At 42.1% G+C, this 132,646-nt stretch overlaps 2 protein-coding genes and 1 non-coding gene across 7 annotated transcripts in view; 1 reads left to right on the top strand and 2 right to left on the bottom strand.

Annotated features, from left to right (window-relative positions):
* Nucleotides 1-23,097: 23,097 nt before the first annotated feature.
* LOC112838664 (serine/threonine-protein kinase MRCK alpha-like) lies at nucleotides 23,098-95,793 on the bottom strand. Of its 4 annotated transcripts, none has more exons than XM_073878178.1 (16): nucleotides 95,611-95,793; nucleotides 92,756-92,885; nucleotides 91,227-91,291; nucleotides 81,670-81,746; nucleotides 66,612-66,722; nucleotides 53,579-53,662; nucleotides 51,179-51,284; nucleotides 49,482-49,618; nucleotides 48,696-48,835; nucleotides 38,100-38,181; nucleotides 36,032-36,248; nucleotides 34,937-34,999; nucleotides 31,725-32,321; nucleotides 26,398-26,495; nucleotides 25,231-25,315; nucleotides 23,098-23,546 (listed from the first exon to the last, which is right to left on the bottom strand). In XM_073878178.1, the coding sequence occupies exons 1-16, from the start codon at nucleotides 95,621-95,623 to the stop codon at nucleotides 23,416-23,418; spliced, it is 2,136 nt and encodes a 711-aa protein (XP_073734279.1). In that variant the 5' UTR covers nucleotides 95,624-95,793; the 3' UTR covers nucleotides 23,098-23,415. The 4 variants fall into 4 exon arrangements, with proteins under 4 accessions (XP_073734279.1, XP_073734278.1, XP_073734280.1 ...); XM_073878177.1 differs by having other exon boundaries at nucleotides 92,756-92,983; XM_073878179.1 differs by lacking the exon at nucleotides 34,937-34,999 and having other exon boundaries at nucleotides 92,756-92,983.
* Nucleotides 58,760-58,967, bottom strand: LOC112838719 (small nucleolar RNA U3). Its single transcript, XR_003212046.1, has one exon. It is a non-coding gene; the product is annotated as a small nucleolar RNA U3 (small nucleolar RNA).
* A 21,134-nt stretch (nucleotides 95,794-116,927) lies between the features above and the next one.
* Nucleotides 116,928-132,646, top strand: part of SPTLC1 (serine palmitoyltransferase long chain base subunit 1) — a 58,748-nt gene continuing 43,029 nt past the window's right edge. For both annotated transcript variants that reach the window (XM_025891390.2, XM_025891595.2), the window contains exons 1-3: nucleotides 116,928-117,048; nucleotides 119,993-120,100; nucleotides 121,799-121,893. In XM_025891390.2, the coding sequence (XP_025747175.1) occupies nucleotides 116,992-117,048; nucleotides 119,993-120,100; nucleotides 121,799-121,893 (260 nt within the window). In that variant the 5' untranslated portion in view covers nucleotides 116,928-116,991. The remainder of the gene's footprint in view (nucleotides 117,049-119,992; nucleotides 120,101-121,798; nucleotides 121,894-132,646) is intronic.

Genomic DNA, 132,646 nt, shown 5'->3' on the forward strand with positions numbered 1-132,646 from the left:
TCCGATTTTGTGCTCCGCGGCTCTAGCACTTGCCAGAAGCGGCCGACGGAGGCCCCTCCCCCGCCGTCTATCCTCCCGAATATCGCCTCGGATTCACTTCTCCGCACGTCCTACCTTCCAGAAAGTGGTCGCTTCTCTGTTCAGAGAGTTGTTGCTACTCTCCTCTTCGATCTCCTGTTGAGTTCGTAGGTGTTCAGAATGGTTTGATCCCTATTCAGCTGAATTCCTGAGACCAGACGAAATCCAGGTCTCCTACTCCTCCGCCAAGAGTTGCTGACTTTATGATCAAAAGTCGTGGTAGTCATTTTGAGGCAAAAGCTTCTGTACTTTATTTATTTATTTATTTAGTCATTTATTTATTTTTGGCAAGCATGTCAGGCACCATTGGTTCAGGTGCCTGGGACTGTCCTCATTTTAGCATGGAAAGTCCTGCGTCCCTCCCTGGCATGAGAAAGTCCTGGTGCTCAATAATGGGGGGGGGGCATGCAGAACTGGAGAGAAAGTACGAAGTTCCTACACAGCCCAAAAAAAGTGAGGTTGAAAGCAGCGACAGGTTTGGTGTGGAAGGGTTGCAGTAAAGATGACCACTGACTGACGTCTGGAATCATGTTCATACTTCACGGTAGTGATCATGCATTGTTGATTCAACCTATATGTGTTGTCATCCTCCACTATGAAAGGACTTGTTCTAGATGGAATTAACTTGCCCTAATTCTTCAACCTTCTTTGTGTCCATGCCCTTTGCCCTACAATTTTATAGTCCCTCCCACAAAAGGTGGCATGCTTCCCCATTCTCTGACAGTGGGCTCAGCTAGGTGACTTGCTTTGGTAAAAGAGCAAGCATGTCCCTTCTCAGTCTAGACTCAAGTGGCCCACCATTTTGGCTTGCCCTCTTATGTCTCTGAGATTGTCAGGCAGAGAACACGCCAGAGCAGCCTACTCATCAGAAGACGATAACTAGATTCTTGGAGGAGATGTCAATTCAACCCACATGAGTGGTCTATCAGAGCTTGAGCCACTCAGCTGAGCCTGATCTGGGCTCAGAGGACTTCTTGTCTGCCCTGACACTTGGTAGTTGGCTGATTCTGTGCATAATTTTGGCAGCCACAAACTGATGTTAGGTAGACTGTACCAGTCCTTGACCAGGTTGCCCTCAGATCATCCCTCAACTTTCTCAGCTCTTCTTCTGTATTTCGGGGGCTAGCTCCTGTCGGCTGCATTTCCTAGGCACCCAGGGTTGGTTTCTGGAGGGTTCTACCAGTGGACACATTGGTGGGAAATTGAGAAGCAGAAGGAAAGGAGAAGCCTGGTCCTCTGCTCTTGATTCCTTCATTGCTCTAGGTCCTAAGGAACAAGACCGCTCATGGCACCAGCTTCTGGTCACAGTCCCTGCTTCCTGGAAGCTGGCGAACACTCCCTCCTACCTGGGCCCTATGATTTGGGGGTGACAATCCCCAGTTACTCATCTTTAGGTGGCCTCTGTTTTCCATCTGGCTCGTCAGCTCCTTTGTCAACCATGCATACCCTATCCCTGCGTGGAAGCCACTCTTTAATTTCCTTGGTGTGCTTACAAAATTTATCTTATGGACATCATGCCATATGTTGGGTTTTGTTTTATTTTAGGGATCATACACAATACTACCATCTTCCCCAATAACTTAAAGTTCCTCTGTTTTACTTCTTTTTTTTTAGTAAACTCTACCCCCAACAGGGAGCTCGAACCTACGACCCCAAAATCAAGAGTCGCCCATCCTCTACCAAGTGAGCCAGCCAGGCTCCCCTAAGTCCCTCTGTTTGAAAATTGAGTTGGTTTCTGTTTCTTAGTTAGGCCCTCGTTAAGCAGGGCATGCTGGTACGGACTGGCATCCAACACTCCAGGAAAGAGAAAAATAAGGTGCATTGTGACTGGACTAGATCATTTGGATCTACCGCCTCAGAAGTGGAAAGGAGTTGAGATATCATCACCCTCACCTGATGCCAGAGTATGAATTCGCCCTCTGAAGGGGGCTGACAAGTGTGGCCTGGGTCCTTGTGGAGACAGGAGCTCAGCACTAGTGGAGACAACACATTTTCCGGTTGCACTTAAATCCTCCTCATAAACCTATGATGTAGGAGGTATTGCTACCTCACTTTACACATGTTTGTGGTGTTCAAGAAGCTGAGTGTGAGGCCAAGACTCCACAATGGGCCCGGCAGTTGGGCTCTGAGGCCTGACTCAGCTCTGCCCTCTTCACCTTCCCCCACGTTCACCAGCTCAACAAATGAGATTGCGCTGAACTGAACTGAGTTGATAATATTCCCCCAAAATGTGAATAACTTGTTTATGCCTAGAGTGGAGTCAACCATGCAATCTAGAAATCTAAGAGAAAGCACACAGTGGTTTTCTTCTTATTCTAAAACTAGTTTTGAGTCTACCTCTTTCAGAGAGTTGAACTACACTTACAAATTACTGAACCTTACATTTTCCTGGGCCAGTAATAGACGGACCAAGAGGGAACCATAGAAAGGGCATGGGAATGCCTTGGGCTAACCGGGTATGATAAGAAGTAGACAGCTGTGTTTGAATGGAGTTGTCAGGGCTGCAAATTCCACCTTCAGCTCTCGAGGCTTTCTGTCTTTATGTACAGGTCATGGTAACATGGGGTCCTACTTCAAAAGTCATTTGGAGAAAAATATATTTTGCAGTTTAAAAAAAAATAAAGTTACCATTATTTGGTTGCGAACCAAAATAGGCAACATCACCTCAAAATTCTCTTTTTTTTTAGGATTTTACTTATTTCTTTGAGAGAGAGAGAGGGAGAGAGAGAGAGAGAGAGAGCACGGGCAGAGGGGAGAGGGAGAAGCAGGCTCCCCACTGAGCAGGGAGCCCAACATGGGGCTTGATGCCAGGACCCTGGGATCACGACCCGAGCTGAAGGCAGACACTTAACCAACTTAACCGCTTAACCCACGCACCCCAAAATAGGCAACATCACCTCAAAAACCAAGACTCTACCCTACTAAAGCAGAAAAACAATGAAAATCCTACTTATGCTCCCTGTTCAAGCCCAAATCATTTTTTAAGAGACTGCCAATTTGTTCAGAACTAAACCTGACTCATCTTACCACACAGTTTGGTTTCTCTTCATTAGTTTTTGAAAGAGATTAAGTGACAGGTGCTCAACCAGGACTTTTTGTTCTACTTTTGTGATGATCAATGGCGCCTTGGTATAGGAGTAGGGTTTTAGAAAAGGAACAAGAACTGCTCTGTTGAGCTGATAGGGAACACCTTTTGCGCCAGGATATAGGGATCACTTCAGAAAGGAACCTGTGTCTGAGAAACACACTCATGGAAACAAAATGCAGAAGCAGTCAAAGAAAGGCAAGTTGGGACGCCTACTGCTGACATCATAGTTAAGGTGGTGTCAGATGTGCCCTCTTTTCCCTGACGGGATGACTGATACCTGATGGCAAAACAAAAGCACATGCTGAAAAGACTCTAGTCAATTTAACAATGTCAGTGAGTTGTTTGGTGCCTGCTAAAACTGCCTTAGAATGTAAGTTGCTGTGACCTTGCTGGAGGCCATGATAGTGCCTCCCAGACAAGGCTGAGTTGTCGGGTAAAGAATCCAGAGGAAAAAAGACTGATGTAAGCTCCTGAGCTGGAGCCTCCAGGAAGAACTGTCAAGGGGTCGGTTACGACCTGGGCTGGAAGGTGGAAACAGCGTCCCAGCCAAGGAGACTCACACGACCAGAGGCGGGGCCGAGAGAGGTGGGTCTGAAAGGGGGTCGGTGACAGGGACCCCTCACCTCTGAGGTCAACATGCAGCCCGATAAAAAAGGTCTTACCAGAGGGCTAGCGAGGTACAATTCCCTCTCCGAAGGAGCAACTTCACAAATCACCCCAGCAAGGAGAGCCTGTGTGATATTGTGATGTATAATAAGAAACGCCGATTGGTCTTCGTCCCCATTTCTGGCACAGAGCTCCTAAAACCCTTGGTATTTCCTAAGTGATAAGAGCAGTAAAGATGTCTTGATATTGATAACAAATCCCTTTCAAACATCCCTGAGTTTGTGTTAATGTAGCGACTTTTAGAAAGCACAGAGGGTGGGTGCTGGTTGCCAGGGAAAACAGCCCTGTGGCTAGAGGGTTGGGACTTTCAGCCCCAGCCCCCCAACCTGGGGGAGGGGGAAGGGGCTGGAGGTTGACCCAGTCACCCATGGCCAATGATTTAATCAGTTGCATCTACGTAAGGAAGCCTCCATAAAAACCCAGAAGAGTGTTTTCACGGGGAACGGACGTGATAGATTATCTGCAATGCTTTTGGAGAAGTGTTTATAAACACTTGGAATAACAATATTTAAAAAGTACTCACCACTTAGTAAGAAGTAAACAGTTTTTTTTACGCGAAGAGATGCATTTGACATTCTGTGATGCATTAAGAAAAGTGTTAAAAACACATCTATTTATGATGGTTATGAGTGTTTTTTGCAAGTTACTTTGAGAAGAGCGCTATTTCAGGGAATGGAAGTGATAGCAAAAATAAATAAATAAATAAACAAATAAATAAACAAACAAATAAAACAAAACAATAAAACCCCAAAGGATGGGGAAGTGGGGGTTTGGACAGGCAATCCTTGAAGGGAGCATGGAAGCTCTGTGTCCTTCCCTATATGCCTGGCTCTATGCATCTCTTCCACCTGTCTGTTCCTGAGTTGTATCCTTTTATAATAAACCTGTACTCCAGTCAGTAAAATGTTTCCCTGAGTTCTGTGAGCCATTCTGGCAAATTCTTCAAAACCAGGGTGGGGTTGGGAGAGTGAGAACCAATCTATAGCCAGAACCAGAGCACAGGTGACAGCCTGGACTCATGACTGGCGTCTGATAAGGGGCGCCGGCGAGTTTTGTGGGATTGAGTCCTTAGCCTGGGGGCTCTGACGCATCTCCAGGTGGAAACTGTCAGAATGGAGTTAATTGCTTGGTGGAGTGGGGGGAACCACACGCCAGAACTAGCGTCAGCGTCTGAGTCTGGAGCCCCTCAGCGAGCCGCCCCATGGGCCGGGGTCCGGGAAGCTGCAGCTGTCGCTGTGTGCCCCTCACCCCTGCACTTAGGGAACGCACAGCTGCATGAGTCTGAAAGGCTCACCCTAATGACAACCCAGTTCTGATTCTAGGAGCCCTAAAATGGCAGCCACTTGGAGAGAAACAGAAAAGAAGTAGCCAAACCATCGCACCGTTTAGATTTGACTGACCCAACCACCTTCCCATGACTTACATGCTGTTCACAGAGCAGCAGAGAAGGTGCTGCTTGGATGCTCGCTTCTGCCCCTCCCCCCCCCATCATTCTGGAGCCTTGCTATGAGGAAACGTGCCTAATTCACCCCGGAGGTGGTCAGTCCCTGATGCCCACTGGCAGTCGGATACACGTTGCCTCTCGAATTTGCTTTATAAACCACTTTTCTGAGCTGGAAACTACAACAAGAGCAGGAGGGTTCCCAGGAAAGGGAAGCAACGAGGTCATCCCATCTGTTGGAAGGCGGTTCAAGGACGTCAGCAAGGACAACAGTGCTCACTGGTGTCCACACTTGGGGAAAGGGATGGAAAGGATGAGACACTTGACACCAGTTTAGTTTGAAGAGATGCCTGGTCACTAACACGGATGCGTCCCAAAGTCAGATGGGGATCTGAAGTGGGAGCTTCATTGAAGATTTAGCTGGATAAGCCCAGAAGCAGCAGAATACCAGCCAACCGGGAAAACTGGGGGAGTTCTGGGCAGAGGGCATGTAAGCGGAGGAGGGGAGCAGAGAGGTGTTCCTAAGCCCAGACTGAGGATGGAGGGGCAGGGGCCAGCACTGAGAAGAGGTGTTATCGTTTTTTTGTTTTGTTTTGTTTTGTTTTTTTAAAGATTTTATTTATTTAATTGACAGAGAGAGAGAGAGAGAGACAGAGAGAGAGGGAACACAAGCAGGCGGAGCGGGAGAGGGAGAAGCAGGCTTCCCGTCGAGCAGGGAGCCCGATGCGGGGCTCGATCCCAGGACCCCGGGATCATGACCTGAGCCGAAGGCAGTCGCCCAACCAACTGAGCCACCCAGGCGCCCCGAGAAGAGGTGTTTTCGTAAGAGGGGAATGAGAGGCAGGTGGACTGGTGCCCCGTAAGGGCTGCAGGGTCACTGCCCCAGAGCTGGTGTCTCCTTACTGACACTCACCATGCCCAAAGGGACAAGAAGCCATGACTCTTCAACTGCCCCCCTTCATCCTGATGAAGGAGGGAGTCCCACCTTGCTTTCCAGGGAGGGCCGAACACACAGCATCGGGCACAGAACAGACGAGACCGATGGTAATTTATTAGTCACATACACTCACAGCTGGGGGAGGAGGAGCGCACCTGGCCCCTGGGATCAGCAGGGTTGCTGGGCTGGGGGACCCTGCCTTGAGGGGGCATGTGGTCAGGCCATCTGAGCCCCTCCCACTTTAACCCAATGTCAGGGCTGCCCATAAGAGTGAGTTTCACCGTTAGGTCTCACAGCAACATGACTCTAGGAGGGGAAAAGGAGGTGCTGGCAACGTGGGTCAGCAACAGAGTGTCTATTCAGGTAAAGACCTGGTACCCAAGTCAGCGTGTCTACACCTGGGAAAGTTTCCCGTCTCCACGCGCATCCCTGCTTGGCTGACCGTGATCTGATCCTTTGCGGGTCAAGTCTGTCTCATAAACAAATTTGGGCAGCACTTCTTTCACACAAGAGAGGGGAAAGGCTACCTGGGAAAAGACTAGAAGAAATAGGAGATAAGGCTTGATTGTTCAACAAATTTAAAACAGCAGTGTCTTGGGCAAAACAAACCAAACGCTTGAATCTGATCAAGTAAGTAGCCATTTGTAATAAACGGTTCTGTTCACATTGTGCTCTGATTTGTTTTGTTTTTAAAACACAGTGAGTAGTAAGTAATAGGGTAGATGTAAAAAATGAATCAGCACTCGCTTAGTTTAAACCTTCTTCACGTGTCTGAGCCGGTGTCACCGCGGTACACACAAAAGGCAGGGAGGCTTCGAAGGCGGCTGGCTGCAGTCCCCAAAATTGTGTCGTTACAGGGAGGACTCATGAGACATGACACTCATGATAGCTCGGATGCCTCGGCTTGTCCTATTTTCAACGGACGTTTCCCACTTCGGTCACTGCATACAGTCTTACTACGTATAGTAAGTTTTTCAACTTACTCTTGAAGACCCACAGTGTCCCGGTGACTGAACTGTTCCCACACTGGTGTGGCTTTTCACGCTTCGGTGACGTGCAAACTTAAGGGCTCGTTCACGCTGGGGTCCCTCTCCCCTCTGCTTCGCTTTCCACTTTGATCTTGCTTTTCTGCCTCTGAGTCATTTCTCAGAGAATTAACATCGCCGCCTACATAATGATAAGGAAAAAGAGAATGGAAAATAGAAGCCCATTTTCCTGCCTCCTGGTATGGACAGAGGATATCCACAGGGGGGGCACTAACGTGCAGGTGCCGTCCTGCCCCACCAACCTCCTGGGTGAGCCCTGGAGGCCAGTAGGACGTGCCCCACCCAAGCCCTGAGCCGGGTGCGACTGAGCCGGGACGTATCTGTGTACCCCACTAGGGCCCTGCCCGCGAGCCCCCCATCTGGGGCAGCCTTTCTGTGCCCCATGCTACGGAGCCTGCCTTCCACTGGGGCCACGCCGATTTCAGCTGTAGGAGAGGGCTCATGTTTCAGATCCCTGGTCTTTCTACAACTTCTGTTCGGGGAATCCATTCCCTTCACGCTCCGGGATTCACTTGGCTCCCATCTCAGTAACTGACTAGCCGGCTTTCTCTCCTGTGCCTTTAACCCCAGCCACCATCTCAGGGGACCCTGTCCCTGACCCCTCCCCCCATCTTCCATCAGTCTTTCCACTGCTGAGAGGTCCTATTCCCTGCAAAGCAGCCACCTTGGATTGCAAAACCAACCCACATCCAGTCCTGCCTCCCCCACTCTCCCATGGACATGGATTTGGACACTCGATTGCCCTCTTGGGAGCCACCTCAGAGGCCAGGATGTTCCATTACTGCCCCCCCACCCCCCTCCCAGCAGCTAACCTTACCTGCCCCCCAGTCCTAGCCAACCTCTGCTCTGCTTTCTGTGCTGTAATTCATACTTATCTTTTCTAGAATTTCCTATAAATGGGATCACAGAGTATATATTCTTTTATGTCTGGCTTCTTTCGCTCACCAAAACGTGTCTGAGAAATCTCCATGCTTCTACACACATCAGTTCGTCGCTTTTGTTGCTGAGTAGCCTTTCACTGTGTGGACAGACCACCCTCTGCACCCACTCATCTGCTGATGGACAGTTGCACTGCCTCTTGGTTTTGACGAGGACAATTAAAGCTGCTATGAACATCATGCACAAATCTCTGTGTGGACGCATGCTCTCATGTGTCTTAGGTAAATACCTAAGAGTGAATGCCGGATCATATCATAGCTGTGTTTACTTTTTAAAGAAATTAGCAAACTCTTTTCATAAAGTTTATGAAGAATGTGAAGAAAATCTTGCAGAGATGAGGAAAGTATTACAGAAATGATGTCAAGGATGTGCTATAAAATCGAGCCTGGGTAGAAGCAGGGAGGGCTTCCCAGGGGAGGTGGCATTTATGCAGAGACACAAAGCATGAGCAGGAGTTTGCCAGAAGGACAGGGTTGCTAAAAAGGACCCGCTGCAATGTGCAAAGAACAGTGTTTGAGACTGGTTTGAGTTTCTATAAGCAATTTCCAGAACAGAAGACTCTCATGGTTTTCATGACAGAGACAGAGTCAATACCCATTTTTTAATTAAAATGATTCAAAATGTGTTGTTTATATTAACCTAAAAGCAAGGGAGTGCCAGGGAAGCAAGCTGAGATCCAATGAGAAGCCTGAAAAGTTAACAATAGACCCTTGTTACACGGAAGCTGACTCCCAGGGAGGCAGAAGGGGAGGGAGGGCGGCAGGCACCCCCCCGCCCCCAGGGTCTCTCTGCTCTCATTGCTGGTGCTTCAGCACAAACCCTGCCTGTCAAGCTTCTCGGCTACAAACTCTTCGATTATGGCCACCGTGCTGAATATGGACAGAGCTCAGATCACAGCCTGACGCTCAGGACCAAACGACACCCCGCTTGTAGGCAAAGTCGGCAGGAGATGAAGCCAGGATTGACTTCTCTGCACCTGTCTGCCGGAAGCGCGGTCCGCCCGCCATGGAGACCTGCTCAGCCAGCGGTCGAGGCCCTGCTGCGGCCACGCATGGAGCTGCCAGAGCCCCAGCTGCTGGAAGCTGCAGAGGGAGGAAAGGGCGGCCAAGACGCACCGAGCCTAGTTGTCACTGCGGGAGACACGTCCTGTCATCCGGGAATCTGAGAGCTGACATGTGACATGTGACGGGAGGCGATTAACTCCCACAGAAACCGAGAAGTGGTCTGCTTCTCTGGTCACAGATGCAAGGTCCTTCTGCTCTTTGGCTGGAAGGAGGGGACCACTGACACTCCTGGCCCCCAACGCTTTGGGATCCAGAAACCAGACACTTCCCTCGCCCTGAGCTGGAGGCAGAGATGCTGGACCAGGGCCTGGGCCATCCCAACGCCACGCTCCTCACCGACACCCCAGAGGAGGTGAGATCCGGGAGCTGCACGGGCTCACCTGTCAGCAGAAGCCCCTGGCATTCTCTGCTGGGGCACGCCGGGCACTGCACAAAATTATACAGACACAACACCTTTCAGAACAGGGACGGGGCTCCTGGAAACAGGTGCCATTTTAGTCGGCTAGGGCGGCCGGCACAGAACACCGCAGACTGGGCAGCTTCAACACCATACATTTGTTTCGTCCCAGTCTGGAGGCTGGAGAACCGAGACCAACGTGTCGGCAGGGCTGGTTTCCAGAGGCCTCTCCTCGGGGTTTAGGTGGCGGTCTTTTCCCTGTGTCCCCACGGGGTCCTCTCTATGGGCCTCTGTGTCCTGATCTCTCACTCTTATATGGACACCAGTCAGATCGGATTAGGGCCACCTGTGACCTCATTATAACTTCATCTCTGTAATGACCTCCTCTCCAAACGCGGTAACATCCCGAGGTACTAGGGGTTGGGATTTGAACATAATGAATTTTGGGGGAGTGGAAACAATTCAGCCCCTAACAGGTGCACAAGCTGTGGTGGTACTTTGGTTATTGTTACAACCCAGCCCCCACGGAGATGCCCTCACATGCAACTCACCAATCGGGTTCTTGTTACCTGGTGTCACAGCTCACAGCCCCGTTTAAAGCTAGAAAATCTACGTGAGGTCGAGTGTGCATCAGCACGGGGCACGTGTTCCAAACAAGTGGAGAATGGGAACCATTCAAGCAAAGAATATAAATATGTCATGTTTTAAAGTTTATTAAGCAAACTGGTACTGGTATTTCTGTCCATGGGGAGAGAAGGAGAGTTTTAGCTTTGGACACTGCTAATTTCTGTTGTGAATTTTCCAAGAGTATAGTATTCCTTTTACGATTAACCAAAACAGAAAAAAAAAAAAAAAGCAGGTATTCATAATTTATTCTATCCTGGTGGGCCTGAGGGACCTTAAATGGGGAGCTGTAAGGTGCCAGGACCCCCAGGTCCTGCATGATCGATTCCCAGGGAGGCACAAGGAGCTCAGCTTAGCACCCAGCAAGACAGTAGCAAGCACCCAGGAGAACTAGGGGGTCACATGCTTGATTCGCTGGGGCAGGCCTCTTCCTGTTGTGGCCTTGAATCATTACAGGGCTCCTGGCATTTTTTTAAAGTCTTGGGCCCCCTCTTCTGGACAATCTACTGTCCAACTGCCACTTCCCTCTGTGAGAGCTGAACATGCGGACGAGTCTGTCACACAGACACAGAAATTCAACATGTGTAAGCATTAACCGTTTGTGGCAATCCTCGCTCTGATACGCTTGGAAATGACTGCTTACTTCTCGAAGGGGCAAACTCCATGAAGCAGGAACCTCCGCGTCTGGGGTGCAGACTGGTTTCTCCACCTGCATCCTTCTCTCCACGGAGGTTCAGAGAGTTTTCCGTTACACTCTCCCAACAAGATGATAAAAATATTTTAAACCGATGTTTCTAATTTCAAGTGTGCTATTAAGCTTCAGCCCAAAACTTGAAGCCCCCATACCCACGTTTTCCCTCTCTGTAGAAGCCAAGCAGACAGACAGACAGACAGCAAAGGGCCTGTCCTCACACGTGGTCACACAGCCCAAACTGCTGGCTCTGCAGGGAGCAGGGAGGTTGCGGTGATGCCCCATCGGGCCACGGTGAAATCCAAGTCCATCGGAGCGCACAGGCTCTGGGATTTTGTAGGGCCAAAGATGCCCTAATCCCTGGAACCTGGGAATATGCTGCCCGAGGCAGCCGAAAAGACGCTGCAGAGGTGAATCAGTTAGGGATCATGGGGGAAGTTATCCTACTGTAGCTGGGTGGGCCTGGTGTAATCATCGGGGTCCTTGTAAGAGGGAGACAGAGGGGGATCTGACCACAGACAGAGGCAGCGATGTGACAGAGGAAAAGGTTTGAAGATGCTGCGCTGCTGGCTGGGGAGATATGGAAGGGGCCCACAGTACGGGTGGGCTCTGGAAGCTGCAAACCGCCAAGAAACAGATTATCCTGACGCCCTCCGAGGAGTTGAGAAATCCTGCCCTCCAGACTATAAGAGAAGAAACTGGTGTTGTTTCAAGTCCCTGGGTTTGTGGTGATTTGTCACTGCAGCAATCAGGCACTAATACATGCTTGTAAAGGTAAAACAATGACAGCTTTGTTTACTAAGAGGAGGGAGAGAGAGTTTCTGTTGCCTATTGGAGATAACTGGCTAGGCGCCAGGCTCGAAGCGATCCGCCAGAGAGGGAACCCAACGGAACGTTTCCGGCCCATGTTCATTTTTCTAACAGCCCAGGGGCTGTGACTGAAGCATACCTCAGTGCTAAGATAGTCTGTATTTACCTCGTTCAACTTAAGGGAAGAACAGAAGCCTCCGTGAAAACGTTTCTCAACCAGATGCGTGTTTATCTCTTCATTGTGCCCTTTCAACCCACCCATCCCTGAACATGAACCCAAGACTCACACAAAGAAGATAAAAGAAGAGGCATTTTTTGTTTAAAGATTTTATTTGTTTATTTGACAGAGAGAGACACAGCGAGAGAGGGAACACAAGCAGGGGGAGCGGGAGAGGGAGAAGCAGGCTCCCCGCGGAGCAGGGAGCCCGATGCGGGGCTCGATCCCAGGACCCTGGAATCATGACCAGGACCGAAGGCAGACGCTTGACGACTGAGCCAACCAGCTGCCCCAAGAAGAGGCTTTTTTTAAAACCCTTTCCACAATGCAAGATTCTCAGGGGCAATTCTCGCAGCATCGGAAGCAGGTAGAAAGCCACAGAATAATGACAATAAAATCCAACATCACTTGTTTAGTATCAGCTCATATTACTTGAATTAACGTGTGGAGAGTCTTTAATCCCATTTTGTGAAAGTACACCTCTTCACTGGTGGGACCATCGCCGTCCAAACAAATTTGCGTTTTTCATTTTGAATTTTCTAAGATGAAATACCTAGCGTGAGCACAGCTTCCCAGAGAACAGCACACAGGCAGTTTAAGGTGGATCTGCAGGGTCTTTATGCATGAGTCAAGCCAGCCCGCCCACTGGAGGAGGGAAATCCAGAAGCACTGGGGCAGGGCGTCCACCTCTGACCCCTCCACACTGGCCCAATTCCCGGCTCACCCTGAATTTTAATAAATGCTTGCTGACTGACGAAAGAACTCAATCAAAGGAGTTATTAATGAATTCTTATGAAGGTAAAATTATGTATCTCATTTTTGCCTCATTCACCTCATGAAGATAAACTTAGGCATTAATCACAAGGTGCTGGAGTTTTTTGAAGAGAACCATCCAAATGGTTTCAGTTGTGAGACTGTGGCAATCAGTCTTCCTGCTTCCCTCCTTAATGACAGAAAATGCGATTTCAAAAACCGTCACGGTAGATCTCCTTTTAAAGGAAGCAGAGAGGAAATTCAGATCTGCCCCACGTGAGGAAATCAGCATTTTCCAAGCCACTCACCTATTACCAAAACTCATTTTGCCAGAACATACTTCTCTTAAAAAACATAGAAATTTAAAAGGAATAAAACCATAGGTAAAGATTCCCAGAGGAAAGAAATTAATTACAATTTTCTAGTATGACCTTTAGCAAACACTCACTACAGTTTTGCTCAAAGATGAGCAAAATCGTGGCAGAACTACCAACAGATCTGTGCCTTCGTTTGAATATGGTAATGAGGAAAAAGGAATGTTTCCTCACTGCCGAGAGCCCTTAAGACCCAACCACTGCTGTGATACTCAGGGAACAAGTTCAGATCCTCAGATCAGGGTGAAGTATCAGAAAAGCAAGGATGCTGCTTGATTCACCCCTTTTCTTAAGACTCAGAGACAAAGAGCAGAAAACAGAGCCTTCTCCAGCCCTGGTTCTTCTGCTGCTCAGCCTGCAGCCCCACCATGCCTCTCGAGGGTGGCATGCCAAGAATCCATCTGAACAAGAAAGAGAGGGGCAGGAGGTAGGGGGTGTGCAGTGCGGGGCTGGGGACTTCGCTGTGGCAAACACTGAGGTCTGATCAACTTCCTGGCATCATCACACGCAGAAAATCAAAACACGGTAGCCTGCCGTGTGCTTTGGGATATCTAGTGACAGGTCCCCCCCCCCCCATCACATCTCTGTCGGGAAGGATTATACTCACCAAGATGAGATATCAGAACAAACAAACCAAAAGGACCAGATGATTCCACAACCAATGTTGAAATCACAGAAAAGGAGCAAGAATAGTACAATGAGAAATTGTGTCTTCCTCAAGCGCCTTCCCCAAAGAATTTTCGTTGGTCAAAATATCCTTACCTTTTATTGACCATTTAGATGCTCTATCAGCGTGAAATACACACACCAGATTTTAAAGATTAGGACCACAAAGAGAAGATAAAATATATCGTTTATATTCAAAATGCCTCACTGAAATGATATTTGGATATATTGGATTAAATAAAATATATTATTACAATTAATTTCACTAGTTTATTTTCTCTCTCTTTTTTTTAATACAACTTCTAGGAAATTTTAAATTACATAAGTGCCCACCTTCGAGACTGGCGCTGTGCTATTCTTGCATAGTTCTGGTCTAAATGGAACCCGAGGACCCTCGAAGCTCTACAGCCCGGTTCCACGGTCCTATTACAGTAGGACCTGTCTGGGTCTGCTCCAGCTGCCGTAACAAAGCAACACAGACCGGGAGGTTTAAATAGCAAAGTTTGCTGTCTCCCAGGTCTGGAGGCCAGATGTCCAAAATCCAGGTGAGACAGATTTGATTCCTTCCGGGGGCCATGAGGGAAGGATCTGCTCCCAGTCTTTTCTCTTTGGCTTGTAAGACGGCTGTCTTCTCTCTGTGTGTCTTTACATTGTCTTCCCTCTACGGGTCTGTGTGCAGATTTTTATTTATTATCACAGCTTTCTGAGCTGGCCCCAGACACGCATCATAACAATGACGCTAGTGGTCCCCATAGCCAGGGAAGCACGGCACTCAAAGTTCATTCCCTGTTCAGGGAAAGAGCACCTGAGAACCTGATGTTAGTTGACTACTTTATTATGTGATAAGTAAAACAACGGCACTGAATTCCCACAGACATATCACAGACGACAATGCTTTCTTTAAAAAATAAACACACAAAAAAATGTGTTTGACTTTTTGGGGTTGTTTGAAAACAAAAGTATGAGTAAATGGTGACAAATGAAATCCATTCAGAGCAAAGGCCTTTCGAGTTTTGTATGACGGTAGAGCAATATAAACACGCCAGAACCTTCAAAAGCCATTCTGACATGTACTGTTATCTTTCCTGACAGTCTAAGTGATCAAATTTGTGAGTAGCCATTGTCTAAACATAAAAAAAAATTCAAATAAACTTTGTTGCTACTTTTCTAATTGCTGGGAAAAAGAGAGTGGTATATATGGAAAGATCAAGCGTTCTTTCAGGACAAAAGAGGTCATTGTTTTCCCCTATAAATACTACAGTAAAAATTATGTATTTATGTGTCGATGCATATGTATGTGTGCCCTTTGATTTTTAGACAGCGCTGCGTTTTCTTTTTATATGCTGTACATGGAATTTGAAACTGAAAATATTAAGCGTTGATATGTAAAAGAACAACGAATAAGCCCTTTATAAAGACGAAAATGAAGAATAACACTACCAGGATAATTTATCTTTACAATTTAATGTTCTGGTTGTATTTACTGCTTTGAAACTTTAATACAGACATATATTCAAAAGTGCCCTCCTCCAGAGAACTCCCATTTGACTTTCCGTATTAAACAGTAAAGGTCTCGGGGCTGTGCTGGCTGGCTGAGTCGGAAGAGCCTGCGACTCTTGGTCTCAGGGTTGTGAGTTCAAGTCCCACGTTGTATGTAGAGATTACAAAAAAAAAAAATCTTTAAAAAAGAATAATGAAAAGTCTCCGCAGAAGGGTGGTGTGCTCTACACTGTACAACACCTCCACCTAGTGGCCACCTGGCTTCATTACACAGCAGCCCAAAATTCACCGCCTTAAAGATAAAAGTTTTTTTAAAAATCCTAACAACCATTGCAGCGCCTGGGTGGCTCAGGCGGTTAAGTGTCTGACTCTTGATCTCAGCTCAGGGTCATGAGTTCAAGCTCTGTGGAGCCTACTTTAGAAAAACGTTATAAATTGTAACAACCATTAAGGCAATATATACAAAACCCACAAGCAAAGGCACAGAACCAGGATATTTGCATGTGTAGCACACATCAAATACATTTTAACATTTTGTGATGTGAGAATCTTTACATTCCTGAACAATCGAAAATGTTCCTTTCCTGAGGTTAAATTCTGAAAGGTGTTTAAAAGAACATTAACTAGGGTGCCTGGGTGGCTCAGTCGTTAAGCGTCTGCCTTCGGCTCAGGTCATGCTCCCAGCGTCCTGGGATCGAGGCCCGCATCGGGCTCCCTGCTCGGCAGGAAGCCAGCTTCTCCCTCTCCCACTCCTCCTGCTTGTGTTCCTGCTCTCGCTGTCTCTGTCTCTGTCAAATAAGTAAATAAAAGAACATTAACTAAATTACACAGGAAAGTATGCAAGAGCTCTTAACTACCCAAACCAGACCTAGCAAGAAGCTAGCTCTTGCTAGCTTCACTCATAATTCACTCATTCAACAAATACTTGCTGAGTTCCAGCCAGACGCCGGGCACCGTGTCCCAGGTACACAGGAATGGGACAAGCCCTGCCCTCAGGAGCTTGGCGTCTACAGTTGTCTTTGCTAAGGTGACTCTGTGATCATTGACCTCAATCTATCAGAGCTAAAAGCAACACTAACATATAACAAAGCAAAAAGGAAAAGAAGTGTAAACTCCTAATTATCTGTGCAAAGTACTATTACTCAGTGATTTATGATCTTCTTACCATTTGTGTGTCTAACCTGCCATGAAGCATAGCGATTACTCTGCACATCTTTAGCCAACCCAAATTTAACTTTGCTGAATACACAGTGAATTCATGCCGGCTCAGGCTTTACTGCTTCATATTCATGTGATGTGGTTGTGTCCCACAAATTTAAAGAGAGCCAGAGTAGCCACCACTGCTATCCCCTCAAGTACAAGAAATTAAAACACATTGGAGTAACAGTCAAGAAAATAAAAGCTACAAGTAGATCTTAAAACACTAAAATATTATGTCCAAGATGATGTTATTAGACCTACAATGGTCACTGCCTCATATGCCTTGGCAGTCAGGGGCTGCCAGCACTCTTCATGTGCCTTAGCATTTCAAAAAGCCATGTTTACAATTATGACCTGGTCAACTGGAGACCAACCCTCAGAGATGGTGCTTGAGGTCCCCCACAAGTCCACACTGGTTGCAGAAATGATTTCAGGTTTGGGAATCTCAGGGTCTGGCCACAGAGCCGACCAGGCAAACACATCATCATGCTGGATAGCACATGAATAGCAATCTTTTTTTTTTATTATTAAGATTTTATTTACTTATTTGAGAGAGAGAGAGAGAGCACACAAGCCAGGGGTGGGGGGAGGCGAAGGGAGAGGGAGAAGCTGGCCCCCCGCTAAGCAGGGATTCCCAACGCAGGGCTTGATCCCAGGACCCCGAGATCATGATCTAAGCCGAAGGCAGATGCTTAACCAACTGAGCCACCCAGGCACCCCAAATAGCAATCTTTTGAACGCACAGCTGAGCTGGAAAGAGAGCATAGGGAGACTTCCTGCCCAGACAGCACAGGGACATTAGAATGCGACCACACAAAGCTTTGCTGAGCACAAAATTCTTTCCAGCACAGAGACAGGGAAGCAAATGAGTTAGTAAAGCGCACAGCATGTTGGTAGTATGTTCTATGGAGAAAACAAAGCTGGGGTGGGGGCAGTGCCATTGGATATGGAGTGAGCACTGCGAGTCAGAAGGGTCAGCAAAGGTTGCTGAAAAGCAGACACTTGGGCAAAAATCCTAAGCAAGGAAGGAAAGAGTGAAGTGGCTGTCTGGGGAAAGGATGTGCCAGAGAGAGGTCGGGCCAGGGATGAACACTCAGAGGACTCCCAGGAGCAGGAAGTTGGCCTGGAGGCTGAGGGCTGAGTGGGGTGGGAGGGAGGGCATTGATTCGAGAGGCAGGGGGGTGGAGGTCATGTTTGACCTCCTAGATCCCAGGAAGGAGATTAGCTTTGCCCCCTGAATTTATTTAAACATAACTCAACAAAACAAACAAACAAAAAAGGCAGTTCACCCATTTTTCTCATTCCCCCACTCTTGCCTCAGAGGCCACCACCCACCCAATCTGTTCTCTGCTACAAAGAGCTGTTCTTTGTTGCAGTGGTGGGTTTTTGGGGGGGAGTTCAGGGAGGGGTTACATTCCACACAGAAGTATTTGTCTTTCTCTGTCTGACTTATTTCACTCAGCATCATACCTTCTAGCTCCATCCATATTGTCACAAATGGCAAGCGTTCCTTCTTTTTTATGGCTGAGTAATATTTTACTATTTCATTGTGTCTGTGTCTGTATATATCTCACATTCCCTTATTCATTCATCTGTTGACAGACACTTAGGTTGTTTCCACACCTTGGCTATTATAAATAATGATGCAATGAACATAGGCGTGCAGATACCTTTTCAAGTTAGTGCTTTTGTTTTCTTCACATAAATATCCAGAAGCAACATTGCTGGATCATACGTATCACACTTTTTTTATATTTTGAGGAATCTCCATAGTGGCTTTTCCATGTGGTCCACAGAGGAACACAGCGGCTGCACCAGTTTGCATTCCCACCAACAGTGCACAAGGGTTCCCTTTGCTCCAACATCCTCGCCAACGCTTGTTATTTCTTATCTTTTTGAGTCTAGCCAGTCTGACAGATGTGTGGTTACATCATCCTATTGTGGCTTTGATTGCACTTCCCTGATGATGAGTGATGTTGAGCATTTTCTCACGGACCTGTTGGGCAGCTGTGTGCCTTCTTTGGAGAAAAGTCTATTCAGATCTTCCGCCCATTGTTAAGTAGATGGTTTTGTTGTCCAGTTGTAGGAGCTCTTGTTACAGTCTGAGATGGCTTTTTGATATGGCAACACCCCCAGTGTCTGGCCAGCAGGATCTGGTCAGGAGGATCAAGAACTGCTTTTGACCATTCAAATCTAGAACCTTCTCTCCCTGTTCCTCCATCTCTGCTCTGAGGCTCTGGGGGAGAAGTCACAAGCAGAGCAGCCTTTGAACCTGAACTCCCTCACCCAAAAACTTGTGACGCCGAGTACATCCCACCACCTCTCTGCACCTGTTTTATGTTCTTTAAAAAAAGAGAATTACGACAATAAGAACAAATTGCCTTCCAAATACAGAAGCTTACACTTAACCAGTGCTTATCACTTGGCATCTGGCTCATCCTTCGCAGGTAGCATCTTACCTGATGGTCAGACCAAGTGGCCGTCGTGGGCAGTGCCCGCGGACAGATGCGGACACGGAGTGTCTGCAACCTCCCACCTCGGCCCTGGTTCCTCAGTAGCAGCTAGAATTTGTCCTGGGCCCTCTGGCTCCCCGCACCCTTCCCTGCAGACCCACCCCTGCAGGAACCGGACCCTGGGGCCGAGCAGGAACCGGCTCCCACCCGACCTGGCCAATCCCAGGCCCCGCCCGCTCCCTCCATCCAGCCCCCTTCGCCAGGACTGAGCTTGCGGGGGCGGAGGCGGCTCGCTGCGGCCGGGGGCGGGGCTGCGCCTGCGCCTGCGCACAGGACTCTGCGGGGGGCCGTCCCCAGGGTGCTGTGCGGTGAGCTCCCATGAGGCTCCGCGCCGGCTCCCTCGACGCGGCGGGAGAGACGCGCGGGAGTCGACGTGTGTGTCGCCGCGGGTTCCCGCGGGGTTGCGGGGCGGTGCGCTTGGCCCTGCGCCGCATGTGGCGCCCCCCGCACCCCAGGCTGCTTTCCGGGAGACCCTCCAGCGGCGGGCCGGGGCCAAGAGCCGGGATCCTGCCAAAGCTGAGGCGCAGCCAAGCTACCGGCGGCTTTGATGGGGGTGGAGGGAGTGAGGAAACAGTGGGGGTGTGCTTCCTGGTGCAAGGCTGTCGTGTGCAAGGGCGGTACGAGGTATTTGGGTGGGTAGTAAGTAAGGCCCGGCGAGTGAGCAGGAGAGTCGGAGCCGGGGGCCCGTCAGACAGGACGGCTTGGTTTTGCCGCGTTCGCAGCGGGCGCCCGCTCCTCGCCCCACAGCCCCCCGCTTCTGCCCTGCGGACCGGCTGCCACCCCTCAGCCCCCGAGGGGGCACGTTTCGGGCCGTAACTTCAGTTACGGACCTTCTGAGGCAGCGTCTGAGAGCGCGTCTGCTGACGCGTCTTGGTGTCCGCTTCCGTGACGCCGCCGCGTTCCTTGCCTGTGTCTGGGTCCTGCCCCTCTGCTCGGGCCTTCTCTGGCGCCCCTGCAGTCCCGACCGCTTCCGCGGGTCCCTCAGCCGTCCGCTAAGCGCTTCAGTTCCCCGAGCACTAGGCCGGCTGCGCCTGGGCATTGGCGCCTTGCAGACCCTCCGGCGGTCTCCGACTCAGCAGCTTCCAGCGCAGGGTCGCTCCCTTGTCCTGTGCTCCCGACCTCACAGGATGGCGGCCGTGCTGCAGTTCGTCCAGAAAGCTGCCAAGCCCTTTACGCTCTGCAGAGCGCTGCGCGATTCTTGCCTGAAGTGCCCTGCAGTCCAGCCATACTACCACCGGGGCAGTCTTTTCAAACTGCTCCTAAGGTGAAGTCTTCGGTTAATAATCGGATGTTTTCTGCCCTGCGGGGTGAAACCCAAACCGTGTTGCAGTATGCTTAGGACCCTGGTCTGTTGGACGTCTTGTCCTCCATTTTCCACGGGCTGGGACTCTCTCAGCGGCACGGTGCGCGTCATCCCAGCCACACAAAAATACCTGGAGTTTTCAGAACTAGCCGCGCTGCTTCGTGCCTCAGCATCAGCGTTTCTCGGCCCCCACGCTGTTTACCCGTTGGGCCGGACGGTCTTGTAGGGGACTGACCTGCGCACTGGAGGATGTTTCGCAGCGTCCTGGGCCTCTGCCCGCTAGATGCCGGTAGCACACCCATCCCACCTAGTTTTGACGACCAAAAAAACCCTTCAGATTTCACCAAATGTTCCCTGAAAAACAGTCTCCAGGTGAGAACAACTGGTATTCCCATTTTCAAATGCTGTTCGTTTTGCCTGTGTATAATAGATGCCTAACAGAAAATCCCAGTTCGAGAATATTCAGTGAAGGAATGACAACAATTAAAAAAAAAAACAGATTCACAAAGTGGGTCATTTTGCAAACAACAGATCTTATCTCTTCAAAAATAATGTTAGGGGGCGCCTGGGTGGCTCAGTCGGTTAGGCGACTGCCTTCGGCTCAGGTCATGATCCTGGAGTCCCGGGATCGAGTCCCACATCGGGCTCCCTGCTCAGCAGGGAGTCTGCTTCTCCCTTGACCCTCCCCCCTCTCGTGCTTTCTATCTCATTCTCGCTCTCTCTCTAATAAATAAATAAAATCTTTAAAAACAAAAAAACAAAAATAACGTTAGTTACCAGACAAAACAGATCATTAAAAATCATTAAAAATGAAGACTGCCCAAAATGATAAATATGTGGGTAAATATAAATTGTTTTACCTTTTTAAAATAAGTTCTTTATAGTTTACTATTTAAGCAAAAACAATACCCAAGTGTGCTGGTATAATAAAAAAATACAACACATATAGAAACAAAATGTATTACAATAGCACAAAAGGTTGGAGAGGGAGATGGAAATAGGTTACAGGTTTTTACAATATAGGTGAATTGGTATTATTTCAGGGTAGATAGTGGTACGTTAAAGATGCATACTTGTGATACTGTGATTTATAATAAATTTATATTTGCTCTTTGTCCCATTTCTGCCACAGAGCTTCTAAAACCCTTGGAATTTCCTAAGTGATGAGAGTGATAAAGGTGTCTTTTGTTATGTTAAATCAGGTGACTTTCAGAAAGCACCTAAGAATGGGGGCTGGTTTCCTAGGAACTCATCCATGTGATTAGACTGTGAGTAGGAGGTTGGAATTTACAGTTCCACGCTCTTCAGCCTCTGGGGAAGGGAGAAGGGCTGCATGCAGGTTAAGTCCTTTACCAATGGCCAGTTGATATAATCAGTCATGTCTATGTCATGAAGCCTCCATGGAAACTCAGGACAAGGTTCAGAGAGCTGAACCGGTGAGTACATGGAGGTTCAGGGAGATGCTGGGCTTGGAGAGGGCATGAAAACTCTGTGCTCTTTCCATGTGACTTGTCCAGTTTCTCCCGTTTGACTGCTCCTGAGTTCCTTTTATAATAAACCAGTAACAAGTAAGATGTTTCTCTGAGTTCTGTGAGCCACTCTAGCGAGTTAAGTGAACCCTAGGAAGGAGTTGTTGGGGCCTCTGATCTATACCCTTTATGTCAGAACCACAGGTGGCAACCTGGGTTTGAGACTTATGTCTGAAGTGGAGGGGAGGGGGCAGTCTTTTGGGACTGAGCTCTTAACAGGTGCTACACTATCTCCAGGTAGATAGTGTCAAAATTGAGTTGAATTGTAGGACACCCAGCTGGTGTCAGAATTTGATGGTGCTGGTGGAAAACTCACACATCTTAATTGGTATCAGAATTGTAATAATCTAAATTGGAGAGCAACCACCCCCCCCAAAAAAAGTGGTACAAGTAATAATTATAACAAAAATTGGATAGTAAAATACACAATTCAAAAGAATACAGAAACAAGAAAGAAAAAGGCTAGGACAAATAAGAAAGATGATATATTTAAATATATCAAACATGGCAGTGTATTTATATTAAATGTAAGGGTTCTGAATACTCCCAGTTAAAACATGGACATTATAAAACTTAATGAAAATCAAGACCTAACCATAAGCTGTATATAAGAAACGCATAAATCATTTGATACATGTTGGTTAAGAGTGAAGGATGGAAAAAAAGATATACCGTGCAGATTCCAAAGTAAGACAACCTAGAGTGGCTAAATGAATATACCAAGGAGACTCCTTGATAAGGAATACTACTAAAGAGAAAGATGAAATTTTCATAATAATTATCTAACATAATCTAAATACATGTGAATCCAATAAAAAAAAAAACTTCAAAAATACATGAAGCCAAAATTGTTAAAAAAAAAACTTCAAAAATACATGAAGCCAAAATTGTTGAAAAAAATAGAGAAATCCACAGTTAAGATTGAAGATTTTAACAGTTCTCTCTTCTTTCAAAAAGACTTGAAAACTTGAAACTTGAAAAACTTCAAAGTTTTTGGTAGAAATACTGCCTTAAACAGCCACAGACATCAAAGAAGCTCTGCCATATTATATATTTTTCATATGATTATGGTTCTTTTAAAAGAATTTGCATCACTTCAGAAATGTTTTTATTTGTAATCCAAAGAAGATCAGCCTATTTTTTCTGCCTGTTCATTTACAGAGATTATTGCCAAGTAATGGCTCATTACCAAAGGTTATCCTAAAATCAAAGCAAAACACATCCAGAGTCAGAGAGTAACCAATCTACATGCATACACAGTACTGTTTGTTCGTTCACAAAATGATTATGGGACATACGTTATGATGTGTATACACATTTGTTCTGTATTTATGTTATATGGACGCTTACATACTGAGTTTCGGTTATTGCACGTTCACAGAGAAATGAATCGACATTGTGCTTCCATTTATACTTACTACATAAAGATTTTCTTTGAAGTTTCACAGAGAAATAAACATTAAACTGGTGTGAACAGAGATTTCTGCCCAAGTTTCAGAGATTTCTTTTTCTTCTAAATAACATCGAATAACATGTGGTTGTGGAGTGGTCCTTCTGGCCGCCACGTGAAGGGTGGTGATCACGGCCCCGCGGGAGGCCCCCCCTTCCCTCTGGGAACTCTGAAGGAATATCGCCGCTTGCTGTGGAGGTGGCGGACCATTTGCTTCTGACGATTATCTGATGTTTCAGGAAATACCAGCTCGTCTCCATCTGTACATATTTTTAAACAAAACAACAGCATCCTTTAAACTGTTAAAAGGCCTCCCCGTCCATAAATTGCACATTAATCTCACAATTAAGGAACTGTACAAATATACGAGTCTAATTTTTAAAAGTTAAAACTGGATGCTTATGGCATCCATTATCCATTATCAAGAATATGAAGGGAACATTAATGAACAGAATTTAATGTTCAGTTAAAACAGTACTTGAAAAATAAATCTGTGCTGATATATAGACTTATATATCTATAAAGCAGCATCATTTCTTTAGGAGAGAGCATTTGCATTGGTGTCTTTCCACTTTGATTGGCCTTCACATGTCTATGCTGTTTTCGTCCTACCAGATTTTTGTGGTGTAAGGGCATTAAAATATTCTGTTGTGCTGCAGGGTAAAATGTAAAGGGTGAATTTTTCTATAAATAAAAACAATTACTGTAACAAAGCAAAGCATTTCTGAGGCCCCACAACAGGAGGAAGAGGTACAGAGGTGGGGTAAAGTGGAGGTATACGTACCTACTGGAGGTCAGATGTGAAAGGAAACCCTAGGAAGGAGTTGTTGGAGCCTCTGATTTTTACCCTGTATGTCAGAACCACAGGTGGCAACCTGGGTTTGAGACTTATGTCTGAAGTGGAGGGGAGGGGGCAGTCTTTTGGGACTGAGCTCTTAACCGGTGCTACTCTATCTCCAGGTAGATAGTGTCTATACCTACCTACTGGAGGTAAGAATCAGCCTCTACTCTCTGCCACTTCTAAACTTTGGGGAGGATGCAACTCTTCTGTAGACCCCTAGGAGTCCAGGGCCCACTCTATTTTAGTTCTTAATATCTAGAAGTAAATAGAACTGTCACCCAGAAACTATCAGAACTGTCTTAGACTTCAAAAAGAAAACGAGAAAGCTTGTTACAGGTTAAATTGAGTCTCCTCCCAAAAGATATTAATGTCCTAACCTCCGGTACCTGTGAATGTGACCTTATTTGGAAATAGGATATTTGCAGGTGATCAAGTTAAGATGAGGTCATTGCAGTGACCAACCTGGAGCAGGTTGTCTCTCACAGCCTTCAAAGGGTACAAACCCTGCAGTCACCCTGATCTTAAACTTGTAGCCTCCAGGACTGATAGGCAATAAATTTCTGTGGTTTAAGCCACCTAGTCTGTGGTACTTTGTCATGGCAATCCTAGCAAACTAATACTTAGCTACACTCTGCCTTCCATTCTGTCAGTAAAATAAAAAAAGAAATGAATCCATGTGGTTTTTTCATACCACAAATCTAGAGTCTAAAAATATAGGTAGGGGAGGCTGAAGTAGGGCTTGGAGAGGGAGATGCTACATCTGCTTTCAGTACATGAACTGCAGCTTGGTGCACTTCTAGACCCTCAGCTTGTTAGAAAGTGAATGAGTCTGCACAGTGAACATTATAAATGGTGATTACATTGTTTACAGGTGCTTATGTCCAACCATGCCTAGATCAGTCCCACTGGAAAATAACAACTGTGCCAAAAGTAAATGTTGTATGTATACAGATATGCAACGATGAAGGAGAATCACTCTTTGCCACCAGCACATTGAATCAATGTCACATCTTCTCCACTTGCTTGCTCTGTGACCTTGGGAAGTCAGCTAGAGACATGGTCTCTTAGAAGTAGTTCTACTAAGAAGAGAAGTTGTTTCTTACATGTCATCTTATTTTTGAAATATATTAATCTAATTGTCTCCGAAAGCAAAATATTTAGGGATCCTTCACTATTCAGGGGTCGAACCTAAAATAATAAAAAGCAAGATTACCATCTCAAATAATTTTTTAAAATTAAGTTATAAGTCTATTTGCTTATATATAAAGCATTAGTTAATAAAATATTCTAAGCACCTGCCTCAAAATACTTTATTCTCAAAAACAAAACAAACAAAAAAACAGAAGAATACCAGTCAAAGAGAATGGCTGTTGTTACAAAATCATGGATAAAATTTCAGAAACATGAATATCATAGGTTAAAGAAATCTGAAAATTGGTAACAAATAGAAATACATTCCATTTTTAAGTTAACTTTTTAAAAGTTACTAGTAATAAAAGGTTATCTTCAGAAGATTCATCTGCCTCATAAATTCATTTTATCAAACAGTTAATGTGACTGATTCACATTTAGAATGCTGGAAAACTTTCATGTTTTATGTAGTTGGGCAGTCCTTGCAAAAGCTTTTTCCAAGCTGATACTGTTTAAAGTAGGACAAAATCTCACATAATTGTGACTACATTCTTCATCCTATTCCTGTATAAACTTTTTTTTGATACATAGCTCATCTTATGTATAAATATCCCGAAATTTAATTATTCTTAAATCTTCACTGATCTTTTCTTACAGAATGGCAGTCTTTATTGTTTAAATTTTTATTTATGTTTGAGATTATTTGTAGTAGAGGTATACATTTTTTATTATGAATTTATAAAATCCTAATTGAGAATCTTAAACACAGGTTTGGTTATATATACATATATTTTTTTTTCCTTAGCTTGTAAAATTTCCTTTGTCAGGATGCAAAAGTATACTAGGTGAAAATTAGTAACAAGTAAAAGAAACTAAACTGAATGTGGTATGTAGCATCTATAGTGTATGACAAAAATAAATACATATAAATGTACTATTTGATCATAACAATCCTGCTTTAATGCAAGTATGAATCACAAAATAGCTTTTGTACTAGTAATAAAATTAACCAATTGGGGTTTTGATGCGGACTTTCTACTCTCAACTCAGCCTTCAAATTAGTAAATGCACAAATGAATATTCCTGTTTCCATTTTCAGCCAGTAATTCATTAGTCACATGATCTCAATGTCAAATCACCTTCTTGAGAGGGACAGTCTGGATCCAATCCATGGAGTTCACGTTAAAGATGTCCACTGCATTTTCACTGTACACGGAGAGATATGGGGCATTGTAACCTGGGAGATGGGGAGGAGGTGACAGCAAGTGTGGGCTTCAGGATTCATTTTTTAACTGGATTTTTTATTAAAATAATTATAAATTCACATGCAATTTTAAGAATACAGAAAGATCTTTTGCACACTCTGACTAGTTCAGCCCAATGTAACATTTCGTAAAACTAGGATACTGACATTGACAGAGTCAACCTACCCATCCTAGGCAGATTTCCCCAATTTACGTGTGTGTGTGTGTGTGTGTGTGTGTGTGTGTGTGTGTGTGTGTGTCTGTAGGTCTCTACAATGTTATCACCTGTGTAGGTTCATGTATCCCCACTACAGTCAAGATACAGAATGTTTACAACACCCAAGGATCCCTCAGCGTTCCCTTCTATAACCCCTCCCACATCCCCTCCTTCCCTAACTCCTGGGAATCAATAATCTGTCCTCCATTTCTAAAATTTTGTCATTTCAAAAATGAATGAGTGGAATCACACAGCATTCATGATAAATTATATCTGCTAAGCCATAATACATTAAAAAAAACAACTTTCAGATTGGGAACCTAAGAGAATCCCATTATAATATTCTAATTATATAGCTGCTGCCTCAAATATTTTTAATATGGTTAAAATAAATAAATGATGCACATGGTTTACATTTTAAAATATGACACAGTGAAAGTCTGACAAAAAGCTTTCTAACATTTTCATCTAATGGCAGCTTTATTAAGTAATTGCATAACATTTCAAAATCTGTGGCTCCTAAACTAATTCAGCTCATGGCAAGAATATAGTGCAAGATTAGAAAAGTATATGTGGAGAGTGAAGTGAATGAACAAAGCAGTGAAAACTTGCAGCCACTAACATTTTTGGAACTTTCTATGTTACTAATAATAATTTATGCACAATAGCCAAACTGTGGAAAGAGCCAAGATGTCCATCGACAGATGAATGGATAAAGAAGATTTGGTATATATATATACAATGAATATTATGCAGCCATCAAAAGGAATGAGATCTTGCCATTTGCAATGACATGGATGGAACTGGAGGGTGTTATGCTGAGTGAAATAAGTCAATCAGAGAAAGACATGTATCATATGACCTCCCTGATATGAGGAATTCTTAATCTCAGGAAACAAACTGAGGGTTGCTGGAGTGGGAGTGGGGTAGGAGGGATGGGGTGGCCGGGTGATAGACATTGGGGAGGGTATGTGCTATGGTGAGCGCTGTGAATTGTGCAAGACTGTTGAATCACAGATCTGTACCTCTGAAACAAATAATGCAATATATGTTAAGAAAAAAGAAAGGATAGCAGGAGGGGAAGACTGAAGGGGAGGCAATCGGAGGGGGAGACGAACCATGAGAGACGATGGACTCTGAAAAACAAACTGAGGGTTCTAGAGGGGAGGGGGTGGGGTGATGGGTTAGCCTGGTGATGGGTATTAAAGAGGGCACGTTCTGCGTGGAGCACTGGGTGTTATACACAAACAATGGATCATGGAACACTACATCAAAAACTAATGATGTATGGTGATTAACATAACAATAAAAAATTTAAAGAAAAAAATAATTTATTATGAAAGTCTCACATGAATGTCTCCCCATTAAAGCAATAGCAGTATAACAACTCCTCCTGTGCTTGGGTTGTGCCATCCTTCTCCCTTTTCTTATAGCCAAGCTCTTAAGAGTGCCATCTAACTTTCTTCCCCCACTTTCACACCTCAGTCCAAGCAGTCTGACTTGTGCCCTAACTCCTCCATTAAAACTGCTCTCACAGCAAGTCGTCAACCACCAATTGTTGCTGAAACCAACGGAAACTTTTTAGTCTGTCTTACTTGACTACTCAGTGATACTCGCCTTCAGGAATTATCCTTTGTGGGCTTCTTGCCCCCTAACCACCCCTCTAACATTTGTGTTTCTTGGTTCTCTACCCTGTGCCCTTTTCTCTGTTTACTCTCCCATTGGCAGTACAAACTCAGCATGTCCAAGGAATCAGACTGACAACATCAGAAACTAGTAATCCATTTTAGCATTGCCACGAGTAGATGAGCAGATATCGTGTGCCCCAGTGTGCTTCAGTGTGACATATACAACACTATTAATGACGTATTCTTAATAATTGTCTTTAGAGCTCATCTTCAGTTACAGGAAATTTAGAATATAAAGGAAGAAAGAAAGCACCATGAGGAAACAGATCCAGATTGTGGAACATCCTGCAGGACAAAAAAAATCAGCAGCATGGAAGACCACTCAAGATTAGACAATATTTAAGATATAATAATAATAAGGAATACGTGGACCTTCTTCAAACTTTGATTCCAAGAAATACATTGTCAAAAGAGACATCTTTGTGATAATCAGGAATATTTGAACATGGACTATGTTTGATGAAAATAAGAACCATTTGTAACTTCTTCAGGGGTGATAATAGCAATGTGGTTTTATGAGAAAATGTCCGTATTTTTAGAGGTGTAATATAGTGTATAGAGGTGGAATGATAAGGACTTCTGGGATTTGATTTAAAGTATTTCAGTACAACAAAAAAGAAGTTGAATTATCACAACCTTCATCCCCTGTCTGTGTCTGCCCTTTCTTGTGTTTTATTAGTAAGTATCAGTGACATCCACCCATTTGCTCAAGTTCCATCTGAGAATCATTACTGATTGTCTTGTACCTCAGCTTCCACTGCCAATCAAGTGTAAAGTTTTGTCAGTTATATCTCTTCAATATCCCTCAAATTCTCTCCTCTCCACCCTAACTGCCTCTACTTTACACAATTTTAATCCACAATTTCTACAATGACCTCCAAGTTGGTCTCTTGGCCTCCAGTCTTACGTTGCATCATCTTTAATCTAACCATTGGAACCTAGGGATTTTTCTGAAATGTAAATCTAATCATGTGCCTACAAAACACCTTCTGTGGTCTGGCTCATGACAACCCCTCCAGCCCCATCTCTTGGACTGTCATCTTGAACTCGATGCCTGAAACACTGAACTTATAGTTCCTCACAAAGTGCAGTTTGGATGGCCTATTCCAGTTGTGATGAAGCAGCTGATATTGGACATACCCTGCCACCATCAGTAATTATAAAGCTGGAAAAAAAATATATATGAAGTAACTTTTTAGGTATTAATATAAAAGCACAGGACTGCCATCCCTAAAAAAGGAGAAAGATGTGAGGTAGATCCTACATTCCCCTAGCTTTCTGCTAGGGAAAATTTCCGAACTGCTGTGCAGAAAAATGGAGCCCAAGGAGAGAGTGGAAGTTTTGCTGGGCAGAGGAAACAGATTCTAATGTGTCTGGAATTTGCAAGGTAGAGTACCTAGAGGAAAGAGCCACAAAAAAGTCCCAGACATCTGCACACCAGATCCCTCAAAGTCCCTAGGCCAAATCCAAAGGTGCTCATGGGCAGAGCAAAACTCCATGAGACCTGCTCCGAGCATTGAGGGATGAACAGAAATTTCATAGGTAGTACAGTGTTGGAAAAACATTAGATTTCTGACCTAGACAGTGGAGAGACATTGGCAAAAACCCTGGTCATTCAGTTGAGACCCCAAAAAGGCCATTCTTTAGGAGTAAGGACTAAAAGAAAAGCCAAAATAGGCCCATCCTAACAAAGCATAAGGCCAAGCCTCAGCAAGACCAAGGTGACTAGTCCATCAGTAGATTGCCTATCAGAACAAAACTCAGTACTCTCTAGAGAAATGCATAATGTAGTCGAGTCTGTATGTCCTAGCATCCATAACATCCAGTGAAGGGTAAAAAAAATAAGATGTAAAAAAAGCAGGAAAATATCATCCTGGAGCAAGAAGAAAAAAAAGTCAATAGAAACAGACCAACAGATGAGCCATATGTTGGAATAATTATAAATAATTATTGTAAGTGTCTCAGGACTTTGTGAAAAATATAAACATATTAGAAGATAGGACAATTTCACTAACTGGAAATTTCAAAAAAATTGAAATTATAAACAGAAGAATACAATATCTCAAATGCTTAATTCCTGGATAACCAGGGAAAAAACAGTGAAGTTGAAAATGGGGTCAACAGAAATTATCCAAACTGAAGGAGAGAAAAAAGGATTAAAAAAAAAAAAAGCCTCAGTGACCAAAATCAAGAGATCTGGGGGCACCTAAGTGGCTCGGTCAGTTAAGCATCTGTTTTTGGCTCAGGTCATGATCTTGGGGTTCTGGGATCCAGCCAGATAATTTGATCCCCAGAAAAGAGAAAATAGGTTAGAAAAATTTGTGGGAATACAATGCCTAAAAATTTTCCAAAATTAATGAAAGATATCAATCTTCAGATCCAAAAAGTTCTGAAAACCCCAAGCAGAATATATACAAAAAAAAAAACAAAAACAAAAACATGTAAGCCCATCATAGTCAAATTGCTGAAAACCAAAGATAGTGAGAAAATCTTAAAAGCAGCTGAATAGAAAAGACATGGAGAGAACAAGGATTAAAATGGTTGATTTCTCATCAGAAACAATGGAAGTCAGAAAACTGGAATGTTTTTGAAGTGTTGAAAGACAAAAACACTTCACATTTCTTTAGCTGGCCTTCCCTGACCGACTGGTTTAGATTAAGCATCCCTCCTGTGTGCTCTTGTAGAATACTCTGCTCCCCTATCACAGCACTTTCTTAATTATTGGTCTCATCTCATGATTATAATCTACATACGGACACAGACTAATTTATCTTATGTTTAATATTGTGCCCTTAACCCTTGGCAGAGTAAGTTGCTCATCTTAAGTGTTCAATACTATTCTCTAAGTGAATAAAAAAGGCTGTATTTAATTTATAAAATCATGGCCTGCACCAATAAAATATGAAATAAGCTAAAATTATTTAGGAATATTACATGTGTACTTCACATAAACTAAACCAAAAGGTAAAAAATAGTAACTATTTCTTATGGTTTATTAATGTGTATGTGATTTTCAGTGACCATGACGATAACCTATTTAGGAGCTTACAAAAAGCAACAATTTGGATTAAGGATATATTTAAGGTAAATTTTCCTATGAATATAGTAAAAGATAAAGGCTAAGTTATCACATGCATGACTTAGATATAACTTCACTGGAGCTGTTCTACTTAAAAAGCCTTAGAAAAATCAGGAAATGTCTTCAGTGATGTTTTCAGAAATAAAACCTATCACTAACAATAGCAGAAATAGAAATACAATAAAAAAGGCAAGAAAGATACAGAAAGACAAGGGAACAAATTTTAAGACAGCCTTACAGCAATAAGTTGGAGTTGCAGGCCACATCAGTTCAATTGGCCTAGATCGGAGGCCCCTGCTGTCAGTGTAAATTCCAATGCTCTTAAAACATAACAGATATTCAATACTGGAGATCTCAATTGCACAGAGAGCATCCATTGGTTGATGTGCAATAAACGATAGTGTAGGATCATGTGAGTGGAGCATCCTGTATGGAATTCCTTCTCTTCTCAAGGGATATCTCAGGAATCCTGACTGGAATCCTACACAAAGCTCTTCACTGAAGATAGCCATCCACTGGACATTGGTTGGGATTTGGAGCTCTTTAAATTTTCTGTGAGAAATTTTCTTGCTCTGAAACAGCTCATAACAAAAGACTTGGCTTTTCCTAGCTACACAGAGGCATGTATGGGCCCCTTGGCACACTGTTCCAGAAGTCATTGTCTGACACCCTTTTGTTTCTGCCAGCTTGTGAATATCAGTCTTCCGTCCATCCAAAGCTGACATGGGGAACAGTTGCACATGGTGACTTCTCCCAGAGATCACTGCAACCATCTGGCCATGGGGAATGAGCTCAATCTGATGAATCTTCTTCATGTCACCAACCCGAATAATTTCTACACAAATAAACATAGTTATAAGTCATTTTCAAATTCAAAATCTCTATTTATCTTGAATGTTCTCTTCAATTTTATGCAAAAGCAATTGAAAAGGGTCAGTAAAAATGATCTCATAAATCTTCTTAATGTTTTTAATGTGAATAAATTCTTTGCAAATAAATTGGCAAGTCACATTCAAATTAGCAATGTCTTCTTATTTTTTTTTTAATTTTAATGAGGTATAATTGAGGTATACCATTATATTAATTTCAGGTATACAGCAGAATGATTCAATATTTGTATATACTGCGAAATGATCACCACAATAAGCTAATTAACATCCAGAACCATACATAGTTAACAAAATTTTTGTTCTTATGATGATAATTTCTAAGATCTACTCTCTGAGCAACTTTCAAATATACAATACAATATTAACTATAGTCACCATGTTATACATCATACCTCCACAACTTATTTATTTTATAACTGGCAACTTGTACCTTTTGACTCCATTCATCCATTTTGCACCCTCCCTTCCCCACCTCTAGCAACCACCAATGTGTTGTTATCTATAAGCCCGTTGGTGTGTGTGTGTGTGTGTGTGTGTGTGTGTGTGTGTGTGTGGTTTGCTTGTTTGTTTAGATTCCACATAAAAGAGCCATCATACAATATTTGTCTTTGTCTGATTTATTTATTCACTTAGCATAATACCCTAAGGTCCATTCATGTTGTCACAGATGGAAAGATGTTCTTTTTATGGCTGAATAATATTCCATTGTATAGAATACCATAGTTTTTTATCCATCCATCCATTGATGGACACATAGGTTTCACATCTTGATTATTACAAATAATTCTGCAGTGAACATGGGGTTGCAGATAACTTTTCTAGTGAGTGTTTTTGTTTTCTTTGGACAAATCACCAGAACTAGAATTGCTAAGTCATATAGTAATTCTATTTTTAATTATTTGAGGAACTTCCATACTGTTTTCCACAGCAGCTGAACCAAATTACATCCCCAGCAATTGTATATGAGTTCTCTTTTTTCCACATCCTTGCCAACACTTGTTATTCCTTATCTTTCTGATTGTAGTTTTGATTTGCATTTTCCTCAAGATTCGGGATGTTAAGCACATTTTCATGCCCCTGTTGGCCATCTGTATGTCTTTTTTGGGGGGGAAAAATGTCTATCCAAATCCTCTGACCATTTTTAAATCAGATTGGAGAATTTTTTGCTAGTGAGTTGTATGATTTCTTTATATATTTTAGATATATACCCTTATCAGATACAATTTTGCAAATATTTTCTCACATTCAGTAAATTGCCTTTACATTTTCTTGAAAATGAAGCCATTTGAAAAATGGTTTCCTTTACTGTAAGAAGAATGTTTTCTTATTTTTAAATTCTCTCCCAGTTATTACTCCAGTGACTCTAAGTCAGGTTCTAATAAAATCACAGACATAATCTCAGGGTAGATTTGAGAGGGATAGAAAAGGAGAGGAAGGAAAGGATAAGAGATCAAAAATCATATAGGTTCAAAAAAAGTAATTATTCCAGAAATAATATAATTGCCTTAACATTAACATAATAAAGCATAATAAAAAATGGTTATTTATTTACTTATCTTAGTCAATAAATTAGCTTAATAAACTTAAGCCCCGAGATTCTGACCATTCAGTGTCCAACAAATGGAAACATACCACTTTTTTAAGACTTTATTTATTTATTTGACAGAGACACAGCGAGAGAGGAAACACAAGCAGGGGGAGGGGCAGAGGGAGAAGCAGACTCCCCGCGGAGCAGGGAACCTGATGCGGGTCTCGATCCCAGGACCCTGAGATCATGACCTGAGCTGAAGGCAGACACTTAATGGACTGAGCCACCCAGGTGCCCACATACTACTTTATTAGGGGAAAAAAAACTGTCCTTTTTTTCTGGCACTACATTGAATCCTTTATTACACAAGTATGTGTTGAGTGGCCCCTATGTGCCAGGCACTGTTTAAGTGCATGGAGTGCAGTGCAAACAAAACGAGACCAGTTCCTGTTCTCTTGCTGGACACCTGCTGGACCTTTCATGGGCCTCCTCAGCAGGACTGAGTCACCCACACAGCACAAGGAGTCCTTCGATGCAGAACACAGTTAATGTCCTTCAAATGTGGGTTCTCCTTTACCTAACCCATCGTACAGGTGCCAGACATTCAAGAGGACAGCGGTATAGAATGGCTCTGTTTGACTTCATCTAGTCCTCCATTTCTCCTTCAAACAACCATGAGCACCCAGACAAAAACAAAGAACTCTACTATCTTCTCCAAGAAATACCCAATTATATGTTATTACTCACTGTGGTACTGATGTAATGGCAGGGTAGGGGGTAACAAGCAGAACTGTGTTTTTTTTTTCAGGTGCCAATTTGAAGATAGTAAACTGAGTTCTTACAGTAGACTTATATAAAAATCACCTGTGAAGATATTTAGACTCTGGGGGATTATGGATCTCCAGATATTAGAAAAGTCATCATTTGACTTGAAAACATATCAAACCAGATCTGGAAGATTTACAGAATAAAAGAGAACAAATCTGTTATTGTTATTTTTAGCGTTATAGCAGAACAGTAGACTCTCCTTACCATCTATGGTAACGTGCACAACAAATAACCCTTCTTCATTTCCCAGAGCAATTCTTTTGTGATCTATATTTGACACATAAATATAAACGTCAAGGATTTTTTTTGGGGGGTGAACATTAAGTAAAGCTATTAAACTGGAAACTGGACAAATTTATCAATATGGAAAAAGTTTAAAAGTCAAATTAGATACATATTTAGCATATATAAAAATAAAACAATTAGCATTATTTTTCTTTCAGATTATAGAAATAAAACATGACTTTTCTCAACAAAAAGTTCATTATCTTTATGAATACTTGAAAAGAAGATAACATTTAAGTAATGGTATATTTCTTAATTTGCTGTCAGTAACTGTCTCGTGACTGAAAAAAATTGTATCATTGAATTTGTCAGTGCTCCTGGCCTGAACTGTAACAGCATTGGGTGTGTGTAAGAACACCGAACTAAAGCTCAGAGTGCAAGGAGAGCATTTATTGAGTGAATGCCTTGAATACAAAGCACAGAACCTTCCCTATATGAGCTCACTTAACCCTCTTCATAACTGGAATCTACACTCAATGCATAAGCACTTAACGGGTTCCACGTTACACAGCAGTAAATAGCAAAGTGGCTCTAAGGCAAAAGAAATGATGTTTAGGAAATAAAAATATTCTTGTTTATTGAATATTGATCTCGGCAATCATTCATTTGCTCATTATTTTTCAATTATTTATTGAGCTCGGGGCATTGGGAATAAAGATACGAAAGGTAGTCTCTGCTGCCAAGGTAGGTAGTTCACAATTACTACACAGGGTCACAGCACTGGTGCGTTGGAGCCAGATGCGTTTGGGAACTTAGAATTCCTCAGACTCAACAAAGGTATTACTGTTTATTAAAGAGACATCATTTTGCACAGGGCCTAGGGAACCATCATAGAATCAAGTATATTAATATCTTTGCTGAGTAGTAATGGGCAGGTGGGCTGTGGGGAAGACCCCTCAGTCAGTCAGGTTTGGCTGACACATGAGTTGTGAATAAAGTTATGGTTTTCAGATCCTAATCTGGAGATTGGGGTGAGGCATTCGAACCGAGGGCATAAATGTTGTAAATCCATACCTATGATTGCAGCTGTCTGGGTGGTTTTGATCAGGGGCAGACTGCTATCATAAGCCTCTTTCAGCACATAGACTGAGCGGTCTCTGGAGTGACTTTTTCTCAGCATCTTGTGCAAGTCACTCAGCACTCCCACCCACTCAGACTTGTCGTTCTCACTGTCTGCTAGGATTGGTACTGAGTACTGATTGCTAGGCGCCGAGAGCTGAGAAGCCGTGACCTGCAATGATTTAAGGAATATCTCGGTTATAAGAAAGCAGAACTCTTTATGCCAACCTATTTAGCATTTTTCATCAAAATCACCATTGGTAGATGACACTTCTAATACTATTACCCTCTCCTTGGTTAGTAGAATAAATGATGTGAGAGCATCAGAAGCCAGGCCAAAAGCAAAATGTCAGAATCACTTCTATTTTGATCCTTATAAAAATACTGGGTACTCTGTCTAAAGCATATTGAACTTCATTGATGAAAATAGTTACCATTTATTGAGGACTCTGTACCAGGAACTGCTCTAAGAAATGTACATATGTGAATTGATTTAATCCCCTGGAAAACTCAGCAGGTAGATACCACTATTCTGTCCATTTTACAGGTGAGAAGACAGGCACAGTGGGGAAAATTGCTAGCAGTATGATGCCAGAACCCCCACTCTGAGCCTCTCTGTTTCTTCAATTCTAGACACAGCTTTACACCTTTTGATAAGTGTCTTAATTGCAATCAGGCAATGTGTCTTAATTGCAGTCATCATAATCAATTTTGATATTATGCAACATTCAGGGGTCCTTTGTTATTAAGTCACAAATACTTAGAAGTAATTATGCTTTCCTGGCTGCTACATGCCTATAACTTACATCATTACTAGTGAATGGCAAATAAAATTTAAATTTAAAAATAGATTCTTAGCCTAGCAGCACCCTAAATTTTATGTAAAACTTTTTTTGTAAACATCAATTAAGCAGGAGTAGCATAATAAATTCCTGCTTCCTAAGTCAGTGCCAATGGCCAGGACTTTGTAGGGTTTCTTGGTGGTTGGGTAGGGTCTACATAGATTTCTATCCCTGGTCTAAGGAACTAGAAGTACCTTTGTGCAGCCTGTATTAAATACAAGAGTCATGGGTTGACTGTAACCACCTGGGTCACAAGGGGACTGCAGTCCTTTGCTTTCTCTGTCACTTTATAGATAGAGAATCACTTCCAAAATCACTTTAATTTTTTATATGAATTTTAAAGAGCAGAGTGTTTATTCTTTAAGAGAATGCAGAGATGCCTGGGTGGCACAACTGGTTGAGCATCTGACTTGGTTTCGGCTCAGGTCATGATCTCAGGGTTGTGAGATCAAGCCCCAGGTCAGGCTCCATGCTCAGCACAGAGTCTGTTTGTGTTTCTCTCTGCATCTCCCTCTGCCCGCCCCCCCTGCCACGTGCACTTTCTCTCTCTCCCTCTAAAATAAATAAATCTTTTTAAAAAAAGATTGCAAAAGTACATTCTTCCTTGATTTTTTATTTTGTAATCTTGGTTTGAATTTGAATTGACTTCAAAAGTTTGCCTCAAAGGAAACAATTTTACAAAGTGCTTCTAGTTTCAGAAGCCACACACTCATGCTACCACAGGTCCACGATGAACCATTGGTCATGATGACCTTGAAGGAGGTCATCTCTCTTTCTCCGTCACTGTTTTTCCCTTCTTCGTTCATACTACCAATACCACTCTGCTTTGTAAGCTTCTGTTTTCAGCTATAGACTGACATCTGTCCTGTTAACTTATAGTGTAGAATGAATGGACCTCCTCAGGAACATCTGCGTTTTAAAGGCTTAGATTTAACTGTAGGATGGAAAGACTGTGGCTCATGTAAAAAGCTCTTTACATTATCCCCAACTAGAAATAGGGGAATAGATTTATTGTCACAAGTGGGAGGTAGGAAGGGGGGACATGATCCCCCAGCACTTCTGAAATCTCAACCTTCAATGACCTTCAGCAGCACAAAGTGCTTTGACCCTCTATAGACAGCCAAGAAAGGGATGAAACAAAATGTACCATCCAGAGATCCAGTGGCAGCATGCATGCTTACTTTAAACATACGGGGCATTTCCTTTCTCCTTGCAGGAATAAAATCGGAGGGCCAGACAGAACTGACAGAAAATGCTCCATCCCTGGAGGAAAAGCAAGACACTGAAAGTGAGTAGAATCACCTGAAAGTGAGTAAAACAATATATAAACATAATCATCAATTTTAGTTTCATTGATTTTTTTACATTCTTTTCTGTAGTAACTGATATTAATCCAAATATTGTATCAGCCGTGCTTGGCCAGCAGCATATTAGAAAACCCAAGTATGGGCACCTGGGTGGCTCAGATGGTTGAGTGTCGACTTTTGGTTTGGTTTAGCTTGTGATCTCAGGGTTGTGGGATCAAGCCCCACAGCAGGCTCCCACTTTCTCCCTCTTTCTCCCACTCACGCACTCTCTCTCTCTCTCAAATAAATAAATCTTAAAAAAAAAAAAGAAAGAAAGAAAACCCCAGTAAACTCTAGGCTGACCCCAATTCAGACAGTCCTCATGGACTGGAATAGGAGCACCTGACTGACTCCAAAGCCACTGCCTTGTGCCCTCAGATCAGCTGCTTTGATAGATTTTTTAAATGTTACCAAGGTATACCTGACATACAACTGCGCATATTTATAAAGTGGACGATTAGAAAAGTTCTGATTTATGTATACACCCGTGAAGCCATCACCACAAAATGTACATGATGAACATGTCCTTCACCCAAAAAAGTTTCCTGGGACTGCTTTGTAATCCCTCCCCTTCCCCAGTCAACCACTGATCTGCTTCCTGCCACTTTAGTTTGAATTTTCTAGCATCTTATATAAATGACGACATACAATATGTATTTTTTCTGTCTGGCTGCTTTTTTTGCAGCATAATTATCTTGAGATTCATTCATGTTGTTGCACAGACGAATATTTAATTTCTTCTTATAGGTTTGCAATATTCCATTGTATGGATATGCCACAACGTATCCCTTCACCCAATAATGGATATTTGGGTTATTTCAAGTTTGGAGCTATTTTAAATAAAGCTGCTATGACTATTCATGTGTATCTTTCATGGACATATGATTTCTCTTGAGGAAATACCTGGGAGTATTTCCAGGTATTCCAGTCTCTCCAGAGAGATGGAATGATATAGTAGATGTGCATTTAACTTTTCAAGGAACTTCCAAACTCTTTTCCAAAGTGGTTCCTCGATTTACAAAGCAGTGTAAGAATGTTCTAGGTCCTCACATCCTCCCAACACTGGAAATGGCCAGTCTTTTCAATTTTAGCCTTTATTATGGATGTGTAGTGCCATCACATGGTAGTTCTATTTGAATTTACCTAATAATTAATGATGTTGAGCATTTGTTCATGTGCTTACTGCCCATATGCGTATCTTCTTTGTTGAAGTATCTTTTCAAATTTTTGCCCATTTTTTGAAAATTGGGCTATTTATTCTCTTATTATTGAGTTTTAACAATTCTTTCTACATTTTGGATATAAGTCCTTATCAGGAGTTCAATTTCCCCCACTCTGCAGTCCAATTTATCAATTTTTTTTTCTTGTACGTGTTGTGCTTTGGTGTTATATCTAAAAATTCTTTGTCTTATCCATGGTCAGAAAGGTTTTCTCCTTTGTCTACTTCTAGATACTTTATAGTTTTAGGTTTTACATTTGGTTCTATGATCTATTTTGAGTTAATTTTTGTATATGGTAAAAAGTATTGATCAGAGTTTTTTTTTTTTTTGCATACAAATATCTAAAATTCCAGTATCATTTGTTGGTAACCTTTACAACTTGTAGAAAATATTGTATACAGTTGACCCTTGAACAATGTGGGGGTTAGGGGCATTGACCATCCCCGTGCAGTTAGAAATCCATGTATGACTTTTAACTCCCCAAAAACTTTATTGCTAGTTGCCTACTGTTGATTGGAAGTCTTACTGATGACATAAACAAGTAGATTAACACATATTCTGTATTTTATATATGTTATATACTATATTCTTAAAATAAGCTAGAGAAAAGAAAATGTTCTTAAAATCATAAGGAAAAGCAAGTACATTTACACTACAGTATGCCCTGTGTTTATCAAAAAATCATTTGCATGTAACTGGACTGTGCAGTTCAAACCTGTGTTGTTCCAGGCCAACTGTCTAACTAGTAGAATAGAAAATCCAGAAATATATACACAAATCTGTTATGTATATAAATATATTTTGTATACTTGCAAATATGTTTTGTATGTATATTATAAATGTTTTATATATGTATGTATTTGTTTATGTATTTCTGGATTTGTTCTTTTTTTCAAAGTTGTTTTGTCTCTTCTACCTCTTTGCATTTCCCTATGAATTTTAAAATTAATTTGTCAATTTCTACAAAAAGTGAAAAAGCCTGCTGGGATTTTGATTAAGAATGTGTTGAAAGTATAGATCAATTTTGGGAACACTCATATTTTTAAAATATTGACTTTTCCAATGCATGAACAGTCACTCTCCATTTATTTAGGTCTTAGTTTTTTAATCAATATTTTATAGTTTCAGTGTACAAGTCTTGCACATCTTTTGTCAGATTGATTCCTAACTTCTAATATGTTTTGATGCCATTGCAAATGGTATTGCTTATTTAATTTCAATTTCTGATTACTTGTTAGTATAAAGAAGTGCAGTCCATTTTTATATATTGATCATGTATCTTGCAAACTGGCTAAATTCATATATTAGTTCTAATAGCTTTTTTATAGACGGCTTTGGATTTTCTTCATGGATGTTCATTTTGTCTATGAATAACTTTGCTTCCTTTTTTCCAACCTGGATGTATTTTATTTCTTTTTCTTCCCAGCTAGGATTCCAGTACAATGTTAAATAAATCAGGGTGGTAAGAGTAAACATCCTTGTCTTGCTTTTGATCTTAGAAAACATTGAGTCTTTTGCCACTAATTTATGGTGTTAACGAGATTTTCATAGATGCCCTTATCAGGATGAGGGAGCTCCCTTCTAAGAGTTCATCAAGAATAAATGTGATTTCGTCAAATGCATTTACTGTATCTTTTGACATGATCTTTTTTCATATGTTAATGTAGTAAATTGATTTTGGAATGTTAATCCAACCTTCCTCAGATATATCATACTTGTTCATGATGCAATATAATTTTTATATAATATTGGATTCAAGTTACTAACATTTTGTAAAGACTTTTTGCAACTAAGTTCACAAAGAATATTGGTTTGTGCTTTTTAAAATATTTTATTTTATCTTGTTTTATCATGGTAAGTGTACTCTTGGTTCCCCATCCCGTTTCCCCCATTCTCCCACCCACCTCCCCTCTGGTAACCATCAGTTTGTTCTCTATAGTTAGTGTCTTTTTCTTGATTTCTCTCCCTCTCTCTTTTCCTTTGCTCATTTGTTTTGTTTCTTAAATTCCACATATAAGTGAGATCATATGGATTTGTCTTTCTCTGACTGACTTATTTTGCTTCACATTATACTCTCTAGCTCTATCCATGTGGTTGCAAATGGCAAGATTTCATTCTTTTTTATAGCTGAATAATATTCCTGTGTGTGTGTGTGTGTGTGTGTGTGTGTGTTCCACATCTTCTTTATCCATTCATCTGTCGATAGATCCTTGGGCCGCTTTCATAGTTGGGCTATTGTAAATAATGTGGCAATAAACATAGGGGTGCATATATCCCTTTGAATAAGTGTTTTTGGGTAAATACCCAGTAGTGCAATTACTGGATTGTAAGGTAGTTCTATTTTTAACTTTTTGAGAAACCTTCCTACTCTTTTCCACAGTGACTGTACCAGTTTGCATTCCTACCACCAATGGATGATGAATACATTGTATTCATTTTTCTCCACATTTTTTGTGGAGAAAATACATTTTTTGTGGAGAAAAATACATTTTTCTCCACATCCTTGCCAACACTTGTGGTTTCTTGTGTTTTTTATTTTAGCCATTCTGACAGGTGTGAGGTGGTATATCATTGTAGTTTTGATTTGCATTTCCCTGATGATGAGTGATGTTGAGAATCTTTTCATGTGTCTGTTTGCCACCTGGATGTCCTCTTTGGAGAAATGTCTATTCATGTCTTCTGCCGATTTCTAAATTGAATTATTTGATTTTGGGGTATTGAATTGTATCAGTTCTTTATATATTTTGGATACTAACCCTTTATCAGATGTGCCATTTGCAAATATCTTCTATTCAGTAGATTGCCTTTTAGTTTTGTTGATAGTTGCTTTTGCCATGCAGAAACTTTTTTTTTTATGTAGTTCCAACAGTTTATTTTTGATTTACCTTGCCTCAGGAGACATATCTAAAAAAGAGTTACTTCAGCTAATGTCAGAGAAATTATTGCCTAAGCTCTCTTCAAGGATTTTTATGGCTTCAGGTCTCACACTGAGGTCTTTAATCCATTTTGAGTCTATTTTTGCAGATAGTGAAAGATAGTGGCCCAGTTTCATTCTTTTGCACGTGGCTATCCAGTTTTCCCAACACCATTTGTTGAAGACACAGTCTTTTTCCTGTTGTATATTCCTTCCTCCCTTGTCAAAGTTTAATTGGCCATATAATTATGGGTTTATTTCTGGGTTTTCTGTTCTATTCAGTTGATCTATGTGCCTATTTGTATGCCAGTACCATACTGTTTTAATTAGTACTGTTTTCTAATAGAACTTAAAATCTAGAATTGTGATATTTCCAATTTTTTCTTTTTCAAGATTGCTTTGGCTATTCGAGGTCTTTTGTGGTTCCATACAAATTGTAGGACTGTTTGTTCTAGTTCTGTGAAAAATGCTATTGACATTTTGATAGGGATTGCATTAAGTCTGTAGATTGCTTTCGGGTAGTATAGGCATTTTAACAATATTTGTTCTTCAATCCAAAAGCATGGAATATCCTTCCATTTCTTTGCATTGTCTTGAATTTCTTTCATCAGCATTTTCTAAGGGTACAGGTCTTTTACTTCTTTGGATAAGTTCATTCCCAGATATTATCTTGTCTTTGGTGCAGTTGTTAATGGGATTATTTTTTTTTATTTCACTTTCTACTGCTTCATTATTAGCATGTAGGAATGCAACAGATTTCTGTACATTGATTTTGTATCCTGTGACTTTACCAAATTCATTTATCAACTCTACCAGTTTTTTGGTGGAGTCTTTAGGGCTTTCTATACATGACATCATGTCTTACGCAAATAGCGAGAGTTTTACTTCTTCTTTACCAATTTGGATTTTATTTCTCTATGTTGTCTGATTGCTTCCTGACCTTAGGGCAGAAGCTCTCAGTTTTTCACCATTGAGTCTGATGTTGGTTGTGGTTTTTCCAAATAAGGCCTTTATTATGTTGAGCTATATTCCCTCTAGACCTATTTTGCAGAGCGTTTTTTATCATGAATGGAAATTGTACTTTGTCAAATGCTTTTTCTGTATCTATTGAAATGACCACATGATTTTTACCCTTTGTTAGTGATATGACGTATCATGTTGATTGTTTTGTGAATATTGAACCACCATTGTGTCCCAAAAATAAATCCTACTTGACATGTACTGTATGACTTTTTTAATGTATTATTGGATTAGATTTGCTAATATTTTGTTGAAGAAATTTGCATCTATATTCATGAGAGATATTGGCCTGTAATTCTCTTTTTTTGTGGTATCTTTATCTGGTTTTGTTATCACAGTGATACTGGCCTCATAGAAGGCATTTGGAAGTTTTCCTTCCTCTTGTATTTTTTGGAATAGTTTGAGAAGAAAGGTTTGTAGTTTTCTTGTAATGTCTTTGTCTGGGTTTGGTATCAAGGTAATGCAGTTCCATAAAATGAGTTAGGAACCTGCTCTTCAATTTCCTGGAAAATTTTATGTAGAATTGGTATTGTGTGTTCCTTAGACATTCAATTAAAAAAAAAATACCTCAGTGAAACTATTTGGACTTGGAATTTTCTATAATGTTTAATTAAAATTGAATTACTTAATAGATACAGAGTTACTCAGTTATCTCGAGGTTTCCAGTCTGGCTGGTTGGAACAGGCACTCTTCTCTCTAATCTTTCAGGTGGTTCTTTCACTGGCATCTGGTAGTTTCCTCACATGCATGTGCTGATCAGTAATTTGCTGACTCCTTGAATGAGATCTTCTGTAGATCCCTGGAGATTTCTCTGTCTCTCCCTGTCAGCTCCATGTCTTCAACTCTAGGAGTCTACCTGGCTCTGCCTGGAATTCCGCTTCCTGTGTTATGTCCTAGAAACTCTCACAGGGCAGTAACTTGAGGCAAATATAGAGATCACCTCATATGTTTACACTTTTTAGGAGTCACTGCCTTTTATTATCTGATGTCCAGCACCTTAAATCAGTTTCTTGGTTGTTTCAGAGGGAAGGTTAAATATGGTCCCTGTAACAGGGGACTCCATTTAAAAAAAAAAAAATTCTTTTTAGTAATCTCTGCACCCAGTATGGGGCTCAAACTCACAACCCCGAGATCGAGTCACATGCTTTTCTGACTGGGCCAGTCCCGCACCCTGAGCCCCCGTTACTCCACTTTGGTTGAAAGTAGAAGTCTGTTTGATCTGGCTCACTTGATGATTTTCTGCTGCTTCAACACCTAAAACTAACTTATATCTTTCCCCCAATATGATCATTCTCCATTATAACTTTACTGCTGTTACCCTTTCTTATTCTTCATGACTTAAAACCTCAGTACCATCTATTATTGTTACTCTTTTCTTCATTTTCCTTTCTCTGTGAGATCACTTTAGTAGTATTTCTTGTACCCATCTCTTCTTTTGTAATTCCTGGAGCCATCACATTAGCGCAGACACTCATTCAATCTGAAGAAAGGACGATTGCAAGCTGGACTTGACTCCAGCATTGCTTTCATTTCCCATCCCCAACACCAAACACTCTCTCTCTCTCACATAAAAAATAAATCTACTGCCAGACTAATCTTTCAAAGTCACCTTCAAGATAATCTGGTTTCCTGTGCCAGTTATTCAAGGTACTATCAAATTTCTGACAAGGGTGACATTAACTAGTGTGAAGAATATAGAACAGAGTTTTTGAGTAAGGAATCAAAATAAGACAGGATAAATATGGAGACCCAAATAATCTGTGATAGAACATTCAGGCAGAACATATCATCATGGTGCAGGTGATACCTGGAGCCACAGGAAATGATGGGATCACCTTGGATGTGTGCAGAGGGGGAAGAGTAAAAGGCCAAGGAGAGATACCCAGATACACTAAGAGGAATGTGCAAAGGGACTTAAGAGATTCAGAATGGGGGGGGGGGAGAACATATTATTTCATCTCTTTCAATAAGATACACTTGCTACAAGTTCACTGATTCAATGATTCAATAATTCAATAATTACTTAATAATAAACACTTAAACATCTGCAAAAATGGCAGAGTAAAGATCTCTGAAGATTCTCTCCTTCATAAAAAAAAAAGAGGGAAAAAACTGGTAATATTAATCAAAATCAAATTTTTCAGAACTCTATAACCAGAGTTTGTGGCAATCTGAGGAGGATTTATTCAAGAAAAACAGCTAAATCTTGGTGGGAATCATGAGCTTTGTGGTGATTTAACTTGCCCTAGTTGCATGCTCCATTTTCCAGCTCCTCAGTAGCCTTGAAAAATGGCAGCCTCTTTACAGTGCATCCTAGAAGCCCATGGATACTGGGGGGAGCAGAAAAGAGGAGGCGGTATTAGAAAGAAACTGGTGTATTTGACTTAACTCAAAGCTCTCCAAGTTTGAAAAATCTATCCCCAAGGGGCATTTATAGAAAACAACTACCAGGAAGCATCTCGACTACACAGCTGCCTAGGCAGTGTTTAACAATGGGGGAAAAAAAGAGATTAATCAAAAATCTTGAAAAGATAAGATAGGACGTGAGATGTCCGTAGGGTCTTTGAAAAGCTCGGGCATATTGCTAAGAATCTAGATGTCGATGCACATGTATAGGGCTATGAACATTCCTCGGGCTGTACTATACTCAGGAAAGACCTGAGAAGGCCATAAGTTCTCACTTCTTGCTGACTTGGATGTGTAGATTAATGTTTTACATCAAATTTGGGAAGTTTTCAGCCATTATTTCTTTCATTATTCTTAAGGACTTGAGAAAGTAGAAAGTAAAAGCTAGGACAATGTTGTCAACTGCCTGGCTGAGTACTGAAGGAGTGACCCAATTTGCACACAAAGCCCTTCAGCAAAGACTGGGAGATATAATGGATCCAGATGCTTAAAAAAATCTCTGCACAGTCATTAGCTGACCATTAAGCTAACAAAGTAGCGACTTCAGTGACCACACATGACAAAGAATAAGGACTTTACAGATTAGTTCAGAAAAGTCACCAAAGAAACAAACAACAATTACAAGTAACAACAACAACAAATCCTGGAGAGGAGGTGGAATTTGATTACCAGAGTTGCCAATTTCATTAATTAAAATATCCACTTTTTAAGAAAAATTTATAAGACATGCAAAGAAACACAAAAGTTTGACCAATACACAGGAAAAATGCAGCCAGCAGAAACTGTTCCCCAGGAAACCCATATGTTAAATTTATTAGACAAAGATTTAAATCAGCTATTTTAAATATGTTTGAAGACCTAAAGGAAGCCACGGCTAAAGAACTAAAGAAAATTATAAGAATGATGTCTTGCCAAATAGAAAATATCAATAAGGAATCCAAAATTGTAAAAAAAAGAACGAAATAGAAATTCTGAAGTTGAAGAGTAAAATAACTGAAATGAAAAATTCACTAGTGGGGGTCAAAAACAGATTTGAGTAAGCAGAAGATAAAAATCACTGAACCTGAAGATAGGTCAGTTAATATTATCCAATCTAAGAAAAAGAAAGAAAAACGAATGAAGAAAAATGAACAGAGCCTCAGAGACCTGCAGGACATCATAAATAATACTAAGATACACATCATGGGAATCCCAAAGTTAGAGATGAGACGAAGGGGGGCAAAAGGAGTAATTAGATGAAGATCTTAACTCAATAACCTAACTTTCCACCTTAGTTACCTAGAAAAAAGAGCAAACTAAACCCAGAATAAACAGAAGGAAGGAAATAACAAAGAAAGAGTGGAAATTAATAAAACAGAACATAGAAAAACAAGAGAAAATCAAGAAAAGCAAAATTCGGTTCTTTAAAAAGATTAATAAAATTGGCAAGCTTTTAGCTAAACCAAGAAAAAAATGAGAGAAGATTCAAATTACTAAAATCAGAAATGAGAGAGGGAACATACCTAACCGACCTTTCAGAAATTAAAAGAAGTATAAGGGAATACTATGAACAATGACATGCCAAAAAAATTAGAAAATATAAAAGAATAGAAAAATTCCTAGGAAACACAAAGTATTAAAGCTAACTCAGGAGGCTATAGAAATCTGAATGGATTTATAACAAGTAGTGATTGAGATAGTCATCAGAAAACTTCCCATAAATAAAAGTTCAAGACCAGATGGTTTCATTAGTGAATTCTACCAAACATATTTAATACAAATCCTTCACAAATTCTTCCAAAAAAATAAGAGGGGAAAGAGTACTTTCCAATGCATTCTGAGGCCATTATTACTCTAACACCAAAACCAGGCAAAAATATCTAATAAAAGAAAACTATAGACCAATATTCTGTATTAATACAGATGGAAAAGTCCTCAATAAATTCGCAGCTAATCCAATCCAGCAGCATGTAAAAAGGATATTCCTATTTTTCTCACAACATAACCAAGTGGGATTTATCCCAGGAATGTAAGGTAGGTTCTATATTTAAAAAATCAATCGTGTAATACACCATAATAAAAGGGAAAAAAACCATATGACTCCCTCGATAGACACAGCAAAAGCATTTGTCAAAATCCAACACCCTTTCCCGATAAAAACACTTAACAAACTAAGAATAGATGGGAATTTCCTCAACCTAAAAAAGGGCATAAGCCGTAAAAAGTAATGAAATATGGATACAGGCGACATGGAGGAAACTTGAAAACAGTATGCTCAGTGAAGGAAGCCAAAGGCAAACTTCACATATGATTCCATTTATGTGAAATAACCAGAGTGGGCAAATCCGTAGAGACAGAAATAGATTCGTGGTTGCCAGGGGCTTGGGGCAAGGGAGAATGTAGAATGACTGCTAATGCATATATGGTTTCTTTTTGGCATGATGAAAATGTTCTAAAATTAGATTGTGGTGATGGTTGTATAACCTTGTGAACATACTAAAAACTGGTGAATTGCACACTTTAAAATGGTGACATTTATGGTGTGTGAATTACATCTCACTATGAAGTGTCTGGTTTTGAGATGCTATTTTTTCTCTTGCCGTAGACACACACACACACACACACACACACACACACACATACACACAAAGAAGATAACTTTTGAGTAAAAAACTCTTAGAAACATCGCCCTAAATTATAATCCATACCTTAAGGGTGGTGATGCAAACTTTAGACAAAAATCTTCTATTTTGAAGTTTACATGGCAATGGAGACAATTAGGAACTTTAACATAAAGTTAAATTTTAATGACAACAGTATTTAAAGAAAATATCAGAAACCATTTTTATTCCCATTTTTTTAATTAAAAAAAATCTCTCTTTCAAAGCTTACCTCATGTCAATCACTTGACTCACGACAACGTTGGGTTTTGAGTCTTTTTCTTCATCCATATTATACAGGAAGAGCTTGAAGTCACAAACTATAGCTAGTGCTCTCTGCCATCCTTTCTTCAGCCCTGCTTTCTTTGGGATCTTTAGTTTTGATTTTAAAAAACAACAACAACAACAACAACAAGCAAAACAATCCGAGCTGAGACATCAAATACTATCCAACTGTTACATATAAAATTAAAATAATAAATGTGTTATCAATCTGTCACTTTTCTTGTTAAAGATGTGGAACAGAACTGTCTATAACATAATTGAAATTTTTAAAAACAAGGGAATTCCTTTAAGACTGAATATCTCTTGTGAAAATAAAATTGACACTTGTCTCTTTGTCTCTGGTAATATTAAATTCAAATTTGGTAACACCATGCCTCAAATTCAACTCAGATTTTAAATATTTCTCAGAAAGGTTATTTTACTTTTAGTCTCAAAATTTGTCATTGCTGACTGGAATTCAAAGTTCCATTATTAGTTTTCAACATTTGTTCATCACAGGGTGAGGTTTGAACAGAAAGCTTTTAACATTTAAAAATATCCAATTGGGGACAGTTAAATTTTGTTCTCAAACTAGCTTCTCAGGATGGAACAAATATGTTGATTTGCATATGATTTGTATTGTGTAATCTGTTACAAATATTATATAGCTCTTTTTTACAAATGTGCTCACAGAGTGTAAGGTGATTAATAAACTTATCTAGAGTTCATCTAAACCCCAAATATTGACACTTACCCAGACATGGCCCTCATAGGCTGTTCCTATGCCTTCCTGTGCATCTAGACAGAGGGCACCTTTCTTCTGTTGAGAAGGCACGGGACAAGCTCTTGGAGCTTTTTCTACACAGGTTGTGTGACATGAGAATCCACATGCTTTTTGAAGGGAATAAAGAGACATGATAGCAGGAAACACAATGGTTTTACTCCCTCACCCCCCACTGCAGTTCTGTCTGCTCTTAGAGAGGTCAAAATGCTAAAAACTACATTTTCCAGACTCCTTGCAGCTGAGTTTTGGCCCTGATTGAAGTTCCACTAGTAAAAGGACTTTCTGTGAGACTGAGCTGAGCCAGGCTGGGAGAGGTGCAGGATGCAGACCACCCACTTTACTAAATGGATCCAGCCCGGAGGGGTGTGAGGTCCCAGCTGCCGTGGTGGCCTTATCCTGTGGGTGATGTCCTGATTCTGCACACTGCAAGTTGCAGGGCCTTTCCCGATCCTGGCAGAAGTAGCAGGTTCTGGGAGCTGCCCCCGTGGTGGCTGCTTCCTGATTTTGTCATCTTTTTCTGACCCTAGTAGCAGCTGTCCCAGGCTAGGCAGAGACCTAGCCACGCTGGAGGCAGGAGACGCTCCTGAGCACTCAGCTCAGAGCCTGCGCTCTCAGCCCTGGAAGGATATTATAATTATAATATATATAATATATAATTCCCCACTTTAAATCCTGTTTTGTTTCATGCACTAGGTTGCGATTATGGTTAAGGTGCCTCCAACCATGGCAGTGCTGAGGGCAGGAAAGTTGTCCCACTTAGTGCCGTGTCCTGGAGTGAGCACTGGACAGGATTGGCTAAGGGAACCCACGGCACAGAGTCTGTTCCCTAGAAGTTTTCCTCATTCCTTGTCCAAGGGCACAGTGATCCACTGTTCGGTATCTCCAAAAGCACATTGCTCCCTTACAATAATGTTTACCACAATAAATTAAATGAGTTGAATAAAGCAATTACAACTCACCGATAGTGTTCCATTTCCCTGCCACATAAACTAGTGAATTTGGTCCTCGTGCTCTACCAGTGCTACAGAGAACAAAATATAGCTAAATGCATGTTCTTAGTAGATATGGCCCTGCCTGCAGGCTACACAACAGGACCTCCGAGGACAGCATTCACAGGCTGAAAAGACTGGAGTCACACAGTGCCAAGGTCCCCCCAAACATTCCCAGTGGCCATGGGTCCAGTCTTTCCAATATGAAACAGATTCAGAGAGATTTTTAGCAAAGGGATCGCTTTACTGCCATGCTTCTGTAATTCAGAGAACAAAATTTTTGCTTAATAACGTATTGCAAAACTCGTATGTTGACATCATACCCCCCAGTGTGGTGGTATTCGGAGGTGGGACCTGTGGGAGGCGCCGAGGAACTGAGGGTGGAACCCTCATGAATGGGATGGATGCTCTTATGAAAGAGGCCCCAGAAAGTTCCCAGGCCTCTTTGCCCTGTGAGGGCACAATCAGCAGCCAGCTGTCTGCCCCCCTGAAGGGAGCTCTCACCAGAACCGGACCATGCTGGCCCCCTCATCTCAGACTTCTGGCCTGTGAGCCATTCATTTCTGTGTTAACGCGCCACCCAGGGTGTGTGCTTTGCCGGCAGCCCCTGCGGCCGAGGGCACGTGAGTGTAGAGATGCCGGTCCTGGCCCCCCACACCTCTCTTCCCCGGCTCTTACCGTCACAGGCACAGCCTTGTCTTATCAAACCCACCATCAGAGACGTGCACTGGTGACACTTGGTGGGGGCAGTGAAGGATGTGAGGAAAAACCGGTGGCTCTTACTCTACAAGACAGACCAACCAAGCACTGAGGGTGAAATAACATGGAAGAGGTGATTCTGGTCACAAATCCTTGCCCCAAATATCATTTTATGTACAAAGAAAAGCAGCTCCCCCACTTTCTCACCAGAATGGAAGATTTTTGTCCCCTTATTACTTCATAATTAGGAAATGTTGAGCAAGAGATCCAAAAAAAATTACCAAGAAGAGGAAGAAGAGGAGGAGAATTACTTCACTGGTGATCACGTATTCATTAATACTGTTTGGAAACAAATAAATCAAGCCTGGCTTTTATTTGGGCCAATATATCCTGAACCTTGCAAAGATGCTTTCTCGACTGACAGATTCTTCAATTGTTTCCTTATCAGTGGGTGGAGTGAGAATTGCCTTTGTGTATATACTTTAATGAGGAAGGGTAAGCAAAAAATAACATGGTTTTTATACCTTCTTTGGAAGGAAAGGATAATTTCAAAATTTTCTCTCTCTAGCAAATCATGTGTTTCATTTTCTACTGTCAATAAAAAAATAATCATGAATTGGAAGGTCCAGTGACGCAGGCTATGCCCTCCTCTCTGAGACAGAGGGCATCTGGAAATTTCTAACTGAAACCCCAACGAGGAAACCTGCAAATGCCGTCACAGAATTAGCAACAAATCAGTCACCCACCGAGCACTGTCCATTTCTTGATCATGCCTCTTTGTTATCATAAATTAGCAATAAGTAAATCCTAACAAACTCTGGCTTCTCCAAACACTAGTTTGCAAGTTTGCTCTCCTTTGTATATCTTTTTCCTCGTCGTAAAGTGGACAAAAGGGCAGAGTCCGCAGGCCCTGCCGTGGGCAGTATGTGTGGACTGGGCTCCCTGCACCCTCTTCAGGTCTTCAGTTTGCCCTCATTTGCAGAGCGGCACATCACCCTCCCCTCCTGGGGCACCTGGTGCCTCCAATCCCTGAGTCTTTCTAGGCTTCCAAGGGACAGAGGGACCGACTGTCTTGTGACTCTTCGGTAGGCCTTCCCCATCACTTGGCATGCAGATTTCTCAGCTCTGCTAACCTCACCCAGGCTTTCATCTTCCAACCTTATGCCGACTTATTTGCCTGTTCTCTTTTCTCCCTTTATTGGCTTTCATTAGAAAGCAGAGATGTATGCCTTTTTTAATATACTGTGATTAACCACAAGTCCCCAGGGGAAAAAGGGAAGGAAAACAGGAGAGAAGAAAATAAAATACTTTTGATACTCTGATTGATACTGCCTTATAATACATTAATTTCGACAAAATCCTCATCATGTGTATTTTTTTCTTAGTTTTAATATATATTTTTGTTGATCTCGGCATATAAATATCTTCTATTTCTTTTCTAGATATTCATTATATAACAGAGATAACCCGTATTATTTTATATATTTACCTTATGTTCAAATTACCTTATTAATTTTAGTAGGTTTTTGGTTTTTTTTTTTAAACCAGAGTCTCTTAGGTGTTGTGGGCAAACAATCATATCACTCTTATGAAAGACTTTTATGTTCCAATGTTTATTCCCGTCATTTTATTTTCATTTTTATTGCATTGCTTAGAAACTACTGAATACTAATGGTGATATGGGGTAATTCTATACCGTTCCTGGTTTTAATTGAAAAGATTTAGTGTTTCATCATTTATGATAATATTTGCCATCAGGTTTGGGAAAACAGGTTTATTGTATTTATGAATTTTCTTCTTATTGCTATTTGTTACAGCCTCTGGTTACTTATTGTTAATAAAGAGGAATGCTTTGAATATTTTGGTCATTTTTAATTATTTGTTAAATAGGCAGTATATTGATTCAAAAACCAAAGGCTTTCTCTCCTCCAAACTTATAAGACTTTCTAGTACATTTCTAGTGCTTACGTGGTTTCAGTTTTACATCTGAATTATGGCTGAATTTAGAATTTATCTGGGAGTAAGTTATGAGATACAGCATATGAATCCCTTGAGCAGATTTCAAGGCAAAACTCGATTAATTAGTTTACCATCATCTATAATTTCTGAATGAGACTTGACAGACACAACAAAGCCCATTTAATAGAAAAGACGTTCCCCTGAAATTGTCACTAAATGTTTTACCCTTGTATTGGCTGTATTCAAACCTTAAGAAGATTTTTACAGTGGAATTTTCTGTTGTGTAAATTTTTAAATCTGATCGGAGGTTTGATGAATGTGACTGCAAAAAAATTTTGATAAATGCCAAGACAGTAACAGCAAAACCAATTTATTCTCATTTTGAAAGGAACTCGCTAAGCTTATAATTAAATCACGTACCTTGGTTGGAAAGAGGATACTACTATGACATTCTTTTCTCTTTATTGTTGGTGTGTGAACCGGTAGATGAGCAGAATCTACAATCTGAATCAAGGAAATGAAAATAAACAAGGGCAAGTTACATCTATCTCCAAAATTATAAAAATTAAATAATTCCTCAAGTGAGGCAAAAGAATTATACTTGTTAATAGACAAAAACATAGTAAAATTAAAATTCTTACAGTGGTGAAAAGATATTTTAAGTAATTTAGATATATGCTTCACTTTTTACAAACAAAATATATGTATATTTTATACAATTTATTGCAGGTTGGCTATTTTAAAATATTATAGCATAGCATGTATACTACATTAAAAGAATGCTAATCATAAGTATATTTGAAAGGGACTTTTAATAAGTAGATATATGATCAGAATCCTCAAAAGACTCTTTGAAATACCTGTTTTATAAGTGTAAATGGGGGTTTATGGCTGTACACATATAGAAATATATTAAAATCAATTACAGAGTGTTCAGCAAGATTTTGTGAGTACTAACTATCTAAAAATATTCTTAGGTAATCTAGATCACCTTTATGTAGTTAGACTTCAACAACTAATTAAATTTTGCTGTTTATATGATATAAAACATTTCTTTCCTGGGAACTCATAGAAAATAATTCTTGAAATGGGAAGAATTGGATGCTTGTGGGTGTTACTGGGAAGTACAGCCCAGTTGTAAGGAAGATGTTAAGTGGTTGAGCAGAAGATGTTAAGTATACAGATTTGATGAATGTCCCTCCTTTCAGGATGGCAGATACCATGGAGAAAACATACAAGTTTGGTAGTAAATGCAGGAGACCCAGGACATTTGCCAAATTTACAAAAATACTTTAAAAAGTTGATGGTGTTTCACTCCTTTTACTATATATCCCATTAAATAGACTTTTTCATATGAATTTATAAAAACAAATGTGATAAAGATTCCCTCTTAAAAATCTTAGATACATGTATTGATGAATTACCCTTGCTTTAGCTTTCTTTTGTTTAAAAAGAGACTATCTTCAGTCTAAAGAAGAGATGCCACATCATACCAGTTGATACAAAAGCATTTGACAAATTCAACAGCTATTCATGATAAAACTCTCAACAGACTAGGAGTAGGAAGCACTTCCTTAGTCTGATAAAAGGCCTCTACAAAAAAACAAAGGCAAGCATTACCACTCAGGATGAAAAAGCTACAAAATAACAAAGGCAGGCATTACCACTCAGGATGAAAAATCAAATGCTTTCACTGAAGAATGAAAACAAGGCAAGAATGACCACTACCCCCACACTTATTCAACATCAAGCTGAAAACCCTAGCCAGTGTGCCAGGCAGAATTAGAAAAGATAGGTATACACGTTAGGAAGAAAGCAAACTGTCCTATTTGCAGAGGACATGATTGTATGCACAGGAAATTCCAGGGAATGTCAAAGGAAAAAAATCTTGAGCTACTAAGTTTGGTAAGATCCTATGACACAAAGTGTATTTCTCTGTAACACCAATAAATAATTGGAAACTGTTTTTTTTTTTTTTTTTTTTACTAAGACAATTTTTCAGAACCGTTTAAGGTTCACAGAAATCGAGGGGAAAGTATAGAAATTTCCTAAGTATTCCCTGCCCCCACACATGCATAGCCTCCCCCAGTTATCAACAACCCCCACCAGAATTAGAATCAATGAAATACTGACACATCATAATCACTCAAAGTCCATAGTTTGCATTAGGGTTCACTCTTGGTGTTGTACATTCTGTGGTTTTGGACAAATGTATAGGCATGTATCCACCATTATGGTATCGTACAGAGTATTTTCACAGCCTTGAAAATCCTCTGTGCTTCACCTATTCATCCCTTCTCCCTCAAACTATGGCAACCACTGATCTTTTCACTATACCCATGGTTTTGCCTTTTTCAAATGTCATATGGTTGGAATCGTACAATATGAAGCCTTTTCAGATTAGCTCTTTTACTTATTAATAATTTAAGATCTCCTCATGTCTTTTCATGGCTTAATAATTCATTTCTTTTTAGTAGTGAATAATGTTCCCTTGTCTGGATGTACCATTTATCCATTCACCTGCTGAAGGACATCTTGGTTGCTTCCAAGTTGTGGAATTTATGAATAAAGCTGCTATAAACACCCATGTATATAATTCGATATGGAGATCAGTTTTCGGTTTTTTTTTTAAGTAAATATCAAGGAATATAGGTGCAGGGTAGTACATGGTAAGACTATGTTTAGATTTGTAAGAAACTGCCAGACTGTCTTCCAAAGTGGCTGTACCACTCAGCAGCAATGATGAGAGTTGCTATTGCTGCACTGGCATTTGGTGTTGTCAGCGTTCCAGATTTTGGCCATTCTGATACGTGTGTAGTGGTATCTTGTTGTTTTAATATGTACTTCTCTGATGACGTATGATTGGAAGCATATTCTCATATGCATATTTGTAATCCACCTATCTTCTTTGTTGAAATACCTATTTAGGTCTTTGGCTCATTTTTAATTGAGTTGTTTTTTTATTGTTGAGTTTTAAGAGTTCTTTGTATATTTTGGATAATAGTTTAAATTTGTCGTTTGCAAATATTTTCTCCCAATCTGTCGCTTATCTTTGCCTTCTCTTGACATTGTCTTTTACACAGGAGTTTTTAATTTTAATGGAGTCCAGCTTATCTTTTGATATTGTATCTAAAAAGTCATTGCCAAACTCAAGGTCATCCAGATTTTCTCCTATGATATCTTCAGTGAGTTTTATAGTTTTGCATTTTACATTTAGATCTGTGATCCATTTTGAGTTAACTTTTGTGAAGAGTGTAAGGTTTGTGTCTAGATTCATTCTTTTTTTTTTTTTTTTTTTTTAGATTCATTCTTTTGCATGTGGATGTCCTGTTGTTCCAGCACCGTTTGTTGAAAGACTGTCTCTGCTCCATTGTTTTGCTTTTGCTCTTTTGTCAAGGATCAGTTGATTATATTTATGTGGGTCTATTTCTGGGCTTTCTTTTCTGTCTCATTGATCTATTTGTCTATTCTTTTACCAATACCACACTGTCTTGATTACTGTAGCTTTTATAGTAAATATTGACATTGGGTAGCATCCGTCCCCCAACTTTGTTCTTCCCCTTCAATATTATGTTGGTTATTCTTGGTCTTTTGTCTCTCTGTATAAACTATAAAATCAATTTGTCAATATCCCCAAAATAACTTGCCAGAATTTTGACTGGGATTGCACTGAATCTATAGGAAAGTGCTTTTTAAGTACTATTTAAATACCATTTACAGTACCTCTAAAATTTAAATATATATATATAACTAAATAAGTAAATATATATTTACATATATATGTAAATAAGCCTAACAAAACATGCACAGGGTCTGTTGACTGACAACTACCAAGCACTGATGAAAGAAATTAAAGAAGCCCTAAATACATGGAATGACAGATCGTGTTCATGAATTGGAAGATGCCATGTAGTTAGTATATTAATTCTCATTAATCTTTTCATTTAATGCAATACCAATCAAAATCCCAGAAAGAGTGTTTGTAGATACGGACGAGTAGATTCTAATTTTTATGTGGACTCAAAGAAACTAGAATAACTGAAGCATTTTTTAAAAACTTGTAAAATATATTAAAAATATATATATAAAGATATTTTTAAGTATTTAAAAAATATATATATAATATAAAAGAAATGGAAGATATAAAGAAGAACGAGTGGAATTTGAGAAATTAAAAAAATACAATAATCATTATTAAAATATCAATGGATGGCCCAATAAAAAAATGAAGAGGACAGAGGGAAGAATTTGTCAACTTGATAGAACAATATCAGTTATCCTATATGAACATCAGAGAGAAAACAGACAGGAAAAATAGGACTATTACCAAAGATCTAACATCAGAATCCCAGAAGGAGAATATAAAGAATGAGGCTGAGAAAGTACTCAGAGAAATAATGTCTGAAAATTTCCTGAGTTTGCCTAAAGACATAGTAGATTCAAGAAGCTGATGGAATTCCAAATAGGATAAACCCAAAGAAATACATGGAAGACACAATGTAGTAAAACTTCTGGAAACTAAAGGCAAAAAATTGAATTAAAAAAATAATAATGAAAACAGCCAGAGAGGAACAACATATTAAATGCACACTGCTAAATGAAAGAAGCCAATCTGAAAAAAGCTGTATGATTCCAACTATCTGACAGTGGAAAAAGCAAAGCTATGAGGATAGTAGAAAGATCGGTGGTTTCCAGGATTTCAGGCGGAGGGAGGAAGGGAAGAATCGGTGGAGCACAGGAATTGTCAAGACAGTGAAAGTGCACTTATATGATACTGTCGTGATAGATACATGTCATTGTCCATTTGTCATTTATCCCGTTGTACATCTGTAAAATGTATAATCCAAAATGTGAACCTGAACGATAGGCTTTAGTTAATAATAATGGCTCATAACTGTAACAAAATGTACCACACTTTTGGTGTTGGTACATAAATTGTTAATCATGGAAGTTGTTAATAATGGAAGAAACTGGGACAGGGGCGGGGGTGGGGTGGGTGGTGGTGAGACAGGTAAGTAAGAACTTTGTATTTGCCACTAAATTTTTCTGTGAATGTAAAACTACCCCCAAATAAAGTCCATTAATTTTTTCTAAAGATTTTATTTTTAAGAGGCACCTGGGTGGCTCAGTCAGTTAAGCATCTGCCTTTGGCTCAGGTCATGATCCCAGGGTCCTGGCCACACTGGGCTCCTTGCTCAGCAGGGAGCCTGCTTCTCTCTCTCTCTCCCTCTGCCCCTCCCCCTGCCTATGCTCTCTCTCTCGCTATCTCTCTCTCTCTGTCAAAAAAATAAATAAAATCTTAAAAAAAAGATTTTATTTTTAAATAATCTCTACACCCAGTGTGCAGCTCAAACCTACAACCCTGAGATCAAGAGTTGCATGCTCTACTGACTGAGCCAGCCAGGTGCCCCTAAAGCCCACTAATTTTTTTAAGTGATTTGTAAATCAAAACAGTCACAAAATCTCTAAGAGAACTTGTCTGCAGTATACTTAGGATAGCTACAGTAAGTTCTCTACAAGAAAGGAAGTGAAGGAATCAAATGGGAAGAGTGAAAATATGGGTACATAGGATAGTGTGTGTGTGTGTGTATTTTTTTAGAAACCATTCAACCGGTGTCCCTCCCTCTTACTCCCCCAAAGGAGGAGAAAAACGATCATCAATGGCAAAGGGCAGCTGGAGAAGCTTCACACTCAGGAAGGGACACTGTCTCCTCCTTGTGGTTTCGAGTACTCCACACATTCAGAGAAACTCTCTAGTAACAAACTATAGAAATGAAACTATAGAAATGATCCCTGAAAGTATAGTCTTGATAAATTTTCTAAATTATGTTAGATGGTTGAAGCAAATATTATAACACTGTCTAATATCCCTCTGTGCATAGAGAGAAATATGTAACACAATTATATTACAAATGGGGAAGAGTAAAATGATGTGAAGGGAGGTGAAGTTGACACACTTGATTTGATCAGATAAAATGTTGTTGACACGACATAGTAGTAAATTATGTATCCATAATGAAATCTCTTAAATGAAATGGCCCAATTTCTCCAAAAGGACAAACTACCACAACTCAGCCAATATGAGATAAGTAATTTGAATAGCCTGATAACTATTAAAGAAATCAAATTTATAATTTAAAAACTCCCAGAAAGAAATCTCCAGAATAGCTTTATTGAAAACTTATAGCAAATGTTTAAAAAATAATTATCAATAATTCTCTATAATTTTTTTTTACAAAATAAAAGAGAATACGTCCCAACACATTCTATAAAGCCAGTATTACTATGATGGCAAAATCAGACAAGCACAGTACACACATGAAAATACTACTGACCAACATTCTGGATTAATGTGGATACGAAAGTCTAAGAGCATATTAGCAAATAGAATTCCACAGTATATACAAAGCATATACATTATGAGTGTTGTGTTTATTTCAAGAAAGTAAACATGATCCAATATTTGAAAATCAATCAATGTTATCTATCATATTAACAGGCTAACAGAAAGCTCATGAGATAATACATTAATGCAGAAGAAGCATTTGACAGAATTTAACATCCATTTGTGATAAAAACTCTCCGCAACCTAGGAAGGGAGACACTTCCTCAAATTGATAAAGAGCATCTACAAAAGTCCTACAGCTAACTACCATCATAATTAATGGTGAAAGATTGAATTGTTTTCCCTTAATATGAGTACAAGAGATGTCCATTCTTATCAGATAGCAGTAGAAGTTCTGGCCAGGGCAGTAGGGCAAGAAAAGGAAAGAAAAGTCATACAGATTAGGAAGGAAGCTATTTTCAGATGACACGATCATAGAATATTCCAAGGAATCTGCACGCGCGCGCGCACACACACACACACACACACACACAAACGTCCTAGAAATTAATGAGCTTAGCAAGTTCTCAAGTTACAGGATCAGCATACAAAAATCAATTGTACTTCAACAATACTAGCAACAAATACATGTAAATTGAAGCTAAAAGTATAGTACCATCTACAATTGCTAAAAAAAAAAAAATACTTAGCTATAAATCTCACAAAACACATCCAAGACTTGTGTTCTCAAAACCACAAAATGCTGTTGAGAAGAGTCCAAGAATATCTGAATAAGTGGCGAGGCATACTGAGTTCATGAATTGGAAGACTCAGCATAGGAAAGATGCCAATTCTCTCTAGATTAAATACAGGTTTAATGCGGCTTCTCTCAAAATACTAGTACTGTAAGGCTTTGTTATAGATATAAACAATATTATTCTAAAATTTACGTGGGAAGAGGATATATGGATATTTATTCACAGATGACATGATCATATCTGAAGAAAGAAAAGCTCCATTTGTAATAGCATGGAAAAGAAAAAAAAAATGCTTAGGAATAAACTTAACCATGGAGGCAAACAACTTGTTCACTGTAAACTACAAGACATTGGTGAAGGAAATCCAGAGGACACTAATAAAGGGAATAACATCCCATATTCATGTATTAGAAGAATTAATATTGTTAAGATGTCCATATTACCCAAAATGATCCACAGAGTCAGTGCAATTCTTATCAAAATCTCAGAGACGTTTTTTTGCAGAAATAGGAAAATTAATCCCAAAATGCATATAGACTCTCAAGGGATCCAAATAGCCCAAACAGTATTGAAAAGAAGAACAGAGTTGGGGGTCTCACACTTAGGAAGCTAAGTGTGGTTCTGACATGAGACAGTCATATACACCAATGGAATGCCCAGAAATTAACCCTCACTTATATGATCAGCTGATTTTCAACAAGGGTGCCAAGACCACTCAGTAAGAAAAGGAAGGTACAGATGGGGTTGGGAAAACAGGACAGCTGCATGCAAAAGAATGAGGACGACTTTCTTACACCATACACAAAAATAAATTCAAGATGGATTAAAGACCTAAATGGGAGACCTGAAACCATAAAAATCCTAAAAGAAAATGTAGGCAGTAATCTCTTGGACATCACCCTTTGCAACATATTTATGGACATGTCTCCTCAGGGAAGAGAAACAAAGCAAGCATAAACTATTGGGACCACACCAAAATTTTAGAAAACTTGCACAACAGAGGTAACTATCAACAAAATGAAAAGGCAGCCTCCTGAATGGGAGAAGATTTTTGCAAATGCTATATCCAGTAAGGGTTAATATCCAAAATATATAAACAACTCATGCAACTCAACACCAAAAAGCCAAATAATCTGATTTTAAAATGGGCAGAGGACCGGAATAGACATTTTTTTTTCCAAAGAAGGCATACAGATGGCCAACAGACACATGAAAAGATGCTCAGCATCATCACGCATTGTCAGGGAAATGCAAGTCAAAAACACAAGGAGATACCACCTCACACCTGTCAGAATGGCTCTTACCAAAAATACAAGAAATAAGTGTGGACAAGGATGTGGAGAGAAGTGAACCCTGATCCACTGTTGGTGGGAATGCACACTGGTGCAGCCACTGCGGACAACAATATGGAGTTTTCTCCAAAATTTAAAAATAGAAATACCATATGATCCAGTAATACCACTGCTGGGTATTCACCCAAAGAGAATGAAAACACTGATTTGAAAAGGTATATGCACTCCTATGTTTATTGCAGCGTTGTTTATGACAGCCAAAATATGGAAGCAACACAAGTATCCATCAATAAATGAATGGATAAAGAAGATGTGAATATGTGATCTTGTCACTTACAGCCACATGGTTAGACCTAGAGAGTTTCATGTCAAATGAAATAAGACAGAGAAGGATAAATACCATATGACTTCACTTATATATGGAATCCAAAAAAACAAAACGAACAAACAAAAAAACAGATATGGACTAATAAATACAGAGAACAAACTGGTGGTCACCAGAGGGGATCAAGAAATACAAACTTCCAGTTATATGCCACTAATTGAACACTACATCAAAAATTAATGATGTACTGTGTGTTGGCTAATTGAATTTAAATTTTAAAAAAATAATAAAAAATAAAACTTCCACTTATAAATAACTCATGGAGAGGAAAAAGTACGGCATAGGGAATATAGTCAGTAATTATGTCATAATGTATGGTGACTACATTTATGGTGGTGAGTGTTGAGTAATGTATCGAATTGTTGAATCACTATGTTGTACACCTGAAACTAATATAACATTATATGCCAACTATACTACAATAATAAAAAAAGAAAAAACAATGTACATATCTTAATTTGAAAATACTTTATCTCTAAAAAGTGCCATCATCTGAGCTTTCAGCGAGTCATGGTCACTGATCACAGATCACATAACAAATACAGTAATAGTGAAAAAGTTGAAATATTGCAAGAATTACCAGCATGTGACACGGAGACAAGAAGTGAGCAAATGCTCTTGGAAAAATGGCACCAAGAGCCTGTTTGACACGGGGTTGCCACAAAAACCTTCAGTTTGTAAAAAACACAGTGTCTGTGAAGTGCAATACAGCAAAGCACAGTGAAGTGGAATTTGCCTGTACAAATTATCAGGGAAATAATAGACAAGTCAGTCCAGGGGCTTGGACAGCTATCATGCTGGCAATAGTTGATTTGTATCTCCTAGCAAGCAAAGATCTAATTTCCCAAATGCGAAAAGCAAAACCTCAAAATCTTTTTGGAACTTTTGGGATAGAAGGATATAGGATAGAAATGGATTTCTCAGAAAACGCTGAAAAAGTGCAAGCAATAAAAGAAAGGACTGATGAATTTTACAGTGTTAAAACCATAACTTAAAAACCTCTGTGTGACAGAATGAGAGCAATGATTAGATACCACTTTATACCCATCAGAATTACAAAATTTCAAGTGTCTGGTGGCAGTGTTGACATGGATATAAGGAAAGGAGCATTTTTACATGCAGCTAAATAAGAGTAGAAGTTGATTCTCAAAAACTCTCTGCTCCAGGCAGAGGAGTGTGCACATGCAGGGTACCCTGGAGTGTGGATGCAGAGCCCACGTGGGGTGAGGATGGGCTATCTGCAGAGATGGGAGACTGGTCACAGGAGTGAGTTAGAAATGTGGAAAGAGACAGAACTAGAATGAACTCTATAATGTTGGATTGGAATTAGTTATTTATGTGTGCACGAACTCAGTTTTCATAGATAGATAGATAGACTGATAGATTGATGGATTGATGGATTTGGGGGCACCTGGGTGACTCAGCCAGTTAAACGGCCAACTCTTGATTTCAGCTCCGGTCATGATCTCAGGGTAATGAGATTGAGCCCCTCGTAGGGCTCTGTGCTCTGCGGGGAGTCTGCTTGGGATTCTTTCTCTCCCTCTGCCCCTCCCCGCGCTCATGCTCACTCAGGCACGTGCACACTGTCTCTCTCTTTAAAATAAATAAATCTTAAAAAATTTTTTTCTACATTTAGACTGATGTACAAATTTTCTGTAGTAAAAGGGCCTGGAATAGTGATACTCTAGTAGCAGTGGGCACACGTAACGTTCAGAACGAGACTTCTGAATACCATTCTCCACTAAAAGCAATCAGTGTTCCTTGGAGAAACGGCAGAATGCAGGGCTGGGGCAATACCGTATGGATGAGTTGATGCGTCTTGTTCTGCCAGATACAAAGAAGGTGCTCAGTGAATGATGAGGGCACGTCAGAAGGACACAATACCAAAGGGCTTACACAGACCACATCTGCGACTGTATGGACATCAGAATAAATAATGACACGAATGGATTGTAAGCCATTGAATAAAATAAGAAACCATGAGTCCATAGAGGTATAAATAAATGCAAAGTTTGGTGAGCAATAGGGTACTTAAATGGTTTCAAAGTACCTCTCTACATAATACTTATCATTTACCAAGGAAAAGAGAGGCCTGGAAAATCCCACCTTAGTGCAGTGGTCAAAGCAAACATCCCTCCCGGGGGATAGAAAGATGAGAAAACCACACCGCTTCTGGGGTATTCTGGCCGGCAATGCGTAACCTGCATAAAGCCGTGACGAAACTTTTTTTTTTTTTTTTAAATGAGGAGCATTCTACTCGACACTGGCCTGTGGCTTTTGAGAGTCTCAAGGTCACAAAATCAAACAAAGACTAAGAAATTGTTGCAGATGGGAAGAGACCGAAGAGCGATGACAAGCACACGCACAGCAGGATTTTGACCAGGATCCTTTTGTTGTGAGGGGCGCCACGGGGACAACTGGTGACACCTGAATGGGGCCTTAGGGTCAGATGGTAGGAATGCGCCACCGTCAGGCACAATGGTTGCACTGTGGGGGTATATATATATATGGAGGAGAACATTCTTTTTTTACCTTCTTTATTTTTTTAATTTGGGAATTCAATTAATCAACATATAGTGTATTATTATTTTTAGAGGTAGAGTTCAGTGATTCATCAGTCTTATATAACACCCAGGGCTCATTCCATCCTGTGCCCTCCTTCATGCCCATCCCCCAGTGACCCCATGCCCCCAACCCCCTCCCCTCCAGCAACCCGCAGTTTGTTTCCTATGATTAAGAGTCTATTACGGTATGTGTAGGAGAATATTCTTAATTGTAAGAAATACACGCTGACGTATTTGAGGTGATAGAAAATCAGATGGCTGCCTTCAGTAGTCTAGGAAAAATAAATTCATACTGTACCTGCAAAGTTCCCATAAAATCTATAACTATTCCCCAGAAATTAAGGCACTCTGTTGCCAAAATTTTATATTGAAAATATGCATATATGTGATAATAACAAACTCTCCCATATGTATATAGACCCCCAGTGAATGCCTGAAACCACAGATAGTAACAAATCCTGTATATATAAACTGTATTTTTCCTATTCATACATACCTATGAAAAAGTTTACTTTATAAATTAGGAACAGTAAGCGATTACAACAATAATAATAAAATTGAACAATTTTAACAATACACTGTCATAAAAGTTATGTGAATGTGGTCGATCTCTCTCTCTCTCTCTCTCTCTCTCTCTCCCCCCAAAACATCTTGACCTGTCTCCCCCTTCTTCTTGTGATGATGCGAGATGATAAAATGCCTCCGTGATGAGATGAAGCGAGGTGAATGCTGTGGACACTGGGACCTGGTGTTAGGGGACTGTTGACCTTCTGAGCAGGTATCAGGTGGACGGTCATCTGCTTCTGGACCCTGGTTGACTGCAGATGACTGAAATCACGGACTGGGGGGAGGGAACTACCATTGAAGCAGCAGGTACCAACAGGCTCGTTATAACGGAGACATTGCAGTAGTGAGAAATGGAATCAACCCAAATGTGCATCAAAAGGAGCACTGTCCTGTAAGTCTAAGTGTACTGATACACTGGAATACCACCCAGCAGTCAGGATGAATGAAGTGTCTCAGCACGGCTAGTTGTACAATAATAGGGAGACTCTGTGTGTGAGTGTTTTAAGCCAGCAAAGCAGTCCCCACACTTGAAGGACACGTGCCCATGTACAAGAAGGTGGCCGGAAGAATGCACACATCTGCTGGTGATGTCCGCTAACCTCCCAGGAGAGAGGAGAGTGCAGGTCATGCATCCAGTGCTTTCCAGTTCATCTAATTTCTCTTATCTGACACAAAAATTGTGTACAACAGAAATTTAGCCCTGTTTTGCTAAATTTGTGAGCAGTAGGTATATCAATAGGTGTATGGATTTATGATAGATTATTCCTCTATGACGGAAATACGTCATCATTAAACTTTTAAAACAGTGAGATAAAATTGTTATCAAAATTTCAGAGAATCTGAGCAGAATTTGCAGATAACGTCTGGCCTGGCTACAAGGCACACCGAAGCTTTCCCAACTATACACCCCCCTCACAACTTGTGGCCCAGCCCCCAGATTCCAAAGCGGGCAGGAAGGAATCCCTGCCCGGATTAATGGATTAATTGGGGTGAAGGAGATGCAGAGCAGGAGGGGAGCGGCATTTCTGAACAGGGAGCGTGTGAGCTGAGAGACACCAAACCCATCGACTTCTGGAGGAAATATTTTCTTTTGCAGCGACTCACAGTCTCTAAGTAACATGAAGGAAAGGCCAATGAAGCATTGTTTTACGTACCATTGTTCAGAAGGTAAGAAACTATCTCAAACCTTAATAAGCATCGTCACAAATGTATTTTTATAGCTTACTAATTATACATAACCCCAGACTTGGTGTTACAATATGATATGTCCCTGCTCTATCCTGACTCCTGAAAACTTCAGAGTGGACACAGCCATGAAGCCTGTTCTTCAAGACCCAGTAGAAGCTTTGTCATTTGTTACTGACTTTCGGGAATAGTGTTCTCATCTGAGTTTCAAGTCTCCCAGTGTACCAGTTAACCTTAATACCCTCTAAGGGACCGTGCCAGCCACGCAGTATATTTGATTAGGAGAGAAATGCCGCTCTCTTTCTGATTGGGGTTCGTTCCCCCTTTGTTTTGTTGCACGTGGAGAGTTTGGGAGCCAAGCTACCCCAGGGAGGCACCTTAACTGGGTCAGCTTCGTCTCCACTGTGTGAGGACGGAGATGTGGACCCAGAACTGATGTAAAACTTGATCTTGAGATTCTGTTCAAATATGTTCTCAACTGGATCTGTCTAGGAAAAAAAAAATCAGAAGCTCATTGTTTAGAATTCACAGTTCTTAATGTCAGTCATGAACATCACAGTATTTCTCAGTAACAAGCTATCATTTTAGTATTTTTGTTAGAAGTATTTCAACATACGAGGCTGCCGCTGCAGTGCTGCCGTAGTGAGCAGCCTGCTCCACCACAGCACTGAGCACTGCTCCACACGCACACATGGCCCTTCCGTTCTGCGGCCACGTGCTGGCACGGGGCGCCGGGGGCACTCAGGTCATGATCCCGGGGTCCTGGGATCGAGCCCCGCGTTGGGCTCCCTGCTCCGCGGGGAGTTTGTCTCTCCCTCTCCCTCAGCCCCTGCCCTGCTCATGCTTGTTCTCTCTCTCTCTCTCTCAAATAAGTGAGTAAAACCTAGGAAGGGAGGGAGGGAAGGAGGGAGGGAGGAAGGAAGGAAGGAAGGAAGGAAGGAAGGAAGGAAGGAAAGTGCTAAGATGTCAAACGAAAAGTGGATTCCATTCAGAGTGGGTAATAGAGAAATGAACTAGAAACTAAAGAGAAATCTGTCTGTGGGAGTACTTAAGGAAGGTATGCCAATTTGGTATATTGATTATTTTGAATTAAAGTTACTTGAGAAACAGTCCGGTGCAAGAAGGACACTCTGACCCTCTTTTGTCTTCGTGAAAACAGGTGATAAATCTCCCCTGTGAAAGGTGCCCTCCCTGTACCAGGAGGAGGGAAGACATTCTTATCACCAGAGATGGGATATTTGGGGCCAGGAAGGCTGTATAAACAAACCTCGTCTTAACTAGCCCACATCTTCCTAGTTACTTCTTCAGCACTCACTGCCCGTAGCCCCAACCCCTTTATTGTGTCAAGTCTCCACAATTTGTTTCTTTGTCTAAGAGGTGTAAGAGCTTCCTGCTCTGGTCACTTCTTGTCTTGTGGAGACTCTCGCATACGAGAGAACATTCAGTTAAAACTTGTATGTTTTTGTTTTGTTAATCTCTCTTGTCAGTTTAATTCTCAGGCCCAGACAGAGACCCAGAGAGAGGAGGGGAGAATTGTTCCTCCCCTACACTGCGTTACGCATTAAGTGAAATACAAACCCCTGCTTATTTAGCAACACAGAAACACAGGCACTCAAGGCCAACACCCTTCATGTTAAGAAATTTTTAAAATTGAGTTTGGAAGATCATAAAATACATAATACATACATGTAATACATACATAATACATATAATACATAATACATAGTGATTTCCAAAGTTATAAAATATCTTAAAATGCAGAGGCAGCTCCAGGATTCCTATATAGGAGGGGATCGGTGCAAAGACAAGGGGGAGCCTTCTTGGGGTTGTATGCACACAGTGTTTTGTATGATACTGGAGAAGAAAAACAGTGTGTTTTGCTATTTTCACACACTTAATATTTAATGTTGTTAAAAAGAAACAATATACTCAAAATGGAGTCACTTACGTTAAGCTCCACCAAGACTTCACACCTAATCTAAGTGCTGTTTCAGCCTCTCCCAGCACTGGAACTGTGAGCCAATCAGTCTGGAATTTCCTCATCACACTGTTGATGCCCTTCCTCCCAAGGGAAGGTGACCTCCCTGAGACCATCCTTTCTTTCTTTTGCTAATAACATCCTTTTCCCTCCTGTTTCTGCCTGTGAACCCCTTCCGTTTGTATTACTCATCAGAGCTCCCTTCTGTTTGTTAGATCAGATGCAGCCCGATTCATAAGTTGTTGAACGAAGCCAATTAGGTCTTTAAATTTACTCAGTTGAATTTCTGTTGTTTAATAATACATATAAAATTATGCTCGTGGTGGTTGTGGTGGTGATGGCAACTGTAACTCGGGATTTAGAGGTTCTGGGGGAGCTGGGAAACATTATAGAAAGGCTTGCACGGCCTGAGCAGCCCTTAGTCTTGGAGCCTCCACTGATGAAAAAAACAAAACAAAACAAAACCTAAGGCTTTGAGCACGTTCTTGGGCCAACAGAACAAACTCTTCAGAGAGTCAGGCCAGATAATTAGAAGCAGAAATAATAGATGATGTGCAAAGCAAAAATCTCTGCTTAGTAAATTACTTCCTGGACTTGTTATCAGTTCAAGGCAGCATCCAATACATGGCTTAAATCCCCAAATATCCTGTTTTTGTTTTTTTTCTCTCAAGTTGGAGACAGCACCTTTGACCATTAATTCATGTGACCCTTTTTGTGAAATAGGACACACTGTTCACATAATATTTGATTGGTGCTTTTTTGGTGTGGGGAGTTTAAAAGTCCGCTTTTGGATTGATTCCTGTTCATTAATTCCATGTTCTCTGTGGCTAATACTGAAGAAATCAGCAAGGTTCCCAACAAAGTCCTTAAACCTAAAGCTAGAGGTTGGAACTCAAAACCCAGCAAGGCCTGCCTGTCACTTACTGCCGATAAACGTGTTCCCGGGTAGGGCCTGGTGTCTTGCGCTCCTTCCGCGGCCATCACGGTGCTCGGCACACACCGGAAGCTCAAGTCCTCCCACCTCACTTGCTCCCTACGCCCCACCCTCCCGGCCTCTGATCACAGCCTCAGGGGTTCACACTCCTGCCTCACCAGCTATTCCGTCGACATTGGTTCTCTCCCTCTTTGTTCAGTAAACTTTGTTTTTCAACGTGAGACGTAGCAAATACAGGGAAAAGGGCCTACACCATATAATGTTAGTTATTGTAAGGCGCACAACCTGGAATGTAGCACCTACATCCAAAACTGGGACACTCGTGGCACCCAGGAGCCCCTCCTGTGTCCCAGTCACAGCCTCCTTCCTCCCTAAAGGAGACCATCTTGGGTACAATAATCGCCTCTTCGCATTTGTTTAGAAGTTTACCACATTAAGTATGCATCCCTAAACACTACTGTGGTGTAAATGCCTGCCATGAAATGTCTGATGGTAATTTAAATGCTTGACATTCAGCTTTTGATTGCGGAGGCATCCATTTCAAAAGACATCCGTCCTGAATAAATATACTTGCCGCTGCATCACACAGCTACCAGCCAAACAGCCAGAGAGGGAATTAGGCTGTCCCCACTGGTTAGGGTTAGGGTTTCTCTCTCAGAAAGCCCTGGGTTTCACTTGAGTGACCCCGCTTCTCCCTTCCCACACCCTGATTCCTAGGCTTATGCTTTAAATTCGCCAATAAAGAGTGGCCCTGGGCATGCTGTGTATTCTCCAGGACTGTCCGTGATAAATCTCAGTTCCTCAGAGTTCCCTGGAGGTTGTTGTTGAAATGAGTCCTGCAATCATAATAAGAACCACGGGCCCAGTCCAACCACAACAGTGGCTGTGGGAAATGTCTGCGGGGCTCTCTGCTAGTGATACAGGCCCAGCTGAATGCCCCAGGCCAGCTAGCAGAAAGCATCCCTGCTCATAGGCTGACCCCGACACAGCTAGAGTTTCATTTTGTTCCCAGTGTGTTCTCCTGTGTGCCTGGCTTTTTTCACTCAACGCTGTGGGGGCTTTTTAAAATTTAATTTAATTTTATTTAAATTCAGTTAATTAACATATAGTGTATTATTAGTTTCCGAGGTAGAGTCCAGTGATTCATCAGTTGTATATAACACCCAGTGCTCATTCCATCATGTGCCCTCCTTAATGCCCATCCCCCAGTGACCCCATCCCTCAACACTGTGTTGATGAGATTCATCCATGGGGTTGTGTATAGTTGTGGCTTATTCATCTTTATTGCTATGCGGCATTTCATTATATGAATACACTACAGTTCCTTTATTCACTCCCCAGTTGATGAACATTTGGGTTTGTTCCTGTTTTAGCTGTTAAGAACATTCTTAGATGTATTTCCTGGCATAGATGTGCAAGATTGCTACAGCGTATAGTACAGTACATGCCGTCCTCATTACACCAAATACTCCCAGTGCTTGCTGGACGTGTTTATATTTTAAGCACTGCAGTCACTGTGTCGTGCTGTCTCAGGAGGTCTAGAACTTTTAATATGTTTATTGTCTATTTGGATTTCCTCTTTTATGAATTGCCTGTGAAGCTTTTTGCCCCTTTCCTGCTGAGCTGGATACAGGGTTCTTCGTATACTCTGAATATAAGCCTTTGCTAGTTGTTATGGAGCAAGTATCTTTCTCCACTCTGAGGCTTGTGTTTTCATAGTCTTGGCCCCACTGCTCTGCAGTCCTAGCTTTATAATAAGTATCCACAGATACCTTTTTTTCTGGATATTGTTCTGTTCCGTTGGTCTATGTGTCTATACGTTTGGCAATACCGTACTGTTTTAATTAATGTCGTTCTTTTTTTAAGATCTTATTTGAGAGAGAGAGAGAGAAGGAGCTGTGGGAAGGGGCAGAGGGAGAGGAGAAGCAGACTCCCCGCTGAGCAGGGAGCCCGATGCAGGACTCGATCCCAGGACCCCGAGATCATGACTTGAGCCAAAGGCAGACGCTTAACCCACTGAGCCACGCAGGTGCCCCTAATTACTATAGTTCTTTAATGTCTTGACATTTTGTAGAGCAAGCTCATCCAATTTCATCTTCAGAAACATTCTTACTTTCTTGCTCTTTTGCATTTCCATATACATTTCAAGTTCCATGGAGAAAAAATTGGGATTTTTATCATGATTATATTGAATCTTGATTATATTGAATCTTGATATAGTCTATTGAATCTTCAATCTTGATAGAATGTTGGTTGAACTGATATATGATCAGTTAAGGGGGAATTGAGATCTTTATAATATTAAGTCTTCCAGTCCAGGAATATAGTGTTACTCTCTATTTTACTTAGGCCTTTTCAAATGTCCCTCTTTACAATTTTATAAAATTTTTCCTGGAGGTCTTTTAGCTACTATTATATTTCTTTCTAAAAACTCGATTTCTTATGCTATTGTTAATGATGTCTGTTTAAAAAAAAGGTAATTACATAATATTTCTCAGCTGCATATAGAAATCCATTTGATTTCTGTATATCAACATGCTAGTCTCAATATGTTCTGTATATACAATATATTCTATACATACAATTTATTTCATATATTGATTTTTGTATATTGATTTCTGTAAATATTTCTGTATATGTATATATATTAGCAAATCAACCATCTTGCTACACTTTTTTTATTAGTTCTAATAATATGTTGAAAAGGCCCTCCATATTATATCAAATAGAAATAGTCATAGCAGGCATCTTTATCTTGTTCTTAAATGTAAAAATTGAAATGTTTCAATATTTCACCATTAAAAATGCTGCTAAAAACTGTGTGGCTGGGGGCACCTGGGTGGCTCAGTCGGTTAAGTGTCTGCCTTCGGCTCAGGTCATGATCCCAGGGTCCTGGGATCCCACGTCTGGCTCCCTACTCAGCAAGGAGCCTGCTTCTCCCTCTCCCTCTGCCTGCTCCCCCTGCTTGTGCTCTCTCTGTCAAATAAATAAATAAAATCTTTGGAAAAAAAAATTGTGTGGCTGTTGCTGATACCCTTCTATGAGATAAAGAGGTTCTTTTCTGTTTCCAGCTTGTGTTGAGGGATTTTGTTAAAAAGATTTTGAATTTTATTAGATATTTTTATGATTTTATTGAAATTATACAGTTTAGTTTTTTTAAACTGTTAATATGTTATGCTGATTCATTTTCTAGTATCATACTTTGCCTTACTGGGATAGTACCAAATCAGTCAGGCTGCGTTATTTTTTTATGTATATAACTGGATTCAGTTCAGCAATTTTTTTAAAATAATTCTTCATGTTCAGCATTTCATAGGAATTCCCACTGTATAGCTAAGATCATTCAAAAGGTCAGATGTGGTGTTTCACAAAGATGTTCCACCTTTGGGCAATAACAATGAAATATGTTGAAAACAATGTATATTATCTTTGAATTGCTCCAAGGAATACCACTGCTATCAGCACGAGTGAAACCATGCATGTCCTTGTTAAAATTCAGAACTACAGCTCAAAGATGCTTCTGTATTTTCAGCCAAAATTCTGGGTTGTATACAAATTTCTTTAATAACCATAGGAGCATCATTATTATAGGCTTACCCTCAACAATCTTTTAAATCTGTGGCTAAAACTTAAGGCTATGTTCTCAGTTAAGACAAAAACTTGTATTTTTCACAGCAGATGTAAAACCAATAAAACACAAATTTTTTTAAGAAGAATTCTTTTTGTCCATTGTAAGATTAGACTGTAATCTTTCCTTCTAATAGTGTCCTTATCGAGTTACATTAGCCACTTAAAATGATCTGGGGAATGTTTTAGTTAACTAGGGCTGCCAAAACAAAGTACCGTTGAGTGGGGGGCTTCTGCAGCAGGAATTTATTGCTCAAGACCAGGTGCCAACAAGACCAGGTGCCAACACAGTGGGGTTCTGGTGAGAGCCTCTTCCTGGTTTGCAGATGGCTGCATTCTCACTTGGGGGGCAGGCGTAAGCAGAGGGGAGGGAAGGAGGGAGAGGAGCCCTCCAATCCCATCAGAGTAGAGCCCCCAACCTTATTATCTCATTTAACCTTAATAATCTTATAAAAAACCCTATCTCCAAATGCAGTCACATTGAGGATCAGGGTTTCGACATAAGAATGGCGGGGGCGGGGGGAGACACCATTCATTTTATAGTTACAGTCCCTGTCCCCCCAAATTCATGTCCTTCTCACATACAGAATTCTTGCATTTCACCCCAACATCCCCAAAAGCCTTTACTCATTCCAGCACCACCTCTAAGTCAGAAGCCCAAGGTCCTGTCTTGGTATCACGGAAATCAGCTCTGGGAGGGACTAGAAGTAGATTCGTCCCCAGGCAAATTCCTCTCCAGTTGTCAATCTGTGCAACTACACCAGTTATGTGCTTCTAAAATACAGGCCCGGGGGAGGGAGAGAGACCTTGCAACTCCAAAAGGGGAGAAACAGGAAAGAAGTGAGGAGTGGCAGGTCCCAGGCAAGTCCAAACAGGCAAATTCCAGCAGATCCTGAGGCTGGAGGATAATCCAGTTTGGCTCCATGTCCTCCCATCCAGGCCCACTGAGGGGACAGTATCCCCTCCCGTGGCCCACGTGGTACTCTGCAGCTGCTCTGCCCTCTGAAGCCAAGGAGGACAGACATAGTTTTGCCCCCCTGAGCTTGTGGTGAGAGCCCTTATGGGCTCTGTTTGGTTGTTTGTTTGTTTAATTTATTTGAGAGGCCGAGACAGCAACAGAGAGCTTGAGCTGGGGAGGAAAGGGAGCAGAGGGAGACGCAGACTCCCCGCTGAGCAGGGAGCCCGATGCGGGGCTCGATCCCAGGACCTGGAGATCATGACCTGAGCCGAAGGCAGACGCTTAACCGACTGAGCCACCCAGGGGCCCCAGCCCATACAGGGAATAGTGCACGTTCACAGCCTAGTAGCTCTGTGGTCCAGCCCTGTAAAATCCAGTCCTTCATGCAGTCAGCCTTGTCTGTCCCCTTCCCTTCAAACTGTCCCTGTCTCTGCTGGTTTAATGCCATCTCTGTTCCTGGCCTCTGCTGACAGGGCTGCTTAAATTCGTGAGTCACAGCCATGATGTCTTTATCAGATGGTGATTCAGCCATGCCCTTGGTGTTCTCAGGAAAAGCTTTCTCCTTTTTTGCGATATGGACAGGCTTCAAAATTTTCCAAACTTCTAATTTCTGATTCCTTTTTTTTTTAATTTAGAAAATGTTTCATTTCAGTTTGCAAAAGCATAGTCTATTAAATCCAGGGTTAGAAATGGATCAAGAAGAAAAGGCTTTTTTATCTACTCATCAAAACAGAACAGTGAACATGTAGCAACAACACCATCCTACTTTCCATAGGAAGTGACCATAACTAGATTTCCTTCAGCGCTTCATTCACTTCTTAATTAATTCTCGTTTAGCTGGATCCTGGGCAGAGAGCAGGCTGCTCTGGTGAGTCATCTGTCTCTCAGCTGATACAGTCTTTGTTTCCACGAGGCCTTGACACTGTCCTTCACTGTTGAAGACTCAGCATGTCTGTAGTGTGTAGCAGAGCCTCGGACAAACCTACAGGGAAAGTGGAAGCAACCTGCTGATGAAGATAGAGGTTCTACAGGTTAGAAGCCCACAGGCAGGGCCCGGCTCCCTCTGAGGCTTTCTGGGGCGGATCCTTCCTTGCCACCCCGGCTACCGTGGCCCCAAGCAGCCTGGGCTCCCCGCAGCATAGCTCCAACATCTGTTTCCATCTTCCCGGGCTTCTTCCTCCTTTTGAGTCTCTGCGCCTCCGCACGGTATTCTCCCCTCTAGCTCAACCCTGCTTGATGATTCCTTCTTTCAACTCACTTCTCTCCTCTTGCAGTAACAAGGACCCAAGCCAGACCTTCAGTACCTGGCCCAGAAATCTCCTCTACTAAATAGGGCAAGTCCTACCCTCCACAAAACCCTAGAACACAGTTCAGCCAAGTTCTTTGCCCCTTTACAACAAAGTTTGCCTGCCCTTGGCTTTCCAGTAAGCTCTTCCTCATTTCCGTCTGAGAACTGTCTATCCGTATTCCACCAGCGCTCTGTTGTGATTATTTATGTGTTCTCTAAGAGGAGGGAGGCCTCCTCCCCAGATCCCCACTTTTCCCTCCCGGCTCCCACCAGAATCACCCAGAACGCCTGTAATCTACCCACATCCCCTTCATGGTAATCGGGGCTTTTTCTAGCTGTGCTTCAAGCCTCTCCCAGCCTTGCGCATCACCCAGTTCCAAAACCACTTCTGCATTTTTAGGTATTTATTGGAGCAGCACTTTACTTCTGGGCACCAAAATCCTTTTTGGTCAGGACTCTCCAGAGGAACAGATCCATCAGAAGAAGTACATCTATCTAGATCCATCTATCTCTTGTTGGTTCTTTACCATATTCATGTGAGCCAATTCCTTGTAATAAATATATATATACATATTTACTTATTTGTTTATATATCTTTATATTTTTTATATGTGTTACTTTAACTTTGTAGACATATAAAGGTTTATTAAAAGGAATTAGCTCACATGATTATGGAGGCTGCAAAGTCCCAAGGTCTGCAGTCTGCAAGCTGGAAGAGTTGTAATGGTATAAGTCCCAGTCCAAAAGCCAGCAGGCTTAAGACGAAAGAAAAGACAATGTTTCAATTCAAGTCCAAGAAAAAACAAATGTCCAGCGCATTCGGTCAAGCAGAAGGAGTTCCCTCTTACTCATTAGAGGGTCAGCGTATGTGATCTTTTCAGGCCTTCAACTGATTGGATAAGGCCCACCCACACTGGGAAGTGCAGTCTGCTCTACTCAGTCTATTCAAATGTTATCCAAAAACACCCTCACAGACAGAATGTTTTGATTAAATGTCTGGGCACCCTATGGCCCTGTAAAGTTGCCACACAAAATTAACCATCACAGGAAGTATTTCTTCCTTTTCTATTCTCTGGAAGATTTCAGTAAGATTGGAATTATTTCTTGATTTGATAGAAGCTATCTGGGCCTAGAGTTTTATTGGGGGAAGATATTTAACAACAGATTGAATATCTTTAATAATTATAGGAATATTCAGGTTTTTCACATTTTTTTCTTGAGTTGATTTGAATAATTGATATTTCCTAATAATTTGTCAAAATTTTTCTTGCATATTGATGTGAAATTTTTTTCATATTTTGAAATGGTCCAAAGTTATTATGTATTACATTATCTTTAACTATCTGCCTCAGGGGTGCCTGGGTGGCTCAGTTGGTTAAGCGACTGCCTTTGGCTCAGGTCATGATCCTGGAGTCCCGGGATCGAGTCCCACATCGGGCTCCCTGCTGCTCAGTGGGGAGTCGGCTTCTCCCTCTGACCCTCCCCCCTCTCATGTGCTCTCTCTCTCTCTCTCTCTCTCATTCTCGATCTCTCAAATAAATAAATAAAATCTTTAAAAAAAAAACTATCTGCCTCAGATATGATGTCCTTTTTACCATTTTTTTATATTGCCCTTATGTGCCTTTTCTTCCCATTTTTGTTTCTCAATGAACCATCGCATACTTTTGTCACTTTTATTGGTTTTTATCAAAGTTGAAACTATCGGCTTTACTGTTCCTTTCTATTTTATTACTTTTTCTATATCATGAATTTTTGCTTCTAGGTTATTATTTTTTTTTGCCTTCTACCCTCTTCAAGTTTAAATTGCTATTTTACTGTAACTTCTAAAAATGGATGCTTAGCTCATTAATCTTTCAGGCTTTCTTCTTTTATATTTTATGTACATAAGTTTTAATTACTGCTTTCACTGCATTCCACAAATAATGATGTGTAGTGTTTTTGCTATTAGTCAGTCCAAACTATTCTCTAATTTCCATTAGAATTTCTCCTTTGACTCATGGTTTACTTAAAAATGTATTTCTTAATTTACATGTATAGGAATTTAACATGTACTTTTAAAATACTTCTAACTTAGTTCTTTCGTGGTCAGACAACATACTCTCCATGAGTCCAACCCATTGATGTTTGTTGAGACTTAGTTTGTGGTCCGTCTGCTCATTTTTTAAAAAAACGTTTCTATGATTTTAAGAAGAAAGTGCTTTCAGCATTTGTTGTGTGTCCTGTTCTGTATTTGTCCATTAGGTCAATTTTGTTATCATTTTATTCAAATACTTCCTATAAATTACTGAATAATTGCCTATCATTGAGGATTTTTCTATTTCTTCTTGTACTTCTGTCCCATACTATGTATATTTAAGGCTCACTATTTGGTCCATATATATTTAAAACTAGTATGACTTCTAGGTAAAAGTAGCCTCTCATTATATAATTACATGACTTTCTTTACTGCCAATAGCATTTTGTGTGTTAGGTTTTATCTGATTTTTTATTTAGTGATCTCAGCCTCCCTTCAGTTAATGTCTAACTGACATTAAAGCTTTCTATAGTTTAAGTTTAGAGGTTTTAGAGGTTTCCCTCATGAACAGAATGTAGTATGTGTTAGATTTTATTTTATCTATTCTGACAGTATTTATTTTGCCCCTGGAGTGTTTTCATCTCTTGTGATCAGTTTGGTTCGCGTTTACTGAGATTTCTTTCCACCATCTTGGTTTGTGCTCAGCATTTGTCCTATCTGCTCCCTATTTCTTTGCCTCTCCTTTCTTGTCTCGTTAGATTAGCTGACTCTTTGTGATTGCTGTTTCTGCCTTTGAATGTCTTCATACTGTTTCTATTCTATTTGTAGTTTCCCTGGAAATTAAAGCGTGCCCCGCTAACTTCACAAATCGGAATGTGATCAAATCTTTCCCGTCCTTCCTGGGCAATACCCAGATCTCAGACTATTGTAGATTCGCTTACCTCTCTCCTGAATTAAATGTTATTGTCTCCAGTTTAAGTCCATCTGGTTTTGTTTTTCAGTCCTCTAGACATTGTGTCCACTGTTTTATTCAGTCGGCGTTAGTTTACATTAGCTTATATGTTTACCACTTTCTTTGTTCTATATTCTCTTATGTTAGACCTATCCTTTGAGACCCGTTTCTTTCTGCCTAGCGTACCTTTTTGAGAATTTCCTTCAGTGAGATTGTTTTGCCTACAGATTCTCTCCTCTTAGTTCTCATTCGTCTGTAAATGAAAGAAATTCACCCTCATTCTTGAAAGATACTTCTACTGTGCATGTATTTCTAGGTCGACAGTGATGTCCTTACCTCACATGAATATGTCTTTCTTCTTCAAGCTTCTGGTGATACCGTTAAGAAGTTACATATCATTCCATCTGCTCTCATGTTTAGGCAATCTATCTTTTTTTACTCTGGATGATGTAAGATGTAGGTCTGCAGCTTCGCTATGTATCTAGATGTGAATCTATTCTCACTGATCACGCCTGGGATTTGCTAAGCTTCTTGAGTCTATGGATCTACTCCTGAGTCTGAAAAAGTCTCACTGTTATATTTTCAACTATTGCTCTGTTCTCTCTGCTCACCCTTCAGAGCTTGGGCCAAATGCTGGTTAGACTTCTCACTTTGCTCGGGCTATGTTTATCCTCTCTGCTGTATTTTCTAGAATTTTCTCTCTCCGTCCCGTTCTGATTTGTCTTACAATTCACTAATTCTTCCTTCTGTTCTGTTCATTTTTCCTGCCAATTATGTCCATATAATTTTCATTTCCAGAAGATCTGTTCGATTATTTTCTGAATATGGCATGACACATTTTATTGCCTTTTCCCTGCAGTTATTTTCAAGGTTTGTCATTGGCCATATTTTACAAACTATAAGACACACTTTTTTTTTAACATTTTCACATCTCTGAAATAGATATATGTATGGAAACTAATGACTTATAATTACTATCAGCCAAAAAGCAGTTATAGAGATCATTAATATGCATACAAAATTGAAGTTAGAAATTGGTGTAAAAGGAAAAAAAGCATTTGTAAGATAGATAACTATAAAGCAGGTGTTACTTTTTCTCCAGTAAAGAAAGCAGATGGGGAATAGGAGTTGCAGTTGGAGTCACCATGTGATTAAGTTTCAATAAAATATTGCATTGTCCAAGATCTGTGTGCCTCTGCACAGAACAAACAGGCAGCGGAGGAGGACCGATAAAGACAAGCAGCCCAGCGTTTTTCAGGGCTTCGCACTGTGCTCTGCAACTGGCCCTGGACATGGCATTGCTTTTGCGTTACTATCTGTCTTAGCTTCCTCTTGCTGACTCACAAATTACCCTAAGTCGGCACCCTCCACCGGTCCGTCATCTCACAGTTTTGCACGTCAGGAGTCTGGGTGTAGCTCCTAGTCCCCTGAGGGTCTCCTAAGGCTGAAATCAAGGTGTTGGAAAGGGCTGGGGTCTCATCTGAGGCTTGGGGTCCTCTTTGTAGCTCTCAGGTTGTTGGTAGAATTCCTTTCCTTACAGCTATCAAACTCATGGGGGCTGCATCTTCAGGGTCAACGGGAGAACATCCCTCAGACACAAACTTCTTGTAAAGAGTAATTATATTATGATTAGGGCAGGTCCAACAAGGGTAACCTCCCTTCTCATTCAAGCTCAGCTCATTCGTACCTTAACCATGGGAGTCGATAGTCTATCTTGTCACTCATCCTGCCCAGACTCAGGGGAGGGGATATTAGAGCATTTGTACAGCAGGTGGCATGGAACTTAGGGATCACTTAAGGGTCCTGCCTACGAGACCATCCTACAAAGAATGGCCCCAGGCCATGGAGATCGTGCATGGGTCATCCCAGTTTTTGAGTATGTTTATTCCCATCATATACTCAATGACTATGGAACTCACCCCAAGTTAGAGGCATGGACCACTGGGCCCACTGAGAGACCGTCCTGGGCCAAAATGTCATTAGCCACCCAGTGTGCCATAGCTCCGTGCTGACTGGTGGACCCTGGTGGGGGAACCAGAGTGGTTCTCAGGAATTAGCGTCGACAATCTCTGATTTTGGGTGTCTCCTATTGCCCAGGGCACAACGATTCTATAATCATCTGCAGAGCCCTGCCTCCCAGAGGTCACTGGCCCAGTCTGCAGTTCCCTTCCATACTCTGTGAACCTGCCTGTCTTCCAGGCTTCCAGGTTCTGAAACCCCAGCCCCGTCCGTATGTCTCACAAGCCCCAGAGGTGGTAGCTGCTTCTTGTAGTTCCTGCCTCGGTGTTTGCTTTTTGCCTTGTTAGTCCTCTGATGCCTGTTTTAAAATGTCTTTACTACATGGACGAACCCGGAGGACATGTGAAATATAATAAGCCCATCACAGAATGATTCCACTTACATGAGGCATCTAAAATAGTCACACTCACAGAAGCAGAGAGTAGGATGTGGTTGCCAGGGGAAACGGGGAGATGTCAGTCAATGGCATAAAGTTTCAGTTATGCAAGATGAATAAGTTTTAGAGATTTGCTGCCCAACACTGTGCCTGTACTTAACAATATTGTATTGTGCACCTAAAAATTGTGAAGAGGGTTTATCTCGTGTTTACTGTTCTTACCACAACAATGAAAAAGAGGCATAAGAAAGCTTCTGGAGGTAATGGGTACGTCTGTTACCTTGACTGTGGTTTCACAGTTGTGTGTGTCAAATTGTATACATGAAATATGTACATCGATTGCATATCAATTGCACCTAAATAAAGCTGTTTAAAATTAATAAAATAAAATGTCTCTATTAAAATAACTGATACATGGGGCGCCTGGCTGGCTCAGTGGGTTAAACCTCCACCTCTTGATTTCGGCTCAGGTCATGATCTCAGGGTCATGAGATTGAGCCCTGAGTTGGGCTCCGCGCTGGGTGGAGTCTGCTTAAGATTCTCTCTCTCTCCGCCTCTGCCCCTCCCTACTGCCTGTGCACGTATGCTCTCCCTCTCTCTTTCTCTCTCAAATAAATAAATCTTAAAATAAAATAAAATACAATAAAATAACTGCTACAGCTCCTGTTTTCCTGACTGCAGCCAGACACATATCCAGAGTTTCTCAACAATAGAATGGGGAAGCAAACTCCACCATGTTCATATAATGGACCACTACACGGAGCGAGCTGAATATACTATGCCCCCTGTGAATGACACTCACAAACGCAACACTGTTGTATAACAGCATGGTTCCACTAGGTGCATTTTAAAGTAGAATCCTCTGTGGAGTGTGAACACATAACAAAAGGTGAGGGGGCCGATACCCTGAGCAGCAGCCCCCACAGAGAGGGAGAACTTGCTGCCCAGCGGCGAGCGTCCCCGGAGTGTCAGCCAAGCTTCCGTGCGCACCTGAGTGCCGGTCACACAGCTGTTTGATGCACTTCTCGGTTTGTGTGTCATAGTTCACCATGTAAAATGTTTTGTCCGTTATTTTAATCAAATGACTAAAATGACTTTACATCTTACGTAAACTTGTAGCCTAATTTCACACCACACCCGTGTCTTTCCCCTGTGCTTGCGTCAAGCCTTTGGGCCTCTCACCTGGAAGGGTGTCACAGTGGTTTTAGTGCAAGAGGAAAGTACGATTTTGAGAACATCAGTAACTTCTGAGGAGCCTGCAAAACATACTCCAGGAGCTTTGCACTTACCTCACACTGAGCTGCAGCACCGGTGGCGGTGTCACAGAGAGCCACAGAGGATGACCTTGGGTCTTCTGGCACTATCCCTGGAAGACAAGGGCAAACTTGCTTTAAGCCAGAAAACTAAAACTAATGTTCATGCTTTTTTGGTCTTAATCTATTTAAAATTTTTCTCAGCCTATTTTCTTCAGAGATGATCTGAGTTCTCATGTATACATATTTAAATCAAGATGTTTCTATTTATTCGTATAAATTAAACAAATTTACTATATCTTAGAACTCTGCATCTCAAATGAAACAATTTTTAGCAAATCCATGGTAAAATTATGAGGAATGTACAGAAATAAATTAAGTTTTCACGAATTTAATTCCTGTGTGTCACATCTTTGCTTTCTTTTTCTTTTAAATGTAAAAGTATTACATTTAAATGAAACTTAACACATTTTGGGACGACCCGAGGGGATTTCAGAAACATGGTCATGCGAATGATGGCTGCTTTTTCACTACCAGCTCCCCCCGCCAGGAATCCATTTCACATCACCACCCCACCCCCCGCCCCGTACGCAGTGGGCACGTCTTAACCTACATTATCTGTAGTAAGAACATAGGCAGGTCTAGAACAAATATTAGTTATACTGAAAACTTCTACCAAAGTATCAAGATATGATTTATTTAGACAGAATACACTATCCAACTATGGGTTTTTTTTCCTCAAAGGTTTTTTTTTTCTTCTTCTTTTTTTAAGTAGGCTCTATACCCAATGTGGGGGTTGAACTCACAACCCTGAGATCAAGAGTCACATGGTCTGGGGGGCGGAGCAAGATGGCGGAGGAGTAGGAGACCTAGATTTCGTCTGGTCTCAGGAATTCAGCTGAATAGGGATCAAACCATTCTGAACATCTACGAACTCAACAGGAGATCGAAGAAGAGAGTAGCGACAACTCTCTGAACAGAGAAGCGACCACTTACTGGAAGGTAGGGCGTGCGGAGAAGTGAATCCGAGGCGATATTCGGGAGGATAGACGGCGGGGGAGGGGGCCTCCGTCGGCCGCTTCTGGCAAGTGCTAGAGCCGCGGAGCACAAAATCGGAACTTCTAGAAGCCGGCTCCGCGGAGGGACGTCGCTCCAGTGGCTAAGCGGGGGGTGGAACCCTCGCAGGACAGTGGTGTCTCAGGACCCTTGGGGTCACAGAAAGACCGGGGGTGCCTGAGTGCGGCAGAGCTCCCAGGGATCGGAGCGGGGAAGCTGGCTGCAGAGACGGAGCCGAGGCGCGGGCTCTCAGCTCGGGGTGGCCATAAACTGTGATCCGCGGCCCAGTCGTGCCACTGCTCCTCCAGCAGGGACCCAACAAGCGGCAGAGCCGGGGAGACTCCCCTTCCTTCCCGGGGAGGAGCGGTGCGGGAACGCACTGCAGGGATCTGCTGGGTTTGGAGACTCCACACGGGGTCGGGTACCAGAGATAGAAACGCTCGGTCACAGGCCGGGTGAGCACGGAGTGCGGCCGGAGACCGGGGACACGGGAGTGACTGCTTTTCTCTGGGGGCACACTGAGGAGCGGGGCCCTGAGTTCTCAGCTCCTCCGGGTGGAGATTGGGAGGCCACCATTTTCACCCTGGTCCTCCAAGGCTGTGCAGAGAGCTTGCAGGGAACAAAAGCTCCTGAGAGCAAACCCGAGCAGCTTGCTTAGCCCGACCGACAAGGGCGGGGCAATTCCACCTCCGGCAAAGACATTTGGGAACCACAGCAACAGGCCCCTCCCCCAGAAGATCAGCACGAACAGCCAGCAAGCCAAGACCAAGTTTACCGATCAAGGAGAACGGGAGAACTCCAGCGCTAGGGGAATACTGCACATAGAATTCATGGCTTTTTTTTTTTACCATGATTCATTAGTTCATCAAAGTTAATTTTTGTTAACTGTTTTTTTTCTTTTTCTTCTTTTTCCCTTTTTCAACCAACATCTTATCAATCTCTTTTTTTAAAAAAAAACATTTTTTATTTTTCATTTTTAGAGTCATATTTTATCCCTTCATAGTAGTTACCCTTATTTTTGGCATATATATATATATATAAGTTGTTCTCTCTTCAAAATTTTGAGATACAGTTTCTTCTAACAGATCAAAATATACCCTGAATCACTACTGTATGGTTCTGTTCTAGTCTCCTGCCTGATCACATTCTCTCCCTTTTTTCTTTTTTTTTTTAAATCTTCTTTCTTTTTTTCAAACAACTTCTTATCTTATCAAGTCCTTTTATAAAATCTTTTATAATTTTCATCTTTACACTCATCTTCTATCCCTTCATTGTATCAACCCTTATTTTGTACATATATGTCTTTCTTCCTTTAAAATTTTAGGAGGCACTTTTTTCTAACAGACCAAAATACACCCAAAATCTAGTGTGTGGCACTGATCTGTGCACTAGCCTGATCATATTTGATCACATTCTGCTTTTTTTGTATTGTTCTGTTTTTGTTTTTATCTTTTTTTCTTTTTTCTTTTTTCTTTTTTTTTCTCTTTCTTTTTTCTTTCTTTCCCTTTCTTTTCCCCTGGTTTCAGGTCTTTTCGGAATTGTATACAGTATATTTGCTGGGGACGTTGTAAACCTGTTAGCATTTTGTTCTCTCATTCATCTATTCTCCTCTGGACAAAATGACAAAACGGAAAAAATCACCTCAGCAAAAAGAACAAGAGGTAGTACCGTCAGCCAGGGACCTACTCAATACGGACATTAGTACGATGTCGGACCTAGAGTTCAGAATCATGACTTTAAAGATACTAGCTGGGCTTGAGAAAAGCATGGAAGTTATTAGAGAAACCCTTTCTGGAGAAATAAAAGAACTAAAATCTAACCAAGTCAAAATCAAAAAGGCTATTGATGAGGTGCAATCAAAAATGGGGGCACTAACTGCTAGGATAAATGAGGCAGAAGAGAGAATCAGTGATATAGAAGACCAAATGATGGAAAGTAAAGAGGCTGAGAAAAAGAGGGAGAAACAACTACAGGATCACAAGGGCAGAATTCGAGAGATAAGTGATTCGATAAGACGAAACAACATTAGAATAATTGGGATCCCAGAAGAAGAAGAAAGAGAGAGAGGGGCAGAAGGTATATTGGAGCAAATAATAGCAGAGAACTTCCCTAATGTGAGGAAGGAAACAGGCATCAAAATCCAGGAGGCACAGAGAACCCCTCTCAAAATCAATAAAAATAGGTCAACACCCCGACATCTAATAGTAAAACTTACGAGTCTCAGAGACAAAGAGAAAATCCTGAAAGCAGCTCGGGAGAAGAGATATGTAACCTACAATGGTAGAAATATTAGATTGGCAACAGACCTATCCACAGAGCCCTGGCAGGCCAGAAAGGACTGGCAAGATATCTTCAGAGCACTAAACGAGAAAAATATGCAGCCAAGAATACTATATCCAGCTAGGCTGACATTGAAAATAGAAGGAGAGATAAAAAGCTTCCAGAACAAACAAAAACTAAAGGAATTTGCAAACACGAAACCAGCCCTCCAAGAAATATTGAAAGGGGTCCTCTAAGCAAAGAGAGAGCCTAAAAGCAGCAAAGATCAGAAAGGAACACAGACAACATACAGTAACAGTCACCTTACAGGCAATACAATGGCACTAAATTCATACCTTTCAATAGTTACCCTGAATGTAAATGGGCTCAATGCCCCAATCAAAAGACACAGGCTATCAGATTGGTTTAAAAAACAAGACCCATCCATATGCTGTCTGCAAGAGACTCATTTTAGACCCAAAGACACCCCCAGATTGAAAGTGAGGGGGTGGAAAACCATTTACCATGCTAATGGACACGAAAAGAAAGCTGGGGTGGCAGTCCTTATATCAGACAAACTAGATTTTAAAACAAAGACTGTAATAAGAGATGAGGAAGGATACTATATCCTACTTAAAGGGTCTATCCAACAAGAAGATCTAACAATTGTAAATATCTATGCCCTGAACATGGGAGCAGCCAATTATATAAGGCAATTAATAACAAAAGCAAAGAAACACATTGACAACAATACAATAATAGTGGGGGACTTTAACACTCCCCTCAATGAAATGGACAGATCATCTAAGCAAAAGATCAACAAGGAAATAAAGACTTTAAATGACACACTGGACCAAATGGACTTCACAGACATATTCAGAACATTCCATCCCAAAGCAACGGAATACACATTCTTCTCTAGTGCCCATGGAACATTCTCCAGAATTGATCACATCCTAGGTCACAAATCAGGTCTCAACCGGTACCAAAAGACTGGGATCATTCCCTGCATATTTTCAGACCACAATGCTTTGAAATTAGAACTCAATCACAAGAGAAAAGTCGGAAAGAACTCAAATACATGGAGGCTGAAGAGCATCCTACTAAAGAATGAATGGGTCAACCAGGAAATTAAAGAAGAATTAAAAAAATTCATGGAAACCAATGAAAATGAAAACACAACTGTCCAAAATCTTTGGGATACAGCAAAGGCAGTCCTGAGAGGAAAGTATATAGCAATACAAGCCTTTCTCAAGAAACAAGAAAGGTCTCAAATACACATCCTAACCCTACACCTAAAGGAGCTGGAGAAAGAACAACAAATAAAGCCTAAATGCAGCAGGAGAAGAGAAATAATAAAGATCAGAGCAGAAATCATTATGAAATAGAAACCAAAAGAACAGTAGAACAGATCAACGAAACTAGGAGCTGGTTCTTTGAAAGAATTAACAAGATTGATAAACCCCTGGCCAGACCGATCAAAAAGAAAAGAGAAATGACCCAAATCAACAAAATCATGAATGAAAGAGGAGAGATCACAACCAACACCAAAGAAATACAAACAATTATAAGAACATATTAGGAGCAACTCTATGCCAGCAAATTAGAGAACCTGGAAGAAATGGGTGCATTCCTAGAGATGTATCAACTACCAAAATTGAACCAGGAAGAAATAGAAAACCTGAACAGACCTATAACCACTAAGGAAATTGAAGCAGTCATCAAAAATCTCCCAAGAAACAAAAGCCCAGGGCCAGATGGCTTCCCAGGGGAATTCTATCAGACATCCAAAGAAGAATTAATACCTATTCTCCTGAAACTGTTCCAAAAAATAGAAATGGAAGGAAAACTTCCAAACTCATTTTATGAGGCCACCATTACCTTGATCCCCAAACCAGACAAAGATCCCATGAAAAAGGAGAATTACAGACCAATATCCTTGATGAACATGGATGCAAAAATTCTCACCAAAATACTAGCCAATAGGATCCAACAGTACATTAAAAGGATTATTCACCACGACCAAGTGGGATTTATCCCTGGGCTGCAAGGCTGGTTCAACATCCGCAAATCAATCAACGTGATACAATACATTAACAAAAGAAAGAACAAGAATCATATGATCCTCTCAATAGATGCAGAAAAAGCATTTGACAAAGTACAACATCCTTTCTTGATCAAAACTCTTCAGAGGATAGGGATAGAGGGTACATACCTCAATATCATAAAAGCCATCTACGAAAAACCTACAGCGAATATCATTCTCAATGGGGAAAAGCTGAGAGCTTTACCCCTAAGGTCAGGAACGCGGCAGGGATGTCCACTCTCACCACTGCTATTCAACATAGTATTAGAAGTCCTAGCCACAGCAACCAGACAACAAAAAGAAATCAAAGGCATCCAAATCGGCAAAGAGGAAGTCAAACTCTCACTCTTTGCAGATGATATGATACTGTATGTGGAAAACCCAAAAGACTCCACCCCAAAACTGCTAGAACTCATACAGGAATTCAGTCAAGTAGCAGGCTATAAAATCAATGCACAGAAATCAGTGGCATTCCTATACACCAACAACAAGACAGAAGAGAGACAAATCAAGGAGTCGATCCCATTCACAATTGCACCCAAAACCATAAGATACCTAGGAATAAATTTAACCAAAGAGGCAAAGGATCTGTACTCAGAAAACTATAAAATACTCAGGAAAGAAATTGAAGAAGACACAAAGAAACGGAAAAACGTTCCATGCTCATGGATTGGAAGAACCAACATTGTGAAGATGTCAATGCTACCTAGAGCAATCTACACATTCAATGCAATCCCCATCAAAATACCATCCACTTTTTTCAAAGAAATGGAACAAATAATCCTAAAATTTGTATGGAACCAGAAGAGACCCCGAATAGCCAGAGGAATATTGAAAAAGAAAAGCAAAGCTGGCGGCAACACAATTCCGGACTTCCGGCTCTATTACACAGCTGTCATCATCAAGACAGTATGGTACTGGCACAAAAACAGACCCATAGATCAATGGAACAGAATCGAGAGCCCAGAAATGGACCCTCAACTCTATGGTCAACTTATCTTTGACAAAGCAGGAAAGAATGTCCAGTGGAAAAAAGACAGTCTCTTCAACAAATGGTGTTGGGAAAATTGGACAGCCACATGCAGAAGAATGAAACTGGACCATTTCCTTACACCACACACAAAAATAGACTCCAAATGGTTGAAAGACCTAAACGTGAGACAGGAGTCCATCAAAATCCTAAAGGAGAACACAGGTAGCAACCTCTTCGACCTCAGCCGCAGCAACTTCTTCCTAGAAACATCACCAAAGGCACAGGAAGCCAGGGCAAAAATGAACTATTGGGATTTCATCAAGATAAAAAGCTTTTGCACAGCAAAAGAAACAGTCAACAAAACCAAAAGACAACCGACAGAATGGGAGAAAATATTTGCAAATGACACATCAGATAAAGGGCTAGTATCCAAAATCTATAAAGAACTTATCAAACTCAACACCCAAAGAACAAATAATCCAATCAAGAAATGGGCAGAAGACATGAACAGACATTTCTCCAAAGAAGACATCCAAATGGCCAACAGGCACATGAAAAAGTGCTCCACATCGCTCGGCATCAGGGAAATCCAAATCAAAACCTCAATGAGATACCACCTCACACCCGTCAGAATGGCTAAAATTAACAAGTCAGGGAACGACAGATGTTGGCGGGGATGTGGAGAAAGGGGAACCCTCCTACACTGTTGGTGGGAATGCAAGCTGGTGCAACCACTCTGGAAAACAGTATGGAGGTTCCTCAAACCGTTGAAATGAGAGCTACCATTCGATCCAGCAATTGCACTACTGGGTATTTACCCCAAAGATACAAATGTAGGGACCCGAAGGGGTACGTGCAGCCCAATGTTTATAGCAGCAATGTCCACAATAGCCAAACTGTGGAAAGAGTCAAGATGTCCATGGACAGATGAATGGATAAAGAAGAGGTGGTATATATACACAATGGAATATTATGCAGCCATCAAAAGGAATGAGATCTTGCCATTTGCAACGACGTGGATGGAACTGGAGGGTGTTATGCTGAGTGAAATAAGTCAATCAGAGAAAGACATGTATCATATGACCTCACTGATATGAGGAATTCTTAATCTCAGGAACAAACTGAGGGTTGCTGGAGTGGTCGGGGGTGGGAGGGATGGGGTGGCTGGGTGATGGACATTGGGGAAGATATGTGCTACGGTGAGCGCTGTGAATTGTGTAAGACTGTTGAATCACAGATCTGTACCTCTGAAACAAATAATGCAACATATTTTAAGAAAAAAGAAAAGGAAGAAGATAGCAGGAGAGGAAGAATGAAGGGGAGTAAGTCAGAGGGGGAGACGAACCAGGAGAGATGATGGACTCTGAGAAACAAACAGGTTTCTGGAGGGGAGGAGGAAGGGGGCATGGGTTAGCCTGGTGATGGGTATTGAGGAGGGCACGTTCTGCATGGAGCACTGGGTGTTATGAACAAACAATGAATCATGGAACACTACACCAAAACAAATTATGTAATATATGGTGATTAACATAACAATAAAAAAGAGTCACATGGTCTACTGACTGAGCCAGCCAGGCGCCCCTCCCCAAAGAAATTTTAAAGAAATTCTATACTTTATCATCTACCAGTTGTACTAATTTTAAATATACTGTATTGAAAGTGAAGTCTTGAAGTATGATTATAATTCCATTTAAATATCAGAGATGGAAAAGCACAGATTGAGACTCTAGGAAGCATACCTTTAGCAAGTGACATTGCTAGAAGTTTTTCAGCTATAAGTCCTTAACATGATCGCTTAATAGTCAAATAAGGAAATGTGTTCAGAAGTGTCACAGAACACTGAACAAAGATTTTATTGCTCTGCAGCATTCAGACACAAAATATTGGTAAAAATAAAACTCGAGGTTAAAATGTTAACTTCACAAAGCATGATGATAATATATGGCCTTTCTTTTTTAGGTTCCTTCTTAAAAATGTCAAGGCCATCAGGACTCCCAGCAATTGATGTTTTGGCACCCAACATACCCCATCCAGTGGTGTTCTGCAGAGGGCAAAACCGTGGCCTTGACTTCGCTGGAGCAGCCGCCCCTGGGCCACCACCACCCGAATGCTCCGCATCTTTTATCCCATGTTCAGTGCCTCCTTAAATCGCTCTTGAATTAGAATCTATCCTGGTTCTCATCCTCACAAGGGCCCTCGAGTTCTCTTTAACTATTTCATCTACTGTCCACAAAAAAGCCAAGCCACAGATATTTATTGAACAGTCACTGCTTTCCAGAGTTTGTCTATCTCAGGTTCCTTATTAGCCTGCTCCCTGCCCTCCAGAATATTCGTCAGCTTGTGCAAGCCCCCCGTGATCCAGGCTAGTGAGCCACAGAACCATGCAGTGAACAGAAAGGAGAGCTCGGACACATGGAAGGTCCTCTAACTGATTTGTGTAAGAAATGGCCTCTGTTCAGAACACGGAATAGCCCTTCATTTAAAGGTAACATTCACGCTGCTTACTTTTATTGAATTCTCATATCAGTAATACTGTCACAGGGGAAGAAAATTTAACGAATTCATGTATTAAAGAGTATGACAATTCTTAGCTTCCTGATTCATGGGAAAATGTCCAGGAAATCTTAATGGGGAAAAAAAAGGGGGGGGTAATAAATTGCTGAAAATGGCCTAAAGCAGGTACTCCAAGAACCAAAAAGTGGAGGATGATGACTAGTATCCTGATGCGAGTCTGAGTGAGTCTCCCTGGTGTCTCCCCAGATGCACATTGCCTCCCCACACGGCCTCACACAGCTTGGAACACGCGGACACGCGTTGCCCCAGCCCTACCCAGCCTGACCCATAGCGGCCTGGCAGACGGCCAGAGTGGCCTCGCCTCAGGTTGTGGGAAGTGTCTGGTGCAAAACAAAAATGTATCGATGACAAAAACATTTTTATGAACTATTTCATGGTACTGAAAAAGGTAGTTCCACTTAAAGCTTTTACTGTGATAGAAAAATCTCTACATTGTATTAAATTGGACCAAACAAAATGGCTCTCTCAACATTTTATCAAGAGTAGACACACACACACACTAACCTGGTATTTCAGGCTGCTGTTCTCCCACCTGAGCAGTGAGCTGGCTCTCACATGGCCACAGGGCCCCATGGGAGGGGAGGGCAATAGGTCCTGACCTAGGCAACAACTAGCCCCATACCCTTTTAGATCTGAGCTCCTCACCCTCATTCAGGTGTTCAATTTCTAACCACACGTCGGATTGGTACTTCTCTTTGGCTTTCATTTTACTAAAAGAGGCAGAAAGAAGGGAAGATGTCATTAAGCGCTAAGTGCTGGAGACTGACCTACAATTGGCTCCTATATAACTGGAGTGTGGGGATAATTCAGTAAGGACCCTCAGTCAGTCCAATTTTGTGTTTAAAAACATTACAAATAAAAGAGATTTGACAATTGCATCAGGGTTGTTTAATAGGGAACCAAAATAATGGAGCAAATAATGAATAATGAATGTATATATACAATGGAACAAAAAAATGAATATATATATATGTATATATATATATATATACACACACACCATTTTCCATCTGATTCACATGCCTGCTTTTGAGCAAAGGTATGAATTGAGATGCCTTGGGCCTAAGTTGACATACCACATTTATTCCGAAATAAATAAATAAATACCAATAAGAGATGTTATTGATAGTTCTGTATACTGTCTCATTCTCATACTGAGAAATGCCTTTTCCTTTTCACCTTTAAATAAAGGATACTGGTCTTATTATAACTGAATCATTTGTAACATATGAAGCTTGTGGCTTTCAGTAATTCACCTTCTTGCACTGAAGTTGATCCAGACGTTGAGGACTATAGTCAAGTGCATAAGGCTTTAGGCACAAAGGTGGCCCTCAGAGGCTTGTCTTTCTTCCCATCTCATTCAGTGATTCTTTTAGAACATGTTTATGTAGGAAGCAGATGTCATATTTATATTTTTACCTGGGTTGAATTTGGGATTTTTTTTTTCCTTTTACTCTGCACTGTTAACACCATCTCATCTACACTGATGTATCATTAGCTACGATTATTGTCTATTTGTATAATTATTGTATTGCCATTCACCTTGTTGGGGTTTTATTTGCCCTATGTCTGCATTAAGAAGGGAACAAAATTCTCTAGTAACCAGCAGAAGGGAACAAAATTCTCCACTAACCAGAAAGGGGAGAGGTACCTTTTAAAACATACACATATTGCAGTAGACAAGATAAATTATAAGCTATAATTTAAAATATGTGGAAACCAACATCAGTGGACCCTTCAGAAATTAAAGATCTTTGGGAAAGAGGCAACAATTTTTAGTTTCCCTCATTCTATTTTCATTAACAGGTGTTCTTCTACCCATACAGGGTATTGCTTACAAGAGGATTTGGGTGCTTGTGAATCAGGAACTTTTACAAATAAGAAGGAAAAAACAACAGAAACCTCATTCACAAATGTATCAGTTTTCAGAAGCATTCATAGCATTTTATGGAGATGCTGGAATCAATGAAAGCCTGTTAAAAGTACATATGTTAAATGTACCTAATTGTTTTCAGATGTTTCATAACTTCCCATCTCATAGAAGAAATCTTTTTTTTTTTTTTTTTTGGAAAACTGAACTTCGTGTCATAGGAAGAGACTGGAAATGTCACCGCACCGTGAATACTTTGCAACCAGACTCTCTGTCGTTCTGAGAATGGCGCAGTCAGGCTTACCAGTCTGCAGTGCAGGCAGCAGCCTCTGGGAGCACCTGTCCAAAAGCTCGCTCTCTGTCCAGAGCCGACTCCAGCTGAAGCACGGCCGACACACCCAGTGTATCAAATCGCTCCATCGCCCTGGCGTCTTCTACAAAATCAGTTAAGTAGGTTTTCATTTGTCTTCTATTTACGATGTTTTAAATCACATCCAGAAAAATTTAGGAGGTGCTTAGGACTTTTATTTTTCTTGAATAGTAAACAGGAAAATTGCTTGTTAAAATCCATTACTTTTTATTAAGTTTGGACATAGTATTAAAGAGTCATATGAACAGTCTCATTTTTATACTTACACCGTGATAGCTGTCCCCCCACCCCCACCCCCTGCTGCTGCTGACAAAGAGCCGGGCAGATTTCTTAGGAAAAGGCTTTTTGTGAGTTGAGACCTATATATATTGACATAGTTCAGCAACTTCATCATCATGGTTTCCAGCTTCTGTCTTTTCCACCCCGTGAGCCTTGCTGGTCTGTGAATGACACCCAACCCTTGCTCCTGTAACCGAGTGGGAATTTCTTCAAGACTCCACTTCTTTGGTTATTTCTAAGGTCAAGCCCTGAGTATCCTTTTCATCCCTGATGCTAGAATGTAGGAAGTAAAAGATATGAAATGCTAATGTGGAAAAAGAAAATCAACGTAAATAAGGGTGGAAGCCAAGACACATGACAGTAAATCATAACATAAGACTACTGAAGGAGTCCTAAAGAATTTTTTTTACTACCAGCAAGAAACAGTAAAAACCTAGAGATGCTACCAATGCAAATGTAGAGCCCTGGGTTTTGACAAGGCTCCTAGGAAGTGCAGTGGCCGCATTAACTTAAGACACACTGGGCCGGAGCAGCCTACTTCCTGGACTCAGATCGTGCACCTGGTTGGAGAAACCATTCCTTCTTTCAAGGCAAAGACAATTTTACAGACCTGATTAAGAAAGGGCACGATTCCAAACATTTTATTCTTAGAGATTAACTTAAATATTGGCATGAGGCATTGAAATTCTACAGTCCACCCATCTGTAGACCAGGCGACCACAGAGCAGTATGTACGGTGCACCCACCACTGAATAATATCACAGTATTAGGCCTCTGTTCCCAGAAAGATCATCCCATCACCCCCACAGCAAGTAGTGAGGCTGGCACATGACAATCCAGGTGTGAAAGAAACGAAAGACACGTTTGCACATGCAGAGAGAGAAGGTTTACCACACACACGCTTTTCTGAAATTCCTCCAGGATGCTTGCTGGTGCAAAACAAAATCTGACTTCAGGAAAGGAGACAAAGGACCAAAGAAGAGTGGCAGCCTAACTAGTCACTTACAGTTAAGTCTAAAATACTGTCAGTGAGTAATTATCTGCCTCTGATGCCCCGGGTCATTCCAGCGCTGGGACTGGAGTGGAGCAGAGAGGTGGAGTGCAGGCCGCTCTCAGCATCTCCCACACCCTGTGATTTCCGGGAAGCTGGCAATCCCCACAGATCACTGCTTCTGGGTCCCAGCCAACACCCACCGGGAAATAGGCGCCTTCTTCGAGGCCCTTGGAGAAGATGTGCCCTATAGAAACCAGCTACACAATTCTGAATATTTTTATTGCTAATGAGAACAAGAGCATCTTGTATCCTTACCACAGAGGAAATGTCACAGATTCTCATATCACTGAACTTGATGTGCTTGGAGAGTTTATTTCTTCAAATCTGATCTAGAGAGACTTTGTTGGGCTCAACAACGATGCTTTTATATTACATGTAACTATATTGGAACTTGTTAAAACAAGGCTGCATCTCAGATACACTTAACACGGGATACATGATGTGAAAGGCTTTAAGGAGAAAAAAATATTTCTTTCCTGTGCGTTAATAATCAGAGAAGCAAACCAGGCACAACACATGACCAAATTCTTATGGGAAATAAAAGGAAGTAAGTGCCCATGAACAAATCACAATTAAAAGAGGTTAGACAATTCAGACACAAACCAAGATCTGTGCAGGGAAGAAACATAGCAGCGAAAATCGTAAGGCATTAGGCCACGTGGTCCTGAGCACCCACTGGCTCTAGCTCCAAGGAGTTAGAGCCTAGATGTAGTACAAAACATCTCTGAACTGAAACCATGAAATGGGGTATTGGTGCACATATTATGGGCATTACTATTAGAAGCATCCAAGATATAGAATATATATGTATATCTTCTGATCTTCTGATGCCTGAACATTTTGGGCACACACCTTTTACTGTGTATTGTTAAATACAGCCCGGAAAACAGTTAGACAGAAGTTGTAATTAATTTTAATCCTCATTCAAAACCTTAGACTTGGTGACTCAGGAAAGTGAACTGAAGAATGTTTAGGAATTATAAATTCGGTAAATTTCCAAATTCATTAATTTCATGATGTATTTTAAACCTAGGCTTACCAGCATTGCCGAGCACCATTTCCTGTTGCAATTTGTAAGAGAGACAAATAGAAATGTATCTTAGGGGCGCCTGGGTGGCTCAGTCGTTAAGCATCTGCCTTCGGCTCAGGTCATGATTCCAGGGTCCTGGGATCGAGCCCCGCATCAGGCTCCCTGCTTTGCAGGAAGCCTGCTTCTCCCTCTCCCATTCCCCCTGCTTGTGTTCCCTCTCTTGCTGTGTCTCTCTCTGTCAAATAAATAAGTAAAATCTTAAAAAAAAAAAAAGAAATGATCTTAAAAAGAGAAATACACATTTTAAAACAGAAGCCCTGATTCTCAACTGAGAACAGACACTATTAATTAGATATATAAGAAAGTGTGCTTAGGTTACAGTTGGTGAATTAACAGGGAAAGAACTACAGCCGTGGGCACACGTACCTTTCTGAGGCATTCCGCAGGGGCCTCTAACCTCTCATCCTGCAGGAGGAGGGAGTTCTCTCTTTGCTCATAGTGATGTGAACACTCCCAGGGTTTCCCTCCTGGAGATCTTGCCGGACCAGGAAAGCCTAATTGCTGGCCCTCCAACAGCCCAAAGGAGGCACTGGCTATAGGCCAACTGATGCTCCCTGGGGGTTCCGAGGCCGCCTCCTGCCCAAGCAGCAGTTACCGGTGACGGCTCGGCCGTGCAGACTGGACGGGCACCCATGTGTTACGGTCCAGCCTGGGGGGAAGGAGCTCATCCTTCCCTGGGTGGTAGGGTGGGAGAAAGCAGAAGGGCACTCGGGAGATGACATAGTGATACCGGATACTGTTCGACACAGCCTTTGAATTATAAATGTTCAGATACATATGTATATGAAGATGTATATCCAGATAGAGGTCCATATGTATGAAGATGTATGTATTTGAATATGTGTGTATAGACAGGATAATAGGAATCGTAAGTTTCTTATAAGTGTTTTGTTTTCCTGTGAGATTTTCTTTTGGTAACCTTTCATTTTGACATAGTTTCAAACTTCCAGAAAAGTATAAGAATAGACAAAGAGCTCCTATAAATTCTTTATCAAATTGACCATTTTAAACATTTTGCCCCATTTGCTTTATATCTCTCTCTCTGTATATGTAATATGTACATGTTTTTTCTGAACCATTTGAAAATAAGGTGCAGACACTAAATACTTAAGAATAAGGACCCTCTGGGGTGCCTGGGTGGCTATCAGTTAAGTGGCCAACTCCTGGTTTAGGTTCAGGTCATGATCTCAGGGTCATGGGATCAAGCTCCATGCTGGGCTTTGTGCTCATGGGGAGTCTGCTTCAAGATTCTCTCTCCTTCTCTCTCTGCCCCTCTGCTCACTCATGTACTCCCTCTCTGTCTCTAAAATTAATAATCTTCAAAAAAAAAAAAAAAAGTCAGGACACCTCCTGCGTAACCACAATACCAGGATAAAAACCCAGGAGTTCAGCATTGACACACCATTGATTAAATTACTGACAAAGAGGGGGAAATGACATTTTACTTTCAAAGGAATAACAGTAAGATTTTTCACAAAAATTATGAAATTGAGAAAATAAATAATGGAACAGTATCTTTGAAGTGCTTAGTGAAAAATAACTGCCAGTTGATAATTGTACACCCAGTATGGGATAGACTTCCAATATGGAGGTGGTTCTACTGGGGGTCAGTGTAGAGCGTGATGACTGTGGCCAGCACTGCTGGATGGTAATGTGAAAGTTGTGAAGAGAGCAGATCCCAAGACCTGTCATCACAAGGAAGAAACATCTTCCACCCGTCTGAGGTGATGGGTGTTAACTAGACTGACTGTGGCCATCATTCATCATTTCACCCCACCTGTAAGTCAGCTCCTCGTGCTCTATACCTGAGGTTTCGACAGTGTCTCGGTCAGTTGTTTCTCAGTAAAACAGGGAACCAATCAAAGGTGGTTCAAATGTTTCACACACACAAACAAAAAATCAAAGAATGTATTTCCACAGATCCACACTGAAAGAAATGCTAAAGGGAAGTTTTGAGTCATAAGGGAAAGAATTACAGATGGGAACATGGTAATTTAATGCAGGAAAGAAGAAAAGCAGAAAGGTTAATACGTGGATAAATCTATGTAAACACCGACTATTTAAATGGGAAAACTAATATGGCTTTAAAATACATGTGGAAATAAAATAAATGACAGTCCAGGAGAGGCAGAAAGGGGCTAAATGGAATTAGTGTGTCAAGGTCCTCACCCTGTTAGTAAATTCTAAAATTCATACAGATTATGAATCCAAATGTGAAATGTAAAACAACGAAACATTTAAAAGAAAAATCATGAAATTATTATGATGAACAAGGTAGGCAGCGTTTCCCGAAGTAAGACACAAAAAGTACCAATTATAAAGGAAAAAATGGCCATGTTAAAATTAAGAATTGCCGTTCATCCTAAGACACCAGCAAGAGAGCAAAGAGGGAAGCCTCAGAGTAGGAGAGATTAGTAACTGATGTATCTGTTGAAGTTCGCACACCTGATGTGTAATACGCTCTATGATTTATATGCACCTATGTCAGTTATATGCATTTTATATATAATACAAATTATGCGTGCATGTGTGTGTGTAGAGTCAATGGAAAAATGTAGGCAACACAACACAACACCAACTTTATACTCAGAGAAAGGCAAATTAAAACCAGTGTGATACTACTAGAAAACCACCAAAATGGCTAAAATTAAAAAGACAAAACATGCCAAGAGTTGGCAAAGATATGGAAAAATGGGAAGTTTCACAGATTGCTAGTGGGAGTGTAAATAAAACTACTTAGGCACACTCTTTAGCAGAATCTTCTGAAGCCAAACATATGCATAGCTTGTGACGCAGCAGTGCCGTCTCTTGGAACACAATATAAATATCTAGGTATGGAGACAGAACCTGGACGCAAATGTTCACAGGAAATTCTTTCATAATAGCCAAAAACTAGAAGCAATCGGACATCCATCAAAAGTAGGAAACATTTTTATAAGTATGATACATTCAAATGAGAAACAACAGCAAAGAAAAAGAGAAAATGTGACTACTCATGGGCAAATCTCTGAGATATTTGGGAAATGCAAATTAAATTACAATGAGATACAAGTCCCCATCTAGTAGAGCGGCTTAAATCTTTGTAAATGTCTGGCCAGCATACAGGGTAACTGAAAATCTCACACACTGTTGGTGGGAATGTAAAATAACACAGCCGCTCTGGAAAATAGCTTGGCACGTTCAAGAAGTTAAGTACATACACACACTATTTGACCCATCGATTCCCAAGTCTGTGTATTCAGTCTGGGCCAGTGAAAGCCGTGACACAAAACCTGTACACAAATGTTTATAGCAGCTCTCTTTGATAAATCATTGTAATCACATTGTGATCATTAATCACATATTTGATAAAGCTTGAGGACATTACACTGAGTGCATTCTCAAAATGTTACATAGTATATGATTCCACTTTTTAGATTTTAGCTATTTATTAGAGAGAGAGAGAGAGAGAGAGAGTGGGGTGGGGGGCAGAGGGAGAGGGAGAGAGAGAATCTCAAACAGATTCCATGCTGAGCATGGAGACTGACACAGGGCTCGATCCCATGACCCTGAGATCATGACCTGAGCCGAAATCCCAAGAGTCGGATGCTTAACTGACTGAGCCACCCAGGCACCTCTGTATGATTCCATTTTACAGTAATCTGTGCATGTGTTAGGACTCACACAACTGTATACCCAAAAGAATATTGACTTATTGTTGGTAAAATTTTTATTTTTTTAAGATATATTTATTTATTTTAGAGAGAGAGTGCACAAGCAGGGGGGAGGGGCAGAGAGAGAGAGAGAGAGAGATGGAGAAGCAGGCTCCCTGCTAAGCATGGAGCCCGATGCAGGGCTGGATTTCACGAACCTGAGATCATGATCTGAGCTGAAATCGAGTCGGACACTTAACTGACTGAGCCACCCAGGCACCCCTTGTCTGTAAAATTTTTAAATAATAAAAATTAACACTGCAACTTAAGTTGTACCCAAGAAACCCAAGAATTCTTCAAAGACCCTTCATTTGATGTGTGTCTTGTTCTGGTGCTTCTCTGTATTCTTAAAACTTCTTTTTCCCTGCAGTTGTGGGTAACCTTGGAATCATTCTCCATTTGATTCATTTCTGGCTCAATGAACTGATCTTCTTTTTGGCCACTAAAGGAGAAAAAATTCTTGTTTGGGGGTTTCCTTTAGCCTTGTCCAAGTATCCTCCATTTTGACTGTTCTGAGAGATCACCAAATACAAGAAAGGAAAGGAGAAAGGAGAAACACACTAGCCCACCATATTTTAAGCAACTATCATCAAATCTACAGAAGGGCCAGCCCCATGGCAAAGGTGCTCCATTCCCTCAGGGCCTTCTACTGCACCTGTGCCGGAAGGTCTGAGGTGATTGCACTCTATCCAAGGGGGGGCTTGCTTCTCCTGGGCGGGCAGGGAATGAAGGAGGTAGAACAGCAAGGGATAGGCCCGGTCAGAAGAATTTTTCAGCCACGCTCATTCAGTTTTCCGCTCACTTTGAGTAATAATCAGATATTCTGCTGGTGAGATTTCTTTCCCTGAATGATTTCACGGAAAGAGCCACCACCCACCCCTCCTGAGACAAGCAGACAAAGAGGCAAGTGTGTGTCCACACACCTGACCTGGAGGCTGAGCACCTGCCTCCCTCATTCATGTCTGAGATGACTGAGAGCAACGGCATCTGATCCTAACTCCTTCTTCCTCATCTGGGACTCAGAGAGGGGAGCCACGTCTAAGAGAAACATCACCAAGTAGGAAGCATCAAAAAGCAGACACACAGACTTCACCAGACTTTCATTCCCTCCCTTGTAATTCATATAATTTGTCTCCTGGGAAGAGAATAGTCCAGCCTTGTGGTCTCCCCAAGTGACAGCTTATCAAATCTACCTTTTCTGTGATGAAGGAAGGATTGTTACAGCACAAATGGCCAAAAGTTCTGTCCTGCAAAGTGGTATTTTCCATGGGTCTGCTACATACCAGGCAGGCTTGCGTTTCTGTAACAGAATCCCAAACCAATGTCATTGGAGCTTCTGCCGCATTCTCCTACAGCCCTGGCCTCTGGCCCCCGGTCCCCAGCACCCCCACAGGCCCTGATGCTCACATCCGTCCAGTCTTTCCTCCTCCTGTAGCCTTGTCCCAGGCCACCCATGTGCCTTTGTCTGTCCCCTTCCATTTTGTTTGCCCCTCTTCACCCTAGTGTTCTGCAGCCTTTCCTCACCCTGGCCCTCTGGTCCCTGCCACTCCTCCCCATCCCCCCTGCTCCCTTTTCACAGAGTTTTCCATCAGTCCTTTCTCTTCTGAACAGTTCTTTTCTGTTCCTCTGGTCCCTGCTACTCACCTGTTCGTCAATGAAAGAGCATTTATTGAGAGAGATAATAACAAGTGTTGGCGAGGATGTGGAGAAACTGGGACACTTCTGCACTGCTGGTGGGAATGCACCTGGCAGCAGTCGCTGTAGAAAAGGGCCTGGCAGGAGAGGTCTCTGGGAAGACGAGGGGGTACGAGGCACCAGGAGTCTGTGTCCCCACCCAGATGACAGTTGCACTGGCAGAATCTGTCTGATGTAACTCTTTTGGAAATCTGATGTCTATTGAAGGCTTGCAACTTCCAGGAGAAGACTTGGGTGGTAAATTGCGTTCAATTTTGAGCAATTTTGGCTCTTAACACAGTAGCAGCTACCCATTCCCCAGCCCCAGCCATGTGGCAGGCAGCTGTGCATGTATTCCTGAAGCAGCTCACACCCAGTTTGCAGGACGTAGAGCAGGCAAAAAGGACTCTGTCTTCCAGATATTGGGGATCTGTGCCATGATCACCAATTGCTGCTTCTGATCACAGAGGTGCAGACAGACAACGGTTGTTGTTCTTCCCCCAGTGTTGCAAACCCATCCTCTCGGGCTCAAGAGACATCCAGGAGATTTCAGAGGCCAGTTCCATTTTATTCCCCCTTCATTTTTTTGCTTTTCCCCTTCAGGAGCCAGACATTAAAGACTAGGACATTCAAAAACAACTGCATATACAGGAAAAGGTAGAAAATGACTGTGTATGCCCAAGGAAAGGCTTAGAAAAGACCTAAGAAGACATTACGTTTATCCTGCAAGCTGATCCTTGGCCCAGAGAGGCTACAATTAAAAAAAATTTTTTTTTAATTAAAAATAGCAAACCCTGGGGAAACAGGAAACTGTGATTTCCAGAGTTACCACATTATTAAATTCAAATGTCTAGTGTTCAGCAAAAAAAAAAATCCCAGGCATACAAAGAAACAGGAAAGTATGGCCCATTCTAAGGGAAAAGGTAATTCAACAGAATCTGTCCCTGAAAACATTTAACAGAGTATCTATTAGACAAAGACTTCAAAATAATGCTCTTAAGGTTGCTCAAAGAACTAAAAGAAGACTTGGAGAAGTCAAGGAAACTGTGTGAATGAAATGGCAGCATCGATGAAGAGATAGAAAACATACAAAGAAACCAAAAAGAAACAGCAGAGCTGAAAAGTACAGTAACTGAAATGGAAAACGTGGGAGAAGCATTGGAAGACAGTGCTAGGCAGGCAGGAAAATAATCCTTGAGCTTGAAGATGACACTTGACCCATTATGAAGGCTGAGAAACAAAGGAGAAAAGATTGAAGAAAAGCAAGCAGAACCCAGAAGAACTTTGGCACCTTCAAAATGACCGACACACATGTCGTGGGAATCCCAGAAACAGAAGAGACAGAGAAAGGGGCAGAGAGAATACTTGAAGAAATATGGCTGAAAAATTCTAAATTTGAAGAAATACATGAACATAAACATCAAAGAAGCTCAGTGACCTCCAAGTAAGATGAATTCAGAGAGACCCACAATGAGACATTATAATCAAACTTTCAAGAGCTAAAGACAAAAAGTGAGTCAACACAGGGCGAGGGGTCCCCAGTAAGGCTGCAAGCAGATTTCTCATCAGAAACTTGGAAGGCCAGAAGACAGTGGGTTGATATACTCAATGTGAAAACAGGAAAACTGTCACTAAGAAATCCCGTATCTAGTTAAAGTGTTCTTTGTAAGTGAGGGAGAAATCAAGATATTCTGAAAGAAACAACAGCTGGGGGAGCTGTGACTAGACCTGCCCTGCAAAAAAAAGAAAAAAAAAAAAAAGGTCAAGGGAGTCCTGCAAGGTGCAATGAAAGGTCAAAGAGTAACTCAAAGGCACATAGAGAAATAAAGATGTCAATAAAGATAAATATATGGACAATTATAAAAGCTGGTGAAGTTCATTGTCCCGGTACACAGGCTCACCAGAAGACTGGGACCTCCTCACGGGGCCAGAGAACACCTCCCCTCCCCCCACACCTCACGACCACATTACTAAAAGCTGTTCCTGGGAGTTCCTTCTGTCCAGTGCATCATGCTTGGCCATCTAGAAAAAATCACAAGCCATACCAAAAGGCAAAACACACGGTTTGAAGAGAGAGCAGGCATCAGAACCAGACTCAAATATGGTGGGCCTGCTGGAATTATCAGACTGGGGAATTTAAAACAACTCTGATTAATATGCTAAGGACTTGAATAGAAAAAGTAGACAATGTGCAAGAACATATGGGCACTGTAAGCAGAGAGATGGAAATTCTAAGAAAGGTTAAAAAGAAAAGCCAGAGATCAAAAACATTTTAACAGAACTGAGGCACGCTTTTGATGGGCTCATTAAGTAGACTGGACACGGCTGAGGAAAGAATCTCTCTCCGAGTTGGGGATGTGACCATGGCAATTCCAAAACAGAAAATCAAAGATAGAAAAGACTGGAAAAAAATCTAAAAGAATATCCAAGTACTGTGGGACAACTGCAAAGTTGTAACATACGTGTAATAGGAACATCAGAAGGAGAAGAAAGAGACAAAGGAAGAGCAGCAAAATTTGAGGCCATCATGACTGAAATACTCCCCAAATTAACATCAGGCTCCAAACCACAGATCCAGGAAGTTCAGAAAGCAACAAGTAGGATAAATGTCCAAACACAAAACAAAACAAAACAAAACACAGAAAACTACACTTATGCATATAAAAATGAGGAGGAAATAAAGACTTTCTCAAACAAACAAAAATTGAGGGAATTTGTTGCAAGCAGCCCTGCCTCGTAAAAAAACGTTAAAGAAGTGTTTCAGGAAGAGGGAAAATGAAATAGGTCAGAAACTCAGATCTACATAAAGAAAGGAAGAGCATCCAGGAAGGAATAAGTGAAGGTAAAATAAAAACTTTTATTTTTCTTATTCTGGTAGCAGTTTGTTCAAAATAATAACAGCCACTGTGTATTTGATATGTATATTTATGGATGTTTATGGATGGGCATATAGTAGAGATACTCTTACCATACAACCCAAGAATCATGCTCCTTGATATTTACTCGAATGATTTGAAAACTTATGACCACACCAAAACCTACATATGGATGTTTATAGGAGCTTTATTCAAGCTCCTATACCAAATTGGAATCAAATTACCAAAACTTGGAATCAACCACCTCGGTGAATGGATAGATAAGCTATGTTGCATCCACACGATGGAATGTTACTCAGCGCTAAAAAGGAGTGAGCTGTCAAGCCATGAAAAGACATGCAGGAAACTTACAAGTGTACCACTAAGTGAAAGAAGCCAGTCTGAGAAGGTGACATACGGTATGACTCCAACTCTATGACATTCTGGAAAAGGCAGAACTATGGAGACAATAAACAGATCAGTGGTTGCCAGAAGGGGTCGGGGGCATGAATAGGCAGAGCCCAGAGAATTTTTAGGGCAGTGAAACTATTCTGCATAGTACTACTACAGGGGTAGAAACGTGTCATCATCCATTTGTCTAAACCCATAGGTAAACTATGGACGTTGGGTGATTATGATGTGTCGGTGTAGGTTCGCCAAATGTGACGAAGGTACCATTCTGGTGGGGATGTTTATAGTGGGGGAACACAGGGGTTTCTGGGAAATATCTGTACATTCTTCTCAGTTTCCGCCGTGAACCTAAAACTGCTCCCCAAAAATAGTTTATTAATTTAAAGAAAACATAACCATGAGTAACAAAGACATGAGCAGCATTGTTCTGCAATTATTTCTGTGGTGATTTCATTGCTGATTTTCCCTACAGGGAGGGAAGAGGAAGTATTTCAGGTAGGTTAGTCAGTCAATTCCTAACCACCTTCCCAGTTTCCTCAGGAATTCTAAAAGGTGTTAGAACTCGTGCGTCAACAACCATAGTTTCGACTGGGAAATCCTCCTACCCTCCCTAAAAATGCAGTTCCAGGATTTAAATCCACATTTAATCAGAGGAATAAACAGGGAACCCAGTGTTAAAACAGGTATAGCTGTGTAGGCGTCTCAAATGCTAGTGTGCAAACCTGCTATTGCGAAATCCAACTCAAAGGAATCTAGCAAAGGACAACATGACGCTGTCAAACTTGCTCTGCTCCTGTGGGTCCTGGATGTCTGACTCCAGAAACCCCGCCCTTAATTCTCATCAAGATATCCGGGAAGACACAGGACACTCCCGTCTTCCTTGGCTCCTTCACCCTTTCCCACCCAAACAAGAGGCACTCTGGGTTCAAGATGCCATTGCCACACACATGTGCAGAATGAAGAAAGAGTGGTTATTAATTTCCCTCAGTCTGTGACATTCAAAAAAATTAACTCTGAGAGCTTGAGGTTGCAGGAAAAAAACACAGTCGAGTTTCACATTAAAAAGCTAATTGAACCTAACTCAGTCCAGATGTGGGATGAAGGATTGACTTCAAGGCTCCATCTGGGAGGGGCTGGGCCTTGCCTTTGCAAGACACTTTGCACCAGATGGAGAACGGACTGACTTTCCAAATGAAAAAAATGTGGGGCATGGGGAGGGGTAGTGATAGGGACTCGCAGGAGCTCAGAGCCCCCTCAGGCTGCCTGCAGCATTTCCCTGGCTCCACCACCACTTCTCTGGCCTCCTCCCCGAGCACCCCTGACAGATCAGGCCAGTTTGCATTCCAGTTAGCTAACGCAGTGTGATGTTAGTTTCAGGGGTACGATCTAGTGACTCAGCACTTCCGCACAACATCCCGCGCCGCTCACGACAGGCGCACTCCTGGGTCGTGAGCCATTTTGAGATGGACGGCAGTGCTCAGTTTCAAAAGCTGCTTCCTGAGCGAAACATGCCCAGCACCCATCTCGGCCAGCGGCTCGGGCCTGGTGCCACGTGGGCACCCGGTGACCGCCTGGCGGGATGGGAGCAGCTCTGCCTTCTCTCCTTCCCTGTCACCAGGGAAGGTGACCGCGTGTGCCAGAAGGACAGCGCCCGTCCCTCGTCCCTGTCGTCCTGCCCGTGCCCACGCTGTTCCCTCCCCTGAGAGCCTCACTCCAGACCTGCTCTCCCCTCTTGCTTCCTCCGCCGCCTCCCTAGCGGCCCAGCTCCCACCTCTTCCAGGAAGTTCTCTCAGCAGCGCAAGCTCACAGTTCTACTCTCCTCGTCTGAAGTCCTGCAGGACCTTCCACAGACCCTCCACCAGGATCCCTGAGGTGGTTCTGAGTCGCTGCGAGAATAAGCTCCCTGAAAGCTCCCAGCACCGAATCTAAAACATGCTGGGTGCTCAGAAATGAAGACTAGCAGGACTAGTTTTGAAAATAACATAGAACACGAAGCAAAATAAAAGGGAAAATGTAAGGTTTTTGGTAGAAATTTTTCACTTTAAAACACCAGGTTTTTTCCAGACACGAGCACAGTAAAATGTCCAGTGAGCGCTGGCCTCATGCAGGGCACAGTCCTGAACACCTGGTGTGTGTCAGCTCCTTTATTCCCCTGGTCACACGAGGAGGAGACTGCTGACATCATCCCTGCCAAACCAGGCACGGGGGTTTTGGCAACTAGCCCGAGTTCACACAGCAGGAAGGGGGGATATGGGGCTGGACCCCATCCACGTTAGCCACTCCGCACCCCCTGTTCTCCCTGACACGATGCACACATCTTGGAGGGTCAGGAGGGACCCCATCTAAACAGCACTGCCCCCGCTCTAGGTCCAAGGCCCGTGGCGATGTTCAGCTCACCGTCCTGTCTGTGTGCCCGAAGCGTTCCCGGGGCTCCTCTCTAGAACAGCTCACCCCCACAGCCCAGTGCAAGGACACAGCCCCGCCGGCGACACACAAACGTAACCACTTGTGTTTACTCTTTTTAGCAGTTCCAGTTCATTGTTTGGTTTGACTCCTCTGACCCCAGGTCAACTCGTCTCATATTTAACTTTCTTAGGAAGTCAGATTCTGTATTGTTTTGTTTCGGAAATTCTATCTTGATTACATTTTCTTCCCTTTGGAAGAACAGAGCAGGGTCCACCCCAGAGAAGCAGGTACAGTTCTCTCCACAGGAGGTGGAGGGAAATTGGGGTGGGTGCCAGGCCCGTGGTTGGCCCGGTTCGGCCACCCTGGGCAGCACTTCACGGAGAGGAGGAAAATCCAGGCCTGCCGCCTCGGGGAGCCGCCCATCGGCCCAGCACTGCCCCACAGTTTGTGCTACCACCCGCGCACAAACACACCCCCGCCCCCGACCTTGGCCACGCAGGGCTCACCTGGACTCCATGTGGCTCGGGGAGCCTTCAAGAGCCGGTAGGCGCTCGGAGTATTTTCCACATTCCGGATACTTATCTGATATGGCCCTGGAGCCCTTTGTAGATAACTCACCATAGGTGCACAATAGCAATATCAAAGGTCACTGATTAAAAGAAGACTCTCAACTAAACACCAGTGCAGTCATTTGAAGGAACCTTTATATTCTGCCCAGTATAAGGAACAGAGAGAGAGATTTGTTAAGGATCTGGGACTTCTGGCCCTGGGGCCGCACGGGGGCCTCAGAGCCACGGTGGTCTCTGCCCCGGGGCCCCCAGAGCTGCCCTGTCCATCCGCACCTCCTCCGCAGAGGACCAGAGAAAACTCATCGTCCAAGACGGGGCACCCAGAGGCCAGTTACGGGCTAGGGGTCCTGGCTCATGGGACTAATTTCTCCCTGCTTCTTCTGCCTCACTGGGTCACAGCAGGACCTGGGAAGGACCTGCTAGTCCTAGAAGAAAGGCCTGTTGCACCAGAGCACAAGGTAAACAGGACGAAACAAAATACCTCCTCATAAAACCCAGAGTCTCTTCTTTCACAACCCGGGTTATCCTGTTCTCCTAACTATAGCTGGGAGACGTTCAACAAGTCCCTTTATCCCTCTGCTTCTGGTGCTGAGGAGTTTCATCAGAAAAATGACTGAACTTGAACTCAAACGCCCTTGGTGCCCTGCTGTCTCCGGCACTCTGGCCTGCGGGGGGGCCCAGGTGTCAGGCGAGGGCAGTGCCGTATGTTGAGTGCTTACAGCCGTCCTTGATTTCATGTAACCCCATTTCCCGAGGTAGATATTAATACCCCCATTACACAGATGAGAATACCGAGGTATGGAGGCGTTAAATAAGTTACCAAGGGGCCTAGAGCCAGGGAAGTGGTGGAGCGTGGCTCCAGCCTTGAAGCCCACGCTCTTGGCGACTCTGCGCTGAGAGCCAGCGGCTGTGCTAGACGCTGGAGCGTACCAGCCACGGTGGGGCAGCACCTGCCAGGACCCGGCCACTCTTGTCAGTGCTCTGCGTGCACCAGCTGGCCTAATTCTCACAACGGCGCATCCCCCTTTAACACCTCAGGAAACTGGAGCACAGAGATGTTAAGCAACTCGCCCAAGGTCACACAGCCAGCACGTGTAGGAGGGACATCCATAAGCGCAAGCCATAACTTAGAACCCCGTGTCCCCTTCTTTATAATGAAGCATGAACACTGAGCACTGCAGGGTGGGGTTATTAATAAAATGCATTAATTTCTAGAACTATCCACGTTGTCCTTCTTTAAGGGGACTCACGTTATCATGTCAATCTGGCCTTTTTCTTAATGGGTAACATAGTTACCCAAAACTCGAAAGATTAATAGGATTCTGTATCCTTATAAATTGCTTATTTGTAGTATCCTGAACTGAAACTTAAAAAGTTCATCAAGCATAAAATAAACTCCTGTTTAAGCAAAATGGAACGTACCACATGGACAATTTAAGATCACCCTGTTGAAGTTTTTTAGGATTTAGGATCCAAAATACCTAAAAATGCCTTCAGTATTGACCCGGCACCAGCATAAGGGGAGGTGGGAGAAGGTGAGGGAGGAAACCCCATTGTTCAGCTATTTACTAGTTATTTATTGAGTATTTAGATACTTGTGAACATAGTGACAAAGATATTGCCACAGCTCACATGTTTGGTGGAGAAGGCAGACATTCATCAATACATGCACACTTCCATACTTCAGTTTTATTACGTGAAACCGAGGAATGCAGAATTCGAAGACAGCATGCAACTCAGCGGGCAGCTCCCTGAGAAGGTGTTGTTTGAGCTGCTATCTGAAGCATGCAAATTCCCAAATGTTGGCTGGGAGGAGAAGAGAGCATTCTAGGGACGGAGCATACCTCCCAGGTACATGTGCCAAGACGCACAGAGGTGAAGAAGGGAATGGCTAGTGGAGATGGGGCTCAGAACACAGGCATGGCTCAGGATTGGGCTGGATCTAATGGTGTGGCAGATACTACAGCACATCCAGTCCCACTCCCCTTTCCAGAAAACAGAACCCCAGTTAATTCAGGCAGTGGGCAGAGACCCCTTGATCACAGTGAGGACAGACCATAGACCCAGAATGTGAATCATAAGTGGTTGGCCAATTCTAACCCCATAAAGTATAAAGGGAAGAGTGCTGGAGAGTTCCCAGGAACAATCGGGTTTCCAGATAAAACCTCGGCACTCGAGTGAAAAGGACTTTTGCCCTGACTGTCTCGTCCTGACTACTTGTGATTGCGTGGCACCGTGGTTATCTGGAATTGGTGACGATCCTAATGAAACAAAGCCACCTTGCTGAGGAGGGCGCAATGGAAACTATAAAGGGTCTGAGTCTTCGACATGGCTGAGCCACTGATCAAATCCTGGAACTGCCTCCCCCAGGCTTCCTGGGGTTGTGGGGTCATTGAGTGCCTTTGTGGAAGTCATTGCCGGCCAGGTACCCTCTTACTCACGACCGAATGCACCTTAAACTGATTTACACGGGAAGGCATTCATCTCAGTGGTGTGCTGTGAAGTCACAACCCACCCCAGAGGTGAATGACATAAACACCCGTGTGCTGTTATCTCTCATGGTTCTGTGGGTTACCGCCCAGTTGGGGTCTTGCAGGATGCTGCAGTCATAGGGAAGCTGGGGCTGCAGTCCCCTGGAGGCTCACCTGGGCTGGATGCCTAAGGTGGCTCACTGACATGGCTGCTGGCTGGGATCTGAGCTGCGGCTGTCAACCATCGTGCCCACACTTGGCCTCTTATGTGGCTTCAGTATCTCACAGTATTGTGGCTGGTTTCCTAGAGTGAGTATTCCAAAAAAGAGCACTCCTAGAGGCCCAGGCATAAACAGTTTTTTATGAGCCACTTTCAGAAGTCACACAGCATCATTGGTCAAAAGCAAATCACAGAGCAAAGCCAAATTCAAGGTGAGACTACCAGGAGGTGTAATTCAGTGCAATGGCCCTCTTTGAAGATGAGCTACCAACCATCAAAGCATTTTAAGTGATGGGTGGCATAGTCAGATGATTGCTGTAGTGAATGGATTGGAGGAAACACCAGATACAGGTAAAATGGAGAGACCAGCAAGCTGGCCTTAGAAGATTGTGATTAGCTCCCAGTATCCATTCTGTCCCTCTGTTGTGTAGCCACGAGTCATCGCTTCTCTCCTCTGCACTGACTGAATCAGGAATGGGCAGACCCAAGCCACTGAGCCAGGGAGGCTTGGGCCGAGCTCTCAGGGTCCCCAAGAAAGTTGGTTCCTTGCTCTTAAGAAGAAATGTCAGGAAACCCACTCTCTCTTCACCTGGACATGAACATGGGATCATTCAGAACTGATTACCATCGACTGAGGTCTTCTGGCCAGTAAGGAATAGAGTACTGGTCTTCAAATGATCTTGCTATTGGTCTTAAAAGGAAGTTAATACTCTGGGCAGTGGAGCAGAGACCTCAGAAGAACCAGTCCCCAGTGGTTTTGTCGGTGCACAGAACTAGAGCTCTCCAGGGACGGCCTGAATCTCACTTTTTACGTTTTCACAAACGGTTTGAGCGGAGAATGTCACTGCATAAAATCTGCAAGGCTGCAAGTATACTTGAAGATGTGAGAGCAGGGGTCCAGAAGGACAAGGGATGGGAGTGGAAGCGGGGGCCCGGGGCAAAAAGGGAGAAATTAACAGAGGGATGGATTACAAGTGCTCTCTAAACTTAGCCATCTGGGTGACGCGACTTATATACCACGATACGACAGTAATGAGTTGAAAGCCCTCAGGAAACTAAGGAGGAGTTGCAGGAATGGATTCAGGAGTGTGTATACAGGGGCGCCTGGGTGGCTCAGGCGGTTAAGCGTCTGCCTTCAGCTCAGGTCGTGATCCCAGGGTCCTGGGATCGAGCCCCACATCAGGCTCCCTGCTCCGCGGCGAGTCTGCGTCTCCCCCTGCCCCTGTTATCTCTCTCACTTTCACTCTCTCTCAAATAAATAAATAAAAACTTTAAAAAAAAAAAAGAGTGTATACAAAACTACATGTCTGACCTGCTGTTGGGTTTTGGGAGAATTAAGGGATTTTCAGTTAATTTTACTATACCAACAAATCTTTTCAATTTTAGATCTAAACAGAAATCTCTCCACATTACTTCACTGGTTCCTACACATAAATCACTAATGACAGGGACCCACACATAGCACTAACTATGTTAGGTAAAGAATTGTAAAGGTAAAGAATTATAAAGATACACTTTGGTTTAATTTTGATTTTCCCCAAGTAGTACACACATTACAGCTTAAGAACTCAAATAAAAGCACAAGGTTTATAACAAAAAACATCAGTCCTGCCCCCCCTTCCCCGCCCCCAGATTCCCACTTCCAAAAGACAACCATTTCTTTTAGTTACTTCTTGTGAAAACCTCCTGTGTTTAAATGGCACGCTATCCACCATCTCCGATGCTTTCATTTTGCTACCATTCACTGACCGCTTACTGCAGACAGCGAGGATCCCAGGGTCTCACCTCCCCCGTCACACACATTCCACCAGCTCCCATCTTTTCAGCGTCGTTTGGACCTATTATTTAAATAAAGTTCATTCTGCATGTTTTCATGACTATATGACTTTAAATGTGGTTCACTGCTAAACCAAACAAAGATTTATTTCTGTAACATTTTTCTTCTGGGCGTAATTGCCTCTTTTTCTTAATTTGCTGGGTGGTGACCCACCCAGGTCCATTCCCCCTCATCCAGCATGACCTGGTCACAGGGTAGGGAGGCCTGCCCCCTGGCTGCCATCCGGGATCGCCTCCCTTTCTTTTCTGAATGAGCTATCTCATGCTGGCTTCTTTCTTGTCTGCTCCCTCATTTGGGAGCTGCATATCACCCAGGGGCTTCTTGAGAAAGCCTACCTCAGTAGATCAGGGGCGCTCCAAGGCAGAGGCCCTCACCTCCTCTCTCCTGTGTCTACACTCATTCCCTGGGGCTTCAGAATCTCTTCCAGCCACTAGACTCTCAGCTGTACACTCCTATTCCTGACCGCTCGTCTAGCTGCAGACTCGAACACCCACCTGCCCCTGGCACGTCTCCACCCGGAGGTCCGATGCCTATTCCCAGACTTGCTCTCCTTCCATCTTCCCCATCTTAGAAACGGTGACACCATTCACACAGTGTGGTTCAGGCGGAAGATCTTGGGGCATCCCTGATCCCCTTGCTGTCCCACCCACAGCAGGGAATCCTATCAGCGCCACCTTCAAACAGCGTGTCAGGCATGAGGACTTCCCACGTCGGCCACCCCTGCCTCCGGCGCCCGAGCAGGAGCCGCACTCACCCCACACCAGCCACACTCCAGGGCTTCGTGAATCCCCTGAGCATTTCCCTATCATTTCCCTCTGCCTGCATCACTCCCTCGCAAAACACTCGTGGGTCTCCTTCCCTCGATTTATTGAGTTCTGTCCAAATGATGTGTCTTCAGAGAGCCCTGCCCTGTCCACTCTCTGTAATTCTTTATCTCCGTCCATACTTTTCCTTTTCTACATAGCATGTCATGACCTTAAACCACATCTTTAGTTGTGTACGTTTATGGTCTGTCTTCCCATGACAGTGTGCGCTCCAGGAGCGTCGGGACGTCACCTGTCTGTGGTCCTGTGACTCCAGTGCTAGAGGGAGTGCTCAGGAAATACCTGCTGAGGAATGAACGAAGCGAATTTGAATTAACATTCCTAGAAATGATCACTGAAACTCAAGCTGAAACCACTGATCTGACAGGCTGCATAGGCACAAGATAAAATTAATGGACTGGAATACTGACATCAGAAATTTTACCACGATGAAGCATGAAAGGACGAAGTTGGAAATTTTGAAAAAAAAAAGTTACTTTATATAAAAGATAAATATATACATATAAAGAAAAAGTAGGGGTTTTTTTTTTACTGTAGTAAAACACATACATAACAAAATCGATTTTAACCACTTTTAAGTGTATGATTCAGTGGCATTAATCACCCATTCATGTGCTTAGTGATTATTTGTATATTTGCTTTGGAAAAAATGTCTGTTCAAATCCTTTGCCCATTTTTTACTTGGGTTGTTTGGGTTTTTGTTATTGAATCGCAGTTCTTCATGTATTCTGGATATTAAGCTCTCATCAGATATATAGTTTGCAAATATTAGGGAATCAGGGTGTGGGAAGGGAGAAGCGGGGTCACTCAAGTGATACCCAGGGCTTTGGGAGAGAGAAACTCTAACCCTAACCAGTGGGGACAGCCTAATTCCTTCTCTGGCTATTTGGCTGATAGCTGTGTGATGCAGCTGCAAGTATGTTTATTCAGGACGGATGTCTTCTGAAATGGATGCCTCCACAATCAAAAGCTGAATGTTAGGCACTCATGTGATAGTATGTACATAGGTACATCCTATATTATATATATATATATATATATATATATATAGTTATATAATATTGGTTATATGATATACAACATTCTATATAATATTCTACAATAATGATATAACATTACACAATATTGGTTGAGTGGTCAAATCAGGAAGAGAAGGAGGTTGTTGTGTAATTAAGGATCCCAAGATGAGATCATCCTGGACTATCCGCATGGGCCCTAAATCCGATGACAAGTGTCCTCATAAGAAACATGGAGGAGAGACACATAGAGCAAGAGGAGAAGGCCCCGTGAAGGGGGAGGCAGAGATGGGAGCAGTGCGGCCCAAGCCAAGGGACACACGCAGCCCCCAGAACTAGATGGAGCAAAGGAAGAGTCTCCCCTAGAGCCTGCAGAGGGAATGCAGCCCTGCGGACGCCTGGATTTTGAACTTCTGACTTCTAGAACTCTAAGAGAATAAATCTCTCTTGTTTTAAGCAACCCAGTTTGTGATAATTTGTTACGGCCACCCTAGGAAACTCCTACAGATTTTGGTCCTGGGAAGCCAAGGTGCTGCCATACAAAATGCCTCACACTGTGGACGTGGCTTTGGAACTGGGTGATTGGATAGAATTTAGAAGAATTTCGAGCTGCGTGAGAGATAAAGCCTGGACTTCCTGAAGAGACTATTGGTAAAAATATGGACTGTCTGTCTGTCATGAGGTTTCATGCCATCAGACAAGAGGGTCCCTCACACATCCTTCCTGCATTTGCATGAAACCTCATGACAGACATGGGAGACCCACAGAGTTTTTGAGAATGTTGTATCAGTAGGACGCTGCCAGGTTGGCCTGAGGGACAGAGACAAGACAAAGTAAAAGAGGGCTGTGAGATTTCCAGAATTCTATAGCCAGAAAATGGGCTGATAGAGCTACTCAGTTATAAGAATATGCTGCCTTTCAAGGAAAAGGAAGAATGATTCTGGGGGCAGAGGCACGAACACAGAGGTAGAAGCTGGAGCTGTGGGTACAGGGGCCTGTGGAGCTGTGGGCACAGAAAATGCAGCTCCAAGCCATAGAGGATAATTCTCAGACCTTCAAACCAAATGAAACCTGTTCTCCTGCCTTCTTAACTTGTTTGGGACGGATGACCCCTTTATTCCTTCCGTTTTCTCCCTTTTGGACTGGGACTGTCTATCCTGTACCTGTCTCACCATTGCATTTTGTATGTGATCTTCCAGTGTCACAGGTCAATAGACGGAGAAGAACTTTGTCCCCGGGTGGATGATACCGGGACTCACCCACATCCCTAATCTGATTCTGATGACTTCGATGATGAGATTTGGGACTTTTTGAGCTACTGATGTGTAAATGTGGGTTAAGATTTTGGTTGGATGGGGTGAATGTATTTTGCACGTGGGACAGATGGGAACTGGGTGGCCGGAGGTTGGACTCTAGTGGGTTGAGTGGTGGGACGGATGACCCCTTTATTCCTTCCATGTCTACATGTCTACATCCTAAACCCTGGGACCTGTGAATATGGCCTTATTTAGAAAAAGTTTCTTTGCAGATGTAACTAAGTTAAGGCCCTTGAGATGAGATCATCCTGGATTATTATGGTGGGCCCTTAATCCAATGACAAATGTCTGTTAAAAGGCACATGGAGCGCAGCAGAGAAGGGAAGGCCGTGCAAGGGCAGAGGCAGAGATGGTGGTTATGCAGCCGCAGCTAAAGAAGAGACACAGAAGCTGGACAAGACAAGGAAGGATTCTTCCCCGGAGCCTTTGGAGGGAATGCAGCCCTACCAACACCTTGATTTCGGACTTCTGGCCTCCAGAATTGTTAGATAATAAATTTCTGTTTTAAGCCACCCAGTTTGTGATCATTTGTCATAGCCCATACGTCTCATCCTATAAAAATATAGTTTCCAATGTAATTAAAGAACCAGGTGTAAACAAAAACAAACTGGTGCAAGCATGGGAAGATAGCCTAGGTCTGGAAGAGATGCCCTTTCTGAGCAAGATCTGAATCCAGAGGCAATCTGGGAACAGTCTGACACACTACATAAAATCTAAATTGTAGGGCGCCTGGGTGGCTCAGTCGTTAAGCGTCTGCCTTCGGCTCAGGTCATGATCCCAGGGTCCTGGGATCGAGCCCCACGTCGGGCTCCCCGCTCCTTGGGAAGCCTGCCTCTCCCTCCCCCACTCCCCCTGCTTGTGTTCCCTCTCTCGCTGTGTCTCTCTCTCTGTCAAATAAATAAATAAAATCTTAAAAAAATAAAACAAAATAAAATAAAAATCTAAATTGTAGGTGTGACAGAAGACAACATAAACGGCTAGAAAGAACCTGGGCAAAAATGTCACCTATAAAAGAGGAAAGATATAAGATACTCAGAATTCACAGAAAGAGCTCCTGTGAATCCATAAGGAAATGAAAAATCACCAAAACAAAAATGGGCAAAGAATATGAATTGGTGATTCACAGAAGTGCTAAGAAAATGCCAAGAAAAGTTGCTCAACCTCACGAATAACCAGAGGCATAAAAAAGAAAATTCAGTGAGGTGTTAACTTTGTTACTTAATCTCTATTAAAATGGCAAAAGTTTTAAAAAGATTGATTATATCCATCAATGAGCTAGAGTGTGGCCACACTTTCAAACATTTTAAAGTGGTTGAGCCATTCTGGAGAACTCGCTGGCGGTATTTACCAAAGTTAATGCTGTGCCTACTCTGTGACTAAAGTTCCACCTTGAGAAAGCTCTTCAGGAATATTCCCACATGAACAAGAAGATACATGCACATAAACGTTTGCTGCAGCATTGTTGGTAACAGAGGAAGAAGTGGAAAACAACCTCAGTGTTCACCATCAGGAAAATATTTAAGTAAAATGGAACAAGAAATATGTATATGTAACACATTATTCCAAGACACAGTCTTCATTAAGATTACAAACACAAGATTTATGGACAAATGGGAAAAACACTACAAGAAAAAAATCAAGCTGTAGATCAATATTGTCCCTAGGGTCCCTGTTGGATTTAAGACCTCCAATCCGAGTTAAGTGTGTGCACATCCCGTTTGCAGGTGCCTCAAAGGTTCCAGAAGATTCCACACCAAACTGCTCTATGGCTTAATTCCCGCCAAGCGTTGGTCTATACAGAACACATCGCAAGTGCTATAGAAAAGGCGGCTATTTTTCTTTTTTTTTTTTTAAGATTTTATTTATTTATTCATTTGAGAGAGCGAGAATGAGAAAGAGAGAGAGCACATGAGAGGGGGGAGGGTCAGAGGGAGAAGCAGACTCCCCGCCGAGCAGGGAGCCCGATGCGGGACTCGATCCCGGGACTCCAGGATCATGACCTGAGCCGCAGGCAGTCGCTTAACCAACTGAGCCACCCAGGCGCCCCTGCTATTTTTATTTCTATTTCTGTATTTTTTAGGATAATACGTTCCTGGGTTACTTCTGTCATTTAGTAGTAGAGAGCATGTCTGTGATTACAGAACACTGGCGGCCCAGGGCAGGGGCCATGTATTATTGACCCCTCCCTCCCGAGCGCCCGGCCCGGGTCCCGGCACAGCACGGCTGCAGACGAACACTTGTTCCCAGCGCTCCCGGGCGCCAGGTGAGACCCCAAGGTCTACAACCGCCGTCTCCGAGGCCCCGGCCTCCCGCTTTCCTCCAGCGCGCAAGCGCCAGGAGGCGGTAACCCGCGCTCGCCAGCCCCTCTCCCGGCGCTGCAACGTCACTGGGCTGCGCCGCGCGCTGTTTGACGTACCGGCGACCTGCTGTCCGGAAGGGAGCTCCCGCGGCTGAGTATGGCGACCGTCGCGGAGCAGTGGGTACTGGTGGAGATGGTACAGGCGCTTTACGAGGTGAGCTTGGCCGCTCGAGCGGCCCACGACCCCCCCAGGCCCTTCCGGGGTGGGACGGGGCTGGCGGATTTGTGGCCTGAGTCCTGGGCGGGGTTGGCTGGGTCACGTCCCGACCCTCAGCTTCTCTGGCCGGAGGGGCTCGCGGGGGAGGCACGGGCGGGAGCGGGAACCGAGGGTCTCCTTTGGGGCTCGTGAAAGAAACAGGTGGGAGGGGGCGCAGGAGCGAGGCTGGTCTTGAAAAACCAGAGTTGGGACTGGGGTGGTGAAAATAGAGTGGAAAATCTGAGTCTGGGAAGGTCCTAGGGAATTCAGGTCCTTGGGACGGTGGAACAGGTAATAGGGGACAGAATTGTCTGTTGGTGTTTGTTTTTGCCGGGGCGAGGGATTACGAAAGCCGAATGATAAAGGAATTGGGAATGTGAAATAGTTTGTCGTTCTCCCACATGCGTCCCGTTTTCTGTCTTGTAAAGATACAACAACTTTTTAGAGATTCTTAAAGGCAGAATAGTTAAGAGTTTTGGAAGGCTGTTTCAGGTATGTTAGATAATGTGATAGCAGAACTTCAGTCTTAGAGAATGTTCATTCACTTGAAATGTATCTACGGAGCTTCGCTACCCTGTCCAGTAGAACCTTCTGCATGTTCCGTATCTGAGCTCTTCAGGGTAGTAGCCACTAACCAACCACATGTGGCTAGTGCAAGTGAGGGACTAAATTTTTCATTTAATTTAAATTAGATATGTATGTACGCAGTTACATGGTAACTGGTGGCTACGGTATTGGGACACAGCACAGATGTAGACACTGGGGATAGTGCAGTAAACAGAAAGGCAGAAATTCCTGTGCTTATAGAGCTCATATTCATTTAAAGGGAATCTCAGGTTTCTTTTGATAATTTTCTAAAAACTGAACATAGCTGCTTACTGACAGGGGTGACGGTGGTGTCTTCCACTGCAAGACTTATCAGGACTTGCCGAAAAACAGTTGCCATAACAGATGTGGTGTAAGTGATGGCCAATATTAGCCTAATTATAGTAACTAAGATAAGAGCCACTGACATTGAAGTTTTTTAAAAAAGTGAACAATTCTCTGTTCTATGTTGTTGCTTCCTTTTTTTAAAATTTTATTTTATGTTATGTTATTGCGTCCTTTTTGAGGACTGCATAACTGATCAAGAGTGAGGCATTCTCTTGGATGTAACATTTCCAGGAAATAAAGCTGCATTTGTGATTTTGATTAATTCACTAGACAGTTAGTATCTCAGTTTTTCTCAGGATGATTTCATTGTGGAGCAGAGATGCTTAGTGACTTTGGGCAGATGCTTACCTACTAGAATACAATTATTGAGAAAAAAATAATATTTTAATATTTTTTTCTTCAAGATTTTATTTGTCAGAGAGAGAGAGTGAGCTCAAGCAGGGGGAGCAGCAGACAGAGGGAGAAGCAGAATCCCCGCTGAGCAAGGAGCTAGATGCAGGACTGGATCCCAGGACCCTCGGATCATGACCCTGAGACCCTGAGCCAAAGTCAGACGCACAACCAACTGAGCCACCCAGGCGTCCCAAGAAAACCAAAAGAATATTTAGGCTAGAGTCCTTATTCTTAAATGAATTATTTTCAAGGGGGATCAGTATATTTAAAAATTATCTTAAAAAGAAATTTCCGTTCTTGTTCCTAGGCTTGTTAGTTACAGTTAGTATATAGAATTTGAGGAGTCTTATACCCAAAAGAGAAATAATAGTATGTGTATGTAAAATATGTATGTAGTTAGAAAGATAATTGTATATTGACTTAGAAGTTTACCTATGAATTTGTCTGCAGTTTTCCTGGCTCCACATCCTGGAGTTTTTTTTTTTTTTAAACTATGATGAATCACCTTCACTTTCTTTTTGTCTAATGTTTGCAAATAATTTGCATTTACGTTTCTAAATACCTCTTTAAATGACTTTCTAGTGACAGCCCATTGGAGTAGACCACTCTGTAACTGACTGGGGTTTAGTCACTATCCGGAACCTTCCACATGCATTAGTGTGTCTAGTTGTGCAAAACAGAACAGTCAGCCCAGCCTTTATCTTGGAAATGTAGTTGAGAAGAAGACCTGGCATGGATAATTTCAGTAAGGTGTCTTTTTGCCTGTTGACTTGGAACACACTGCATTCTTTTGGGGAACTGCTATAGGAAAAAAACCTGCCATTTCTTTAGGCGTTTATAAAGTCTTTTTTCTCAGCCATGTTCCAAGAAGGATTTAAAGAGCCTTATCAGGGATACAGAAAATATAGTAAGATGTGCAAAACTCTAAGAAATGTGGAAACTGAATTTCAGATAACTCTCCTAACTTATCCATGGTACACTGGGGTGGTAGAAGGCTAGCAAAGCTGTGAAATGTTGGTTACTGCCCTTTCCCACCAGTAGAAACGTACATTATCTGAAGGATCTGATGGTTGATGGTTGGTATTGTTTCACATGTTGGGATTCTGCATCCGATTTTATTTTAAGAATTAAATTTCTTTCCTATAGAGGTTTTAAAGCTGTGCTATTAGAGATTTTTCATGTGAAAGAGAAATTGCCGACGGTTAGAAATGGGGAAAGGACTGAGTAGAAATGAAAGGAGTTTTGAAAATAAATCTTAATAAGTAATAGGTTAAAGGTCATGGGAGGCAATATATATGAGTGCATTACATTTTATGTGCAGATTTTGGAAGTGTTTATTTCTCTCTCTTTTTTTTAATATATCCAATTTTTTTTTAAGATTTTATTTATCTGAGAGAGAGAGCACATGAGAAGGGGGAGGGTCAGAGGGAGAAGCAGACTCCCCTCTGAGCAGGGAGCCCGATGCAGGACTCCAGGATCATGACCTGAGCTGAAGGCAGTCTCCTAACCAACTGAGCCACCCAGGCGCCCGGAAGTGTTTATTTCATTTCTTTTTTGGTTTTTGACTCATTCTTAGGCTCCTGCTTACCATCTTATTTTGGAAGGAATTCTCATTCTCTGGATAATCAGACTTCTGTTCTCTAAAACTTACAAATTACAAGAACGATCTGACCTTACAGTCAAGGTAAGAAATTAAATCTGTCATTATTCAGTGTGTGATTACAGTTGCTACATATTTCCAAAAAGTATTTGTGGTGGCTCACCTATATATGTTAAAATATTTTCTGTAATGTAAAAAAATCAAGGGAAAGGAAATATCAGGGAAGCAAAATACGGGGAAGCCAGGGGTAAAGCAGACACCCAGAGGAGCACCCTGCCACAGAGCACTGCACTTTGTTAGGGAAGCAGCAGTCTTAGGGACAGACGGTAGGAGGGAAGCATGGGCAGCAACAGGATTTCGATTGTCAATGTACAGGGTGACGTGAGCTGCCCAGGAAGAGCACCACTGTTTCTGAAACCCAAACGAAAGTTTTCCCTGTGTTCTTCATAAAGGAAATTCGGAGTTGGAAAGAATCCTCCCACCTCCCCACCCCAAACTGAATTTTGATGCGTTCTCTGTAGTAAGGGACCCAGCCCAAGCCAGGCAAACCTTAGGAAGCAGAAGTGTCTAGGGGGCCCATGGCACTGCCCACATGGAGTCCTGTTCGCCTGAAGGATGAGGGGGCTTGTGGAAAAGAAGCTTATCCTTCTCACTCCGGTGGGAGCACCTAGGAACAGTGCCCCAGTGCAAGAGGGAAGAGCGGTTCTGACTGCACTGTGGTTTCTATCACTCGGATCCGTTCCCTGTCCAGCCTCTGTAGCGTTGGGCCAGGATGCTTAGAGAAACCAGTGACTGTGAGAAAGGTTTTTCCATGAAAATCTGTACAACTTTGGTTCACAAGGCATCACTGAGTACAACGTGGAGTTGGGGTAGAATTAATGCAGCAGTGTGGCGATCACTTTCCGCATTGCACCGGCTGGCTGCCGCCGTCCTGATCGTTCATATTAATTGTAGGACGGTCAGGCAGTGTCCCCCAAAGGACATGAAGCACATGGTTCTTAGGGCAAATATAATTTGGAAACCTGGCTAAAGCAGAGTAGGGGATGTCTTTTTATATGATTTCATGTAACCTTTACTAGGCCAGTGGATATTTGAACCTCTGTTTGGAGAGATGCCCTCACCTTGACCATCGATCCTTCCCTCCCCCACCGTTTTGTCCCGACTACCTTGTGGGATTAGTGTGCCATGGAACACTCTGGATAGCACTGCTGTAAGATTGGGCCATCCAGGGCAGAGGTCCTGTCTCTGCTTTTTCCCTTGGCATTTCAGAACTCCTTGTGAATGATCAGGTGGCTGGTTTCTAGCTCAGCTTTTTAAGCAGTTGATCGTTCCTGGTATTTTGAGTTTTTGTTTATAAAGCTGGCAGTCCACACATATATACATTTTTTAAAAGAATGACTAGACATAACTTTAGAGTAATCCTCTGAAAGCTGAACTTAGCAAGATTTAGTAGTCACAGACATCTTACCCTCAAAGCTGTGGAAGAAGAAAAACTGTGTGTTTTTAAAGCTTAACTTCTGGCAACATAGATGCAGTGCCCTTCTGTTTTACGGATCTGCAGTCTCTTGAATACGAGGGGATCTTGAGGTGCTTCTGACTTCTGGCCCATGGTCACATGTGGACAGTGTGGGTGACGTACTCCGGCCTCGCGGGCTGCCACACGGTCACTGGCAGAAACAGATGAGCCATTTACTGGTCGCTTTGTAACCGAAGTGTGGGAACCAAATAGTCACTGTCCAGTGACCAGGACCCTGCTGTATTCTATTTCCTTCTCTCCCATAGGAAAAGGAAGAATTGATTGAAGAGTGGCAGCCAGAACCTCTTGTTCCTCCCATCTCGAAAGACCATCCTGCTCTCAACTACAACATTGTTTCAGGGTAAAGTGATTTGCTTCTCGAAGGACTTGTATTTGGTTTCTTATAGGTGTACTCATCAAACCATACAGAGGTTTATGTAGTATTTCTTTTATAACAGAAATAAAATATTCAGAAATCTCTGAAGATCAGAAACTCTCTGCTTTAGTGCCCAGTATATGACTCTCTGTTAAGGGTGTATGGACATTTTTTATAGTCTCCTATTTGGGCATTGCAGTTTGTCCCTTTTTTCCGTCTAAAAAAAAGAAAAATCTTTTTTTGCGGAATAATACATGCTCCTGATAATACTTCAAATAGTGAGACACACTTGAAATGAAGAGCAGCACTCCTTTTTCTCAGCTTGATTGTTACTGATTTTATATTCATAGTAGGCTACCTTCGTAGTCAGGTATTACTGGTGTGCTCACGCTTCTGCTTAGTGATCAGCTGTAGGCGGCAGCACTGGACTCTCACAGCTCGAGTTCTGAAGCTTGACCTCCCTTGTGCTGCCTCACGCCCTGCTTCCAAGGTCTGATCTGTCTTTGTGCTTACTTCTTCTGTTGCTAGTCTTTGCTTCGCCACATAGGCTTTCTTAAATTAAGAAGTATTTTAAGTTTACAGGAACTATCTGACCCATGTATACCCACCATCCAGAATAAATAGGCATTAACATTTTGCTATCTTTATTTCAAATCTACCTTAAAAAAAAGAAATAAAACATTCCAGATATAGCTAAAGAAATGCCTTCCCACCTACCACTTAACTCTTATCTCCCACAAAGGACAACCATTGTCATGAAGTTGGTGGCTGGCTTTCTTTCACTTACATTTATACGTTTGTTTTTTTTTTTTTTGTAAATTAATTAATTTATGTATTTATTTATTTATTTATCTTAGGGGGAGAGAGAGAGAGAGAGCGTGCCCAAGAACAGGGAGAGACAGAGGAACAGGGAGACAGAAGAGGGAATAGGTTTTTTAAATGATGCATAGGTGTAAGTTTTTATGAGAAAGACTCCACGCTCAGCACAGAGCCTGATGCGGGGCTTGAACTCAAGACGTGGTGATCGTGACCTGAGCCAAAATCAGGAGTTGGACACTTAACTGGCTGAGCCCCCCCAGGCGCCCCTATATTTGTACTTTTAACACTTATCCCTGACACCATGAAATTATTCAGTATTTTGTCTAAAAATATGATGCAGCATATTCTACTGAGTGTATCCTTCCATTTCTGGTCTGATGTAAGGGAAGCTTGCATTCTTCACTCCATGGATTTCTGTGGTCATACAAAATTTTTACGGGTTCTGAACTCTCAGACTTACTCACCATTAATGCTGTGGTTAAGAAGTCCTTCCCTACTCTGTGAGGTCGAATGTGCCTCTTTCTGTATGGTGGCCAGCTATCCCAGCATTCTTAATTGAATTGTCCGTTGTTTACCTACTGAAGAAATTTCCCTTTTTTTGTATACTGTATGCCCTTCTAACGGGTCTGTTTCTGGCTATCTTTCTCCTCTGTCGGCGTATTTGTCTCTCCCTCTGCCAGAACTTCATATAAATAGCACAGCTTAAGAACAAGCCTTGACTAGAGTGAGCCCTTCACCTCCCTGTCCTTCAGAATTGCTTGGGCTACTTGCAGCTCTATTCTTCAGTGTCAGTTTCAGTTTAACTGATCAAGTTTGACCAAAAAACGAGTTTGGGTTTGTGACTAGCAATGCACTGATTTGGATTCATTGGAATCTTGCTGATACCGAATCTTACCACTATGTGCCTGGTGTATCACTTTGGTCTTTCGTGTTTTACAGTAAAGTTCTGTAACTTTCTTCATAAAGACTGCTTATCTTTTTTTTTCCCCCTACTTTTTACAGTGAAATAAGAGTAGACTCACATGTGGTTGTAAGAAGTAATACAGGGAGATCCCACTTACCCCTCATCAGTTTCCGCCCATGGAAACGCCTGCTTACCAACCGGGACATGGATGTTGTGTGTCTTCTAATGGATCTGTCTCTAGGAGCCAGAGCATGTTCATTTCTCCTGTTCCTGTGTTACTGTGCTGGCTAAGACACCTCCCATGCAGTTGGATAGGAGTGGTGACAGGAGCCTCCATGTCCTGGTGACTTCTGAGAGATGACCTGTACCAAGTTACGGGCCTTCCTCTCCTCAGTTTGCTAAGGGAGCTTTTTCGTTAGTTTTTTTTTTTTAAATCAGAATGTTAAATGCTATCCTATGTTTTCCTGTATCTGTTGAGATGATGGTATGATCTCTCTGCTTTAGTCAGTTACTATGTTAAATTATACTGATAGGTTTTTTAAATGATGTATAGGTGTAAGTTTTTATGAGAAAGACTGCAGCCCACCATGCCACCCTTCCTCACCCCAGATTCCCACTCTCCAAGTAATCACTTTCTGTTTCTGAGAATTACCTGTATTTTTCTAAGGAATGTGCTTATGCTGTTATTTCTTGGTGGCGTCCTTTCTTTTCCAGTTTTAATTTTACCCATTCATTGCAGGAGGTAAGGACTAGCTCTCTGAAAACACACCCACACTCCCAGGCTGTAGTCGTCCCTCCACTGCCTTCATGTGGTCGAGAAAGGCGGCCCCTGATTCAGGAAAGGCAGCAGCCTGCTGTGGCCCCTGGCTATGGTGGGGCTCCCTGGGCCACACACAGGCCTCTGTTCCTCCCTTCTCCCCAGCACAGATTTGTTATTACACCAGGTGGCCCTGGATTACTTAGTGTTGACACTTTTGTGACCACATTAGTTATCATTCATGAGTTAAGCTCAGCATCGCCATTTTTTTTCAGTATGTAGACAATTGTAATTACATTTTCTTCCTGGTATGCTTTTGTTTTCCTTGTTTCCTGCTTGCTTGCTTGGCTCTCCAAGTCAACCTAATTCATCCTGTCGTCTGCCTCTAGGAGCGTCAATCTCCATTCAGAGTGTTCCCATGTACGTTATCTATGGGGTTAATTTCCTGTCTTCCTGAAACCTTTGTCCTGCCTTGGCCTGACTGGTGCTTGCTTCCTCCAGCTGCCTCTCCGGGCAGCCCGGGCCCTCCCATCACCCTAGGCTCAGGGATTCCCTTTGTCCCTCTCCTGCCTTGGCCAGCTCTTTCCCAGCTTCCTCCCTCACATTAGAGTTCACATAGCCTCCTGAGGAAGGGCTATGAAGGGTACATTTTTTTGAAAACTTACACATCCATTTTTTTTTTAAGATTTTATTCATTTATTAGAGAGCACAAGCAGGGGGTGGCGAGAGAAGCAGGCTCCCCACTGAGCAGGGAGCCCGATGTGGGGCTCGATCCCAGGACCCTGGGATCATGACCTGAGCCGAAGGCAGATGCTTAACCATCTGAGCCACCCAGGCGCCCTGAAACCTTACACATCTTAAAATTGTTTTTTATTTTACTTTTTAGACTAGAGTGATTGTTTTATCGGTTCTTATTGATCTGTTAGACACCTCAGTGTCTGGTGATCCTTAGCATATATATTGTTTTCACTATATAGAATATTTTCATAGTAATTAACAGCATTTTGTAAACAGTCTGCAAAAACCACCAAAAAATCCTGAAGCCTGTTTTGCTGTTGTTGATAAATTTACTTTTCAGTGAATGCAAAAGTGCTATTCATTCAGTACCGAGTTAACATGAGGGTAACTGAATTTACTTACCTTGGATAGATTTTTTTTCTTTCAATAACAGCCTTATTGACATATAATCCACAGACCATGAAATTCACTCTTTTTTTTTTTTAAGATCTTTATTTATTTATATGACAGAGAGAGCACAAGCAGGGGGAGCAGCAGCAGAGGGGGAGGGAGAAGCAGGCTTCCTGCTGAGCAGGGAGCCCGATGCCAGGCTCGATCCCAGGACCCTGGGATCATAATCTGAGCCGGAGGCAGATGTTTAACAGACTGAGCCACCCAGGCGCCCCGAAATTCGCTCTTTTAATAAACCATGGTTGAGTGGGTTTCAGTATATTCATAGAATTGTGCAACCATTGCCACCATCTACTTTCAGAATGTTTTTATCACCCTGAAAAGAAATCCCACACTCACCCTCATTCACTCTCCACTTCCCACTTTCCCCAGCTACTTTCCCCTGACACCTACTAATCTACTTTCCATGCATTTGGCTGTTCTGGACTTTTATATAAAAGGAATCATGCAATATGTGGCCTTTTGTGTCTGATTTCTTTCACTTAGCATCATATCTGCAAGGTTTGTCCATGTCATAGTAGCATGTGTCAGTTTTGTGGCTGAATAATAAAATACTTCACTCTGAGTATATCACATTTTGTTTGTACATTCATCAGTTGATGGACGTTGAGGGTTGTTTCCACTTGGGAGTATATGAAAGGAGAAAAATTATGTATGTACATAAACGCCCATGGGTATTTGTGTACACATTTTTTATTTTCTATTTATTTATTTATTTATTTATTTATTTATTAAAGATTTCGTTTATTTATTTGACAGAGAGAGACACAGCAAGAGAGGGAACACAAGCAGGGGGAGTGGGAGAGGGAGAAGCATGCCTCCCGCAGAGCAGGGAGCCTGATGCGGGGCTCGATCCCAGGACCCTAGGATCGTGACCTGAGCCAAAGGCAGATGCTTAACGACTGAGCCACCCAGGCGCCCCATGTGTACACATTTTTTTAAATTTTACCCTTTTTTTTTAAGATTTTACTTATTTGAGAGAGAGCATGTACACAAGCAGGGGTAGGGGCAGAAGCAGACTCTACACTGCGCAGGGAGCCCGACGCTGGGTTCCATCCCAGGACCCTGGGATCAAAACCTGAGCCACAGGCAGATGCTTAATGACTGAGCCACCCAGGCGCCTCTGTGTACACATTTTTTCTGTGGACATATGTTTTTATTTCTCTTGAGTATACACCTGAGAATGGAATTGTTGAGGTTTGTGGAAACTTACTTGGAGGAACCACCAGTCGGGTGTTTGTTTTACAAAGTGGGTGAATCATTTTCCATTCCCACCAGCAATGCATGAGAGTTACAGTTTCTCCCTGTCTTGGCCAAAACTTACTGTCTTTCATTGTAGCCATCCTGCTAGATGGGAAGTGATAATCCCCCTGTGGTTGGGATTTGCATTTCCCTATGATTAATGATGTTGAGCATCTTTTCATGCACTAATTGGCCATTTATATGTCTTTTCTGGAGATTAACCTACTTAAGTCATGTGCCCATTTTTTTAATCGGGTTATTTGCCCTTTTATCATTGAATTATAAGAGCTCTTTGTATATTTTGGATACCAGTCCCTTATCAGATATATGACATGCAAATATTTTCCCCCATTATGTGGGTTTGTCACTTTTCTGACAGTGTACTTTGAAGCACAAATTTTCTAATTTTAATGAAGTCCAATTTATCTGTTTTGTTCTTTTGTTGCTTGTGCTTTTGTATTAGATCTTAAAATCCTTCCCTAATCCAAGATGATGAAGATTTACTTCTTTGTTTTCCAGGCGCAGGGCTCAGTGTCCCATTTTTCATTAGGTAGATTTATATTTGATTCCTGTTTTCAGCATGGCCCCATCCCTCAGCTGTCCTTAGGACTTTGAGTTTATATTCAGGCTTTTCCAGAGAGTAAGTCTCCTGCTTTCTGCAGAGCAGGAAGGGGATCTGAGCGAATGGCTGCTGCTTACAAGAAAGGTTCCAGGCTGTCCCCGAGCTCACAGGGAGCCGTTCCCCTAGGGTGGGGTCGTTTTCCAGGAGTAGTGGCTGAGCTTCTCACTGCCAGCTCACGTGCAGCTTTCTCTCTGGTCTCTGACTTCTCAAATACAACTTGTCCATTTGCTAAGTGTCATCTCTCCTTGCACTTAGTAGTATCAGATATTTACACCTTGGAGGCATTTTATGTCCCATTAGAAGGGACCAGAGGTTGGTGGGTTTTTCCTTCGTTCTGTTTTGTTTACCAGAAACCACTGGTAGGTCTTCCTATTAATAAATAATTCTTACATTCGTGGAATAAGGCTGTTTGGTTAGTTTTGTTTTTTTTTTTAAGATTTTATTTATTTATTTGACAGAGAGATAGCGAGAGCAGGAAGACAAACAGAGAGAGTGGGAGAGGGAGAAGCAGCCTTCCCGGCGAGCAGTGAGCCCAATGTGGGGCTCGAGCCCAGGACTGTGGGATCATGACCTGAGCTGAAGGCAGACCCTTAACGACTGAGCCACCCAGGCACCCCTCTTTGGTTAGTTTTTTACATTGCTGGTTTGTTTTGCTAATGTTTGAGATTCTTAACCTGTATGTTGAAGCGTGAGTTTTGTTTCTTTTCCCTTACTGTGCCTGGTCCAGTTCGGGTATCAGATATAATTGGTCTTACCCTTTTCTTCACCACCATATCATAGGCATGCTGACAACACTGACTCTGTCTTTGACCCTTCATCTTCTTTCTGCCTGTGCAGTGACCTCCCTCATGGCTCCGTGATCCAGCCCCGTGGAGGTTAATGTGTGCCCTGACCAGAAGGAGGGAAGGCTTGTTCTGATCTTCCCTAAAGAAGGCACTTTAGGTAACTGGTCAAGATCGCTGGCGTGCATAAGGCCCTACTTTAGATAACTACCCTGTGACCTCACCCCCATACCCTGTGCTCCGTAAAAGCCAGGGGTTAGGCTCACCTGGACTGGGCCGAGAAAGGGGGCCGAGGGTAGGGGCCAAGGGTGGCTGAGCACTGCCCTACTGACTCATCACCCCGTCGGTAAGTTACCCCGAACATAGCTCCGTCAACACGATGGAGTGGCTGGCTTCAGTTTTCAGTGTTAAAGTGCTTTCTCGGTCTGGAGGACACTTTACTGACCCTCTCCGCCTTCTAACAAGTCTGCATTTGTTGTGCTGTTGGTTCTGTTGAGCTTTGATTTTTCATCCTGAACTTCATGTCTTCAGTGAGTTCTTCAAGCTGTTCGGGTGTCCTTCTTGAGTAAGTTTTAGTTACTGTCGTTTAGTTCATTTCTTACTGTTTTCAAATGTATTGGCCTGAAGCAGTTTCTAGGACTCTGTTGGTCTGCAGATATAAAACATATCCCCCCTTAGGTACAGATGTGTATGACGGCACATCTGCGGGGTCGCGTTTCCCCTGCGGGCAGTGTGCGTTTGCGTCCCCTCGCTCACTCAGCTTTGCCAGAAGCTTGTCTTCTGAGTCAGCTGAGGCTCCCTCTTAGTTTCTCCACGTGGGTCCTTTCTTATGGACACAGAGGCTGACCCTGTCCTCTCTCCTACTCCGGCTGGCGCCCACACAAGGCAGTGCTCTGCTCTGGGGTGCTTTATCCGTTGTCTCCTTTCATCCTCCCCCGACCCCCACTCAGCCCCCCCCCACTGAAATACTTCCCCCAAGCTTTCATTCATCATTTGATGTCATATTTCTAAATTATTAAGATGATATGTTTTATTATTTTTATTATGCATGTATTGTTAACCTTAAAGATAGTTGTTTTAACCAACAAAAATGGGTTTATTTAGGAATAAAAATTGCAATTTGGGACCAGCGAGTTATGGCTAAACCATAGGCAAGTCCAACAAACAAGGGAGAAGAATGTTATTTTCTGGAGAAAGAGGAGGCTGTTGAGAGGGGTTGTTTTAATGAAAACTTATTGGAGAAAAGCAAGATTTCAGGGCGGTGAGGGTTTGTTACAGGCTGACTTGCAGGAGTAGTGGATCTCTTGTAGGAGATGCAGTGTCCATCTCTCCCAATTGGGGCCTATAATTGAAGATTTCTTCCCTGTGAGGGGCCTGTAATCCCCAGTTCTTCCTGTGCCTGACATTGAGCCAAACTGCTCCCCCTATTAGCCTACCCTGCAGCCTCCCCTCCAGCACCCTGAGTCTGCTTCAGTGAGGTTTCCCAGTGTTAAATGTCACAGTACCTTTGAAACCACATCTTAATGGTTTATGAATGTATTTTTTTATTTTTGTGCTCCAGACTTCATTGTGATTTTTTTTATTCACACTCATTTTTTTGAACATATGTTTGCGTGCCCATTGTGTTCTAGGAATGTGCTGAGCACATACAGTAAATCAAAGTCTTAGTTCTTCTGTGACAAGACAAACCCAAGAGTGAAATAAGTAGAATGTTAACTGGTGTTAAGTGATAATGAAGAAATCTCAAAGCAGGGCAAACAGAAGAATTGGGAGGACTGGATGTACTTCTTGGTCATTCCTTCTGACTGCTACATAGGATTCCATTCTGTACTTAGTTGCTTTCCTCATGATGCATACCTAAGCTGTCCCCCTCCCCACTGCAATACAAAATCTGGTGATTGCTGGCCCCTTGTGCAGCTGCATGAGTCTCTCTGGAGCCAGGCGTGGGGTTCTGACACACACCTGTCTGATTTCCCTGTGGGGCTTCTCTACATGGTAATCCACCCATCTCCGTTCCCCTGAGTTAGTATATGGGGACCAGTTTCCCCATAGCCCTGCTTGGCAACATTGTTTTATTTTGTATTTTTCTGATTATCTGAGCCTTTGAGTATGATTTCATCTGCTTACTAGCTGCTGAGGTTTTCCCTTCTGTGAATGCTGCTTCACATTTTTTACCTCTTTTTTTTACTGGATTCTTAGCATATTTTTTGATTAGCAAGAATTCCATGTACCATGTAGACTTTCATCTGTGGTCTATTTTCAATACAATACTCTGTAAATTAATTTTAAGACACACTTTCTTGTTTTTCTATTTTAAGATCTCTGAAATGGGGATGAATCTTAGGGTTGCTGAGAGCCATTGTCAGTGGGGGGTGTCCTTGCCTGTGTCTCTGTGAACTTGGTCATGGCTGTGCTTCCTGCCAGCACTTCAGTAGAGTTATGAACACTGCTGTCAGGTAAATCAGTGGGTGGCAGGAGACAGGGCCAGACTCCTCCGAGCCAGTGAACAGAGGCTGCAGTGACTGAGGCTTTGAACATCCCTTTGTCAAACTTCTGCTGCCTATGGATAATTATAGCTTACTTTTAGAAATGTGAGTCGATTGGGGAAAAGATGATTTTAGTCCAGTGGGAAAATTCCAGCATCAAAATTTGAGGCATGGGGGACACTAACCTGTCAGGTAACCTCAGAGATGATGGGGGAGCATCCTCCTACACGACATGGGGTACTCCTGACAGCAGGGAGGAGAATATCGTAGGAACGCTTGTGAAATCCGTGACTTAGCAGCAGGGAGAAAACAGTCGAGACTCGGGTCAAGAGGTTAAGGATGTGTTGACTGATTTATGTTATGTTTTCCCGTTTAGACATGCAGACATAGTGTGACAGAAATCTGTGTCTAAAGCATACCTAATAGAACTTCTAATTAAGTGTAAACTCAAAAATTGTAAGATCACAAGAAAACATCATTACGTTTTCATCGACACTGTTTTCCTTCCTTAGTTGTAGCTAAAAAACAGTGATGGCATCTTAGATTCAGTGAAGTACAGTAAATATCACCCATCTGTTAGCTTTGTCTGTGGTGTCATCACGGAACCAAATTTCTCTCTTTTTTTTTTTTTTAAGTAGGCTCCGCACCTGGTGTGGAGCCCAACACCGGGCTTGAACTCACAACTCTGAGATCAAGACCTGAGCTGAGATCAAGAGTTGGATGCTTAATCAACTGAGCCACCGGGTGTCCCAACCAAAATTCTTAATTTTGACTCCTATTCATCCATTTTGGTCTCACTCTTTGTGTGTGGAGGGACTTGTTTAGAAATCATTTCTATACTCCAAGGTGTCACAAGGACATTTTTCCACATTTTCTTTTGTTATCTCTTTCAAAATATCTTCTAGATTTTTAATATGTCTAGAATTCACCTTTGTACATATTTATCCAGCTTTATTTTTTTCCACAGTAAAAGAAATGTGTGTGATTTGGTAGTTTGTGGGGCACCTGCTATCATTTTCCAGGCATTTGTATACACACGGTTCTCTTGAGTTCTAGAGTCCTTCATTGCTCTTAAGTGCCTGTTCTCACACTGGTAGCCAAACCATTGTTAATGTGGTTCTGTAATCCTCGTCTCCTGTTAAAAACACCGTCCTTATTTTTAAGTTCACTTTATAATTACTGACTCTCACTAATAGTGAGGTGGTGGCTTTTGATTGGAAAGGGTTTTATTTTCCCTCCTTCTAGTCCTCTGTTGCCTTGATTATGCAGTTGTCTTTGTAGGTTGGCTTTATTTGCTTCTGCGAGAGACTCTGAAGGGTCCTGTGCTCCGGCATTCCCTTCTGTGTAAGTGCTGGGTGTGACACACCTGCAAGCCTGTGCGGAGCTTGGGTGTGAACCTTCCCTTTCTACTAGGAACTGCTTTCCTTCCCTGCTCCAAGTACTGACAAAAGCAAGATCCTTGTACTCCTACATCATGATGCCTCTTGACAGCTTATCAGCTGTGGTCAGGAGCTTTGGGCGTATTTTTTCTTGACGGTTTGATTTCTCTACCTATTAGGTTTTTTTTTTTAATTTTTTATTGTTATGTTAATCACCATACATTACATCATTAGTTCTTGATGTAGTGTTCCATGATTCATTGTTTGTGCATAACACCCAGTGCTCCACGCAGAATGTGCCCTCTTTAATACCCATCACCAGGCTAACCCATCCCCCCACCCTCCTCCCCTCTAGAACCCTCAGTTTGTTTTTCAGAGTCCATCCTCTCTCATGGTTCCTCTCCCCCTCCGACTTACTCCCCTTCCTTCTTCCCCTCCTGCTATCTTCTTCTTTTTCTTTTTTCTTAACATATGTTACATTATTTGTTGCAGAAGTACAGATCTGTGATTCAACAGTCTTGTACAATTCACAGCACTCACCATAGCACATACCCTCCCC

This window comes from Callorhinus ursinus, unplaced genomic scaffold (assembly GCF_003265705.2).
Source record: "Callorhinus ursinus isolate GAN/ISIS: 27379988/994484 unplaced genomic scaffold, GSC_fseal_2.0 scaffold28, whole genome shotgun sequence".
Taxonomy (NCBI): Eukaryota; Metazoa; Chordata; class Mammalia; order Carnivora; family Otariidae; genus Callorhinus; species Callorhinus ursinus.

What these genes read in the sequence shown, in the direction of transcription:
- LOC112838664 (XM_073878177.1), bottom strand. Translation starts at nt 92,913, where the DNA reads ATGAAAACCTACTTAACTGATTTTGTAGAAGACGCCAGGGCGATGGAG. An exon ending in ACGAAGCTGACCCAGTTAAG is followed by an intron (nt 53,663 to 66,611) that starts GTGCCTCCCTGG and finishes TCCTTGATTCAG; the next exon opens with ATTGTAGATTCTGCTCATCT. An exon ending in CCTATGAGGGCCATGTCTGG is followed by an intron (nt 48,836 to 49,481) that starts GTAAGTGTCAAT and finishes TCAAAACTAAAG; the next exon opens with ATCCCAAAGAAAGCAGGGCT.